Genomic DNA, 144179 nt, shown 5'->3' with positions numbered 1-144179 from the left:
CCGTCAGTCCACACTCACACCATCTTCTGGAGACCCGCTAACGTCGGTGAGGGGTCTGACTCCATGGCCCATGGGGGAAGTACAACATTGGGGAGCAAGTGCCTCTGTTTTGGCCTCTTGATTGCCCTGTCACAGTAAGCAGCAGGTGGACTGTTACTCTCCGTTGGTCTTAAATTAACCAACTAAACCTCTCCGTCATCAACAGGTGAGTTCACTATGACACTAAGAGTCTCAGGCCATTCAGACCGCTATAACATAGATACCATAGAATAGGTAGTTTATGGATAGCCATTTATTCTCACAGTTCTGGAGGCTGGGAAGTCCAAGATCAAGGCACTGGCAGACTTGGTGTCTGGTGAGGGCTCGCTTTCTAAGCTGCCATGTTTCTGCTGTAACCCCACATGGGAGGAGGGGCAAGGGAGGCTGTGCCTTCACAACCCAATCACCATCCAAAGTCCCCATGTCTTAATACTATCACCTGGGGGGCTAGGATTGTAACACATGAATTCGGGGTCGGGGAGGGGAGACACAAACATTCATTCTCTAGCACAGAGCCACATTGGCAGTGATACCGATGACCCTTGGTCGGTAAATTGCATCGGGATTGGGAGAGACTATAGATGAACTCTGAAGACCTGATTGGACAATGCCGCTGGGGGTGTCCCTGAGTGTGGTCCACTGCCCCCTGGAGACCCTGGGAGCCTCTCAAGTTGTGATGAGAAATACAGAGGGACTGTGAGGTATGAGGCTTCCGGCCATGGCAGCTCTGGCCCTGCCTGGTGTTTCTCCTGTCCTTCCGCCCAGCTGTACCGCTGCGAGGACTCCCACTGAAGAGAAATGCCGGTGCTGCCCTGCCAATGAGCTGTGCCTCCTGCTTGACCCTCCCCGGCAGGCTGGGCCAAATGTATCCTCCCATGGCCTTGAGTTTCAATGTTTAACCGACTCTAACAAGGCCCCTGCAGACACACAAACACACGTTTCCCTATTACTTTACAAAAAGCAAATCAAAAAGCTTTGGATCCCATTTTTTGTCATTTAAAATATCCTGGCATCTTTCTGGTATTAAATACTCTGCACTTGCAAAAACTGCATAATATCCATTGAATGAACATACCATCATTTATTGAACCTGGTGTAGGACATAAAGATTTTTTTCCAGTGTTTTGCTATTTCAAACCACGCTTTAAAAAACATGTGTGATACTAAATAGTTTAATACATGCATGATATGATTCCTGTGGACCCTGAGAAAGAAGGTGCTTCCTAAGAAGTGGGCCTGGTGGCTAACGGGGCTCAAATTTAAAAAAAAAAAAAAAAACAGATCCTAGCAGCCATTTGTACACAGGGGCCTCTCACGAAAACTGCACTTCAGGGAGAAGCCTGCACTGAACTGCCTGCACTGTTTCCTCCATCTGAGCCAGCCCTTATGAAGGAGTCCCTGAATCCTGTTTCAACCACTAGGACTGAGGCTTTCCCCTTCCAATCAGAGCTGCACAGCTCCAGCCAATCAGAGTGGCTCTATTCTGAGACAGTGCCTTCTGGACCAATCAAACTGCAACGATTTGACCCCTCATTTGCATGAGGATGGACCAATCACGGACCAGGAGCAAGGACTTTTGTCTATATAAGCCAACTTCCCTCTGGCTCTGAGAGCTTCTGGCTTTGAGAACACACTTTCCCTTTCCACTGGACACTGTGTTTAAACTGAAGATGGCTTGCTGGAGCATAGCAGAGCGGAGAGGCAGACCAGAGTAGAATGAAGCAGAACTGAGTTGCCTAGCTAAAGGGCATGGCCCCAGGGCCACCCTCACAGCCCTGCTGTGTCACAATTGAGCTGTTTACACTGAATAAAGTTTCTTTCTTCACCCCACCCCACATTGGGGATTCTTGTTGGCACTGAGTTGGCACCAATGACCGTTGGTTGACATTCTGAAAATATGTTCCTAGAAATGAGAATATCGTATTTATTCTGCCTGGATTCAGGCTAGTCTTGTAATTACTTCAAAAACCCTCTATGACTGTTTATTTGAGGTGAACGCTTTTTTCAGCTCTTCAATTTACTAGGTAAAGGCCTTATCCATATCTATTTTTCAATTATCTAGTACTATACTTATAATATTAACTGGGCAGTAAATATTACTTTCCAGAAATGTCCATACAATAAATCCACTTGATTGTGGCAAATATATTGCTTAATAGCTTTATAAATCTAACAGCTATGGTTTTGAGGTTAGAATTAAAGAAATAAAATTAAGTTTCTAGCCTATACATTTCATTTTTCTTGCCAGCAAAATTGGAACAAGGAGAAGTTTCTCTGGTTTCTGAAGCATGTTTATAAACCACTTCTGAAATTGGAAGTAATTTATGACTGACTGTTCTGTACAATTCAGCTGTGTATCCATATGGCCCTGGTGCTTTATTACCTGATATGTCTTGTAGGGCACTTTTTAAAAAATTTCTTTTCATCCACTGAGCTTATTTAATTTCCTTTTGCATCTGGCCTCAATAATGCCAAAACTCTATTTCATCCTCATGGCAAACAAAATAAATCCCATAATCCTATGTGCCATCTTCCCAGGATCTTGTTTATAAGGTCCATAAATCAAGGGGAAGCTTTGAAAAGGATTGTTCTTAAGTTCTATTTAGAATGTGCTCACCTGTACATGAGCCAAATTTTTATGGATATGAAGGTTGGCTTTTGTTCCAAGTGGGGATACCAGGTATACCTTTTCAGAATCACAAATCTATCTACTAAGAAGTTGCCAACATCCTACAAAACTCCTTCTCAAAAAAGAGACCCTTTCTAAGCAGTTACTCAATATTTCAAGGGGCAACATCAGTAGGTCAGTTCAATAAGCATTTATCACGCTTTCTCTGACTTCAGACCGAATAGTGTTGAGCAAGTAATAATTGCCTTTGGTTCCTGCAAGGCTAATATGGAGGGCTCTATCCTGGAAGGACCAGGAATCCGGAGCCATAGCTGCCAGGTGTATGCTGTGGTTAATTGTAAAAGTGAACCCGTGTGGGAGCCTTGGAACAAGCCCCTAGAGAGGACTTCGAGGACCCCCACTCCCACACTCCATTGCATCTGAGAGTCTAGGGGACACCATGAGCGGGGCAAAGGGGTGAGATTATTTTTAATGTCTTATGTATGTCCCAATGAGGGGAACATCATATCTATTGTGAATGCAAAAGGCCGTGTAAAACAGCACTGATTACCTTGTCGAGGTGCTGGGACCAAGAGAGAGAGTGAGGGAAGGGCTCTGACTGATTGGGTCACTCCGTCCACCTCGCAACAATAAAACCAGGCTGTCGCTTAGTCCTGACCCCTGGCAAATGAAGTGCCCCTCCCCAAAGGCAGGTGTGTTGCCTGAGGAAGATGTGGGGGGAGGGGTTCTTCCTACATAGCTCTAGAGGGGGCACACATTAACCACAAGATTAAAAGCCACCTATTTGAGGTTTGTTTTCTTAAGTGACAAGGAAAAGAAGTTTGGAGTGTCTAAAATTTTTATAATATTCTCTTCAAAGTATAGTTAATAATGCTAACCATTACTTACCTAAGGTTTACCCTAAACACAGTTGTAAGCATATCAGAAGTGACATCTCAGTCACTAAACACCAGAACTAACAGAATGTAAGTTAAGTAGCATAAGACTATAAGATTCACCTCTAGATTTCCTTTTCTTTTTTTATCCTAAATGGGGAACATGCTTATTGATTTTAGAGAGAGGGGAAGGGAAGGGGAGAGAGAGGGGGAGAGAGGGAGGGAGAGAGGGAGAGAGAGGGAGAGAGAGAGGGAGAGAGAGAAACATTAATCAGTTGCCTCCCGCGGGCACTTGGACCAGGGAACAAACCCACAACGTAGGTATTGTTAGGTCCAGGCATGGGGGAAAGACCACAGCCATGCAAGCATCCGCAAGGTAGATGGTGACAAAGATAACTGGCGCCTTCCCAGACCCTTGCCAGCCTTCCCAGACCCCTGCCCGAGGCAGGAATTCCACACCTCTCATGCCCTCCACCCTCCCCTCACTAAACAGCTGTATAAAGGAAGTACCTAAGCCCCCGTTTTGGCGCGAACTCCCCTGGCCCACTCTCGGACTGGTGAGTTTCGCCCGGGAGCGCAAGATTAAAACCTCCCCCCCCTTTCCATGGCCTGGACTCTGTGTCTTGTTTCCTGCGTCGCAAACCTTTCAGGTATGTGCCCTGACCGGGAATTTAACCCACAACCAACTGAGCAACCCAGCCAGGGCTAGATTTCCTTTTGAACAAGAACTAATTTCTTATTTATCTTTACATCCTCAGGACAATGCTGGGCATAGAGTGACCACTCAATAATTATGAAACTAAGTGATGTAAAGCTATTTCAAACAGTGAAAAGTCCTCCAAAGAGAAGAAAGTCTTGCAATTTTGTAACTCAGTATTTGTTTTTAGTAACGTCAATGACATCATAGAAAAGTCATATCCCCTACATGTTATTCTATGTGCTTTAAATGTGACATCTCAGAACTCAAAAACCAAAGCCCGAACCTGTTCTAGAAGAGGCATTCACATTTACGTCCTTGCTTAGGGTGGATTTATAAAAGGTTCCTGCTGTGGGAACAACCGCCAAAGTACATTCCACAGAACACCGTTCTCTCGTAGGTCACTAGTAGGTGTGCAGAATCAGCTCTGGCATAATATGGGTTCTGTGGTCACATGGGAGTGGGTAATGCTAGGCTAAGAAACGTTAAACTAGTTTCTTAGTTTCTTTGCTGAAATACATATTGGAATCTTTACTGCCGTAGGAACATTGCACACCTCCCAAAAAAGGATATGGCTTGTCCAGTCGGAGAAAGATAAATATCACATGATCTCACTCATATGTGGGATATAATGATCAACATAAACTGATGAACAAAAGTAGATCCAGAGACAAATGGCAAGGGAGGTGGGAAGGGGGGTTAGAGAGCAACCAAAGGACTTGTATGGGTGCATATTAGCATAACCAATGGACACAGACACTGGGGCCCTGGGGGCTTGCTCTCAGGGGTGGGAATGGAGGGGGGGTCAATTGGGGGGGAAAAGGAGACATATGTAAAACTTTAGACAATAAAAAAAATGTTTTTAAAGAGGATATGGCTTGTAACATTTCTCAAATTCACTGTGCATGGAGCTGCTTTTTTTATGAAACATCTTGGGAAGTAATGCTATTTTGCTGAAACCATGTGGGAAGCATGGGCCCAGGGCAGCCATGCCTCTCCACCCCTCTTTGTCTCCCATGGTATCCTTTAGGTCTCACTCTCCCAATTGGTCATCCCCTTTTAGGAGCTAGGATTCTTCTGCTTGTTGTCTAACATTAGGAGAAAAGAAGGTAAAAAAACAAACAAAAAAAAACAGCCCTAGCCAGTTTGGCTCAGTAGATAGAGAGTCGGCCTGCGGACTCAAAGGTCCTAGGTTTGATTCCTGGTCAAGGGCATGTACCTTGGTTCCTTGGTTGCGGGCACATACCCAGTAGGGAGTGTGCAGGAGGCAGCTGATCGATGTTTCTCTTTCATCGATGTTTCTAACTCTCTATCCCTCTCCCTTCCTCTCTGTAAAAATCAATAAAATATATATTTTTTTAAAAAAACAGTTCCAGGATCACAATATCTTGCACACCAATTGTTACTGATGGAACTAAGAAATGCCTTTGGAGCCACTGGGAATGATGGGCAAAGATGAAAGGATAGTTGAGGCAAGGGGAAAAGAGGAGGATATAGGAGAAGAGAAAGAAAAGAGAAAAATAAAAAGAGGACATAAGCCTGGCCGGCATGGCTCAGTGGTTGAGCATCGACCTATGAACCAAGAGGTCACAGTTTGATTCCTGGTTCAATTCCAGTCAAGGGCACATGCCTGGGTTGTGGACTTGGTCCCCAGTGTGGGCATACAGGAGGCAGCCAATCAATGATTCTCTCTCATCATTGATGTTTCTCTCTCTCTCTCTCCCTCTCCCTTCCTCTCTGAAATCAATTAAAAATATATATTTTTTAAAAGAGACGACATAAGAAGGAATACATGGCAATAAAGAATACGTTGTTAATACAAACTCTTAACTCTTAATAAAACACATTTCTTCCACATGAACACAATAATCTCAGAGTTGAGTTCCATTCAAGCCCTCAGAGAGGCGGCATCCCTGCAGGAGCAGCTGCCCGGCCCCCTGCAGAGGGGCCCTGGCCCTGGGCCCTCAGCCTCGTGGCCGTGGCCCCTGCCTCAGGGGAAGTCATCCAAACACAAGGCAAAGCTTCACCATCGCTGAGATGTACTCTTAATGTTTCTCACTAGTAGGATGCCTGCCATTTCGAATGTATAATATACCATTTACTAAAATGATTGGATTTTGACAAAAACAGAAGTACACAAAGGTTGAGTGGTGGGCAGAAGCCATGTCCACTTGGAGTTAGGATCTCAGGGTCATAGATGTGCAGAGTTTAAGGACCTTGGAGGAAACGTATGTTGGTGACTGTCCTGAAAGTGGCCCCCCAAGATGGGTGATTTTATTTATGTTTTAATTACAGTTGATATACAATATTATATTAGTTACAGGTGTACAACATAGGGACAACATTATTCTTTTCTTAATTTAAACAATTTTTAAATTACAGTTTACATTCAATATAATTTTGTATTAGTTTCAGGTGTATAGCATAGTGGTTAGCCCAGTGGTCGGCAAACTGCGGCTCGCGAGCCACATGCAGCTCTTTGGCCCCTTGAGTGTGGCTCTTCCACAAAATACCACGGCCTGGGTGAGTCTATTTTGAAGAAGTGGCGAAGAAGTTTAAGTTTAAAAAATCTGGCTCTCAAAAGAAACTTCAATTGTTTTACTGTTGATATTTGGCTCTGTTGACTACTGAGTTTGCCGACCACTGGGTTAGCCAACCATATACTTTAGAAAGTGTTCAAGATTGGTGCTTTTATAAACATTGCTCTTTATCTGAAGATCATTAAAGGCAAACCACTAACTCCCCAGTCCACTGTGGCTTCGTGTCAGAAGGGACAGTCACGATGACTTCTTGGAGACTGCCAACTGTTAGGAAAATATTTGCACTGACAGTATCTGATGCAAGCTGGGGAATTTGGGATACTACCTGCAATAGTGACATCTAGTGGCTTCTATGACCTACTGCACCTCTTTAAAGCCGAAACCAAGGCCTGGGTTGTAAGCAATAAATATTTGTTGACAACATAAAGGTATTTATTACATGAGTTCTGGAAAAGGACCCCAGAAATGTTAAGGTTTAAGCACCTACACCCGAGTCTTATATTTCTTACTAGATTAAAAATTATGACAAAGGAACTATTGTGATATTAATCCTTGTTTCTACAGGGGAAGTCGCTAGAGAAATACGTTGTTTTGATTGCAGTATGTCTCCAAGTGATGTCTTAGGTGAGATTTGTTTTCCATGGTCTGCCCTTCAGTACCCCTCACCCACAAACCCCACAAATGTGTGGCAGCCAGGTAACCCTGCCCATACCCCCTGTACAGTTTCCAAAATGAAAGACACAATAAGCATTCTCTCCTGAGAATCCTGGAACTGGGAGAATAAAAAATAATGCCATTTATCTGGTGAGTTGAAGGTAGACATTTCCCATGAGGTGGAGGGGTAGCCAAATGGGCCCTGTACACAAGCAAGTTCTGAGGAATCGGCGGGTGAAGATACAGACAAAGCTGGCAGGAGAGGAAAGAACAGACTCAATGTCCAAGGAGAGCCCACGAAGCATGAAGGAAAGAAAGGGAACTCAGTGGAGATGGCAGAGGGCAGGGGTGACTGCCCTTCGGTGGTCCTAATTGTTCTTTAATTAAAAAAAAAAGAAGTCCTAGAGTCCTGGCTGGGTGGTCCAGTCAGTTGGAGCAGCATCCCACACACCAAAAACTTCAGGTTCGATTCTGATCAGGGCACATACCTAGGCTGTGATTTAATCACTGATCAGGGCATATACAGGAGGCAACCTGTTGATGTTTCTCTCTCACATCAATGTTTCTCTCTCTCCCTTCCTCTCTCTCTCTAATCAATAAAAAAGCCCATATCCTCAGGTGAGAATTAAAAAAAAAAGTCACAGAAATAACTTGAGTGATTTCCTGGGCACAAAAATGTCTTGATTTCTCTTAATTAAAATATCATCTTTCTTACAAATCTGAATTGCTTCCATCCTGCATTATAGCCTAAGTACTCTTGTTGCCTGTCTTCCCTGTTTCTCACTAATGCTCAACAGCCCCGAGGGAGGGCTTCTTGCCTGGAACTATGAGATACAGGACACTTTGCTTCATATCATTGCATTTAACCCTTTGCACTCGCTTGCTTTTTTCTCGATTCCTTTATTCTACTCGGGATTTAATTTTTTAAATACCCCAGATTTTACAAAGCGCATCAGTAGAATAAAAAACTGGAGTTTCTTTTCATACAAACTTATTTATTTGGATATTTTTATATTTCAAATTATTGATACATTCAAAGAGTAATTTTAATCTCGACATCTGAGTGCAAAAGGTTAAGACTCAACCATCTGAGAAAAATATAACCTAAGGATTCCTTTGCTTTTTACTCAGAAAGGCCCAGTTCATTCTCTACTGGTGCTTGTTTAGTCAAACTGACCACATCCAAGCCTGCTACCCACCTTCTCCGCCTCACCCTGCCAAACCTGCTCTCCCCTGTATTGCCAATTTCCTCCTGGTTACCTAAGCCAAATACTTAGGAGTAAGGCTAGGTCTAGGTCCTCTCTCATGTCCCGTATCCAACCTGGTGTCACTAAATCAATTTTACTTAGAATTGCAGGAGCATAGATCTTAGCCACTGCTGCAAACAAAATGCTGGTGTCCCTAAAATTCAGATGTTGAAACCTAACCTCCAATGTGATAGTATTTGGAGGTGGGACATTTGAAAGGTGCTTAGGTCATGAGGGTGGAGTCCTTGTCAATGGGATTAGTGCCCTTGTGGAAGAGGTCCCGAGAACTACCCACCCCTCCCATCCTGTGAGTGCAGAGCAAAAGGAGTCCATCTGTTGGCCAGGAGTGGGCCCTCACTACACACAGAATCTGCCAGCACCTTGATCTTGGACTTCCCAGCCTCCAGAACTATAAGAAATGAATTTCTGTTGTTTATAAGGCATCCAGTCTATGCTATTGTTATAGCAGCCCAAGAGGACTAAGAAAGCTATCAACTGGCTTTGTGCAGTTTTCTTACAATTGCTTCATTCCTTTGGCCTAAAATAGAAATTCTTCTTACAGGGTTAACACACTAACCCTAATCAGTTCTACCACCATTCTTGACAATGAAGACCAATGAGCATTTTTTTCCTTATTGTAAACTAATTATACCTATACATCAAAATTGTTTCGGTCTTAAGTCAACATTTATTTATCCAACAAAAAACTCAACTGGATAATATGTCAGACACTCTGTTGGACATAAATATAAAAAGTGTGATTCAAACAACTCATGTTTTCAAGAGACATACTTTCAAATTAATTACAATTAAATAGTATGCATACTATAATAAATGTCTTGATGAAAAATATCAGAAAATAGAAGAAGAAACAATGAATGCTGTCTAAGGAATAGTGATGAGAAAAGGATGTGAAACTTTGGAATCAAATAGATATCACACACAAAAAGTGTTAGGAGAATAATTTGTGTCTGCTGTTATGAAATAAGAAGGGAAAAAAACATTCTAATACATGATTTATGTGTAAATTATGTGACTGCATGTAAAAGGTAAATAAATACTATTTCCCAGCTTCTCAGCACCACCCCATAAAAACAGTGGCAAAATAGGGCAAAGATGAGATTTGGCTTCCCCAAGAGGAAGGTGTTGAGGCCAACACTTCTTAAAATTGACCCGGAAGCAGAGTGGATGGATTATATGCTGAACTGTCCTCAAGGTCACCCCCACTGACCTGTGCCACACCCACAGCCACAGCATCCTCGGGGCACATACACCCCTCATAATAATGGTGGGGAACTGGAAACCCGTGGAGAGGGAGGTATGTGGGGAAATCTAGCCCCCTAGCTGAGGTAGGAGAGAACAAATGAGTTGAGAGTTTTTCCATGGACCAGAGCTAAAAGGGCCAAATGACCATGGTCACTCTACATTTGCCTTGTTGGGCAGGTGTGTGTCGAAATTGCCACCCAGGCAAAAGGACCCAAAGGACACACCATTTTCCGAAATGAACAGACAGTAATATACAGGGCTCCACATTCTCGCACCAGAACCAAGGCCATCTCAGCAGGACGGTGGCCATACTGTTACCCGAATCGTCCTTCCTCTTCTCTGTCCCATCAGTCAGGTTCTTCACCACCCTTTCAGAGATCACAGTGCCCAGAACAACATCAAAAACAGTCATTTGTGTCCTCAAGGAGAACCCAGAGATGAGAAAGAGGGAGAGGAGGCACAGAAAGCCTCCTTTATTTGGGATGCAAATTTGCACCTGAGATGTATTAAATTAAGGGACTTTCAACCTCCCCTTTGGAGATGTTATGCCCCATATGGGGGAGCCACTTTCCTCCTTTGGGGTGGAAATATGGCAATTAACATAGTGATATGGAATTTGAATAGAAAATAAATTGTGCTGAATCTCACATATGGTGTCCTAAAAATGTCCAAAATTATGTCATCCAAAGGGGGGTAAGGGGGGACTGCAATTAGATAGATGAGGAAGAAGCAGTTGAGAAAACAGATTAATGATGCCTTTGACACAATCAGCCAGAGAGGAATATTGGTTTCCATGACAACCAAACCACTTAACCTAAATTAACAAAGCTGTTAAAAAAAGAAAAAAACTTAAAAGATGGGGAGGGGAAAACCCAGCGCATCCTCTTTGGGGAAATTAAGTGGCCCGTCCCATCAGCGCCTGTGAGAGGTGTGTGTTAACTACACATCCGCCGGGTACGTATTCTCTTACCCTCTCTGGTTCCCAGTAATTAGTTTTCAGAAGCAGTCCAGAGATGTTGAGAAGTTGTGACTAATTAGTGCCGTTTTCTGATAGAACAGCCTTATTATTATTCTGGTGCAGCCTGAGCGAGACAGCAAGGACTAGGAATACACAAAAGGCTGCTTCTTGCTTTTCCCAAACTTTGTGGTCGATGGACCTACCTGCCATGCTCACATCTTCCTGGGACCACTTTCTCAGAATTCAGCAGGTCGGGCAGCATTCTGGAATTGTCTGGAGCAGAGAATAGCTGCTTTTACAATGGAGCACACAGACCATTCACAATGAGGCAATCAAATCTAATCATAAAATGTTTATGCAGAATTTAATGTCCCCTATGGAAGGAAAGGAATGGTACTTTCCTGAGTTGCTCTTAAGACGGTATAGAAATAGCCCGCATTCCCCCAGGGCTCAGGCAAGTTGGTCTGAGTCACAGTGGACATGTATTGAGGTGACTAACAGAGAGGAGAGTGGAGAAGGAGCAGGGCTCATCTTATTCGTTTCTAATTCCCCATTTCTTTTTTTTTATATATGTATATTTTTTTATTGATTTCAGAGAGGGAGAGGAGAGAGAGATAGAAACATCGATTGGCTGCCTCCTACACGCCCCCTACTGAGGCTCGAGCCCAAAACCTAGGCATGTGCCCTGACCAGGAATCGAACCATGACCTCCTGGTTCATAGGTTGATGCTCAACCACTGAGCCACACAGGTTGGGCTATTTCTTAATCCTACATCACTCCTCCATTTCAGCTGAGCCTGAAGACGGCTGGGGGAAGGGGATCTTTGTTGGATGCCTCTGGGTTGTCGCTGTTAAAATCATGTCCACTTTGGATAGCCTATGGACAACATAAATGAGAAAGAAAACAATAGGAACCCTAATAATATTGAGAGCACTGTCAAGTTCTAGCATTTCTTATAGATTATATGTTCTGCTGATTTTATAAAATATATACATATAAATATTATAATCAACTAAATTCTGTTAAACCCTTGTTAATATATTAAATTTTATGAAAAATACATTAGGGCTGTAAAAAAATAAAACTCAAGTTTCTATCAAATTAAAATTTTATAATTAAATCTAAAAAATAGAAAACATGCACATTGGAATTTAAAAAAAAAAATAGCCTGGCCCTGGCCGAGTGGCTCAGTTGGTTGGAGCATCATCTCATACACCAAAAGGTCAGGCCACATCCCCAGGTTGCCGTTGGATCCCCAGTCCTGTCAGGGCATGTGTGGGAGGCAACTGGTTGATGTTTCTCTCTCTCTCTCTCTCTCTCTCTCTCTCTCTCTCTCTCTCTGTGCATGTGTGGGAGGCAACTGGTTGATGTTTCTCTCTCTCTCTCTCTCTCTCTCTCTCTCTCTCTTTCTCTCTCAAGTCAATAAAAAACATATCCTCAGGTTAGGATTCAAAAATAATAATAAATAAATAAATAGCATGGTCCATGCCCACACAGAATCCACACACATGTATCTCCCGTTTCATAAGTTATTTGTGAAATGTAACTCACATTTTCCTCCCACTGCTGGGAATGAGAAAAACACTTTATGTATGAAATGGAGGGACTGTTAATCTGGTAAAAGAGTACCTCATAGTTTAAACTTGACCTTTCACTTTTCACGTTATTGGTGACTTATTTATTTCTATATGAATCACCTGTGTTCATTTTTTTCTGCTAGGGCCTTACAATTTTTCTTGTAACTAGTACTGACATTTTATAACAGTGAGACTATTAATCTTATTCCTGCCATATTTATGGAAAAAATATCCCAAATTATTACTTTTTGATTTTATGACATGTTTTGGCATAAAAAGTTTTTCATTTTTGTGTGGTAAAATCTATTGATATTTTTCTTTAACATTTCACTTTTTATTATTTTGTAATCCTTAAAGCAGTTCAGTACTCATGCATATTTAATTAATGATTTAGTTTATCTAGGACTTATTTTGATGTATGGATCTCACTTTATATTTTTTATTGAGATAAAATTCACGTAGCATAAAATTCACTCTTTGAACCACCCATAGTTCCCCACCACCACTCACACGCTCACTATGCTGGAGACTGGTCCTGCAGCCACCTGCACCACCAGAGAGGGCCCAGAGCTACCCCTTCCCCACCTGCCCACTCCAACACACTGGGAAAGCAACTCCTCTGGAGAGAAGCTAGTCAGCAAATGCGCTCCCCCAACTGCTTGTCCATTCTTCTCCCTCAAAGCCGCTCCCAGGAAGAGCAGCTTTGCAAGCCCTGACTGGTGTGTCTAAGTGGTTAGAGTGTCGGTGCACACGTATAAGGGTCATGGGTTCTATTCCAGGTCAAGGGCACGTACCTGGGTTGCAGGCTCCATCCTCAACCTCAGTCCGGGCCTTTGTGGGAGGCAACTAATCGATGTGTCTCTCTCACATCGATGTTTCTCTCTCTTTGCCTCCCCTCCTCCCTCCCTTCTACCTCTCTCTAAAAATCAATGGAAAAAATATCCTTGGATGAGGGTTCACAACAAAAAAAGGGCAGCTCTGCAAGATGGGGACTTCCAATCCCAAGAAAGGGGCAGCAGTCACTGAAACTACCCACAACGCTTAATTAAGGGCTTTGTGTGGCTTCCACTCACCCAGCCGGACGCTGCCATCTTCACGGCAGCTGTTGCCTGGACCGGCATCCTCACTCGGGGCCCAGCCCTGGGGTTGCCTGAGGAAGCTCCCTGGTAAACACTTCAGGCGCAGGTGCCAGGAACAGCCCCGAGAGCTCACACCGCTCACCTGGCGGGGAAGCTGACGCTGCTGCGGGCTGAGGGGGCGGCCCACAGGCGGAGAGGCTTTGAATTCTGGACAACCTTACTCGGATCCAACCTAAGCTCCTCCAGTGCGCCTTCCTGAACTGAGACTTGAATCTAAACACTACATTTCCCAAGATACCCTTGCTGCCATAGATCTGGGTAAATAACCAGGCCGCTGCCCTAAAAGGAGTTCTGACAGCAGAAATGAGACAGACCCCCCTCTTCCTGCCACTTGGGTGGGTTCCTATCAGCCAGCCAGGCCGTGGGCAACGGGGGATGTTACTGAGCAGGGGTCTGTGGGCCGTATCTAGAGAGCAAATGACATTCTGACACCAGGATCCCAGAGACATGGCATGTTGTTGCTGTTTTAACTCAGGGTTAAACAATTCTCTACCTTCCTGGTTATGTCCCCTGGAGGTCACTTGGTCCATGCTCTGGAGTCACTCCTGGAGGCCCAGCCTAGATCCTACTTGTCTAATCCTTCTAATGATTTCGTATGAAAGCCTTTTCTTCTTAAAGTACTTGGAATGGTTTCTGTTGAATCTCCACTGATACTCAAATAGCAGCAGCAACTACAACAAAAGACCGACCATAAGAGAACCAGAATAGGTTTATCTCCTCAGCAATCCCCATGTGAGCCAGTCACCTTGCCTGGTAAGACCATCTTGCCTGGCCACTGTCCTGGAGGGAACTGCCTCTGTTGCCACTTGCCCCTTTCCACACCCAGGCTGACTCATCTGTCAAGTCTGAAGGAGCCTTCTAGGCTTTTCCGCCTATTCTACATGGTCCTCCCATAAGGCAACCCGACCTGAGGCCCACCAAGCAGAGGTAAGTCCGGTAAAGGACTCCTGATACCGGTAATCAGTATCACATATTGAATGCCCATGCTTCCCCAGGGCTGCTCATAAGAACCTACAAAAGTTCTGAAAGTCCGCGCATCAGCCAATTTTCAGCATTAAGGGAATCATTCAGAGGACCAAGAGGTAGCCATCAAATTGTCCTGGAGATCAAACCTCTGTTGAGTTTGAGAGAGGAAGGGAGTGCAGCAGTGTTTGGCTCCGGCGGGGAGTACAGCAGAAGGCGTGACAAAGTGGACTTAGGTGCCTGCCTGAATCAGCTGCCCCTGCAGCTCCAACACCACCATGTAGATTGCTAATGTCTGAGGGACAGACGCAGGTCCTGAAAATGAATGAGACTAGATGTCTGAAAGAGCATCCACCAGTAACTGTCTCTGTTCTAGAGATGAGCTGGACCTTCTCGTAAGTTTCCAAACCTAAGGCTTCTTTCAGAGCCCCAGTCTCAGTGACAGGCTACATCTCGCATCTATTTTTAAAAGCAGCATTTATCTTTCTGCCAGCTAGTCATGAAGTCACCTTTAGGGATCAAGGTTTGCCTGATTTGGCCTTAGGAAGATCACCTGGTTGACAAAGGGTGAAGGAGGAATGTATCCTGTTCTTACTAGATAGAAGTTATGCATAAACCTGACAAGGATTAGAAAAACAGAATCCCCAAGGCACTCAAATGTCAGAATGTACATATTTCGTACAAGATGAATGAGCACCATAAATATTTACATGGTCTGCTCATGGAACTAACTTGTAGGAGGAATATAAGAAATGTGTGAGAAGCTGGACAAATACTAAGGAAAGGGAGATTTTGTAAATAATTATGTTGTCATCATTTTTTTAAATCTCTACTTTCCTGAATGAAGAGTCCCATGTCTTCCCAGAGAAGCCACTTAAAGGACAAAAGGGAGAGTATTTGGCTTCATCGCTACACTGGTTCCATGATCACCATTCTTATGTCAGTGTTCACCCAGAGTTTGCCAAATAGACACTTTCCCAAATAACATGTATTTGTTTAATACTGGAAGGGAAGTCAGGAAATAGTTGGTATCCCAGGACTTTAAAAGATCACATCCTTGTAATGAGGGTTTTAAGAAGCTTTCATGTTATAACCAACTTCAGGCACAGGGGGAAAATATAAAGAAAACATTCCCTCTTTTAATAAAGAAAAATATAAAGTCTCTAAAATAGTATTAAAATGACTTTACTTTTCAACTCAACACAGAAGTGCTCTGTTTAAAACTATTAATAGTTTACTAACATAAACCGTTGAGTAAAGAAAATGGGAACTTTCAGGGCTAGAATGAGCCTTTATTATTTTCCATTGAATATTTGGGTCGGAATGCTTCTTGGAAATGATCACAAACAAAATAATTCCTGGCTCAGTTCTAAATAGATTTGCAGTCGTTTCTTTTCGTGTTATTTTTGGCGCTGGCTGGCATGTAGTGTTGATATAACTGGTTTCCCAGAAAACATGATTTGTGGCACTTTGCTGCATTCTGCTCAGAGACGATCTGAGCCTTTCAAAGCAGGGCTAAAAATGCACCCATCTTCCCCCTCACAGCTGCTTCTTGGTAACAGTGTCAAATCTGCTTAATTAAAATTTCAGATTGTATGCTTGGCTTCTTCCCTCCCCCCACCCCCCAAAAAAGCTCTAATGACACCCTACCTTTTAGATATATGGGAGTCTACAAAAAGCCAGATAAAAGGCCCTGTTTCATAGGAAGAGCTCATTTTCGAATTTGTGCTTCATAGTACTCAACTGTACTCCACACTCCTGCCCATGGGTTCCACAAGGCACACTTGATCTTTTATTGGTTTAATACCGTCCTCCTCGGGGTTTTGTTTTTACACCAGCTCAAGTTTTCTTTACTTCCAACCCAAAGAGTTATAACTAATATGTTCCCAAATCCACCAAGCTGCTCATGCCAAAAAACAAAAGACAAACGTGGAAGCAGGGACACGTTGGGAAAACCATGGTGGACCAGCCCAAATGGGGATGCGGCAGACAAGCTGTTGACCACACCCATTTCCTCCTCCCCAGCCCTCCAGCTGGGCTACATTTCCCTGCCTCTGTTTTTATTTTTATTTTTATTGATTTCAGAGAGGAAGGGAGAGGGAAAGAGAGATAGAAACATAAACGATGAGAGAGAATCATTGATTGGCTGCCTCCTGCACGCTCCCTTCTGGGAATCGAGCCTGCAACCCAGGGATGGCTCCCGACCGAATCCAACCCAGAACCCTTCAGTCTGCAGGCCGACACTCTATCCATTGAACCAAACCAGCCAAGGCCATTTCCCTGCCCCTTTTGACAGGAGGCCAAGCAAGTTGACTAAACTTGAACCAATAGAATGTGAACAGACGATATAGATCACCTCCTTCACACAACCCTCCAGGCTTTTTCCCCTTGGGCAACGTGATGCAGAAGAACAGTGACCGTAGCAGCCACACACTCGAGATGGCAGAGCCACAGACTGAAAGAACCTCGGTTACTGAAACACAACATGAAAAGCCACCACAGGCAGGAGCACCAGGTTAGAGACAGATGGTAGTTCACCCTAATGCATGCGGGGGCGGGGGGGGGGGCAGTGAGGGGAGTATTTTATGTGGATTAGCCCTTTGTGGTTCTTGCATGCCTCCTCCTTTGATCCTCCTTAGAGCTGAATAAGGTCGTGGAATTATCCCCACTTTACAGGTTAGTCAAAGTTCAGAGAAGTTGCTGGGAAGGGCAAATCACATGCCACTACCCAGCCAAGTTCAGTCTCAAATGCAGACCATGATGGGGCAATGAATGCTGAAGATGCCTCCTTAAACCAAATCTATCAGCAGCTAATCTAAACCTCAGAACTATTAAACAGAGTCTTTGAAAATGAACAAGAAGGCACTCCTCCCACAAGAAACTGTACCATCCCATTTATCTCTCTGTGCCCAGTGCTCAGCCAAGAACACGGCATAAAGAAGGGCCTTCAAAGGTTTGCCTGTAAAACTTTGTTTAAAATAATTAAAAAGTCTTAACAAGAAACAAAAATTCAGGTATACATTGCACTGAGATTAAAAATCAGCAAAATAGATGTATGTATATCTTTCACATGTAGACATGTAAGACTGTTATTCCACCAAGTTTAATGTATTTAAGTAACAATTCAATTGTATGTTGTAGGTAAACCAGTTGTAGCAATAAGTAAATATAGAATTCTGAGACTATCTGGCAACTTAAACATACATCTACTATGCAGGGTATTCTGTAATACTAAGGAATGAAAATAAAACATCGACTTTCAAGTTGGGATGATTTATTTGCACTTAATACAATTTCTAAGATGACATCTGTTTTCAAAAAATGTTAAAAATAGGCTCCAGGGACTGTTATCTTCATGATGAAAATTTATATCTCATATCAGCATTAGCCTACAAATCATAGATGACAACACTAACAGAAAACCAGCAAGCGAATTCTCATTTGGGAACACAGTTTTATAGTAAAAATATCAGTACTTCACAGTTTTCTCCTTCCTTCTTGACTTATATCGACAAAATGCTTTAATAGCTACACTCTTTCACTATCTGGTACCAGATCCAATGCCTACTTGATCAGCAGATGGATGCTACTAACACATTCGTCTTACATCGAACTCACACATCTTCCATTTCTGAAAGTGTCTTGCTCTGCAAAGCTGTGATGGCCGGGACTGGGAAAGAGAGAAACTAAGTTCAAATGTAATTAGAAAGAGTGAGATAAAATGCTGACAATTTTTACTAAGAAAACATTGAATTATGAAGCACATACAGGTGACTTTGATGATTCAACAGAAAACCATACATTGATTCACAAAACACTATGGCCTCTAACTATTCTGGTTTAATTCAAATAAAAATGAAAAATAAATATTATCAAAGAATTTCAGAATCCCCCCTACACAACAAGGTTAGCATAAGTGTTTTATGTTTTTATTTTTAGATCACACGACAGGTTTATTTTGTTCCTATGTTTTAAGGCAAAGTAAAATTTCCCAAGTGAAGTACCTACAAAATAAATTTGCTTTGGAAGTAAATTTCAGTAATAAAATAATACTTTTCACTTATTAAATATATATTTTGCTTTTACCTATGATTTAGCAACTTACATCAAAAAATTCAAGAGATCTTATGAACATTTGCAAATAAATATTTTAAAACACGAGTACATAAATAAGTCAGCTGGTATTCATTTAGGTGTTTGGATGTCAACAGTTAGCAAAGGGAACAAATAATCTACACTAATAAAAGAGTAAGATGCAAATTGACCATACCTTCATAATGCCCACCAGCCAATCAGGCGTGAGTATGCAAATTAACCCAACAAAGATGGCAGGTTAATTTGCATACGCAGGCGCCAAGCGGCCAGGGGCAGGGCAGGACACTTGCATCATTGCCATGGCAACGACGCAGGTGTTCTGCACAGCCCCAGCCGCTCTGGGCCTCTGGGCAGCGTGGGAAGGCAGAAAGGCGGCTCCAGTGGGAGCGAAGGCGGTGTCGGCAGCCAGGGGAAGGAAGGCCCATTCTTGCATGAATCTTCGTGCATCGGGCCTCTAGTACATAATAAACTACTTAGTTATAAAACTGTCCTCTAACATCATAAGAATGCAAAACATTGTTGAGAATTATGTTTTCTGAACAGCACATATCAGTGAAACATATGTTCTCCTTTTGCAAACCTTACTTAAACAGAAGCCAATAGTACTACTTTTTAAGACATTAAGTTAATAGTCTAAGATTTCTAGTGTTTACCATAATCTCTTTTCATGTAAATCATTTTTGTAAAAAAAACCAAATCATTGTACAGAAAACAATGTTTACTATGAATAATAAAATCACTTCAGAAAAAAGTGAATTGATTAATGAAAACTGCTTTAACTCATTTACTATGCCCAAAATTGCCACCTGAATACTTGGCTCCAATAAAAGTAAGAATAAATTAAAATGTCTGGCCAAAACCGGTTTGGCTCAGTGGATGGAGCGTCGGCCTGCGGACTGAAAGTTCCCGGGTTCGATTCCGGTCAAGGGCATGTACCTTGGTTGCAGGCACATCCCCAGTAGGGGGTGTGCAGAAGGCAGCTGATCAATGTTTCTCTCTCATCGATGTTTCTAACTCTCTATCCCTCTCCCTCCCTCTCTGTAAAAAAATCAATAAAATATATATTTTTAAAAATGTCTGTTGCACAGCAAAAGAAACCATCAACAAAATGAAAAGACAACCCATTGAATGGGATAAGATATTTACTAATGATACACCCAAAACTTATAAAAAACATAAAAACCAAGAGAACAATCGAATTATAAAATGGGCAAAGGACCTGAATAGACACTTCTCCAAAGAGGACATAGAGCTGGCCAATAGACACATGAAAAGATGCTAAACATTACTAATCATCAGAGAGATGCAAATTCAAACCATAATGAGATGTTACCTCACACCTGTCAGAATGGCAATCATCAATAAAACAACAAACAAGTGGTGGAGAGGATGTGGAGAAAAGGGAACCCTTGTGCACTGTTGGTGGGAATGCAGATTGGTGCAGCCACTGTGGAAAGCAGTATGGAGTTACCTCAAAAAATTTTTAAAAAATTAAAAATGGAACTGCCTTATAACCTAGCAATTCCACATCTGGGAATCTATTTGAAGAAACCCAAAACACAGATTAGAAAGAATATATGCATCCCTATGTTCACTGTAGCATTATTTACAATAGCCAAGATTTGGAAGCAGCCCAAGTACTTATCGGTAGATGAGTGGATAAAAAAGCTGTGGTACATTTAGACAATGGAATACTACTCGGCCATAAAAAGGAACAAAATCTTACCTTTTGTGACAGTATGAATGGATCTGGAGAATATTATGCTACGTGAAATACGCCAGTCAGAGAAAGACAAGTACCATATGATTTCACTTTTATGTGGAATCTAATGAACAAAATAAACTAACAAACAAAATAGAAACAGACTCATAGATACAGAGAACAGACTGACAGCAGTCAGAGGGGAAGAAGGGTTGGGGACTGGGTGAAAAACGTGAGGGATTATGAAAAAACCTCATAGACACAGACAACAATATGGTGAGGAAAAGGGGGGTGGGAGGAGGTAGAAGAGGGTAAAGGGGGAATAAATGGTGATGGAAGGAGACTTGACTTGGGGTGGTGAACACAATTCAATATACAGATGATGTATTATAGAATTGTATACCTCATAGCTATATAATTTTATCAACCAATGTCATCCCAATAAATTCAATTTTTAAAAATGTCTGCATGATTTCCAAAGCAGGGAGAGGCATCCGTTCTAATTGAAAAAGACCTTCCAGCCTTTCAAATTAACATAATTCCTTTAGAACTGAAATGATAAGCAATGTCCTTGAACACGTTCATTGTATCCAACTTCTCTGGCTATCAGTTCTGTTACACGAGACCAACTTTTTCCCCCTACATGGTACCAAACAGACTACCAGTAATTAAAACCAATATGCTAGAAAATATCAAGTAGCAATGAAACAAAAGTTCCCACCTGCATGTGCCAGCACCCCTTAAATTCATCTTTTAAATTATGTGTTTCTAAGAACTACTGGGTTAACATACAAGGCATATTAATATGCAACAAGTCTTATTTAATCAAGTTTGGCATTCAAGTCTCTTGAGTTTTCCTAGTAACTATCCAATCTATAGGTGTCTGTGTGACTTCTTCATTAGTGAACTACAGTGGGGTGGCGGCTTTGACTTTGCCATGCAATGTCGAGTTACAGGATTGCTACCCATTTGTGAACTGGACAGAATGGGGCTGGACTTCCTCTGACGCTAGATCGACATCTCCCTTTGGGTGGATCAGGCCATGTACCTGCTCAGTCTTCTCCGTCCACTCAAACAGTCCTTACACCATTTCTTCCTGTAGTTCCGACATGAACAGACTGGTGTGGCCTTCAGCACCATCCAGGTCAGACAGCAACTGCTCAACACCGAAGACAGTCTCCCTCCTGATAACTGCTGATGTGTCCTTTTTATTACATTTCAAGTTCAACATTCTGAAGTAACTCGAGCTAACAGGAGGTGTACAAAGGGTAAAACTAGCAACAATGAGAAGCAGGAATAGGCTTTCACAATAAGTACTTGACAATAAAGAAAAAATATGTAACTAATTGGTCTGGGAAGGGGAAAAAACCTGGAGGAAATCCCACATTCCTCATAGAAGAGTGTAAAGCTTGTCTAATATTTCTTTGGTGTTTCTATCTATTTATCTACCTGTGCATTTGATCAAGAAATGTCTAATGAGATTAAGATATGTCAATTATATGTATGCATTTTATTTAGGTATCATACATATTAGAAATAATAATAGGCAGCGAAGGCATAAAATATATAACTTTAAATAAACTACCTGCCAAATTATCCTGTAAGTGGATAACTAGTACCTAAAAATTATTCTGTAAGTGGATAGCTAGTACCTTAAAATCTTTAAATAGTAATATTGGCCTAGCTGAGTTAATGTTGAAACATTGATAATATAATGGAATGAAAGGTTCAGGAATTGAAAATTTTCAGAATAATGTTAAACTTATAAAATATTATTGTAATCATAAAGTCTACTAAATCCCAAAGTTGAGAGTCACTTCCTATACAACTCTAACAGTTTGTGATGTTGCATCTGAAAAGGCAGGGAAAATCAGATTAAAATAGTAATCTTAAAAAAATCTATTCTCTTAGTTTAGTATGTAAGGAGCTCTGGGGGGTGGGGAAGGAATCAGGTTCAAATGTGCCATCGACCTTGATCATCTGCAGAACAGGATGAAATGAAAGTTTATGGGTACTACAGCAGAAAAGGTAAATCCCACCAATATATATTTGAACCACAACTGACAATATGGTGACTGGATGATCATAGTAAAAAGCCAGAACTCCAGCAGCCCAGTATTAGGAGACGCCTAAATAGAACTGCAGCATGTGTGAGTGCTCCCCACACTCAGCATCCCTCCAACATGTGTCACCAGCCATGTTTCAAGTGCTCAACTGCCACATGTGGCCAGTGGCTACCATACTGGACAGAGCAGGACTGAAGGAGAAACAACACTGTTTAGAGATCAGGAAGGACGAGACAATTTTCCAAGATCCATTCCAGGCCTGATGAATCCCAAAATCTTTGGCATCAAAATGATCACTGGAATCTTTGTTTGTTCATTTTCACTAAATGTATTTGAATTTTTGATTTATAAATACGTAGAGTACAGGAAGAAACAAAAATACTTTTTAAAGTCAATGAAGAATTGAGTAATTCCAGTTTTACCAGTTGGTCACAAAGACCTTTTTAAAATTGTTATGTCTAATGTGCAAAAGCAGGAAAGCATCTGTTTGAAAACATCAACAGACTCACTTTAAAGAAATGGGTGAGAATTGGAACCAGGCTATTAGTGCATATCAAAATGTAACTACCTTTAAACGTAGCTTCAAAAGAGAAAACACTTTTCTTTGAAAGAAGACAACTTTCATCTTTACACACATCCCATGGATTTGAAGCCCTAATCAAAGACTGATGGAGTATTTTAACCTCAAAGTTAAACCATTAGCTTCCAGGCCAGGTTGGAATGTTAATCACAGAGCTCTGCTAGACTACAACTTTGCCAAAGAGATGGTTATGCTGTTGGATTGTTTCAATGACTTAAAATCTTGGACGCTGATTGATCTGGAATTCACCTTGCTACAGTTTGGACCCACTTGCCAAAGAGACAGAAAATCAATGGACTCTCTTTTCCTATTTAACTTGGGCCTTTTGTATCCAGGAGAAGCACAGAAACATTAAAATGTCCATAAAAGAGCTTATGCAGTTAATCTTCTGTTAGTTGTCAAGCGGACATCATGCCTACATTGTCACCATCCTACAAAGCATAACCTCTACTTGAGTCTCAAAATTATACAGCACCAATCAGAACTCTGGTTCTCCCTTTTTAAAAAAAGAAAAAAAAAAAGAAAGGCAATTATACTAAGAACTACACAAATTGCACAAACTGTCAGACACATTGGCAGCCCAACTCTACCACATATGCCCCTCAAAACATTAGATAAAACATTGTCACTTCAGTACTCATTCTATAGAGAACACCCTGAGTCACAAACTAACTCCAAAAAATGAAATATGAGCTGATGGCACAAGACACTGGTGTCATAGTATCTTAAACATGGCAGGAAACAGTTTAATATTTGTACCATTAGTGATTTTACAGCACTTAAAAATCCATTGGATAGATTAACCATAAAAACAATAGGAAGTAACAATAATAATAAAATTTAAAAAATAACAGTGAAATTTTAAATAGATATGAATTACTTTTATATTTGTTCATAATGCAGAGTTCAAATAAAATAAAAATAACTACTATTGGCTTAAATTGTTTTCATTTTATACCAAAAAGAGAATTTTTATTACTGACTTTCACTAATTTACAGCTTCTCACAAAAACAATGCGGATGTTTTTACTTTAAAAAAAATAATGCTACCAAAGCTCTTCTAAGAAATTATAAACATTTTCCCCAGTTATATAAAAAATAATTATTAAACATGTTTTCCACTACTAGTTTAATGACAGTTTATTTTATTTCCTCTTTTGTCTGACCTGCAGTAAGTTACATAATGCATATTAATAGCACATATTCAGATCTTTCACCATACCATCTGACTCGAACTGTACTAACATCTTCCGTTGGAAATACATTCTCAGTATTGGACAAATACCTTAAAGAAAACAAGGCAAACACCTGCTGGGGACAGGCTCATGTCACAGGGAATAAGCAACAAGAAATAAATGTATAATCTGGGCCACTGTCAGTGTCAAATATATGAATACATTGAAAGGTGATAGAATTTCCATGCTTTTCTCCTTTTACATCAGGGAACACAGACTCAGCCAATACCTCTGTACTGATACTATAATTGGTGCATAAAAACCATAATCGTTACAACTCATGTTCATATGGCCTTGCACAGTTCACACAAAGCCATGCATAGGACTCTGTATTATCTGATCGAGCCCTCACAAGCACCAAGCTCTGTGAGGCTATCCCCATTAGGGAAACTGAGTCCCAGAAGAGGTGCATGGCTTGCTGCAGGGTGAGGAACTATTAGCGAATAGAGATGAGCCCCTGGCTCCCAATCTGAGGCTGTTTCTGTTAAACTGCATAGGCCTCCATGACAAGTTAGTCTTCAAAATAGAGGCAGAAACAGGACAAAACCCTGACTCATGGACTCCCAAACTGTTTTCCTCACTCTGAATACAAACTAGTCCTTACTCACAAAACATACATATTTGAGGGTTGGGGGGGTAGAGACAGTGATGGCTGCAAAATAAAAACATACTCTAAGTGGGAGTGATTTGGATTAAACATTTAACATTGTTTGCTGAAAATAAATACCTGAAATACTGACAGTTCTAAAACTGAAGGAGACCTTGATAATCATCTATTCTTTTCCCATTTTACAGAGAGCGGGGGCTCCATCAAGGTCACTCTGGTAACTGCTAACCAGAGCAGAGCCAGGACCACGTGGAGTCGGACTCTCTTCCACTCAATGTCCCCATTGCATTTCCAAAATGAAAGGACTAAACACAGTCCAGATATTTACAAGGAACCGTCACAGTGCTAGAGAGATTCGAAAATTAGATCTTACTCACCAACATCATGAATGTAAAAATTATTAATATTTTACATATCATTTAAAGCAGCAGGAACTTTGCTTCATATAAGAAAAATAATCAATGTATATATATATATATATTTCAGGCTATCATTGCTAAGGATATTGTCTAAAATATAACTTTTTCTTTCCTTTAGATACACATTTTTTAAATTTTTGTTATTATAATAGACATAAGTACATTCAAAAACAGGATAGTCTCTCAAAAATGTCACCACATTTAATTTACATGATGAATAAAAAAAACAATAACAATATTTCACCATCTTTGCTAGATACAGGTCTTTTCAACCCATTAACTACATGATCCCATCCCTGTTCACACCACTGCCTGTCTTTTTCAGGATTCTTCAGGAGGTTATTAAGCTATTTTGAATGTAAGTGATTTTATTTCCCCTCTGAAATTTAAATTCTAGGCAACAAAATAACTCTGAAGTTTAACTGACCAACAAATCTAAAAATGGCTCAACTTGTAAGCCATTTGCTACTTAAACAATATTAATTTTCATATTAAAAAAATAAATAATCTGATTAGGCTTTATTGTACCTGTGAGTCCTTTAAATGACTTCCCCACTCTCCAATTTAAACCTAATATGAAATTCTGCTTGAAGAGGCAAAATATAAGAATTTTCTAGATAGTACTGAACATTATTCCATAGCGGGGAGTGGGGAGAGTGGGGTGGGGGGACATTCACGTAGAACAGTAAACCACACACGATAGAAAATATTGACAATAAAATTATTTTTTTCTCTCATTCACAAGATCACTTTTCCACTTTAATACAAGGGCTAATCTGTAGCAGATGTGGGTATAACCGAGGGGCAATCCATCCATCCTCCAGGCTCTGATCATTGTGAAGAAGGCTTTCTCCAGAGTTGAAGAGCTGCCTGAATTCTGAAGTGCAGTCTAGACTCCATGGAGTAATCTTTGTAGTTGTTTCTAAAGACGATAACAACAAAATGGAAATGTCAAAAGTTCTTCTGTACCAGAACACCACCACCATCCTCCCCTCCTCTCATATTCACTCCTTATTTACTTTCAAACTTGACTATGCATACCAGTCAATACTGTTAAAATGTAGATGGTGACCTGTCAAGAGAGGGGGGTGGCAATATTCTTTATTTCTAGAAACTTCCAGGTGAGGACCTAAAAGTCAGACTTTGAATACCAAGGTTCTACTTCACTACCAAGCCATTCACAAACACCCCAAGAAGATTATGAGGAGGGTTTAACAATTTTCGTGAACTATTCTTAAATAGCGGACCTCCCTCTCTGAACTGGAAATGCTAAGGCAGCCTCATACAAACAAGGTGAACTTGATGGATCACAACTTCCTCCAAATAATTATCTTGAGACTCCCATGAAACAACCACCGCAGCAAAGACAGCAGGATTACCCCGTGATACCAAAATCATTTATTCCAATTCTCACAGGCAAATACATGTAGCAACAGTTTGGCCAATAATCCTATCGAATAAAAGAGTAATATGCAAATTAACCATCACTCCGCTACACCACCAGCCACGCCCACCAGCCAATCAGGAGCGAGTATGCAAATTAACCCCAACCAAGATGGCTGCGGCCATGGAGCGAGCAGGAGGGAGGCTTGGGTTTCCCCAGCGATGGAGGAAGCCAAGCTTTCCACACACCCTGGCAGGCCCAGGCCTCCACTCAAGGCTACAAAGTTTCAATTATAGAAGATAAATAAATTCCAACAGAAATGGCTGCAGCCAAAGAGCGAGCAGGAGGCTTGGCTCTGCTCCAGGCTACAAAGTTTCAATTATAGAAGGTAAATAAATCCCAGATACCAGGGCCTCCGCTTGGGTCGCCGGGGGGCATGGCTGGCCTGCAAACCACCACAGGCCCCTCGCCTAGGCTGCCCCACGCCCCAAGGAACCCCCACCCTGATCTGGGACACCCTTCAGGGCAAACCAGCTGGCCCCCACCCATACACAAGGCCTCCATCCTATCTAATAAAAGAGTAATATGCAGATTGACCATCACTCCAACACACAGAGATGTGGTCAAAGATCCTGCCCCCATGTGGACACAAGATGGCCACCACAAGATGGCCAGCAGGAGAGGGAAGTTGGGAGGGACCAGGCCTGCAAGGGGAGGGCAGTTGGGGGTGATCAAGCCTGCAGGGGAGGGCAGTTAGGGTTGACCAGGCTGGCAGAGGAGGGAAGTTGGGGTGACCAGGCCTGCAGGGGACGGCAGTTAGGAGCAAACAGGCTGGCAGGGGAGCAGTTAGGCATCAATCAGGCTGGCAGGGGAGTGGTTAGGGGGTGATCAGGCTGGCAGGCAGAAGCGGTTAGGGGCAATCAAGAAGGCAGGCAGGCGAGCAGTTGGGAGCCAGCAGTCCTGGATTGTGAGAGGGATGTCCGAATGCCCATTTAGGCCCGATCCCACTGGCAGTCGGACATCCCTCGAGGAGTCCCAGATTGGAGAGGGTGCAGGCTGGGCTGAGGGACACCCCTCCACTCCCGTGCACGAATTTCATGCACCGGGTCTCTAGTTACTGTATAGCAATGTCAGAAAGGGCCAGGCCATTAAAATCCACAGATGATGTAAAAACTTTACTGAGACCATTCATGACTACTCTTTGCTAGAATTGTTAAGAGTGATCAAAATGGAATGGCTTCGACTTTGGGCTCCTGCTTTCACCCATTGCTTTGGCCCATGGGTGAGCTGTAACTTCTTTCTTTGCAGTGGCATTTATGTCTTTCCACAGCCCTTCATTGTATACAGATCTAAGTACTACTTACTGGTAACCCTGAAAAGGGTTATTATTCATAATAAGGGTCATTATTCATAAGCTAAATCAACATCTTACTAGAGTTTACCAAGGGATATAATTAAGTATTTTCCTAAATGTCTGGTCACAAATTTTGGCAACTTTGCAAGGCTCGTACTACATAAGGGAAACTACAGACAATTGTTCTGGAATTACTGGGAAGACTGTTTATGTTGGCATCATCAGCACTGGCTTGAGTTAGTGGTGACTTTGGATCACTGCTGGTCTTGTTTTTCAGTAGTGAATTATTAGTCTTTCATTTTCATCATTACAAATTTGCCTTATTGTGTACTGCTTAGATAACATTAAATATGTACAAATAATGAATAATTGGAATGATAGTATTTATAGTCCCTAATTTTCCATGAGCTACATTTCATGACACATACATGTCAGTTGAAATACATCATTATCACCCTGAACAAATTAATTGTTTAAAAGTGATTTGTTCTCATATCTCTCATTAACAAAGAGAAAAATGAGGAGGAAGAAGGGGAAGAAGGAAGGAGGAAGAGGAAGAAAAAAGGAAGAAGGGAGGAGGAGGAAGAAGGCGGCTTTCTTGGCTCCGCCATGCCCCTGAAGCTTCTGTCCCATTTCTGTGTTTTCCGAAAAACATTCTGAAAGAGTTGCCCAAAGTAGCTGGTTCTACTTTCTCACCTCACTTGTCAGAGTCACCAATGATCTTCATGCAGCCAAGTTCACTTCTCTAGTCTCACTTTAGTGGACCTCTCAGCAGCTATCTGTACAACAGACCACTGTCTTCTTTTTGAAACACTTTGTTCACTTGGCTTTCCTGGATGTCATCCTGACTCGGTGGCCATTTCTCTGTTTATTCTTAGTAAAATGATACCATATCCCAAGGCTGTGTGCTGAACTTCCTCTCTCTCTCTCTGTCTCTCTCTGTCTCTCTGTCTCTCTCTGTCTGTCTCTCTCTCTCTCTCTCTCTCGCTAAGCTTCCCAAAATGACCTCATTAAGTATCATGGCTTCAAATACCTCTGGTCTGTGCTGGTGACTTTGAGATCTCCACATGTGGCATTTACCTTTCCACTGAACTCCATGCTTCTCCAGTTGACTGCCAACTCACCATCTCCATGTGGATACCTAACAGGCTCCTCAAACCATCATGGTCCAAACAGAAGTTGTTTTTTTTTCCTCTCCCCAAACCCTCTAAGGATTCCCCATCTCAGTAAAAAGCATCATTATTGACCTAGTGGCTCCACCTACCCTAGCCTAGAGGTTACTTAGCTGTGGCTCCAGACAGGAATGTGCCCCATGCAGTCTTCTGCTGACTGACCTCAGGCAAATATCAACTACAACATCTCCTCCTCAGGAAGACCTTCCAGAATCAACCCAACCTAGAGCCACAGCCAGGTACTCTGTATCAGAATGGGAGTCTCAGCAAAACACATACCACTGCTATTGTTTTACTTGCTTATTTAATATCTCCTTCCTACTCATAGAGCAGGAACATTGTCAGTTTATGTATAGTTGCTGTCTAGAGCCTTTACTATGCTGGGCACATAAGAGGTGCTCAGCCCTAACCGGTTTGGCTCAGTGGATAGAGCGTCGGCCTGCGGACTCAAGGGTCCCAGGTTCGATTCCGGTCAAGGGCATGTACCTTGGTTGCAGGGCACATCCCCAGTAGGGGGTGTGCAGGAGGCAGCTGATCAATGTTTCTCTCTCATCAATGTTTCTAGCTCTCTATCCCTCTCCCTTCCTCTCTGTAAAAATCAATAAAATATTTGGGGGGAAAAAAAAAAAAAGAGGTGCTCAGTGAATACTTACTGAATTTGAGTAAATGACCAAACCAACGAACCACTAAGCTATTTATGGCCTGGAGCTACCAATGGCATCCTTTACCCACGGCAACAAGTGTTCAGGACAAACAGACCATGATCACAAGTCTGTAAGCCATTATGTAGAAGGAATGATAATAGGTGCTTTGAAATGGCCAGAGTAGCCAGAAAACAGAGAGAGCCAGGGGGAGATTCAAAGAGCTTCTTCAAGGAAATGAGAAATATGGTTGAATATACCAAAGGTCAGCAAATTATTATCAAGATTACGGCTAAATCTGGACTCACCCATTTATTTCTATACCATCTTCTGTGGCTACTTTCGATAAAATTGAATAGCTGCAGTGGAGACCTTACATGTAAAGCCAAAAATACTTTCTATCTGGCCCTTTACAGGAGCAGTTTGCCGACCTCTGACATAGAATAGATTGGACTAGGTATCTGTCAGACAGAAGCCCACAACCACAACCTCTGTAAACAGTCACAGGGCCAGGCACTCAGAAGGTTGAAAACAGCACAATTGCAGCAAAAGCCATGAGCATAAGCGAAGCATAAGTTAGCAAAGGAAGCAGTATAACCACCTTTCATTCATGTTTTAACTTTTAAGTGTGTATGGACTATCCCTGCTGCTATAATGGCACTGACATTCCCAACTCCACAGCAACCCCAGAGAAGCTGCCATCGCCACTCACCTTGCCGTTTCCAGGGTCTTGAAGGCCTTGTCAATCTCCCCTTGGCTTTTGTACAAGAACGCCAACTCAAACAGAGTAAATGGCACCAGGTAGTGGTCAAACTTCAGCAGCTTTTCACTAAAAGAATGAGTGGGAAGCAATTAAGTCTCAACAGAACAAGAAAGGTGTCATTCTTTTTCAACATACCTACTTCAGCATTCCCCATTTCCCATAAAACTGGTGTTTAGCAGCAAGATTTTCAGAGAAAAGCTGTCATTATACAAAATGTGCTCAAAGAATCTAATAAACTACAGCAATAAATAGTATGCTTTTACTATATTAATCTCTTATTTTATTCCTTAGTCTGAATTGGATTATTTACTTCCCCTTAGGGATATGAACACATATGGGCTACAATCTTCAAAGCCTAACCCTGGAAAGGACAAGATCATACTCCTGAACATAAATATTTAAAAATAAGAATGCTGTATTATTTTTTATGAAGGGTCACTTCGACTTGTTAAGTCTTAGTATGCTAAAAAAAAAAAAAAGTCAATAACTTCTGTTTTCAGCAATATTATAAGAATTCTCTGACGACAAAACATCTGCAAGCACTAAAAATATATGAGTAACACACTTTCAAATGCAGAGCTCAGCCCCCACGAACATAAAGAAAATTCTCGAACTGAAAACAACACAAAACCAGAACTCTCTGTGTGTGGGTGACCAAGCAGTTTGGGTCCACTCCAGTTCTGAACAATCAGAGCTCAGTGCTTCAATGTCCATGGAGGAGAGGAGGCCTGGGCCCACGGGACAGGGAGCAGGACTGAGACCTCAGTACAAGCTGGGGCCCTTGAAAGGCTGCTCCATCAGAGAAAGGGAAGAGTAGAAAAAAAATCTCTGGTGCAGGAGGAAAACGCGGGCAGTTGGCTCCCGGGCCTCTGCTCTAGGTGGGAAGCAAAAGCACATTCCCGGGGAAATTAACAACCAATAGGCCTGCCCTCACATGAGTTTGCAATTCAAATTTACATTGCCCAAAAGATCCAAGAACCTTGACGCCATGAAATTAACATGGATGTGGTTCTGGGCTGGCAAAGTCTTCGGAGGACTGGCAGAAAGAAAAGCAAAGTGACGTTAGAGAGACTCTTCCTGAATCCTAGCCTCATTGGAGTCGCAAGATAAAATGCCAATGAAGAAAAACCCAAAATCCAAAATTATAGAACACAGAAGCACACAATTCACTATTGTTAAAACATAACAAATGGCACAAATGGGTCATATCTTTAATAATCCTTTTGATCCTTATGAAAACACAAATAAAACAGAACTCAATGGATACTTAATACTTAACATGTTCACAAAAAATTGTAAGTATATTACTTATTTGGGAACTAGACATGGGCTCTTTCCTCTCCTTCTAAGTTCACATCAAATCCAGGTTCCAGGCCTTTCATGAAAAATTGTAGGAATTATTGCTACAGAGTCTACACTATACAGAGCAATAATCAATTAGAGCTAAGGAGTGGCTGCATTCTTCGGAGAGAACACACAATCTCTTGAATCTCCAGGGCCCACCAATTCCTATTGCTACCACCACTCACTATGGTTTCTTATCTGGCTCTTTGCAGATGTCTGCATTTATGATTCCAGATACAGTATAGAGAAGAAAGCCAGGCATCAGAACCTGACCCCATCATCAATGCTATTCGGAAAAAAAAAAAAAAAAATACTCGTGTGTATACAGGAGAAATGCCTTTTGCCAAAAGAGAAGCAGTTAGTATTCCCCCATATCTCTCTTCCCTGTGATTATTATCACAAGGATGGCAAGTCTCCTTTCTCAACTCTGAATCCCTAGGATCCAGCACAGTCTCTGGCACATAGTGGGTGCTCAAATATCTGTGGAATAAATAAATAGAAAAACAAATGCAGCCCTAGCCGGTTTGGCTCAGTGGACAGAGCATCGGCCTGCGGACTGAAAGGTCCCAGGTTTGATTCCGGTCAAGGGCATGTACCTGGTTGTGGGCACATCCCCAGTGGGAGGCGTGCAGGAGGCAACTGATTGATGTTTCTCTCTCATCAATGTTTCTCTCTCATCGATGTTTCTAACTCTCTATCCCTCTCCCTTCCTCTCTGTAAAAAAAATCAATAAAATATACTTTAAAAAATGCAGGAATCAAAGAAGTGCCAGAGGTTCTGTACATTGCTGCCCGAGTTTAGCTGGACACCTGCAGGCTTGGCCATTCATTTAGTTTTGTGGGTCACCTTTAAACTCCAAGAGGCAATGCACAAAGCCGTGTTCCACTTAGATGATCATTCGGTTCTCAAAGAACAAAGACAACACTACCGGGTTCTGTTTCTGGTCACACCAAGGGAAAGGGTAGCAGCAAGAGAAATCACTTTCCAACAGGAACTCCCAAGGAGCCACAGTTTGCCCGCCGGTGGGTTTCCTCCTTTGTTTACCTTTGGATGACATGATTGAAGCACAGTTCCGCCTGCAGGGGCCGCTGTAAGTTCTTCAGGCAGCACCCCTTCAGCAGCTTCAGCAGGCACTCGTCGTCCACCAGGTAGTCGCTGCAGTCTTAAAGCAAACACACAAACATCATGCACAAAACCAAAAATACTTGTTCAAAATCCCAATTCAGAGGAAAGAACGGATACTAGCTATTAGGTTGCAAAGGGATCATTTAAAAATAAAAATAAAATGTTTCGCACGTGCTACGCCTCACTAAATAAAACACAATGAAGTTACTTTAAACTAAGTGGGTATTGAATTTACTACATTAGTCTAGTACACCCTGTTATTAAGGGGTTCACTTCGTCCACTTCAACCTTTTTCCAGGGGCTCCTATTCTGAGTGATATGCATAAGAGTAGAGTCTCTGAACTCTAAGTAAGGCAGGGCTGTATGAATTCTGTGAAAGGTAAAGCCCTGAGGAGCAAGAAGGTGCGTCCTCCTGTGGTTGTGGCTTCTAACTGTGTTAGCTTCCTATGGATGAGGACAGTACTTCCATATGGTGAAGCAGATGGCCTTCTACCCATTAACATTTCAGAGAGCAAATCCTGAATTGTTTATAACTTATCAATTCTCCCAGGCTATGTTCTTTTGGGGGGGAAATTAGATGATAAAATTAGATTAAATGGTTCTGAAGTACATGCAAGGTACCTCAGACCATCACACATTTCTAACTGCTTGAGGCTAATGGAATGGTTTTCCTTTTGCCACTTTTTCCCTTTGGGGAAGGAGGCTTTGCCCCCCACAGCCCAAGGCTAAGGGTAAACAGAAGGAGCAATATTATGTGCAACATCTATGACAAAGGTAGCTATTTCACAGCCACCACTTTTGAATTTGGGGGTTTTTGCAAGTAAGATGCAACTAAGAAGTCATTCAAAGACAGACTGATAATTTACACATTTCACATACAACACTGGGGGTGGGGGGGTACACGGGGGGATGGACTGGAGCCTGCAAACCAAATTAATGAGGCCCTGGGAATTCCTCCTATTGAAATCCTCCAGTTTTCAGAAAAAAGCTCAGAAACCACCATTCACACATGCTGATGTTTTACTTCGTAAGCTGCTCATCTATGGGAGGTTCACGATGCTGTTTAACCAACTAAAAGGGGTCCCTTTACTTCCAGGTGCTGAAAACAGCTGATATTCACCTTTCACTCCCAAGCTCTGATGGGTCATTCGCCAAGATAAATCACAGGTATCAATACCACATTACCTTTCCTATGACTTAAGAACCATTTTTCTACCAAAGAGGGGGAAATCTATGTATGCTTCCAATCATAGATGCTCACTGAAATACGCATTCAAGAAACAGTATCTTTCCAGGCTTATAACCAAATCCTTAGGTCCCATGCTAGATGCTAGTTTTTAGCATTGCTTTTGTGCATTTTATTGAGCTCTCTGTAGGATTTTCTGATAGTGTGTGTTATCAGAAAATTCTGGCGCTCGGTAAACAACGGTTTTGCTGAGGGTAACAGCCTTAACACCATGCAAAGCTTAAGTATCAGTAGAGCCACACTTAGCTTTTATTTAGATCGTGAGTTAGGAATATGGAAAATAGTTACAAAAATACCAACATTCCTCCAAAAACCTTAGGAAGCAAAACCATTATTTCTTCAGACCACAGAGCAACATCTGTCAGATGATTATTTTCCCTTAAGATGTGAATGTCTATCACGATTCTCCAGCTCATGGGTGAGTTCACGGATGAAGATTTAAACACTTTCCATTTTACATTCTAAGAAAAGGATGATGCCGCCAAAGCACATTCTCATCACAAAAGATCTGCACTTAATAAAACAGAGGGTAGGCAGAGGAAAAAGAAGTTTGAGGCCGAGGCTACAAAAATATCTACATTGAACATCTTAGAAGCTAGTTGAAACGCACCAAAGAAAAATATTGAAAGTAGATTTAGAAAGTGGAAAGTTGTAAATGATACTTTCCCTTTTATGTCACTCTGATTATGTTTGCTATGTGATTTCAAATTAACCACAACAAATAGTCAAACAAAGAGCGAGTATATTAACTTCTGGCTCCATGTTGAATTTAGTTAGATTTCAAACGAAACGCTAATGTAATTCATAGCAAACACTGACTCCAAGCATATCACACGGAATATTTTTCTCTCTTTAAACAGTGTTGCTCCCTGGGTAGCTGTGACCAGCCTCTCAGAACTATGGCACTGTCAGCGTACATCAACTGCACCCTCTGCCATCCTTTACTTTAAAGACACCAAAGGTAGAAGCAAAAGCACATTAATTCCTAATAATGGAGGTGGAGGGGTGGAGATGAAGTCTAACCTCAGGTTTACAACTTCACTCCATTTTCCAATTTTGGATTTTTCCTCTTACTCGGGAGGACAGAAACCTAATTATTCAAAGGCCATAACAGTAGTTCGGGGGACAGGGGAGAGGCGGGTGTGTGTCGGGTAATCTTCCTGCATAACCAATGGACCTGGAAGAGATCATCACCATAAATTTCATGTGTAACATCTGGCAAAGGGGATCTTCAGGAAAGGAACCAATTTTTCTACCCAGGGGAAGACATACAAAGACAGAGCTTGACTAAGTACAGTGTGTCTGTCTAAGCTTCCCTGGGCCCTGCATGAATATTTCTGAAGCCTATCACTTCATTATGTCATTAAAAGAGGAAGGAATGGATGGAGATATTGTCCTGGTTTTTTAAACCTCTATTGCATTTTACATGCACAGTCTGATACATATATTATGCCTTTAATTTTTTTCTCCTAACCAAAGAAAGGACAAAATAAACTTAGGGGTGGGGGTGAAGAGCCTGCCCACAGAGAGAACCTCATAGTCCTCCAGGACTTCTTCAGACAAAAGACCCTCTCTGCTGGTACACATTAGTCTACATGAAAAGGATGGACATTCAAACATCAGAATTTACTCTACTAAACCCACAACCTTTTCTTGGTAGAAAAACAGAAGCAAGCTGGCCTACTTTTCTGAGTGAAAGAATAAGCTAAAAATGTTTTCATTTAATAAAAAGAGATTTTCCTTTACTTCCCAGTTTTCACATATCCACTTTTTTACTTGTTTATTTTTTAATCTTTATTGTTGAAAGTATTACATATATTCCCCTTTCCACCCCCACACTGACCTCTTCTAGCCCGCCCCCGCCTCCACCCCAAGCTTTCACCACCCTATTGTCTGTGTTCATGGGTTATGAATATAGGCATACAAGTTCTTCACTTTTCCATTTAGTTTGTGGATATGTGGGATTTAGTTATAAACAATTTCCTTAACAGCAGAAACAAATGCTTTCTCTGCCTATTACAATTCTATATCTAGCAAGGAAATCTAAGAGTGTTCAAATGAGCAAATTACTCAAAGATGGCCAAATTAGTTGAACACAAATGAATACTAATAAATTTGTTCAAAAGTCCAAATGGGCCCTAGCCAGTTTTTCTCAGTGGTTAGAGTGTCAGCCCTCAGGCCAAAGGGTCGCAGGTTCAATCCCCAGCCCAGTCGGGCACAAGTGGGAGGCAACTACTCAATGTGTCTCTCTCATGTTTCTGTTCCCCACCCCCCACCCCCTCTCTTCTCCTTCTTCCCTTCCACACACGCTATAAAAAAAAAAAAACAAAAAAAAATCAATGGAAAATCTAATTTTTTAAATCCTCACCCGGGGATATATTTTAGAGAAGGAAGGAAGAGAGAGAAAAAAAACATTAATGTGAGAGAGAAACATAGGGTGCCTCCAGTATCTGCATGCCCTGACTGGGGATCAAACCCGCAACCTTTCTGGTGTACTGGTCAACACTCCAACCAACTCAGCCACCAGCAACGGCTGAAATCTCATTTTTAAGGTGAAATTTCATAGAGTTTCATTTCATTTAAATTCAAAATGATGTAACTTTATGTTGATTTTCCACTCAGAACAAAATATTTTTCCTTTTTGAAATTATTTTACATGAAAAATAGTAAAGTTCACCTCCCACCCATTAAGATGACTACTACCAAAACAAAAACAAAACAGAAAATAACAAATGTTGGCAAGGATGTAGAGATATTGGAACACTTGTACACTTCTAGTGGGAATGTAAAATGATACACAGCTACTATAGAAAACTGTATAGCAGTAACCCTGAAACCAATACAAAATAATACTGAAGGTAAAGTTTACAGTACAAAAAAAAAAAAAAAAACAACAACTGTGCAGCAGTTTCTCAAAAAAATTAAAAATTGAACTAGTGTATAACCCAGTAATTCCACTTCTGGGCATACAACTAAAAGAATTTAAAGCAGGATCTCAAAAAATATATGTCTACCGATGTTCATAGAAGTATTACTCACAATACCCAAAAGGTGGAAGCAGCCCAAATATGCATTGATGGATAAATCGATTAAAGAAATGTGTCATATACATATAATGGTATATTATTCAGCCTTAAAAAAGGAGGAAATTCTGGCACAGTACAACATGGATATACCTTGAGGACATTATGTGAAGTGGAATAAGCCACTTATATGAAGCCTCTAGGGCAATCAAATTTATAGTAACAAAAAGTAAAATAGTGGTTGCTAGGAGGTAGGGTAGGGGAAAATGGGAGTTATTATTTAATGGGTATGAAAAAGTTCTGGAGATTGGTTGCACAACAATGTGAATGTAAACACCTCTAAATGGAAAAAAAAAAGAAAAGAAATGGATAACAGTAAATTTTACTACAAAAAATTAAAAATAGATATAATTATTAAAAATTAGTAAGAAAGCTTATCACAACTTTATGCAATAAAAACTACATTGAAAATATGTTAGTGATAGAACTTCACAAAAAAAGTCTGAAATGTCCATACAGCAAGTCTATAGTCTGTACTTATACATACGCTCCTTTGGTTGTCTGTTAAATAGTAAAAAGTTTTGACTCCTCTTTCTCATCCCAGTTTTGTGAGACTTCTTAGCCGCTGGTTTCCCTGCTGCCCAGAAATCAGAGGGAATTATCAGTTTGTGAAGATGAATACCTCAATATTTTAGCTTCTTTAACTAAGATCCAGATCATTATGGGGGTTAACTGCTATAACTTTTCTAAAAATGGGGAAAGAAAATAAAAAGAAAAGAGAGATATGGTTCTTTTATAAAAATGCTGTCTTTAATATGGAAAGGTGACATTATAGTAGTCCCCCCCTTATCTGTGGGGGTATAGTCCAAGACCCCCAGTGATGCCTGAAATTGCAGATAGTACCAAACCCTAGATATCCTATTTGTTTTCCTATACATACATGCCCATGATATAATTTAACTTATAAATTAGGCACAGTAAGAGATCAACAACAATAACTAATAATAAAATAGAACTATTATTACAACATACTGTAATAAAAGTTATGCGAATGTAGTCTCTCTCTCTCTCTCTCTCTCTCTCTCTCTCTCTCAAAATATCTTACTGTACTGTCCTTACCCTTCTTCTTGTGACATCTACATAAGATGAAGTGAGATGGATGTATTGGACAAAGGAATAATTCATGTCGTGAGCAACAAATGGCAGAGATCAAAACCACAAATGAAGGGAGACTACTTTCCTCACCCTCCATCAACAGATGAGCTTTGGGTGTGACTTTTCAATAGTGGAGTAGGATATTCCATTCGCTAGTCTCCTTGTGAGCATCTGTTTGTATTTCCAAAATGACTAAGGGTGGAGTGGACGAGGGGGGAGTCTGTGGCCTCAGAACAGCACTGCTCTTTCTTCTATTGGATTCTTTAACTATCCAGCCTGAAACTTTGACCTTGTTAATAGATAAGCTAAGGGATTCAACTTTCCTTCTTACATATTCCTTCTCCTGATTAGTGGGAATCTAAAGCTAAAATTACTTTAAATATGGAAACAACCTAAGTGCTCAAAAATACTGCAGACTGGTTAAATTATAATGCATTAGCTCCATAAAGAGCTATGAAGCTTTTAAAATTATTATAAGGGTTATTTAGCAATAATTTAAAAGTTTATGGCAAAAAGAGAACTACCGGATGATATGGCAATTCCACTCAAGGTATCTATTCAAAGAAAATTAAAACACTACCATTGACATCAGTGGATAGATCTTCCAGATAGAAAATCAACAAGGAAATGGTGGCCTTAAATGACACACTAGATCAGATGGATTTAATTGACATCTTCAGAGCATTTCACCCACAACAGCAGAATATACATTATTTTCAAGTGCACTTAGAACATTTTCTAGGACACAAAAAAAGTCTTAATAAATTTAAGAAGATTAAAATCATACCAAGCATCTTCACTGACTATATAGTATGAAACTAGAAATCAATCACAAGAAAAAAACTGAAAAACACACAAAGACATGGAGGTTAAATAACATGGTACTAAACAATGAATGGATTAACAATCAGATCAAGGAAGAAATTAAAAAACATACCTTGAAACAAATGAAAATAAGAACACAACAACCCAAAATCTATAGGACACAATGAAAGCAGTCCTAGGAGAGAAATTCATAGCATTATAGACCCAACTAAAGAAACATAAAAATCTCAAATAAACAACCTAACTATACTTAAAGGAACTAGAACAATAACAACAAACAAAGACCAAAGTGAACAGAAGAAAATAAGAAAGATCAGAGCAGAAATAAATAAAATTGTCTAAAAAGAAAGATACAAAAGATCAATGAAACCAAGAACTGGTTTCTTAAAAAGACAAATAAGATTGACAAACCCTTAACCAGACTCATCAAGAAAAAAGAGAGAGAGGATCCAAATAAATAAAATTAGAAATAAAAGAGGAAAAATAACAATTAATAACGAAATACAAAGAATTATTTAAAAAAATATTATGGCCCTGACTGGTTTGGCTCAGTGGATAGAGCGTCAGCCTGCGGACTGAAGGGTCCCAGGTTCAATTCCGGTCAAGGGCATGTACCTTGGTTGCAGGCACATCCCCAGTAGGGGGTGTGCAGGAGGCAGCTGATCGATGTTTCTCTCTCATTGATGTTTTTAGCTCTCTGTCCCTTTCCCTTCCTCTCTGTTAAAAGTCAATAAAATATATATTTTTAAAAATATTATGAAGAACTATATGCCAACAAATTGGACACTCTGGATGAAATAGATAAATTCCTAGAAACCTACAATCTTCCAAAACTGAATCAGGAAAAATCAGAGAATCTGCACAGACAGATTAAAACTAGTCAAAATGAAGCAATCTAAAACAAACAAACAAAAACCTCCCAACAAACAAAAGTCCTGGGCCAGATGGCTTCACAGGTGAATTTTACCAAACATTCAAAGAAAAACTAACACCTATCTTTCTCAAACTATTACAAAAAATTCAAGACGAGAGAAGACTCCCAAACTCATATTACAAGGCCAGGATTACCCGAATCCCAAAACCAGATAAAGACACTACAAAGAAAGAAAATGATAGGCCAATATCCTTGATGAGCATAGATGCAAAAGTCCTAAACAAAATGTTAGCAAACCGGACCCCGCAGTTCACCATGATCCAGTGGGATTTATGGTCGGATACAAAGTTGTACACTATCTGAAAACCAATAAACATGACATACCACATAAACAAAATGAAAGATAAAAAACACATGATCATATCAATAGATGCCGAAAAATTATTTGATAAAATCAACACTCATTTATGATAATAACTCTCAGAAAAGTGGAAATAGAGGGAACATACCTCAATGTAATAAAGGCCATATATGACAAACCCACAGCCAACATCATATTCGATGGGCAAAAACTACAAGTGTTTCTCTTAATATTGGGAATACAACAGGGATGTCCGCTTTCACCACTCTTATTCAACATAGTACTGAAAGTTCTACCACAACAACCAGACAAGAAGAAATAAAAGGCATCCAAATTGGAAAGGAAGAAGCAAAACTATCATTTTGTGCAGATAACATGATATTGTATATAGAGAATCCTAATGATTCCACCAAAAAACTACCAGAATTGATCAATGAATTCAGTAAAGTAGCAGAATACAAAACAAATACCCAGAAATCAGTTGCATTTTTATACCAGAAAGGGAAACTAAAAAAACAACCCCATTCGCAAATGCTTTAAAAAAATACATAGGAATAAATTTAGCCAAAAATGTAGAAGACCTTTCTTCAGAAAATTATAAGACACTGAAGAAAAAAATGGAAATATATACAAATAAGTGGAAGCATATACTGTGTTTATGGATAGGAAGAATTAACATAATTAAAATGTCCATACTACCCAAAGCAATCTATAGATTCAATATAATTTCCATCAAGATACCAATGGCATATTTCTCAGAACTAGAACAAATATCCCAAAAATTTATATGTAACCACAAAAGACCCCAAATAGCCACAGCAATCTTGAGAAAGAAGAACAAAGTGGGAGGAATCACGCTACTTGATATCAAACTATACTACTAGGCCAGAGCAATCAAAACAGCCTGGTACTAGCATAAAAACGACATACAGAGAGCCCAGAAAGAAACCCACGCCTTTATAGTGAATTACTATTTGACAAAAAATGGGAAAACAAACAATGGGGTAAAGATAGTCTATTTAATAAACGGTGCTGGGAAAATTAGACAGATACATGCAAAACAATGAAACTACACCACCTTCTTATACCATACACAAGAATAAACTCAAAATGAATTAAAGACTTAAAAGTTAGACTCAAAACCATAAAGATCCTAGAAGAAAACATAGGCAGTAAAATCTCGAACATTTCTTATAGCAATGTTTTTTTCTGATATATATCATCGGGAAAGGGAAACAAAAGAAAAAATAATAAAGTTTTTGCACAGCAAAGGTAGTCATCAACAAAATGAAAAGACAACCCACTGAATGGGAGAACATATTCATCAATGACACTTCTGATAAGGGGCTAATATCCAAAATTTATAAAACTCAAACCAAAAAAACAACCACAATACAATTGAAAAATGGGCAAAGGACCTGAAATGACACTTATACCAGAGGACATACAGATGGCTAGTAGACATATGAAAAGATGCTCCACCTCACTAAGCAACAGAGAAATGCAAATTAAAATCACAATGAGAAATCACCTCACACCTATCAGAATGGCTATCATCAATAAATCACCAAACAACAAGTGGTGGAGAGGATGTGGAGAAAAGGGAACCCTCGTGCACTGCTGGTGGGAATGCTGACTGGTGCAGCCACTGTGGAAAACAATATGGAGTTAAAAATGGAACTCCGTATGATCCAGTAATTCCACTTCTGGGAATATATCTGAAGAAACCTGAAACACTAATTCAAAAGAATATATGCACCCCTGTGTTCATTGCAATGTTATTTACAATAGCCAAGATTTGGAAACAGCCCAAGTGCCCATCAATATATGAGTGGATAAAACAGCTGAGGTACATTTACTGGGACACAATGGATTACTACTTGGATGTAAAAAGAAGGAAATCTTACCCTTTGCAACAGCATGGATGGACCGGAGAACATTATGCTAAGTGAAATAAGCCAGTCAGAGAAAGATAAGTACATATGACTTCACTCATGTGGAATCTAATGAACAAGTAAACTAACAAACAAAATAGAAACAGACTTATAGATAGAGAACAGACTGACAGCTGTCAGACTAGAGGGAGTTGGGAGGTTGGGTGAAAAAGGTGAAGGGATTAAGCAAAACAAAACAAAACAAAACCTCATGGACACAGGTAACAGTATGTTGCTCACCAGAGGGATAGGGGTGTGGAGGGAGGTAGAAGAGAGGATGGGGTATAAATGGTGACAGAAGGAGACTTAGCTTAGGGTGGTGAACACAATACAATATACAGATGATGTGTTATAGAATTGTACATCTGAAAGTTATATAAATTAACCTATGTCACCCCCATAAATTTAATAAAATAGTGACAATGAAAACACTAAATCAAAGAGATATATGACTCCATGTTTATTGCATCATTTATAATAGCCAAGATATGGGAATAACCTGTGTCCATTGATGGATAAATCAATAAAGAAAATGTCACACACACACAGGCGAGAACATATGTATACACACACACACACACACACACACACACACACACACACTGGAATATTATTCAGCCATAAAAAAGAATTAAATCTTGCCATGCAACAAGATAAATAGACCTTGAAGGTATTATGCTAAGTGAAATAAATCAGATAAAGACAAATACTGTATGATCTTACTTATATGTAGAACCTTAAATTAAAAAAAAAAAACCAACCACGCCACCAATGCTGATTAGATACAGAAAACAGATTGGTGGTTGCCAGAGGTCAGGGGTTGGGAGGTGGGCGAGCAAAGTGGTTGAAGAGGGCCAAAGGTACAAAGTTCTATTTATAAAATACATAAGTCACAGGAATGTAACATACAGCATGGCGACTATAGCTAATATTACTGTACTGAATATTTGGAAGTGGCTAAGAGAGTAATCTTAAAAGAAATGTGTAACTATGTGTGGTGACAGACATTAACTAGATTTATTGTGGTGATCATCTTGCAATGTATACAGATATTGAATCATTATGCTAAACTACTGTACACCTAAAATTACTATGTCAATTGTACCTCAATTTTGGGGAAAAAAAGTTTATGATATATTAAATTTTAAAAAAACTAGGCTAGTATATGTTCAGGTACATTATGATTATAACTATAAAAATCAGCTAGGATGGACTATACAAAAATTGTAAATTAATTGTGTTGTAGCAAAAATACGGACACTTTTTTCACCTGCTTCTATCAATTGTAATAATAGGTTTCATTTTTAACAATTGTAAAGAGCAATCTCACTAAGCTGCAGCTCCAAGTACAAAAAACGACCCAAATGAGGTCCTCCTCCCTGGAGCCAGCGTCAGGGCCCAAGCCCCTCGGGGAGTGTGCTGAGTGGGGGCCAGTGCTCCCCAGCGCCGTCCTGGTCTGGTTAAGAGAAATGAGCTCACGGCTCTGACTCCCGCTGCCTCCTCCTGAACTCGTATGCCCTTTCCCATGCTTCTCACCACAGACGTTTTCATTTTACTCCAGAGGATAAGATCGTTATCTTGGTAAGGCAAGGGACAAAGGCTAACACTTACGGGATGGTTTATCAAAAGAGAAATCCTCTATTGAAGACAGACAATTAGAAAAGGGCAGAACACGAAAACTCGGATATTATCGGGCCCAACACCACTCCCGCTTTAAAAAGAAAACGTGGATATTATCCGACCACACCTGAGGGTCGGGGTGATGAGAGGGTTTTCCAGGGTCTGGAAGCTGCAGAGCCGGGACTACGAGCCCAGGCCCTGACCTGCCTTCTACTAACAGGCCAGCTGCTCCCAGAGAGGACACTCCAGGCAACTGGAGAGGGGCCTCTACTGTCACCAAAGGTAATGAGTAAAAGGATATATTTGTGATAAGATTTCAACTCGAAAACAAACAGTTCTCTGTGTCCGCAAAAGCATGAAGGACACTAGAGAGCAAAAGCAGGCGTGGCGAGAGGCTCAGAATAAAATCACAAGTGCACGCTTTCCTTGTGCTGCTCGGACACTCGCCTGCCTTCTTCCCTTCCTCTTTTCTGGTAACAGATTTATTCAGATATAATGCACATACCATACAATTCACCCATTTAAAGTACACAACTCACTGCATGTATTAGAGTTGTACACCCATCACCACAATCCATCTTAGAACATGTTCATCACCCCAAAAAGGAATGCCAGACCCTTTAACTATCACGCCCACCCCAGTTCTCCATCCTGGGCAACCACTGGTCTACTGTCTGTCTTTACAGATTTACCTATTGTCAGTATTTCATATAAATGGAATCATGTAACATGCAGTCTTTTGCGACTGGCTTCTTGCACTCAGCCGAGAGCGCCCAGGGCTCATCCATGTGTGCGGCGCGTATCCTTCCTCCCTTCACCTGCACTGCAGTCACCAGACGCCTGCAGCCCAAGCTCTTCGGTCCTCGCGATGCACACGGACTAGCACAGGCAGAGGTGAGCAGGGACATGACAGGGGAGAGGGAATGGTAAGGATTTCCAGGCTTTCAAGGTTCATACTTACTTTGATTTTGTAAAGTTGCCTCAGCCTTTTCAACAGTTAACAACAGATTTTCGGAGAGGTCTTCTCTTTTGCTCACTACTGGAAAACCATTCCAGATGTACATCATTTCCTAACAGGGAGGATGAAAACCCATTCGCAATTATGTGAGTGTTATTCAATGTCCTTTGCAACAACAAAACTATGAATGTGTGTTTGCCTTGGTTGCTACGGATCTCATATGGAGTTTAGTGATATAATTTCCCCTTTCTCATTTTATTATATGACTTTTTCTTTTATACTGTGAAGTAATTCAATAGATATACTATAGTGTGTTTTTATTGAAAAAATAACGTATTCATTCATTGAACAAATATTTATTAAGCGCTTATTTGTAGTCAATCATTTTGGAATTTAATCAATTATAGATACCAAAGTAAATATTTTATTTTTTAAATGTTTTTATTGATTTCAGAGAGAGGAAGTGAGATGGAGAGAGGAATAGAAACATCAGTGATCAAAATCATTGATCAGCTGTCTCCTGTACATCCCTCACTGGGGATCGAGCCCGAAACCCAGGCATGTGCCCTGAGAATAGAACCATAATCTCCTGGTTCCTGGGTCAATGCTCAAGCACTGACCACACCAGCCAGGCAAATAAATATAATATTTTAAACTGATACTATGGACAATTCTATTTAATATAAATCTTTGCTGTTACATTTAAGTAAGGGAAAACATTTTAAAATATCTGCCAATTATTTACATAAATTGTTTCCAAGAATATCACTGGAAATGAACATAGGAAATATTTCACTGGGCTCAGGTTCTTTTATACCATTAAAACATGTGACAGTTCAGTAATGCAATCCAATATGCAGAAAATGTACTCATTTGAAGGCCATATGGCTGAATGACAGCCCTTGAATATGTAAACGAATGATTTTTTTATTGCAAGTTACATTTAACAAGGTAACAGATGAGAATTTTTTTTTTTGGACCAAAAGCAAATGTGCTTTTGCTTGAAAATATTTTTATAATCTTCCTGGTAGTGCAGTTCACATTTTTACAGGTATGAAATAAGCAGGGTAATTAGTATTTCTTAGAAATGAAACATGATGAAGATATTATTTAAACAACCTCTTACAGGGAAACAGTGGAAATGAGGAAAATGCAGTTGAGTGGCAACAAAGTAATCTTTAATTTAGTAGAAAACTACTAAAACTGCCTTTTATTTCACATCTTACAGTTTCTTGTTGCTAACAGTGTCACAACTCCATTCAATAACTAATGGCATATTTAATGATGATGATCTTTTTAAGATGTTGTTTTTACTGATGAAATATTTACAAGAGGAAAGTAAGTTACCACAATTCAAGCCAATTATACTGCCTTAGATCTAGAGAAATCAGTGCAGTGAGTTAACCTTCTTGAAGACCCTTAATGAAGTCGGATATAATTAGCTCATAGAAGTCCTAGGGCAGCAAGAAGGCTATGGTGCTCTACATGATTTTCAGGAAAGTTCTGTGATGTAGGAAGAAAAAGTTTCCAAGCACAAATTAGTGATAGAAGTGAATTAGGAAGGGAGCTAAGAGCTGTCACTGGGAAAACAGCAGCAGGCTCCCACATTAGCTGGGAAAGAGGGATATTTGGTCCTCTTCCTGGTTTTCTTACTTTCATCTGTGCTCAGACACAGAGTGGTCAAGTTTTGTCCTGCACAGGCACAGCATAACCTGTGCTGGTGTGGAGTTCCCTGAGACTGTCTATCTCAAGTAGAAAACACGCGGGCCTGGGCACGAGATGCAGGTCGCTCCTATCACCTGGAGGGGCTACAGTTTTCTTTCTCAAGGCAGGTAGAGAGAGCTCCCGCAATTCAATGATCAAACAATAAATACCCGATGAAAAAATCAGTGAGGTATATAAACTGTTCACAAGAGGAGAAAGAAATAAAAGTAAGTAGGCACATAAAGACATGTTCAACTGCACCAATAAAAAAACACAAATCCAAACAGTAAAACACTGTTGGTAGAATTTTAAATTGATTCAGCCTTTTTGGGAGGGCAATTTGGCAATGTCAAAATACTAAATCCATGTACCCTATAACCAGGAACTCCATTTCACGAAAGTTTTCCCAGAGAATTATATGCCCAAGGACAAAAAGAAGAATATAAAAGAATATGAACTGTAGCATGTTTATAATAGTAAAAACTGGGGGTAGAAAAACCTGAAGAACTTTCAAAGGGGAATAATTGAATAATCTCTGAAATACAAAAAATAAAATTTTTAAACATCAGGAAAAATTTAATCTCTGAAATACAAAAAATAAAATTTTTAAACAAAAAGAAAAATCTAAAGCCCCAACGAACCCCAGCAATTTGAGATACCCGGTACTTTTTCAAGAAGTCTTCATTAAGAACATTTAAGTTGAAATTACGGTTTTTATGAAGTCTAGCCTTGGTGGTCTAACCATGAGGACTATGGCTCGGGCTGTGCACTGCCCAGTACAGCAGCCACCAGCCACCCAGGCTCTGAGTTCTGGAAATGTGCTCATCCACAGGAGATGTGCTCCCAGAGGAAAACACACATATTCCAAACAATTAGAACTCTACAGAAGAACAGGAAGCATCTCATGACATTTTTGTCGATTCCATGCTCAAACAACAACATTCTGTATATACCGGATTAAACAAAACACATCTTTTCCATCATTTTCGTGTTTCCTTTTCCTTTTTAACATTTTACCTTTTCATTTTTAATGTGGCCACTCAGAAAAGAGAAAATGACCTATGTGGCTAGCATTACAATTCAACTCAGCTTAAGTCAACTCACCCCACTCTGCCTGGATTTCCTTACCTGTAAAATGGGCTACAAAGAGAACCTACCCTCAGAGTCATCGAGTAAGAATCAAATGATATATATTTTTAAACAGTCCTTATCATAATGGGTAGAACATACCAACTTGCCAAAAAACATCAGCTGTAATATTTATTATTTAATTATGAATGTTCACCTTACAGACAACACTTACAATGGTTTTCAATGGAGCTAAACTTCATAACCAAAGCGAGGCGTGTTCCCTGCTGCTAGGAAGAGACCATTTACTTCTAGAACACAAACAGTAAATAAAACAAAGGCAGATACCAGGGCAGGCAAGACGAGCTTCACGGGTGCAGGCAACGAGGCGGAGTAACGGCGAGACTTCCTCACGGCAAACTTCTCCGTAGGGATGGATTTCCCCGCAATTCTCTGCTTCAAGCTATCCACCTGTCTGTGAAGAGCCCAGCCCAGCAAAAAGTCATTAGGACACAGACTATTCACACCTGTGATGTTCACGCCGTGCTCCCTAGCCTAGGCCAGTGGTCGGCAAACCGCGGCTCGCAAGCCACATGCGGCTCTTTGGCCCCTTGAGTGTGGCTCTTTCACAAAATACCACGGCCTGAGCGAGTCTATTTTGAAGAAGTGGCGTTAGAAGAAGTTTAAGTTTAAAAAATCTGGCTCTCAAAAGAAATTTCAATTGTTGTACTGTTGATATTTGGCTCTGTTGTTGACTAATGAGTTTGCCGACCACTGGCCTAGCCCTAGGCCAACAGCAGCATCACGTGGAAACCTGGTCCAAATGGCAATGTTCAGGCTCCTCCCCAAACCTAATGAATCAGCAACTCCTAGGATGGATGGATGGATGGATGGATACTAGTGTAAACAAAGCTAAACAGATTACTCCCAGAAGAGCCTCTCAGAATCTTTTGACACACTAATGAAAACTAAGGGTATGTTAAGTTTATCTGATCACAGAATACCTTTGATACATAGCAATAGTTGATGTCTTTTGCCAACAATACCATTTTAGGAAACTGTTCAAAATGCAGTAGCAAAGTCCGAATAACAAAACAAAAAATAATGTGTTCTCAAAATTCCTGCTAAAAAGATGCCATTTTGACTCTTAGCTAAATATATTTTTAAAGAGTCCCTGTGTTACATAAGTAGATAAATTAAAGAAATATGAAGGTGAAGCATGGGAGCGCAGTAAGGAAAAAAGAAGATGTACTTGTGTGGTCCTCTTTACATACGAGGCGTTGGTTATAGAAGTGGTATATTGCTCACCTGAATAAAGTTACCACATTCTCTTTAGTTGCTTCTACTTCCTCCTCAGGAAGCATACTCAAAATCGCAGCTTTCAAGTACACATACGTTGCCTGGAAGAAGAGAAAAAAGCACCTGGTTATAGAAGATTCGTAGGAACATGGCACTTCAATCTTGCAATCAGGAATGACCTACAGGTCTTCCAGACATAATATTGAAGAGGTATCAAAGAAATAATAGAATATGACTCGTGATGCCTGTTCCGAATGAGATTAACACTTTTCACTTACTGCTGACCATTTTCCTACTACACAACTAGAGTGCTCTTGGGTGAGAAAATGGACAAAATGAACGAGAGATCATTATCTCATTCCTCCCAACTTCTCACAAGTGGATCAGAATCAATGTTGATTATTATGAAAAGCTTTGTCATCAGGGCATTGGAAAGTCTACAAAAAATTATCAAAACTATTGGTATTTAATAATTTTTAAATGTAAGTACAATTCCTCTTCAGAGGGAAAGCCTCTTCGGAAAAGGACTCTTTGGATGGCTTTTAAAGTACGAAGTGCTGAGGACCAATAGCGTTCATAACTGATAGGCACTAAGTGCACATTTCCTCCTCTGACAGGTCTCAGTGGAGAAAACCATGTCGACATCATACTACTGAACAAATAGTCCTAATAAGTCCTGTATACTTATTAGTAAATAGATGACATTAATGGAAGCACTGCTCTTTACCTTGGACCATTTACTCTCTTTGCAAAGCAGGTCTGAATAGTAATAGGCCTTCATCCAGTTTTGTTGGAATATATTAATCCACATCAGCTCCCAATAACAGAGATGGTGAAACTGTTTCCATTCTTCTTGAACTGAAATGCATTTTCGAAATATCTCTTGTGCCTATAAGTCAATTGCATAAAGCTGATCATCCAGATATTACACAAGGAGATAATAACCTAATGGAAAAATACATAAAACACTTTGTACAGAACGAACAACATCACCCCTCACTAAACCACTCAAAATGATGCTATGTTCCTTTCCTCACATGTAATGATACAATTCTTTTCTGCCTCGCTGATTCGGTTTCTGAGGCGGCTGTGAAACTTTATAAGGTGGGAATGGGGAAGTTATAAAATGTAGTAAGATATAAAATGTAGAGGTCCATTAAGAAAAGACCGACAATAAAAGTCAGAACTTTCAGAGAGTAAAATACACCTTAAACAAAGTTAAAGGCAATGGCCAGACTGGGAGAAGATATCATCAGCTAAGTAAGTGGCAAAGGATTAACCTTATACAACAAGTTTATCAAATCTTCTAGAAAAAGACAAAAAAAAAAAAAACTCAATGAGAAAATTGTCAAAGATGAATAGGCAAATTAGAAAGATACACGAGTAACAAATATACATTTAAAGAAACTAAAAAATATAAACTTAAAAATTAGCCCAGCTTGCCCTAGCTGGTTTAGCTCAGTGGACGGAGCATCAGCCTGCAGACTGAAGGGTCCCAAGTTTGATTCTGGTCAAGGGCACATGCCTGGGTTGTGGGCTCAAGCCCCAGTGGGGAGCATGCAGGAGGCAGCCGATCAATGATTCTCTCTCATCACTGATGTTTCTATCTCTCTTTCCTTCTCCCTTCCTCTCTGAAATCAATAAAATATATATTTTAAAAAAAATTAGTGTGGCTGGCAGGGCTCAGTGGTTGAGCATCAATCTATGAACCAGGACATGGTTCAATTCCTGGTCAGGGCGCAATCCCCAGGAGGGGGCATGCAGAAGGCAGCCCATCAATGATTCTCTCTCATCATTTATGTTTCTATCTCTCTCTCTCCCTCTCCCTTCCTCTCTGAAATCAATAAAAATCAATAAAAATAAAATTAGGTTATCATTGTTTAGCCAAGAAAGAGGCAAAAATAAAACAGATCATGTCCAGACTGGGTAAAGAGCACTGGAAACAAGTATTCTATCGTTACAAGAATTTAAATGGAATAGCCTTAAGTCAGAAGGGCAATCTGGCAGAATTTATCAAAATGCAAACATCTTTGACCTGGAAATCCTAATGATCAGCATATCACACATATGCACAGAAATATACATATAATCATGTTTTACAACAGCATTGCTTATAGTAGCCAGATGTCTATCAATAATGGACCACTTTAATAGGTATAGTACATCCATCCTAAGAAATGAAACCCAGCCATCAAAAGGAATGAATGAGAGTTACATACACTGACCTGGATAGAAATCCAATATGTATTGTAAGTAGAAAAAAAAAAAAATCAAAGAAAAATACATATGTTTGACCCCATTTGTATAGAAGACAATTGCTTGTAAGAACCCTATATAATAAAAGCCTAATATGCAAATCGACCAAATGGTGGAACAACCAGTCGCTATGACGCGCACTGACCACCAGGAGCTGCCCCCAGCCCGCAGGCCTCAGGCCAGTCAAGGTGGGTGCCAGCAGGGGCCCCCTGCTGGCCCCACCGGTCGCCCTGCAGAGGGAGGCGACCAGCAGTGGAAGTGGGGGGTGGGGCCAGTGAGTGGGCGGTGCCAGGCCGGCCAAGGCGGGTGCCAGCGGGACTCCTCTGATCGCCTGCCAGTCGCCCCACAGATCGGCCCTAATTGCCAGCCAGGCCCAGGGACCCTACCCATGCACGAATTTCGTGTACTGGGCCTCTAGTATTTATATAAAAGGCTCTTCATCTTCTTCAAGGTAATTAGTGAATAATTCACTTTGATGAAGAGCACACATGTAGTACAATGAGGTTGCATCTCATGCAGGGGCTAAATTCCAAAGTCAATATATAATACTAAAGGCCCAGTGCACGAAATTGGTGCACAGGTAGGGTCCCTAGGCCTGGCTGGCAATCAGGGCCGATCGGGGGTCTTCCGGCTGCCAGCTGGGGCCTTCCTTCATTCCACACTGCCCCCTGATGGACAGCGCACGTCATAGCTAGCGATCGAACTCCCAGGCTCCTGGTCAAACTCCTGAGGGGACGTTTTGCATATTAGCCTTTTATATATATATACTAGAGGCCTGGTACACAAAATCTGTGCACTGGGGGGGGGGGGTGTCCCTCAGTCCAGCCTGCACCCTCTTGCAGTCCAGGAGCCCTTGGGGGATGTCTGACTGCCACAGAGGCAGGAGAGGCTCCCGCCACTGCTGCTGTGCTTGCCAGCTGTGAGCGGGGCTTCTGGCTGAGCAGCACTTCCCCTATGGGAGCACACTGACCAGCAGGGGGCAGCTCCTACATTGAGCGTCTGCTCCCTGGTGGTCAGTGCACGTCATAGCGACTGGTCATTCTGCCATCTGGTCAATTTGCATATTAGCCTTTTATTATATAGGATAGATAGAAATTGATAATAGTCAAGTTTTTTTAAAAATCCCTTAAATTGTACATCTGTATTTTGTATGCTTTACTATGAATTGTTTCATGTACTTTATGTGTAAATGTAGACTGTAATCAGTAATCTACTACATATAATAGCACACACACACAAAATTCAATTTTGGCTTTTTAATTACAGAGTTTTTCCTTTGCTTCTGTCTAGGGCACACAGCTAAACTGACTTATGTTGAATGAGAATGTGATGCAACTCCACCACACAGACAACTTCCCAAATAATCCCTCCCAAAGAAATTACCTCTTCTACATTGCCTTTCAGCAGCTCTATTCGGGCGTGATAAAACAGCATGAATGAGCCCTGAGGAGAAAGGAAGAGATACACTGTTCAACCGTCGGCCCTGGCCCGGGGATGGCGGCTGAAACTACACTTGTGATTCTCGGCGTACGTTTGGAAACTGCTGCAGGAAGGGCGCCAGGAGACTCTCCGCTTCCACCAGGTTCACCTCTCCTGTCCCTGTAAACGTAACAGCAACAGCCTCAGTCTCCAGGAAACAGGCAGACCCTGGTCATCAATTCCCCCAAGTTCATTAACATGTAGCAAAGGCCTATTCATGGAAAGGATGAAAGCTGTTCATTTCTTTGGAAAATATACTAAGACAAGCCTCATCTGTGACTTTTCGTTTAAGAAAGCTCTAGGACAGACTAATTCCTAAGAACGGAGGTGCTGTCTTAGACCCCTAATTGGAGTGTCTGGTTTTAATAGCAATATTAACTTATTTTAGCCCATATTTTAGTTTAAAAGGAAATCTAGGACGCTAACATAGATCTCCTTCAACAAGTACTATAGAATTTATTTAGCTATGAACAGATTTTTAAAATTCAATGCAAGAAACCCTCCACCATCCCTGACAAATGTTACTATTTTCCATCTTTATTCATAAATAAATAAACAAACAAACAAACAGATAGATTTAGACTATTACCACTTACTGATTTTTCATGATTTTTACTTAGATGAAAGATAATCCACTGACAATGACCTAAAATGCAGCCCAGCACTTACCAAGTATTAGGGAGATGTAAGTATGGAAAGACAGAATGGTCAAGCAGCAGAGTGGAGACCTCATGCTTCTTCCAGATGCACCTTCCTGTAGCTGCAGGAGGCCCAGTTCCTGTGGGAATTAAATGCTTTTTAGAATGAGAAGAGCATGCCTGGAAAATCATACTCAGGAACTTGAAAATGCTAGCTCCTCTATCCCCACCCACCACAAAGTTCATCTTCCAAGAACTGAGAATAGTCGTAATTCCTAGCTAGAAATAAACTTTATATTTTAATGTGGCATCAGACAATCTCACAAATTCTTTTATATCATGTGATTCTAGGGAGAGAGAAAAGCAGAGCTCATTTCGGAGAAATGTTGTTAATTTCTCTGATATAGTAAATATTAATTTATTAAAACATACTGAGGAGCTAAGTGGAAGGCACTATGGTGGGTATAAATAAATATGGTTCTATGTCTCCAAAGACCTTTCCATCAAATAGAGAAGACAGTATACAAGCACATGATTTTACTAGAATACAGTGAGAGCCACGTGAAAGAAGAATGGTCAAGGGGAAGGGGAATGATTAAATACAGTCTGAATAGATAGAACATATCATGAAGAGATCACCGTAAATACATATTGCCTTATGAAGAACAGATACAGTAGAATAAATGAGGGAAAAAATTAAAGGTTTTTGCCCTGACTGGATGACTCAGTTGGGTACAGCATTGTCCCATAGACAAAAGGTTGTGGGTTTGATTCCAGGTCAGGACATATATGTAGGTTGCTGAGTCGATCCCCAGTAGGGGCATGTATGAGAGGCAACCAATTGATGGTTCTCTTTCTCTTTTTCTTTCCTTCCCTTCCTTTCTCTCTTAAAAAAAATCAGTAAAAAACATATCCTCGGGGGAGAATTTTAAAAATTACAGTTTCTTGTACGTATTCTCATACATTTCTTGAAACCTGCTCTCCTAATTAACAGGGATGGATTTTGCAATAAGGCAACTCTGATAATAGCATATTGAATGCTATGATTAATAAATGTTATACAGTACAAAAACAAACTCATGGAAAACAAATGTCCTTGCTTAGTTTTATTGTGAAGCTTGTAAAAACACAAGGAAACCCAAAATACTGCAGCTATGCTTGATCAGGTAAATCATAAAATGTTAGACTTGGAAATTTAGTCAATTTCCTGGTTTTACAAAATACTCTGGGGTTGTAAAAATGTGAAGGTCCAGCAAGCACAACACAGGGTGGGGCAAAAGTAAGGTTTTGTTGAGTACACGAAACACGGACTTTATTCTTATATTATTAATTACTGCATTATTTTCCATCTGAATAACTGTAAACCTACTTTTGCTCCACCCTGTCTTAGTAAAATAAAAGTTTTAATCTCAGCCGAAACCGGTTTGGCTCAATGGATAGAGCGTCGGCCTGCGGAGTCAAGGGTCCCGGGTTCGATTCCGGTCAAGGGCATGTACCTTGGTTGCGGGCACATCCCCAGTAGGGGGTGTGCAAGAGGCAGCTGATCGATGTTTCCCTCTCATCGATGTTTCTAGCTCTCTCTCCCTCTCTCTTCCTCTCTGTAAAAAATCAATAAAATAAATTTAAAAATAAAAGTTTTAATCTCAGAATTTAGGTAACAGAGATAAAAAAAAATTAACTTTCAGTAGAAAAAGCACCTAATTCCTAAAAAACATGATCAAGGACCAATGGCTCTTTATTATCCTGCACACAAATTGCCAACAATTGTCATGTTGGTTATGAGGACATGTTACATTGCTCTACTATTTAGTAAATAACATTTTATCTTCACTGTCAAAATTGAGATAAAATTAAATTTGTACCCTATTTCCAGAAAATCCTATAAATTCTAGTAGTCTGATAATCCGTGCTGGTAAAAGGGACAGCATCTGTAAGAAAAAAAATAATACAAGTGTACTCACATGTTAGTGTATCTAACTGTAGGCAAATGTCAAACTCCAAACAACTTCAAGTTTTAGTAATTCAGTAATATGAAAAATTAGAACCGAGTTGAAATCACCAGACGTCTCTCAAGCATCACTTACTGCACAGGTTGCGATCATTACTTGTGAATTAATTTCATTTAGCTAAGACAATAATCTAAAAAAAAAAAGTTTAAATAAGGAAAACCTGGCCTTTTCAGCATGCTCTCAAGAAGACTTGCTCCTTTCACGTGCAGTGATGAAATGATGAGAAGGCAATTCCTCAGGGCCCACCTTTCCAGCGAGGTTTCTTTTAGCTTCCTCTTCAGACTGCACAAGCGTGCTGTATTCTGCATGACCTGCAGGCACCACCAGAAGTGGACCGCTGCACGCTACAACCCCTCCCTGGACAGCCCTGTGGAGCCGTGGCGAAGGGAAATCCTCCCCGCGCAGAACGTCCAGCTCTGCACCTGGCTGTTCACTTTGCTTAGAAGGAGAAATGGCCACATGTGTGATTATATGCGATTCGTGGGCTGTAGCCCATGGTTTGCTTGGATGGTCAGGGATCTGGGAAGAACATGATGGGAACACTGATGACAAGAAGGTCTGCGGAAGAGGTGTGTGGATGGACCTCTCTGAATGGGCAAAAGCCATGAAGATAGTTGTGTCGCATGTGCATGTTCACTGAAGGCTGACCTCAGCAGAGGAGGGTTTTAATAATCGGGTGGATGGGGTGACCCATTCTGTGGACAGTGGTCAGTCTCCTTGCTTAGCCACCTCTGTCAGCGATCCACGGGCTCATGAACAAAGTGGCCGTGGTAACATATACACTCGTGCATACGATTCCCTTTACCAATTTATTTTCTCAACATTCCAGTCAAACCTTAATTTCAAAATCTCTATTATATCACAATTTGACAGGTATCTACTCCAAACGTTTCACCTCACCCAGAACATCAAAATCATTCCCCATGTTATGTCACTCGGTCACCTATTTTTCATTTCAGAGCCGTCATTGCTATAGCAACAATATTTGTGTGTTTTTTTAAATTTTATTTTTTTTATTATTTAAAGTATTACAAATAGTAGTACATATGTCTCCTTTTTTTCCCAATTGACCTTCCACCAGCCTCCCCTATTCCCCGGCACATGCCCTCACCCCCCTCCCAGTGTCTTGCGTCCATTGGTTATGCTTATATGCATGCATACAAGTCCTTCGGTTGATCTCTTACCTCTCCCCTCCCACCCCCCACAACAATATTTCTGATGTGGAAATGGAACTGGATTCCTAGGTCTTCTTACCAAAAAATGTTACTTCTCCATTCAGAGTGCTATATGCTTCCCTTATTGTACAACCCAAAACTATTCTGAGCATGTGCAGGACTTTACAACACATACTCACCAAAGCCCCCACTGGGTCTCAACAGAAGAAAACTGATCCCACTCTACCACTTAGCAACCAAACCCAGGCAGAGGGTCAGGGTGAGGTTCAAACGCAGTACAGAAGGCACTGAAAACCTACGATCTTTTACAAAAGATTCTGGTGGATATGTAATTATTTACTTACCAAATTAAAGGCCCCTATTCCAAGTTTGACACCTCCTTCAAACTCATGGAAGAATTGTTGCTCAACTTTGTTCTTCTGAAGTATATGCAGAATAGAAAGACATTCTCTGGATTGAAGAAAAAAGTTAGAGCATAAATTTATTATGACTCTGAAAATGACTGTTAAGTCAAATTTCACACTTACACACCATAAAATAATTGTCATTTGCCAAAATTCTAGAGAATATCTAGGGGGATGCTGCTGTGTTGAGTTTTACCTTTAAAGCTATTGCGTAATTAATTATCAGTAAGGAAAAATGACACGCTCATTTCTACACTGTTTACCAGGACTTAAAGCAAGAGAGGTTTAAACACCAGCAAGTATGACCCAGGAGACGTAGGACTGCAGGACCTCGGTCTCCCAGTCTCCCACAGTGTGGTGGAGGGGACTTCCTGGGTGCAGTCCATTCCTCAGCCACCCTATCTTCCATCAACTGACTGAGATGCTACTGACAAAAAAACAACAACTGAATGTCAGTGTGATCCCCATAGCCTCAAAAAGACCAAATGAATTAGAGCTTGTGACTAAGAAACACTGAAAGAAGAAAGCAAATTCTACAACAATAGCTCCATTTGCCCTGTTATTTTTTTCCTGTTCCTCCAAGCAAATCTTACTGATTTCTCACTTTAATATCTTTTCTATGCATTTCTCCCTTTCCCTTCACATCTTCAAAAGAGAAATGCAAATTAAACTCAATAACAAAGATATAAAATTTATAATAACCAGGAACTGCCTAACAAATTGATAAATATATTTTAAGGGTATTAAGAAATAACCAGATGTTTTGTATTATGATGTAATTATAATGCATGCACCTATATTATGATGTGTTTAAGCCAAATTAATTTAACCTGAATGTAATAATCCTGTAGCTCAAACTTGCAGATTACAGGAAATATAAGGAGCTATAAACTGAATTATGTCTCACCCCCCACAAATTCATAACCACCCAGTACACTGGTGGGACAATTAGAGAAAATTGAGTAAAGTCAATACATTAGTTCATAATATTGAATCAATGTTAGTTTCTTGATTTTAATAACTGTACTGTGGTTCTATAAGATGTTAAGTTTTGTGAAACTGAGTAAAGAATATCTGAAAATTCTTATAAAAATTCTAAAATTATTTTAAAGTGAAAAAATTAAAAAAACACACAAATGTTTAAAGGTCTTCATACTTTAGGATTATAAAAAAACACTTTCCTATGTTTTATTAGTATTCTTTTTTAAATATTCTAATATTAAATCTATATGGAATTTATTTTTGCATAGTCATTTTTTCAAAATGAAGACCAATTTCCCCAAAATCATTTGTTAAAGTCGCCATCTTCCTCCATTGTTTTGAAAGAGATTTATGTATGTGTAGGAATTTAGTATATTTTAATACACACAAGTGTGTGTACACGTGAATACACACACATGACGCATCTGTTTCAAAACCCCATGTTCCATTCCACTCGTATATGTCTGTGCCTTTATAAGATTATTTTAATTTCTTCAGTTTTTTAAGTTTTGATGATTAGAAGCAATCAATTTTAACATTCATTTATATCTTCTAAAAATATTTTGAGAGAAAAACTAAAAGAGTTTATCAGAATCCCACAATCCATCCCCCTCCAGCGTTTTTGAATAAAATATAATTTTATAAAATCATTTTGGGTAAAAGTATCTCTAAAAATACTAAATGCTTCAGTCTGAAAATACACAGGAAAAAAATGAAGAACACCAAAAATGGTAGCTATATGGGTACGTAAAGAAGACTCTAATATAAAGACTGTTTCAACAAAAGATTGGCACTGCATTGTGAGGTTTATAATATGCATATGTGTACTATCATCAGAGTAATATAAAAGACAGCAGGTGGAATATGAAACTATACTTTTGCAAAGTTCTTATATTTTATGTGTAATGGTACAATATTAACTCTATGTTGACCGTGACAAGAAGTATATTGCAATCACTAGAGCAACTATTAAAAAATCAAAGATGGCTATAGCTGGGAAAATAGAAGGAGTATTTATTTTTTAATTTATTAAAGCAAAAGAAGGGGAGAAACAAATGAGGCAAAGTGAAAAAACAAAATGGTAGTCACAAGTGCAAACATATTGTCATACTGAGTAAAAACGCAGGACACAATGATGCACAGCTACAAGAAATGCAATTTAAATATTTTTTAAAAGGTTTAAAGTAATGGAATATATGCCACACAGACACTAATTGTAAAATAGCATGAATAGCTGTATTAATATCAGGGTGGAAAAAGATTTCAAGACAAGGAATATTACAAGGAGTTAAGTAGGGACAATTCATACTTATAAAAAGGTTAATTTATTGGGAAAATAAACCAATTAAAAATATATAAGCCTAACAACAGAGTTTCTAAATATACAAAGCAAACATTGATGTAACTAAAGGGAGAAATAAATGACTCCAGAATCAAAGTTAGAGAATTTTAACATTGTGAGTAAATGATAAAACCATTAGATAAAAATCAGAAAGGTTGCAGAAGCCATGAACAATACCATGGTCTACCTTAATTGAACATCTGAATCACTGCAGAAATTCTACTGGGCAATGCTGCTCTAGAGGCTGGGCCAAAGATATACCTGTTATTTTAAATGTATGGACTGTTTTTAGAAGAGAGATACTAAGATTATCTAAACACAAATTATCAGCTAATGTTTAGCTGTTTTCCCTTAACCTTTTGCACTCAGATGTCGAGATTAAAATTACTCTTTGAATGTATCAATAATTTGAAATATAAAAAAATCCAAATAAATAAGTTTGTATGAAAAGAAACTCCAGTTTTTTTATTCTACTGCCGCGCTTTGTAAAATCTGGGGTATTTAAAAAATTAATTCCCGAGTAGAATAAAGGAATCGAGAAAAAAGCAAGCGAGTACAAAGGGTTAAAAATTACATTGAAATTGAAATTCTATTGTCCTATAGCAATCAATTAGTAAACCAGAAATCAAGTGCATTTTTACCAACATCCAATAAAATAAAAAACCCTAGTCATAAATTCTGCAGTACAAAATGGTACATAGTACAGGAATCCTTTAAAAACCACATGATCATGGTCAAAGGTACAAACTTCCAGAGGTAAGATTTAAAAAGCCCACATCTTGCCCTAACTGGTTTGGCTCAGTGGATAGAGCATCGGCCTGCGGACTGAAAGGTCCCAGGTTCGATTCCGGTCAAGGGCATGTACCTTGGTTGTGAGCACATCCCCAGTAGGAGGTGTGCAAGAGGCAGCTGATCGATGTTTCTCTCTCATTGATGTTTCTAGCTCTCTATTCCTCTCTGTACAAAATCAATAAAATATATTTAAAAAATAAATAAATAAAAAGCCCACATCTTAAATTTTAACTTACTTATATATATGGTAACTCGTTCTAATTTTGAGTCCACCTTTGATGAAGTTGATCATATTTTCATCCTGAAAACAATTCAATTAAATAATTAGATCATTTAGCAAGAGATTCTTAAACCTTCCCCACAGCTATATAGTTGTGTGATCTGAACAAGATACCATCTTTTGAGAAAATCATTTTTTAAATTAAAACATTCTTATTATTTTATATTTGAAATACCATTTTTCTTCCAAGTTAGAGGACAACAGAAAGGAAACATTTTTTAAATCCTCAAATTACTTTAAGTAATTAAAGAAATAACTCTCACAATTAGGGGCCATATAGGTGAATACAAACCTACTTGAATGAGCAACTTTCTTCTTGGTTCAATAGAATCCAAAATGGTTGGCTTTAGGAATATGATCTAAGGCAGGGGTCCTCAAACTTTTTAAACAGGGGGCCAGTTCACTGTCCCTCAGACCGTTGGAGGGCCGGACTATAGTTTAAAAAAAAAACTATGAACAAATTCCTATGCACACAGCACATATCTTATTTTGAAGTAAAAAAACAAAACGGCAAAAACACCCGCATGTGGCCCGCGGGCCGTAGTTTGAGGACGCCTGATCTAAGGCCTTTCCTGTCCCTGTCCATCATACTGAAGCCAATGGGATTACGGTTCTTTTTTCACAGGGTATTTTAATAGGCAGAGACCATTTATCATTGTGAATGCCATTCATATACATTTCCAAACTAAAAATAACTGTTCTGGATTCTAAATTTGTTGTCAATAATATGAAGTTTTGTTTTTGCGGGGGGAAACACACTTCTCTTTGCCTAATGGTCATCAAGCATCAAATTGAGGCAGTTGGCCTAAATGAATGGCATTTTTAGACTCAGCATTCTAAGGTTCCAAGAGTCTCTTTAAAAAGCATACCAAATAACTGCTTGAAGGAAGTTACTACAGGGTAGCAAAAGGAGGTTTACAGTTGTCTGTATGGTAAATAATACAATAAATAATAATACAAGAATAAATGCTGTTTTGTGTACTCACAACTGTAAACCTACTTTTGTCCCACCTGGTATAATAGATGATGCAAATGGAGATGGCCCCATGTTTCCCATTTCCAAGAATACTTTTCTAAGCTATTGATATCAGAAAGATGCTCTGGTATTTATCTCCTGTGCACTTGAACAACGTCTGAAGCAAAAGAAAAAATGACTTCAGTTTAGTAATTTCAAGAGATACTTAAATATTTAACATTTAAATTATTATAATATTAATAAATACAAAATTTACTACACAACTTTTATCATTGTATTTTAAGGCATTTTATGATTACACAAATTGCAATAATGGCCAGAAAAAAATTGCTTAAATTAGATTAAAATCTGCCTCAAATAAGAATATTTCATTTCATGATTCACCAAACTTTGGCTGAATGCCTATTTTACACCAGGGCACCCGAATGCAAAATTAGACGAAAGCAATGCAATGTGCTCAGGGATGGAGGAATGCATACGGATGGAGACATGCACAGCAGGATGCTATAACAGCACAAAGGTGGGAGGGCTGGAGGACGGGAGGTATCAGTGCTTAAAGCACATGTGTACTCACACCGCGCACACACACAATGATTAGGAAGTAGCCTGGTGAAGAAAGGCAAAGCAGATGTAAACTTCGCAAGCAAAGGAAAAGTCAGTGGGAAGACGAGAAAGCATTACAGGTCACGGGGTGCTTGGCCATCCTCAGCACTGCTGCAGAAATCTACAGCAAAGGGAATGACGAAGGAGTAAGAAAGCCACCTCTACCCAGGCCACTCAAATATGCAACATACCTGCCACCTGAGGCCATTGGGAAGAGGGAGTAGGGAACTTGGGAGAGATACTGGTTTAGTTTGAAAAAGCCTCCTCCATTTCTGGTATTCTAATACAGAACCACTGCTGTAGTCCGTGAGAACTACTCCAGGCTGAAGCAGAGGAATGACAAGGTGAGGTTCTCCTCTCTGAGAGGGTGCTCAATTGCACAATGGAGAATGAGCGGGAGGTCAGAGAAATTAGAGTCACTGGGTTGCTGTCCAGCCCGGGAACAGCTGAGGCGCACCTCCACTGGACAATTACAGTCAGAAGAAAGAGGAAGAGATGGAGCTGCTAACTCTTCCCAAGGTAACAGAGGCATGACCATGAGACTGACTGGATACGGAGGAGTGCGGAAGAGGAAAACCATGGATAGCTCCCGGACGTTTGATTACAAGTATCCAAGCGTAACATAAGCCTTCAAATCATAGATTTGACGATCAAATCCCCATTTGGGAAACACATCAGAAAAAAGCGAAGGCCTCCGTGACTAACATCAGGTTTATTTACTAAGGCAGGAAGACTTGTTTTCAATCAGCCTTCATAATATGTTGGATTTTAGGACACAGGGTCATGGGCCCGATGGATTCAATTTTGCCGAACCAGAATCCAACCTAAGAAGTCAACCTCCAGCAAAAGAGAAAAGCAATTCTCAATACAATGTGAAACATTGAGATTGAGGAAGATTCTTTTCATATTACAGCTGAATTTCTGCCTCTTACAATCTCCACCCCACGGCTGCCCCGCGGTGCCCATCACCGCCACCCATGTTTCTTAGAAGCTTTGGGAGATACAAGGATAGGTACTGGTGGCAACAGTCCCTAGAGGTGAAATGAAAATGCCTCCTAAGGAAATGATTCATGGTTTTGTTAGTAGACTTTTTAAAAATGCTCATTCAAAGGAAGAACTAAAAACAAGCCAGGGGAATGACAATAGGAAGAGGGAGAAAAATAAAATCTGAAGTATGCATGAAAAGTGTGGCTCTCGATGCATGCATAACTGAGCTTTGCTGAAGCATCTGATGCAAGAAGGGAATGGCCAAGGACTAAGGAAGCCTTTTATGCCCGGGCCACTGCTGTGTGCCGCCCTCTACCAATAAGAGCAAGCTCAGAGGGAGAGAGAAGCTGTTTTCATACAGAGGAGCATCCTGAAATTAGGTGTGGTACTTGCAAGACAGTTTCTTTAAAAGGCAGTAGTTTCCAGTAGACTGAAGTTTGAAACAGACTCTAAGTACATGTGAATAGGAATAAAGCTCCCTGGTTTATCAGAAGAACAAGTATCTTTCATTGCAACTCTTAAGTCAAAAGAACTGACGCGCTGACATCAAAGGAGCCATGTTTTTTCTATGGCGTTCTGGCAGGCTACCCCAGCAATATGGACTCTCAAGCAAAGGTTCATTACCTGCACAAACGTGAGTGCTGCTTTCTGTAGGAGACACTCGGCATAACAGATTTCGGCATGCATTTCCTCTATTAAAAAAAAACACAAATAAAATCATATTAAGGAAAATCCCAGGTCCACAGTAATTGCTCAGAGATGTTCAGAAAAGACTGGTAGATAAATTAACCCAAGAGAAATGCAAAACCCTAGATCGCCCTGATGCTTCCGTAAAAGTGGAAGGATGACTTCCGTTCTCAAGTCTCTCCGCAAGATTTTCCCAGAATGTGCAAACTGGCTCAGGAAAGTCATCTTATGGTTCCATTCAAATATGAGGGTAAGGAGTCGGGCCGTTAGTTTCAGGGACCCGAACTCAGCTCACAAGAGGAAACCAAAATTCAAAAGCATTAAAACAAAAACAGAAAACCACTTATTTTTATTAAGAATATTCAAGTTTAACACAGTTATAAAGATTGAAAAAAACTAACTTACATTTGTGAATTCAAGCTTCTAAAATCTGAAGGTGCGATCATCATGGCAATGATCAGACACATTAGTAACCTGAGAACAGCCATTCTCTAGAGCTCTGTGAAAAGGAACTGCCCTGTGTGCACACGTCATGGCCCCTACACACAAAAGATGTGAAAAACGCACGAGCCAGGTTTTAGGCTATTTTGATGGCTGTGACACCGAGCACGGGAACAGAGCCCTGGCACGGGGGCTCTGTGCAGCTTGCATATCCCAGGGGCACGTGGAGCGCCTCAAACACTGGGTCTATCCTCCCAAACAAGCCGTTACACTTGCAGAGATTGGGGGGAAGCAGAGAATCTTTGCATTTTTGCATCAAAAACATCAGCAGATTCCTGTTTTATCCCTGACAGACAAACGGGTAGTAAATGAGCTTGGGGAGTTTAACCGCCTGGGTTGGAGGAGAATATTGCCAAGTACTTAGTGGTAGGACCTCAAGAAAGCTCCCGGCCCCTCTCTGCTGGTGTCCTCCTGTGCGGCCTGGCTACAACGTCTGTGCTTCAGTGCTCAGGAACCCCGTGAGCTGCTGCGTGTGGAGCTCACCATTCAGAGAAGCACTTGATACATATATACAGCAGGACATTGTGTGTGTCGTACTGAAAACTAGGGTGTTTCCATGCTAGTGGAAAAGCTGCTGAATTAAACTGGATAAGAACTATTGCTTTTATTTACACACCAGACCCCCGACCTCACACACACACACACACACACGCACACACACACACACACACTACACACCACTGGTTTTTCACAAATGGGTTCAACGTCCGGCCATGCTCATATTCCACAGATTGAATTTACAAAAAAGCAACTCTGCAGCTAAGATCGCCCACGAGCACCCATAAGGATGGGGCCACACCTGAGGAGTGATGGCCTGTGCACATCCCGGCAGCATCGACAGGGTCTCAGTCCTTCGAAACACCCCACCTCCACGTGTGCTTTTGGGCTTCCCCAGTGTATTCAGTCGATAAAAACTGGCAACTTCTATTTGTAGAGTCACCTGACTATCCCCTCCCCCAGGTACACTTGTAACGCAGTGGGTATGGTTAGGAACTATTCACTTTGAAAGCCTGCTCAGTAACCCAGACTGCTGGCGTGGGGCGGGTGCCGAGGGGGAAGCTGCCGTAGGGCGAGGGAAGTGCCGATCACCTGCAGGTGTGCCTGTGGCTGAAGCACCAGGTGCAAAGGGAGGCATGGCCTCTGAGTCTGGAAGTGTAAGTCGGAGCTAAATTATGGACAACCCTGAATGTCAGAGTCAGGGCTCGATTCGGGAGGCAATGGTGAGTCCTCGCAGAGATCTGAGCAGAAGGGTGGCAGGGTCAGGGTTAAGTTAAAGACAGACCAATCTATCAGCAGCTAAAGGATGTAAGCAGAAAGCAGAGATAAAAGGCAAGGACGTTTGAACTCTATGCACTATACATACATATTCTTCACATTAAATCCCTCTCACATCCTAAGCACTGCCTATAAGTATGTGTTCCTCAAGGCAATCTGAAAGCCATTCAGGGCACTATGCCAGCCACGAGAGAAGGACGGGAGTGTTCCATGTTAAACCCACGAAAAGTTTAATTAACTGTATTTCCTCCTGCACACAACCAGCCACTCAAGGATGTAAATGAAAATTACCAAGAGGAAAAACAAATCACATGCTAAAGCTACAATGTTTTGACACGCTCCCTTGAACACAAAGTCTGTCTGGGTTGCAGTGGCAGCCAAATTCATTAGGAATAAATGCAACTTAATTTGTGAAAGCCTTATTTCTTCACAATTTCTTAGTTCACTGAAGGAAATATCTTCACTTTGCATTGAAATGTTAGCTAAGTTATAAGTACTTTTATACTTCAGGTATAAAAGTCCAGACTCAGGGGCCAGACCTCCCTTTACACCTATATTTCAGAATAGGCTACAGTCATAAGTTCACTTACTTTTTTAACTTACGATTTTTTAAATTAATTTTTATTTTTTAGAGCCGTTTTACTAGTAGACTCACAGCAAAATTGCGTGCATGGTACCGATTTCCCACATGGCCTCTACCCCCGCACATGCATAGTCTCTCCCACTATCAACAATCCTCCCCTCCCCGGTGACACATTTGTTACAATTGATGAACCTCCACTGACGACATAATCACCCCAAGTCCATAGTTTACACGAGGTTTCAGTCTTGGTGTTGCACGTTCTCTACGTTTGGACAAACGTACAATGACATGTATTCACCACTATGGTATCCTACAGGTGCCTCAGTCCCTAAAAATCCTCCATGTTCTACCTATTCACGCCCCCACCTGATCCCCCGGCAGCCACTGATCTCTTCACTCTCTCCACAGTTTTGCCTTTTACCGAATGTCATATACTTAGAGTCATACAGTATGTAGCCTTTTCCGATTGGTGTCTTCCACTTAGTAATATGCATTTAAGGTTCTTCCATGTCTTCCCATGATGTCATGGCTCTTTCTTATTCTTAGTGCTAAATAATATTCCATTGTCTGGATGTTTATTTATCCGCTCACCTACAGGAAGACATCTTGGTTGCTTACAAGTTTGGGCATTTATGAATAAAGCTGCTATAAACATTCATCTGCAGGTTTTTGTATAGACATAAAGTTTCAGCTCTTTGAGGAAGTATTAAGGAGAGCGGCTACTGGATCATATGGCAAAAGTATGTTTCGTTTCATAAGAGACTGCCAGACTAGCCTCCAAAGTGGCTGTACCATTCTGCATTCCCATCAGCCATGAAGGAGAGTCCCCGAGGCTCCACATCCTTGCCAGCATTTCCTGTGGTCAGTGTTCCAGATTTTGGACATTCTAACAGGTGTGTAGTAGTGTCTCATTGTTGTTTACTTTTTAGTATTTAGTAAAAAGTATTCCAGATTTTCTAAAGTGCTATGTCCAAAGACATAAGAAAAAGATCAGAAAACAGCACCATCTATTGTCAAGATCTCTAACGCAGGAACAATTCAACATTTCCCTTATCCGTATAAGACACATTCTATGACCTTTTCTACACGTCTACAGGAGAAAGTTTGGGTTACAGAGGAAAGAACTATGGCTTAGGGAAAGGTATATATATATATACATATATATATATATATAATGCAATTCTATGCTTGCAAAAATGAATGATACTTGAACAACTATAAACACCCCATGTCTGCCTTGTGTATATTTATATATATATATATACACGGAAAAGTCTGCAAGGCTTCAAAACCTTAGTTACTTCTGGAAGGTATGATGGGGAAGAGAAAAAGACAATACTTTATATGATATATTTAAGTATTGGATCTTATGAGCATGATCCTGTTTCAATTTTTCAAAGAAAGGAAAAAATGTAATCTTTTAAATGACTCTTACCTTCGGTCATCTGTTCCAATGATCCTCTAGAAAGAAGACTTGAGAAAGATTCTACAACCGTGCTTTTTTTCCTATATCTGCATAGAATAAGGAGGAGGGAAGGAAAGAGGAAGAAGAAGTAACAAGAAATTAGCCCGAGCTCATTTTCACTCAACGTTCACTTCAGTCACAATCACACCAGAGAGTCCTGAAGGCAGCCAGAGCTCAACACCACCGTCCCCAGGGCAGAGACCACCCTTGTCAGCCCTGCAGCCTCACCTCCCAGCACCGGGCTGGCATGCGGGGGCACTCAACCCCTGATCGCTGAACACGTGAGTGGACAGACCCGCACAAAACAGTGACCCCAACCTGCCAAGCACCTCCCCTGATCTGTGGCTGAACTCAGCATTTCTGTGGTAAGACTCACCACAGATAAAGAATGAACGTAAGAGTGCAATACTTGAAAGCTCTCTCTTCATGTGTGGGGCTTGCCACAAAATTAGGTGAGTATGTAATTCCACCAAGGTTAAAATTCACCAATGCTAGCTAACAGCTTTTGCTAGGGTCTTCCTATGGACACAGAGCAAAGATTAAAATAAAATTGAAAACCCATCTCATTTTCACCAACTACATTTTTTGTAAGCAAATAAAACATTCCTTTCTGAATTGGCAGCCTCCCCTACAAAAAGAAGAACGTGCCTTGCTTGGCCTGGTTCGGGTTGCGGCACGTAAGCTCACCACAGGGAGACCCTGGGGCGGCTTGCTGCTAACCCCACTGAAATCTCAGCCCTGCTGGGTACTTCAAGTTACCACAAATGCCACGCATTTGGCCAAACGAGAAGCATACTCTAATTCCTAATAGGGATTTTTGTCTCTATTACATAAAACTACATCAGGCCGAGAAAGCTCTGAAGCTCAAGTCCTTGTCTTACAACTGTGGCCAACTTCCAACAGCTCTCAGTCAGGCAAACAGCATGCATTTGATCACACAGACATAGAGGTTTATAGTCATATCTCAAGCATGTAATTACTGAGTTCATACTTTTGGCAGGTTTGTAAGGCGTCCCTCATGGCAGAAATGCCATTTTGGATGTCCTGTTGCTCGAAGGTCATGATGGCCTGCAATACCACAATGGTACTGTAGCCCAAGGCATGGTACATGCTGTCCTTAGCCCTGGGGGCAACACAGGGAATTAGCACATTTCAATTCAAACTGGAAAGCATTCAGGTCTAGTCTGATAGTCATCATGAGAAATCCTAATACATGCATGTCTTGACTTTCACAGTGACAATCTTGACTCCTGTGCCATAGTCCCTGAAAGAATAGGGACTGTAAAAGAAGGGCCCTAAAACACTCCCGTATTGAGGATTTAGCGATTTAAGCTCACAGAGGCAGCACAGAACACTGCAGGTTGAAACAGAGAGACGAGATGCTTTTCCCTGTTTCAGCACAAGGGGGCAGCCTGCGGGTTCATTTCCTAGAAAACGTTTCAAAGCAAACCGCTTTTCCCCAGTTGAACCAGGGGCAGTGTACTACTGCCTTTAGCTCTGATATAAGAGCTACAATAAAAGCCACTAGAAATATATTTTGTGACAGATTCTGATTTTTTTTTTTTTGAAAGATAAAGACTCATTAAAAATTGTCCCCTCTCTGCCCTAGCCGGTTTTGTTCAGTGGATAGAGCGTCAGCCTGCGGATCAAAGGGCCCCGGGGTAAGATTCTGGCCAAGGGTTTATACCTTGGTTGCAGGCTCCTCCCCAGCCCAGGCCCTGGTCAGGGCTTGTGTAGGAGGCAGCCAATCGATGTGTTTCTCTCACATCCATGTTTCTCTCTGTCTTTCCCTCTTTCTTCCCTAAAAAAATCAATGAAAAAATATCCTCGAGTGAAGATTAACAACAACAACAAAATTGTCCCCTTTTCTCTTCCCAGCCAGAAGCAACATTTTTGCAATAAAGTTAGGTAGGCAGAAAAAAGCACATTTTAAACTCCATTGCTAATCTAATCCCGTTATCTGAGATTCCTGATTAAAGTTCTTGATAATTCACATTACCAGTGAGAATCACTTAGATTCTTAAGAAGGTCAGTTACTCCTGATATATGACAGACACCCCAGATTCTCAGGCTGTAAAAAAACCTCACCATCACTTTTCTCAAAACTTCTTAAGTTATGTTAATTATTTATAAGATGTAAAATATCAATGCACGATTCTGTTTTTAATTCAAATATAATCACAAAAGCCTGCTGCTGTGCAAAACAAGTGCAAGCCACTTTATTCTCTTCCCCCACGGAGATAGTCTAAACATCCTTCAGTAATTTGCAGCTTGTCCTGAACGGTGAGGGCACTGGTTGTTCAAAAAGACCGCAAGGAGTAAGAGCCAAAGTTAATCAGTAACTGGGGTTTTAAACCTCGTATTTAAACCGGAAGGTCCTCCAAGAGGAAAAAAAGTATTCAAGTAGGAAAAATATATTCTTAAGAGTGACAACTGCATAAAGATCAGAGAATCTATAGCTCCATTAAATACAATTCTAAATCATTTATTTTCATTCCATATTATGTCCAGCTGATTTCAGTGGCATAGAAAAAAAAGGAGACGTGTTTGACTAAAAAAGAAGGAGGTAAGCAGGCAGGCTGAGAGAGGAGAGACAAAGAAAAAAATACAGACAGACAGAGAGAAGACAGGGAAAGGTAGAGACACAAGATATAGAGAGATGGAGAAGTCATTGGGCGAAAAGGTAGGAGACAGGCAAGGTAGAGGTTGCGAGACAAGCGATGGAGACAGCACTGGACAATTTCTGTAGGCTACGGGCTTCACCATCTATTTTAACATATGTTCCTAACCTCTGAAATGCTAATTGACCAAGATCATCTAAATCTGAATAGAACTGCCTTCGCAGTTTCTCAGTAGGTAAATCCATTTCTAAGATTCAAGGTCAAGGACAAGAATCACATCACCATACTGATGGCTCAAAAGAATAAGATTCCCACTTTTGTTCCCAGCTAAGCTTCTAGAAAATTATGATATGAGGTCTAAGCTTAACCCAAGGAAGTGACTGTGTCTGAAGAAACAATGTCAGAGTAAGCATTCCTGTCAAGCTACAGTCACACCACGGGGTTGGGGACTGTGGTCAAAGTGAGGCCTAATAAGAAGGCTGAGCACGGAGTGGGGGGGGAGGGGGAGGAGGAATTAACAGGTACTATTAATTGAAATTAAGTTGTTTAACCTAAGTTTATCACATAAGCAGCGAGTCCCTATAATATTTATATCATTTTAAATTTATTAGCACTTGCGATTAGCATTTTCTTGTTCTTCCCTTTCCCAATTCAAAGGAAACTCTTCTCCATTATATTTAAGGTTAAGAGGAACATCCGTAAAAATAGTTCATCGATGAAAGCAAAATGGAGCTCTACAAAACTACATAAATGACATTATTTAAACAAGTATAGAAATTAAAGGATGAGAAAAAATCAGAAATTTTCTACTGAGTAAAGTTGAAAAGACAGATTTCTTAACTGGATATTAAGAGGTCTCAAATATTTAGGTGGAAATACAAATAAATTAACTGACAAGTAAGACATAAAAGACATGAATATCATCAAAAACATGTGAAAAAATATATTTTACCTAAAAGAAATAAAGTTAATTACCATGGTTGAAGCAATTCTAAGGCATCTTTAAATCTGTTATTCAGAAATAATTTCAGTGCCACTTCACATTCTTCCAGGCCATTCTTGAGATCCATCTTGGTTGATGATGACCTAAAGATCAAGAAAAAAAATATATGTAATTTCTATACTTTTTACTATTAGCAAGTTGTCTCAGGGAGAGTGTGTGTGTGTGTGTGTGTGTGTGTGTGTGTGTACACACGTACTTTGCATACAGATAGGCTAAAATTCTAACTCTGCCACTTACTAGCAGTGTCTTGAACCTCTGGGAGCTGACTTTCTCATCTGTAAAATGGGACACCACACCCTACTTCATGGGGCCATTGTGAGGATGGAGTTAATGACAAATATGGCTCATAGCAAACAGTGAATAAATGATAGTTATGCCCTCTCCCCCTCCCCCCCCATTACTCCTCCACAAGTAGAGGAACTACTTTTTTCATGGGAGAGGCCAAGGTTATTTGCTTTAGTTTGGTTATATAAAGGGGAGAAATGTGCTTCAGTGGAAAACTGAACTGTCTAAGGGAGACCCCTCCTAGTTACTTGCTTTTGATTTTATGGGAGTTTTCTTATAACTCTGTGAATTGTAAGTAACTGATAGCAATGCAAACTATTTGTTGTCTATAGACATATCAATTTAGTCCAGGCCAGTAGAGGTTCAACTGACTTACCTCCAGTGTAAAAGAAACTAGTTGTTCCTGAATTTACACATTCATTTCAACACTTTTTAGTCCATATAAATTTGTGCTGTCTTCATTTCTCCTTTGAATCTGCTATAACATCTGCCTAGTTCCTTCATTGATTAATGAGTTAAGTAAAGCCTTTCAAATGCGGTGATTTCTGTATCTCTATGAGAGTTATCATTATACACTATTTGAAAATTATCTGCTAATGATTATTGATAGAAATATCAATAAGTAAGCAAATGAGTAGTACAATTTATTTCAAAGTACTTAAAGTTGAATTGCCATGCCTCCAACCTCTCCAAATAAATTCTTTCAAGCATGAAAACAAAATCTTACCAGTTACTCATCTACCAGATATGGGTTCTGAAGGTTCTACAGGAAATGGTCCTACGCCTCCAAAACTTCTCAGGGCTGGTTCCTTCCTGTTATTCAGATCTTAGCTCAAGAAGCATCAACTCAGAACTGCCTCAGTGATCCGACCCATACTGTCTCGCTGTTTTTTCACTCCACACCACTTATTACTATCCCCAGTATCCCATGCAGCATTTTAGACATGTCTGTCTTTCTTCTCTAGAACATAAATGCAAGGAGGTTGTTCTAGTCACTGCTGTGCCACCAGTATCTTCAGTAAAATCTAGAACATAGTACATACTCATTCAATATTGTTGAGCTGGTGGGTGGGTAGGTGGCTAGGTAAAGCTGATCTGGGTAGGAACACAGAATTCCTCACGCCTAGAGCTTGAAGGTGGTGCAGAAATGAGACAAGTTTTTGGTGGAAGGGTAGCTGAAGAGCTGAAAGTTAATGATGGTTAATTTTACGTGTCAACTTGACTGGACTAAAGGGATGTCCAAGCAGCTGGTAAGACACTATTTCTGGATGTGTCTGTGAAGGGTGTTTCTAGAAGAGACTAGCTGTTGAATTGGTGAATTGAGTAAAGCAGATGGCCCTCCCCAGTGTGGGTGGGCATCATCCAATCCACGGAGGGCCCAACTAGAACAAAAAGCAGAGAAACAGTGGATGTGGATGCTCTCTGTTTGAGCTGGGCCATCCACATTCTGCTCTCTTGAGCTCCTGGTTCTCAATCCTACAGACCTGAATGAATTGCACCACTGGCTTTGATGGTTCCACAGCTCACAAAGAGCAGGCCTCCATAATTACGTGAGCCAATTCCCAAGACAACTCTCCTCATCTATATATCCTATTGGTCCTGATTCTCTGAAGAACCCTGAAAAATCCAGAACTGTTTGCTCTTGAGTATCCAGTGACTACAGAGGCCAAATATGAATGCTAGTTCACAAACCTCTCTCAGGAAGATTTGCACAAGACAGTTGCTTGATACCTCCCTTCAGTCCATCACCATGTTTGGTCAGTGTTACTTCCTGAACATCTCTTGGATTTACCTTGTTTCACCTCCACTGCCCAGTCCAACTGAGCTGTCATTTGCTGCCTGGTGTCTACAGACACATTTCACCCATCTCCTACCCCTACCTCTCACCCCAGTCAGACCTCCGCCTAGAATTCATTCAACTAATATTTATGGAGCTCTAAGTGTGTGCCAGGCACCCTTGTAGGGGCTGGAATATAACAATAAACAAGACACACAGGCCCTAACCGGTCTGGCTCAGTGGATAGAGCATCGGCCTGCGGACTGAAGGGTCCCAGGCTCAATTCCGGTCAAGGGCATGTACATTGGTTGCGGGCACATCCTCAGTAGGGGGTGTGCAGGAGGCAGCTGATTGATGTTTCTCTCTCATCTATGTTTCTAACTCTCTATCCCTCTCCCTTCCTCTCTGTAAAAAAATTAATAAAATATATTTTTTAAAAAAGACACACAGGATGCGGGGCTCTAAAGTAGCTTCCATTCTCCTAGAGTAGGGTGCAGACTTAAACGAGAAGACCTGTAGCTAAGATCATCTCAGGCTGGGTTAGACAGTCTGGGCAAGAAACTGGTTTGGGAAGATGGGTGGGTAAGGCCCACCATTAATGAGGATGGTCATGGAAAGCTCTCCAAAAGGGTGACCTCTGAGAGCTGTAATATGGACCCAGCCATGAGAATATCTAGGTTGAAGGGAGAGGGGGAGATTCTAAGCTGGGAATATAATAAGCAAGGCAGAGAGTGAGAGAAGATGAGGACAGCAACCAGGCAGAAACAAGAAATCATAGTGGCAGAAAGGTGGGTTTTATTCTAAGAACAAAAAGAAATTCTTAGCTCAGAAATCTCCATTCCCTTTCTAACCACCCCTTCAACTATGAGGTTTTCCAGTTTTACCACCTCCCACCCCATTCTCTTACTCTTCTCTCCCACCACTTCTCTCAGCTTACAGCTCAGCTTTTATTGCAAGGAGATGGGCTGTGAACAAATACTGGCCCCCTTGCCAAAGGACAATCGCCCCTGCATCTCAGCAGGCCACAATCACCAGGAGGACCCACTCAGATGCCCAGCTTACAGGGATAAACAAAAGTGGGAGCTCAGCACCTCCAAACACAGTCAACTCAACCCTTCTAAGCAGTTTACTAAGATGTTCACATGAAGTTAAGAATCACTGCCCGTATCCCCAGAATACCAATGCTACCAGGTGTTTTGCACAGAATGACCAGGAGAGCGAATTGAATCTCAGCGGGAACTTCTCAGCATCTCTGGAGTCAGTTCTCTCCATGTCCATTGCCATCACATTAACTGAGACCCTTCTCACTTCCAGTCAAGAATGCCTTCCCGACCGTGCTGCTTTGATTCCATGGTTCTCAAACTTCAGCGTGCAAAACACTTACCTGGAGGGCTTGTTATAAACCAACGCACCGCTGAGCCCCACCCACCAGCATTCCTGACTCAGTTGGCCTGGGAAAGGCCCAACAAGTTCCCAAACAATTCTAATTTTGCTTTCCTTCATCCTGCACACCACTCTCACACTGCTCTTCCTAAAACAGATGTTTAATCACTCTGCCTCCTTAGGTTAAGAACCAAAGGGGCTGCCCGTATCTACCAGAGGAAGTTCAAACACTTCTGCCCAGACCTCACCACACCTGTCCAATCAGATCAGAACGAAGAGTATGGCTATTTGAAAACAGACAAGTATCTTGCAAGAGGCTCATCAGCATGCATTCTCCTCAAGCCTGACGTGATATAATGAGAATTCCTGCACTGGACACCGGAAGTCAGCGTTGCCATTCTCTAGCCATGAGATAGATCTTCATTCAGAAAGTCATCTATCTTCCCTGAGTCCACTGCCTCCTCACCTTTTACCAGTAAACGCCCTCCCATTTCACAATGTGTGCAGGATGGACAAAGGCATAAAGGTTGTATTCCTTCCACACACATTTACTGGGGATGTGCCCGCAACCAAGGTACATGCCCTTGACCGGAATCGAACCTGGGACCCTTCAGTCCGCAGGCTGACTGAGCCAAACCAGTTAGGGTTTAACTGTTTATTTATTGATTTGAGAATGAGAGAGAGAAAGAAACATTGATCTGCTGGTCCACTTACTAGTACTTATGCATTAATTGGTTGATTCTTGTATGTGCCCTGACTGAGGGCCGAACCCAAAACATTGGCGTATCAGGATGACGCTCCAGCCAACTGAGCTACCTGGCCAGGGCCTGCCCCACTTCTTCTTTATCCAGTTGGCCATCAATGGATTGCTTCTATATCTTGGCTATTGTAAATAATGCTGCAGTGAACATAGGGGTGCATATATTTTTTCATATTAGTGTTTTGGATTTTTTTGGATAAATACCCAGAAGTGGGATTGCTGAGTCACATGTTAGTCCTATTTTTAATTTTTTGAGGTAACTCCATACTGTTCTCCACAGTGGCTGTACCAGTCTGCATTCCCACCAGCAGTGCATGACGGTTCCCTTTCCTCAACATCCTCCCCAACACTTGTTATTTGTTGATTTATTGATGATAGCCATTCTGTCAGGTGTGAGGTGATATTTCATTGTGGCTTCTTTTTTCTTTCTTTATTGATTAAAGTATTACATATGTGTCCTTATCCCCTCATTGCCTCCCCACCCCCTCACCCCCGCTCATGCCCTCACCACCCTGGTGTCTGTGTCCATTGGTTAGGCCTATATGCATGCATACACGTCCTTTGGTTGATCTCTCCCCCTTACCACCACCCTCCCCTACCTTCCCTCTGAGGTTTGAGCATCTGATCGATGCTTCTCTGTCTCTGGATCTGTTTTTGTTCATCAGTTTATGTTGGTCATTATATTCCACAAATGAGTGAGATCATGTGATATTTATCTTTCTATGACTGACTTATTTCGCTTAGCATAATGCTCTCCAAGACCATCCATGCTGTTGCAAATGGTAGGAGTTCCTTTCATTGTGGCTTTAATTTGCATTTCTGATGATTACAGACATAGAGCATCTTTTCATATGTCTAGTCACCATCTCTATGTCCTCTTTGGAGACATGTCTATTTAGATACTCTGCCCATTTTTTAATTGGATTGTTTGTTTTTGGGTGTTATGTTGTATGAGTTTCCTTTGTATTTTTGGATATTAAGCACCATTGGGTGTATTATTGGTGAGTATCTTCTCCCATTCAGTAGGTAGTCTTTTGGTTTGTTGATGGTTTCTTTTGTGCAAAACCCCTTTTAATTTGATATAGTCCCACATCTATATATATAAAAGAGTAATATGCAAATCGATGGAATGGCGGAACAACCAGAATGACCAACCAGTCGCTATGAGGCGCACTGACCATCTCTTGGTCCCTCCCTCTGGCCGGCAGGCTCTGATCTCTCGATGGCGAACAGGGAACTCAGAGTGGGTGGTGGCAGCTGCCAGTGGCCAGAGAAGATGGCCCTGATCGCAGGCCAGGCCTAGGGACCGTACCCACGCACGAATTTCGTGCACCGGGCCTCTAGTTTTTTTATAATTCCTTTTGTTTCCCTTGCCTAAGGAGACATATCTAAAAAGATATTACTAAGAGCCATGCCAGATATTTTATTGCCTATGTTTTCTTCAAGGGGTTTTATGATTTTGGGTCTTACATTTACTAGTAAGTCTTTAATCCACTTGGAGTTTATTCTTGTAGCATATAGTGTACAAAAGTAAAGTTTACTTCGTTCTTTCTTTTTTTACATGAAACCATCCAGTTTTCCCAACATCATTTATTGAAGAGACTGTCTTTAACCCATTGTATATTCTCCCCTCCTTTTTCATGGATTAATTGACCATATAGGCATGGGTTTATTTCTGGATTCTCCATTCTGTTCCATTAATCTATGTGTCTGTTTTTATGCCAATACCATGCTGTTTTAATTACTATAGAATAGTTTGATAGCAGCATGAAACCTCCAACTTTGTTCTTCTTTCTCAAGATTGCTTTGGCTTTTACCAGCACTTCTGTCTGGGAGAAAGCTGCCCCTCCAGGTCTTGGCACTTTTCGAGCTGCTGCCCCAGTGCTGGAGCTCAGAGGAAATGAGTCCATCAGTGAGTAAGGCCACGCACAGGCCCTTTATGAGGAAAGCCTGGGACTCCAGCTACTTTTCATCTTATCAGGATGCACAAAATCCCTACTGATTTTCACAGCCAGAAGTTGTGGGGACTCCTCTTCCCAGGCTGGAGAGCCCAATGTGGGTCTGAAAGCCCTCGCTCCTCAGGGAAAACCTCCACAACCGACATAGCCCAGCTGATTCTTAACCGCCACACTTGGGTGTGGAACCAGACTGTTTTGCGTCCACCCCTCCTACCAGCCTCAACTTGGCTGCTTCTTTATATCCTTGTTTATGAGTTCTGTTCAGCCCGTCTTCAGGTGGTTCTCTAGGGTGTTGTTCTATAATTTAGTTGTAATTTTGATGTGTTTGTGGGAGAAGGCAAGCACAGCATTTATCTGCTCCGCCATCCTGACCGAACTTCCTTTATGTATCTTTAACCTCTTCTTCTCTGACCCCTTTTCAACTCAGAAACACACACAAATCTTACTTATTTCTACTTAATGTTAACCAAGCAAAAAAAGGTAACTTTCCTTCACTCTTGTTTTCTCTCTTAACACCATACCCTTTATTTAGTACTGCTTTCAGTCATTTTTTTTAGCTATTTTATTACAGCTTTCAAACTCAGCATTATAAATGTTGATGTAGTAGGAACCTAGGAAACTATCAGATAAATGAGGATAACTCTGAAAGAGGGGCATATATTTCTGAAGAAAGCTCAGATTTCCATGAACAGAGACATATGGAACAAGATAGTATTGTGAAAAATAAATGCCTTAAGATACTTACAAGTTATTTTCAAGTTCATCTCCATTCCTCAACCCTCATATTATTGCACCCCTTTCTTACATTGACAAACTGAGTATTATGAACACATTCATAAACAGCTAAAATTTCAAATGCAAAATACAAAATGCTAAAGATCTGTTGTATAGTTAAAGTCTAATAAACCTGTAGGATAGATGAAAAGCACTTTTTTAAAATATAATTTTTATTAATTTCAGAGAGGAAGGGAGAGGTAGAGAAACATCAATGATGAGAGAGAATCATCGATTGGCTGCCTCCTGCACGACCCACACTGGGGATTGAGCCCGCAGCCTGGGCATGTGCCCTGACCAGGAATCGAACTGTGACCTCCTCCCCTGGGTCTGGGAGAGGCCACGCGCCCCTGGGTCCAGGTGAGGCCATGTGTCCCTGGATCCGGGTGAGGCTGGGTCCCGGGTCCGGGTGAGGCCACGCGCCCCTGGGTCCGGGAGAGGTCACGCGCCCCTGGGTCCGGGTGAGGCCACGTGCACCTGAGTCCGGGTGAAGCCGTGCCCCTGGGTCCGGCCGAGACCAAACCAGAGGGAGTCGGACCTCCGTTACCACCATTAGTCCACCATCCAGAGCTGAGGGGTCAGTGCTAACATGTACACATAAGGAACTGGTGGACATTGAAATTGGGTCTCTAAAGAACTATTGGTCCAGAAAGAAACTCACTACAGACTGACTCATTTGCCTGTCAGCATAACTATTATTGCTCGTCTCACATTCAGTTCTTATAAGTATATCTCTAGGGACACATGATCTCGCTCATCTAGGGGAAATGATGAACAACATAGACTGATGAACAAGAACAGAACCAGAAACAAGGAGGCATCGATCGGACTAGCGGGCCTCAGAGGGAGGATAGGGGAGGTTGGGGGAAGGGGAGAGAGATCAACCAAAGGACTTGTGTGCATGCATATGAGCCTATCCAACGGTTAAGTTCAACAGGGGGTTGGGGCATCCGTGGGGAGGGGTGTGGGATGGGAATGGGGGGATGAGGACAAATATGTGACACCTTAATCAATAAAGAAATTTTAAAAAAATAAATAAATAAATAAATAAAAAATAAAATAAACTGTGACCTCCTGGTTCATAGGTCGACGCTCAACCACTGAACCACACCGGCCAAGCCTAAAAAAACAGCTTTATCAGAGTTGTCTTAATAACTGATAAAGGAATAACCTACATGTTTAAAAAGAAACAACTAGTTAATTCCAGAATAGGCAGGAAAGGAACAGAACTTAGCAATGAAATGTGATATTATATAAAATACTTAAGGAAAAGAAAAAAATATTATGATTAAGTTTTAAAAAGTAGGTTACTAAACAGTATATTTAATATAATCCCAATTAAGCAAAAAAAAAAAAAAAGTTAGTATCTTTATATATAAGGGGGGAAAGAAAGAATATTCATCTAAAACATTGTTGTGAAAGTTATGGTGATAGTAATACATATTTTATTCTTTAAGATTTTTCTATATTTCCTGAATTTTCTATAATGAACATTTTTTAAATGCACTTTTAAGCCAAGATTACAAGAAGAATATTATTAGAAAAATAATCATAATACAATACTGACCAAAAACTCTTTGGTTATATCCATTTCAAGAAACACATGCCCAGGGAAAAGACTGGAATGAAATACACCAAAAGGCTAACAGTCTGTATTAAAGTCATAATTATAGTTTATGTTTCTCCTTCCTCCATTTTCTCTGATGCTTGGCAATGTGGTTATATTATTTTATTTAAAAATTAATGGTTTACCCTAGCCAGTTTGGCTCAGTGGAGAGAGCGTCAGCCTGAGGACTGAAAGGTCCCGGGTTTGATTCCGGTCAAGGGCACATGCCCAGGTTGCGGGCTCGATCCCCAGTATGGGGGTGTGCAGGAGGCAGCCAATCAATGATTCCCTCTCATCATTGACGTTTCTATCTCTTTCTACCTCTCCCTTTCTCTCTGAAATTAATAAAAAATATATATTTTTAAAAATTAATGGTTTAAAAAATTTGAGGTAACAAAGACACAAAGGGAGCTGTGCCCCAGAAGTTTAATTTCGTTTTGTTCCTGCTTTTATGTAACGGAGACACCTACTCACTGAGCCCCTTAGCCTCCTTCCCTAATTTGTAAAATGGGCCCTCTACCTGCCTGGGCCTCTCCTCTCCCCACAGGTCAATAAAACACAGAGCCTGTTCTGACATCAGCATTGCAGTTCACCGAAGGGTCGGTCTGGTCCCCCCAGGAATGCTCGCACCCTTTCTGACCTGCTCACTTTGGATGATCGGTGCTGTCCAGAGGCCTGTTTTGCGTCCAGTGATGCCAAGTGAGGTTTGCTTGCTGCCATCTCTGTGCGAAAAGGCCTGTTAATGAAGAAGGCAGAGTGAGGAGTCTTACAGGAAGCGTTCACATCAACTTAAGTACACAACACAAGTCCTTCAATTATTTACTGCATCTCACCTCCATTTCTTTTTTTTAAGATTTTTTAAATTGAGTTTTGGAGAGAGAGGAAGGGAGAGGGAGAGAGAAACATCGATGTGAGAGAGAAACATGTAGCGGGTGTGCTGCTTCCTGCACACCCGCTACAGGGGGTTGTGGGGAACGGGCTGTAAGCTGACACGGTCCTTGCACCTGTAGGGGCTAGCAAGGCTGGCACCCTACCCGCACAGATTTCCCAGGCCTGTTTGGATGGCAACTAATCAGTATAACGAGAGCAGCCCCTGCCTACAGAGCTTTCCCAGGGTTTGTTTATATGACTGCTATCAGTAGGATAAGAGCTACTTTCATGGCTTACCAAGAAATATGTATCCAACTAGTGAGATTTATTGTAACAAGAAACCTGTCCTTCAACTTATCCCTCCAGTAGTGATTTTAGAGAAACAAAGAATGTTTTCCTTGTGAGTGATTCCCTGCTTAGTGTCTTATGTATAAAAAGCACTGTATTACTAATAAAAGTTGCCAGAGCTCCTCGAGAGCTGTGGACCTCCCGAATCCCGCTGTCCTGTCTTTCTTTCTCTTCTCAAATCCCACCTCCCTACCTCAGCCCGGTTCAATCGTCAGGCTGGACCTGACAGGGGATCCAGCCGGCAACCTTTCAGGGCCACACCCAACCAACTGAGTAACATCAGCCGGGGCACCTCCATTTCTTAGCAATTTGGAAAAACTATTCAGTTACGTGGCGAACATTCCTGAAATACAGCCCCAATAAAATAAACTTATTTTTCTTTTATTCTAGTGCACACACACACAAAAGAAATGAACTGAAATCATCCCCCACAGCTCTCCACCCAAAGACAGCATTGTATCTTGTATATATCCTTGCATATCTTTCCCCAAGTAAATCTACACATATATTTTTATATTTTACTAGAGGCCCAGTGCACAAATTCATGCACAGGTGGGGTTCCTCAGCCTGGCTGGCGATCAGAGCCTATTGGGGCTGATTGGAGCCAGCTGGCAAGAGGAAGGGACCATGGGAAGTTGTCTGGCCGGGGAAGGTTGGCTGTGGGAGCACACTGACAACCAGGGGGCAGCTCCTGTGTTGGGCATCTGCCCCCTGGTGGTCAGTGCACATCATAGCGACTGGTCATAATGGTTGCTTAGGCTTTTATATATATAGATTAAAATGGAATAGTATAGTAGAGGAGAAAAAAGTTTTCTTTGACCCTCTTAGGGTCCCTGGTTGGATCTGAAAAGTAAAGTAACAAAGACAGGTTAACAAGAGAAAAGCATATAAATTTTATTGAATTTTTACATGTACATGGGAGCCTTCACAGAGAATGAAGTCCCAAAGAAGTGGACAATAGGAAGCTTTTATACCTGTTAGACAAAGAAACAGTAAGTTTGTGAATAACTGACAAGACAAGGAGCTGGGCTAGGAGTAGTAAATGGTGAAGAAGTAACTAGGAATATAAGGATTACTTCAATAAGGTTTGTCTGCAGGTTCTATGGGCGGATAGGTGTCTGTCTCCAGTAAAAGAATTTATTTCCTGCCTTTATGCAGCAAAGGGAGAGCTTTCACTGCCTTTTACTGCTTCTTAATTACCTTAAGCTCAAAATAATTTTTGTGTCAAAGAGGCATATTTTGGGGTAGCATAGTCTAGTTTCCTTCATTATAACCTTCATTTATCCTGAATCTCGTCTTCTTAATAAAAAGAGGTGCTCTATTGTAGTTACTGTCTGCACAGCATTCTACTGAATGAAAGTAACGTAATTTGTTACCCCATCTTCACTTTGGGTCTTGGAGGTTGCTCCCAATGTTTTACAACTACAAATAATACTGTAATAAGCCCCTTTATACACTTTTGCCTGATGATTTCCTGAGGATAAATTTTTTAATTAAAAGGGGTATATTTTGTAAGGTATCTTATTTGTAATAAATTGCTTCATTTCCATATATATATATATATATATATATAAATACACACATACATACACATACACACACATACACTAGAGGCCTGGTGCATAAGATTTGTGCACTTGGTGGGGGGGTCCCTCAGTCTGGCCTGTGCCCTCTCACAGTCCAGGAGCCCTCAGGGGCAGGCCTAAACTGTCAGTCGGACATCCTTAGCGCTGCCACAGAGGCGGGAGAGGCTCCCGCCACCACCGCTGTGCTTGCCACAGCTTCTGGCTGAGCAGTGCTCCCCCTGTGGGAGCACAGTGACCACCAGGGAGCAGCTCTTGGGTTGAGCGTCTGCCCCCTGGTGGTCAGTGCATGTCATAGCGACCAGTCATTCTGCCATTTGGTCAATTTGCCTATTAGCCGTTTATTATATAGGATACCACAGAGTGCTGAAGTGACATAGAGGAGGTGGACATGAATCTGGTTTACAGAATCGCAGGCCACTTTACTGACCCAGAGCTACTCAAGAGAAGAAAACGTCTAGAGTTTAAGAATAAGCCCACCCTGTATTGTAACAGAATCTCCAATCTCCTTCTGCTTCCATTCATCTTAAGAGCACACATCCCATAAAGAAGAAAGGAGTATTGACTATCCTTAAGGGAAGCCTTTTTTTTCCAATTCTAAAATATATAATGCCCTCAAGTACGTGGAGTTTGATTATATTCCACCTCACAAACTTCCCAGTACCCTCTAATATTTTACATTCAACATTCACCATATCTGGAACAGATCAACTTCCCTAAGTTTTATACATCAGGTTAAGGGAAAATCAATGTTCTTCTTACAAGAGTCATTGGGTGTGGGTAGTGGGAGGGAAGAAAAAGCGACAGATAAGGCGGAATGTGGCTTGAACTCAGGTTATATGTTCCAGCCCAAGAACTTTATACCAGAACAGAGGAAGCACTAGCACTTATGTACACAAAACTCTGGGGCAGTGGCTGCCATATCCGTTTAAAAACAGGGAAAGAGGTAAAAACAGATTCAAGAGACTGTGAACCCTTTTGAACCATTCCTGCCCATCTGCTCTCTTACAGATTCACCCTTGGCCTTGATCATAAAATTCTCTCCAGTGTTTAATTTTTTAGGGTTTTTAAAATCAAAAGTAATCACTCTTGCCCTGGCCGGTGTGACTCGGTTGGTCGGGGTCGTCCTGTGCACAGAAAGGTTGTGAGTTCAATTCCCCATCAGGGCATATGCCTGTGTTGTGGGCTAAATCCCCAGGAGGAGGTGCTGACCAATGTATCTCTCTCACATGGATGTCTCTCTCGCTCTCTCTCCCCCTCTCCCTTTCTCTCTTTGTAAAATCACATCTTCAATGTTTTAAACATATTTTTTAAAAGGCAAACAATGCTCTTTCCTTTAGCACTTCTGATTTTGAGGGCATACTCAGAAAAACTCCCCTCCACAAAGATTTTCTATCATTTTACCAGTGTTGTTACTTTTTAATATTTCATCCGTTGATTTATTTATAATTTGAGTGCATGGTACAAGATAGTGCTGTGAATTTGTTTCTTAGTCTTTGGCCATTTTCCCAAGACAATTTTTAAAAGACCATATATTTTCCCTCAATGATATGAGAGACCATTATATAAAACATTAAAATTTTATTAAGTTCTGCTAAAACCAACATTTACCAAGTAAATGTTGCATGTTTCAAAGCTACAATTATAGTGTCTTTACCTGGCACAATAGACTTGAATTTAACAGAACTTAATAATTTTTTTAAAAATATATTTTACATTATAAAATTTTCAAAAGCCTCCTACCATTTAAATCAAAAAAGGAGGGGATAGTAGAGGAATATCATGTAAGGAAAAATATCCTGTAAGTAAATTACATCTAGAAAATTAATACTTTAGAAAATTAATTGAAAGGCTAAAAGCAAGACACCCATGAAATACACACAAGGTGTCAAAACAAGCCAGAGGAAAATCATTTGGGCAAAAAATGAAATAGGATCCCAAGTCAAATTTATGGAAAATATTCCTTTATTAACTTTTGGTCGAGAATATGTTTGTATATTTTCAGAAAACAACTCCGAGACCATGTGGATTCCAGCAAGAGAGAGGAATCGACAGGACTACTCCAGCCATGAAGACAGAAGAGAAGCAGTCCAGAGACGGAAGACGCTGATGTGGCCTTCCCATACTAGCAGTTAGCAGCTGTGCGTCGCTGCAGGTTGCCCAGGACCAAACCAGAGAGAGTCGGACCTGCATTACCACCATCTGTCCACCATCCAGAACTGTAATGTCAGTGCTGACATGTACACATAAGGAACTGTTGGACATTAAAATTGGGTCTCAAAAGAACTGTTGGCCCAGAAAGAAACTCACTACAGACCGATTCATTTGCCTGTCACCATAACCATTACCATTATTGCGTGTCTCATTTTCGGTTCTTATAAGTGTATTTCTAATAGCACATGATCTCACTCATCTAGGGGAAATAATGAACAACATAGACTGATAAACAAGAACAGACCCAGAAACAAGGAGGCATGGATCAGACTGTCGGGCCTCAGAGGGAGGGTAGGGAAGGGTGGGGGTAAAGGGGAGAGATCAACCAAAGGACTTGTGTGAATGCATATGAGCCTAACCAGCGGTTAAGGACAACAGGGGGGTGGGGGCATGTGTGGGGAGGGGGGTGGGATGGGAATGGGGGGATGAGGACAAATATGTGATACCTTAATCAATAAAGAAATTAATATATATATATATATATATATTATTGATTTTTTACAGAGAGGAAGGGAGAGGGATAAAGAGCTAGAAACATCGATGAGAGAGAAACACCGATCAGCTGCCTCCTGCACACTTCCCACTGGGGATGTGCCCGCAACCAAGGCACACGCCCCCAACCAGAATCGAACCTGGGACCCCCCAGTCCGCAGGCCAACACTTATCCACCGAGCCAAACCAGCCAGGGCTTAATAATTATTAATAAAATAAAATTAGATTTTATTCATCTTTTCTTTTTAAAAAAATATTTTTATTGATTTCAGAGAGGAAGGGAGAGGGAGATAGAGATAGAAACATCAATGATGAGAGAGAATCATTGATCGACTGCCTCCTGCATGCCCCCTACTGGGGATCGAGCCTGTAACCCGAGCATGTGCCTTTGAATGGAATCAAACCTGGGACCCTCCAGTCAGCAGGCTGACACTCTATCCACTGAACCAAACCAGCTAGGGCTTTTCTGATGCTAAGAAAACAACATGTTTTCTGATGCTAAAGAAAACAACATGTCATATTTCAAGTTTAGATTAGACACCTTTAGTCCTGTATGCTTTTATATACATGTATACAAAGTCCCAGAAATTATATTTTAAAATTTATATTAATATCACAATAAATGTATCATGCTACAAAGTGATTTTTTATTCAATCGTATTTTGATATAGACCTAATTCACTCACTTAAACTATTACCTAGTATTTCATCAAGAACTATTTTTTTAAAGTTTTTATGAAAAATGTTTCAAATACATGGAGAAAATAATATGATAAGCAAGTAAATCTGAAATTCATTTTTGTGTACAATGTGAAGTGCACATATTTGTTTCCCACATGGACAGGCAATTATCCCAACACCAATGAATAACTCATCCTTCAGCTACTCCTTAGCTTGGAAATAAGACAAAAGGAAAATCAATGTCCTTTCAATGTCATGTTGGAGCACTGTCTAACAGGCCCACCCAAAGATATACCTTAGTTTGATTTGCTAATGATTATTGATTGAGGCCTATACTCTGTAAAATTATATGTTAACTTGTAGATTTTTTTTCTGGTAAATACCCAAATAATTAGTCTGGTAAAGTTATGGTTTTATTGCCTTGTAAGATATTTCCCAGTTTTAAATATAGCAAATCTTATTCCAACATTCGTTCTTCCATTCCCCAAATATTTTTAGAACCAGTTTTACCATCTTGCTGATTGATAAATAAATCTTTGACATTTGTTCGTTCTGTAAGTTTTACACAATGACATACTGAATAACACTGCAACTCTGTAACACAGGGCCAATTTCCATATGTACACATGTCTGTTCCCAGGCACTCTTGTTCCACTCATATATCTGCCTCTCTGCACTTTCACTATCATGGCTTTTTTATATGCCAAAGGAGCAAGTCCTCTACTTTATTAAATGTTCTTTTTCAGGGGGATGGGAGGGGACTGCTATTATTTTACCTTCATTCTTAGTTATAAGTTTCAGAATAAGTTATTATAGAGTTACCAAAAAAAGAGTCCTGACATGGTTTTTCCTGGGACTTCATTACATTTCTAGCAAACTTTGCAGAGAACTGCTATATTTACAATATTATATTTTCACATCTATACGCATTTATTCAAGTCTTATTTCCTTCAATAAAGGTTTTTTTTATATTTTATTGATTTTAGAGAGGAAAGGAGAGGGAGAGAGAGATAGAAACATCAAGGATGAGATAGAATCATTGATTGGCTGCCTCCTGCACGCTCCCTACTGGGGATTGAGCCCACAACCCAGGCATGTGCCCTTGGCCGGAATCGAACCCAGGACCCTTCAGTCCACAGGCTGATGCTCTATCCATTGAGCCAAACCAGCTAGGGCCAATAAAGGTTTTTAATATCTGAAACACTGCAGTGGAGTACATGCATCCTTGCAAAAAAAAAAAAAAAAGCCATGTAAACGTTCTTTAAATTGCTTCAGTTTTGGGATCTGTTTCTCCAAAGCAAGCACAGTTATTAAACATTTAAATAGAATGACTTGTCTGCTCCACTCCTGAGCATGACGAAGATGCTATACTGAGATGTTAGAAGAAACGTATTTTTAGCTAGTGAAAAATATTATTTGGTTGACAGATGCTAAAGGAACCATCATATTTCAATTACTGTTATTAGTGTTTGGAAAATATGTCCTCATTTGCCCTGTATTTACTGCTCTAATATTTAAATTTCTAAAAAAGCTTTATTGAGATATAATTCACAGACCATGCAATTTACCCATTTAAAGCATACAATCAATGGTTTTTAGTATACTCATATTGATAGCAGTGTGCAACTATCCCCACAATCTAATTTTTAAAATATTTTGTCACCCAAAAGAAAACTTGTATTTATCCATTAGCAGTCATTCCCCATAGTCCTTTGTATCTACATATTTGCTATAACTGGCTTTTTTCACTTAGCATGTTTTCAAGATTCATCCATGTTACTGCATGTATCAGTACTTCATTCTTTTTAATGGCCAAATAATATTCCATTGTATGGATATAATACATTTTGTTTATTGTTTCATTTGTTGGTGGATAATAACCCAGTTATTTCTACTTTTTTACTATCATGAATAATGCTATTAACTTTCATGTACAAGTTCTTGTGTTGATATATATTTCCTTTTTTCTTGGGTATATACCTAGGAGTGGAATTGCTGAGTAAAATACTAACTCTATGTCTAATATTTTGAAAAACTGCCGGATCATTTTCCAAACTGGCTGTGTGATTCTGCATTCCTACCAGTGATGTATGAGAGTCCCAATCTCTCCATATCTTGACCAACACTTGTTATTGTCCATCTTCATGTGGGTAACGGTATCTCATTATGGTTTTGCCTTTCATTTGCCTCATGACTAATGATATTGAGCATCTGTTTAGGTATTCATTGGCCATTGGTGTATCTTCTTTGGAGAAATGTCTATGTAGGTTCTTTGGCCATTTGTTATTTGGGTTATTTGTCTTTTTTATTTTTGTGTTTTATACTAATCTAATTTTTAATCATGAGGTAGAACTATTTTCAAATGAAAAGCTTACAGCTGTCTTTGTTTACACTTTTTCTCTCATTCAAGTCATAATTAGCAGAATCAATTCAAATTTAATTTCCCTAATAAGTTCAACGCAATGTGCTATGTTCCTACACAATAAAAAGCTAGCTCATTTTGAAAAGAAAAAAATTAAGTAAATTTTTCAAAAATTATTAAAAGACAATATCCTTCCAGCTTCTCATCAAAGTTAAAATCTCTCTTTAAGGGGAGTAAAGGAATGAACAGAGATGGCCAACCGTTATGCTATGAGAGGCACCATTTATATAATCTACAGTCTGAACAGTGTCCACCGGCATTATGAACATGGGACTCCAGTGGATACCACCACCAGATTTCCAGGAAATTTATTGCTTAATATTATTGACCATATGATTAGCTTGTCTTTCTTACTAAAGAAAACTGCTCACCAGACCAAATCCTGCCCAATGGGCAATTCCTTCAAATAGCCATTCTCAGGGCCACTGATCAGAGGCAGGGGGGACTGCTACTGCTGCAGCTGCCGCTGGGAGAGCAAGAGCCCACAAACTAGCAGGTATCCCCACGGACCTCTGACTGTCAGCTCCAACCCAGGCCTGTCCCCAGAGCCATCAGAATCAAGTGAAAGGAATTCAACATTTTCTCACCACTCTTGCAAGTGGAAACTCCCAACAAGACTATGTTGATTGACTGACTGACTGACTGACTGAACAACTGGACAAACAGAGGAGCAACTGGCAGACAGCACTGATTTATTTTTTACTGGAAAGAACTGGCCCTCACTCTCGTCTGGTCCATCCAACCACCTGAACTATCTGATGTTCTAGACACACTGTTCTAAGACAACCAACGATTGGAAACGCAACTAGAAGCCTACAGCCAGGTAAAGACTAAAGCCAGTTCAACAGAAGGAAGAGTTCAAGGAAGTGGAGAAGCTTAACCTGAAAGAAAGAACAGTTGGAGGAAAGCAGAGAAAAGGAAAGAACATGAGAGCTATTTCCAGACAGTTTCCTCTCTAATTCATCCTGTTATGTGTATACAGAGAGAATAAAAAAGCAAAATGTGGCAAAATGTTGAAAATGGATTAAGGGTATACATTAAATTCTCTATTATTTTCACACTCTTTTGCTACGTTTGGAATTATTGCAAAGTAAGAAAATGTTTTTAAAAGACAGCTTAGATGGCCCTGTACCAAAGGGCAGCAACAGGGATCAAATGAATGGTCGCTGGACCTCAGTCACTCCTTGCCAATGCCAGTGGAGAATGCTAAGCCCTCAGGGTCATGGACACACCAAGTCCAGCCACCACAGGTGCCTGGGCGGCAGAGGCAGTGGAACCAAACACAATGGATTTGCTGCTCTGGGTGTTTTATTCAAGAACAAGACATGGTTATCATTAGGTATTTTATGCAGCAACTAAAGGGGATTCACATCCAGATCTCTCTGCCCTAAGGGAGGCTTAGCCATTGCTTATATACACTATTTGGTTAATTACATGTTGATTTCTTCTTTGCAGTTGACTAAATTATTAGGGTCCAGGCAAGCTCATCCGGTTACAGTTGTGTCTGCTAAATACTGCGCTCCACTTTGACGCTTAGCAAGAATAGCATTAGTAAAGACTGCCCAGACCTTGAGACCCTCGTCCTGTGTAGCAGCAGCAAGGACAGAGGGCAATGCAAAAACAACTGGATGGAGCCACCAACCAGAGAGCAAGACCCAGATCCTGCTCCATCCCACTCCACTTCCTCCTACACCTGACACCACCTGGGAAGGAGGAGAGGGAGGGGGAACCTCAGAGAACGGAGGCGTGGGCCTGACAGTTTACGTGACTGGGCACTTGCCTCTGCCACTCCTTCAAGAAAACCTGAATCACTCCAAAAAAGACTGTTTGAAATTTGAGCAAATGATGTCATCTTTAATTGGCAATGTTTTTTTTCCATCCTCAATGGGGATGAGAGTTCCAGAGGCAACTGAGAGCAATTGGAAAGAATAAAAGTTCATTTTGCAAAACGATAGTGTGTCTCAGACCCCACTCACTAAGAAAATGGAGGGTAAACTTACAGTCTCTTCAGAAAAAAGAAACTATCCCAACAGATGCTGTTTCTCTTGCCCACAGCCACAGCAAATCCCTGACACAGTGGAAACTAAACCAGAGCCTGTGTCCCTTCAAATTCTTTCCTTCGGCAAAACAAACTGCACTCTTCACATTATTCAAAACAAACAGCAATGGAATGTTAGATTGGCAGGAGATAAGCACAGCTCCTGTTTCATTTTCTGCTTTTCTTTATTGTTTTTGTGTGTTTTTTAATTTAAAAAAAAAAAAAAAGCCCTAGCTGGTTTTGCTCAGTGGATAGAGTGTCAGCCTGTGGACTGAAGGGTTCTGGGTGCGATTCCAGTCAAGGGCACGTTCCAGGGTTGTGGGCTCGATCCCCAGTAGGGGGCATGCAGGAGGCAGCCAATCAATGATTCTCTCTCATCATTGATGTTTCTATCTCTCTCTCCCTCTTCTTTCCTCTCTCTGAAGTCAGTAAAAACATATCTATATATATAAAACCCTAATATGCAAATAGACCAAACGGCGGAACAACTGAATAACCAAACAACCGGTCGCTATGATGTGCGCTGACCACCAGGGAGCGTGCGCAGAACATGGCAGGCATCGGAAACAGGCAGCAAAGCACAGAACATGGCAGGCATCAGCTGTGGCGGGATGGTGGAGCAGATGAGCAGGGACGCCAGACCAAGGCAGGGTGCCAGTCACTGTCATCGGGGCGAGCCTCTGGTAGTTATAAAAATTCTTTGCTCCCACACACCATGGTCCCGCTGGCACTGGCACCCGCTGCCAGTACCAGAGCCACTACTCGCACCCACTGCGGGCGCCTGGCACCGGCCCCGATCACTCGGCGCCGTCAGCGGGTACGAGCAGTGGCTGCTGGCCCCAATCGTCTCTGAGGGCTTCTCCACCTCCCCCTGTTCCTGTGGGGCAATCAGGGCAGCAGCCACCACTCACACCTGTTGCTGGCACTGGCCCTAATCGCTCCATGCCATCAGCAGGTGCAAGCGAGGCCAGCACCATTAGCACATGGAAGCGGCGGCAGCAGGAGAATGGGGACCGGGGGCTGTGGCCAGAGGGGCTGAGCAGAGCGTGGAGAATGGGCTGAGACTTGTCCCTGTGCCCACCGTTCCTCTCAAGGTGCACGAATTTGTGCACTGGGCACCTAGAGTGTGTGTGTGTGTGTGTGTGTGTGTGTGTGTGTGTGTGTGTGTGTGTATATAAACCTTCCCTACTAGAGGACTCTCTTATTACTAACAGAAATCTTCAGCTAGTTTTTTATCTTCTCTCATCACCCTGCAGTAGTGTGATTTAGGAGAAAGCATGCTGGGTTCCCAGCCGAGGTGAGCAGTGTGGCGTTGCACCCTTCACTCACTTCTATGAGCCTAAGTGTCCTCCCCTGCTCAAACAGAGAAAGAATACAAATCATGGAAACAGATATAATGGTGGTTGCCAGGGGCTGGGGGACAGGGGAAGTTGGGAGCTATTGTTTAATGGGTATAGAGTTTCAGATTTCCAAGGTGAGGAGTTACAGAGATGGATGGTGGCGATGGTTGCACAACATTATGAACGTATTTAATACTTCTGAAGGGTACATTTAAAAATAGTTAACTTTATGGTCTGTGTATTTTACCACAATAAAAACAAATTGGGGAGAAAGCATGCACACACACACACACAGCCAGAGGAGGGATAACAATACCTGCCCTGTCTACCTCAAGGGATGTGATGAGAGGAAATGCATGCTATTTTATGAAATCACTTTTTAGACTGAAACATCGCGTACATGCGATGCTGGTGTTGAAGAGTTAAGTGACTGAGGCCAAGAGCCTCCCATCAGACCTACGTTTATACTCCTGCTACTCAGTAGGGCAGTGTTTCCTGCCCCCTGGGCAGAAGCCACTTAGGCAGCACTCTGCCATTTTCATTACATCCTCAAGGGAGGGATGCAGAGCAAATGCAGGTTTTCAGTGTGGCACTGCGTGGGTGATTATCTTGTCTTTTAAAACATCACAACCTAAAACAAAGAAAACCAAAACAATAAATTTTTAAAAATCGATGCTAAAAGTAAGTTTTCCTTTCATTTGACTCTCAAAATAAAGACTACTCGATACGTCTTTTTCCCAGGCTACATAATGTGTCTCTCCTCTGGGTTCCTTGGTCAGAATTTACAACTCATCATAGTATAATTATTGGGTTACTTTTTAGTTATGGTGAATCAATTATGAACCTTTTAAGGAGAGGAACTCTCTGGCTTAGCTGAGAGATGCTCACTGATTTTTTTAATGAATGAATGACATTTTTATTGATTCCATACTAGCACCCTGTGCCAAGTACAGTCATGATACTTGGCATTTTATGTCACATACGTAGAGCATGGAAAGTACCAATGAATATAATATCACAGAGTCCTTTATTCAAAAATAAGCAGCTTTCAGTAAATACAAGGACTTTCCTTACTATTAGGTCAGACAAACAAACGAGAAGGGAAAACATATAACTACTCAAGTAATTAAGTGCCAAAGTTTCATTTTCTTTAGATCTTCAGTATGTGACTATTTTCATAGCTGGTGTTTATTTATTCAGCCTATAATATCAAGGAGACACACAAAATGGTTTTGGTATACAGGGATGCTATTGCTTAGAAAACAAAACAACAACAACAAAAATACCTAAACTAATATTGAAGAGGGGTGATGGCTCATAAATGCTATATAGGGCCTGGTTTGCTGGATCCGGGAATGGCTCAAAATTTGCTTCACCCACTAACTAGGAAGATAATGACTATAGTCCCAACCCACAAGAGAAATTCAAGTCTTGGTTCCACTCTTCCTTGCTTTCTCAAACACAATCACCTGTAATGACCTGAAATGAGATAGTCCATAACACACTCGTCCAAAACAATCACCAAAGATATCCATTCACACCATGTGAGTGGTCTAAAGACTTTCCACAACTGCAGACTGACGAAGTATCGAAAGAAAAGTAACCCATGCATGAAATTCATATCAAACTCATGTTCATGTCCTTTGCCCATATATGCAACCCCGCCCATTCTAAAATGAAGCAAAGTGTAAATATGGTGTTAAAAAATGGAAAGCAAGTGCAAAATGAAGTCCAAAAATACTGAGCATTTGTCATGACACATGTATCCAGGAGTGCACTGTGGATTTTTAATAAAAGGGGGCACGGGGCTCCCACCAGTCAACCTAATACAATACAACAGCTGGAGCACAGATCTGCCAACCTCACCACAATGGGGTCTCAGTCAGCAGGAATTGGGCAACTGATTTAGCCTTTGTGCACCTTATCTTCCTCATCCGTAAGAGGAAATGGCAAGCCCAATTATCTCAGTTGTTGAAAATACAAGGACTTACCACAGGTACTGGACCTGGCACAGAAGACATTTTTAAAAGGTTCTAGTTCATCTCTTCTCAACTAAGATATGAAAATGATGACAAAGCAAAAAGGTGCTTAACATTCTGTAATCGGACAACCAATGGGTCTAGGCTGTCTGTCACTACTTTAGCCAATTAAGCAGAAACAGGGTTGAATCGTATATGAGCATTTATTCCAATAATGCCGGTAGCATGGGAAAGCAGCAGGTCACCCATGAATATCTGCTCTCCCCTCCCCATAAAGCCAGGTGTTTATATTGGGTAGAAGGCAAAGATTAGGTGGGAGAGTAAGAATTACAGGAACGGGAAAGTAGGCAAGGTATAATGGTTACAGGTTACAGGCAATGCGGACTGGGGGGCGGGGAGAGGGGGTTGTAGGGGGCAACCTCTGGGACCAGATTACAGGCAATAGGGCTAGGGGTTGCAAATGGTGGGTGCCAGGGGGCCTAGATTGTTCCAGGCTGTAAAACTTTGCATAATGCTAGGCAGTTCTTGGGAAAGGAGGAACTGCATTCCAATGTTAGCTCCCAGGTCCCAGGACATACAACTCTCAGCCAGGTTAGAATGTGCTCTCTCTAATCAGAACAGAACCATCACAGTTAACAGAAAACGAATATGATTAATATTTCTTATATTTATAGCTAGTTCCCAGTATTCTTTTTCTGCCCCTAACACTTCCTTCTTGCTTTGAAACCACATAGAGCAAGCATGTCAAACTTGCAGCTGATGGGCCACATGTTTGACAGTTTGACATAGAGTCTCAAAATGTCCTGTCTTACAAGAGGCCCCAGAGCCTTCTGCTAATCAAATGAGAGATTTGATGCAAAAAATGGGAGATTAGCAACGACACAAGCTGTAAGTAGGTCATTTCCTATATAAGTTTGTTTATAAGTCACTTGGTTAGAAATCAAAGCATCTATATATATAAAAGCCTAAGCGACCGAACAACCGAACGACCGGTTGACCAGTCACTATGACGCTCAATGCAGGAGCTGCCCCCTGGTGGTCAGTGCGCTCCCACAGCCAACCTCCCGCGACCCCTCCCCCTAGCCAACCTCCCGCCACCCTGATGGGCCCCAATCGCCAGCCAGGCCGAGGGACCCCACCTGTGCACAAATTTGTGCACCGGGCCTCTAATATTTTCTATAAAAGCAATAACTGAAATACATATACTATATATATATATATATAGTATATGTATATGCATATGTATTTGCATATGCATATGTGTATGTACATGCATATAGATATGCACACACATATGTTAAATTCTCAACATAAGCCATAAAAACCTATTTGAGACCTAAATTATTAATAATTTTGACCAGAGTCTTAGAGCCAGGAGCAAGGTGTCATACTTTAGGGCTGAGGCACACTTCCCCTCTACCAATCCCCACACTGTGGCCAGGGAGTCCTCACTAAATACAAATCCATGTGATCTTCCTTATGTGGCTGGTCACTTCTCTTGCCACGGTTCCCTGGCATCTGTCTTCCTCTGACCAGCCTATCCTCACTAGAACTGCAGGCCTCCCAAACTTCTTGGCAAATACGAAAGAGATGGTGGTGAAGGAGATCAGAGTCTGTTACCCCAGAATTTGCCATTTTGACAGAAAGACTGTTTTGAGCTGAAGGCAATGAGCTTTCTGCCCTCCCCTTTTCTGTCTAAGAGCAGGACATAAATTTCCCTTTGTAAAGGTATCCCCCTCTCCCATACTAGGAAGGACATGACCCCAGAGGTAACTCTTATCACCTGAAAAGGATTTTTATTTGTATAACAAACCTTACAAAACAATCCTTATTTACCATACATTTCCTAATCCTTTCCCATAACTTACCCATCCAGAAGCCCAGAAACCCTTTTCTTTAGCCCAGCCTCTTCCCCAGGATACATCATCCTGTGTTAAGATGGAATATAAGCCTCAAATTCTAATCACCTCCTTGAGAGGCACATTTCTTTGTGAACTCTGTGAATTTTTTTTTGTGTGTGTGTAAACTGATCTTATTTTTCCCTTCTCTTGCTAATCTGTCTTTTGTCCATTTAACTTGCAGAACTCCAAGCAATGAACCTAGGAGTAGAGGAGAAAGTTTTTCCTTTCGTACAAGGGCCTCGTATCTCAGGGGCTCTGCAGTTCTAATAAACCACCTCGAGACCCGACTGCCCAAGTATCTAGCAATATCTGCCTAAATTCAGACATCTCCTCCAGAAAGCCCTGGGAGGTCACCCCTAGGCGGTCAGCATCTGCCCAGACTCCTGCCCATCACCCAAGGTTAGAATGGTCGCCCCTCATCATTGCTCACAGACCCTGTCCTTCTCCACACACTGTTTATCCTACCATGTCCCAAAGACAGAATTTCCTGTATTTCCCAACAAACTGTAAGTTCTTGAATGAGTATCTATCAATAGGCCAAGATATTTGCTGTATTAAAAAAAAAAATCTTAATTATTCACTCTCAAGTACTAACCATCAGGCAGCACAGGGAGCCCTCTGAGTCGGGGCTGTCAGGCAAGTGGGTTAGGTCTGCCGGGATTCCTTCTTCGGAACCAAGACCAGCCAAACACCTTTACAGATTCAGACTCTTGTTGCTGTTACTTTGGTTTGTTTTGGTTAGTTGATTTTTTTGTCTGTTGTTTGCTTTCTATTCTGTTTTTTGGTGTCACGGTATCTTCTAAGATACTGGAATTAACGAGTGGCCAAAAAATCAAGAAACCATTTTTTTTTCCTTTTCTTTTTTTATTGTTATGGGAAGCTATTTTAACTATTGTATGATCTCTCTCTATACAGGGTGTCACATATACATACTTTACAGCTGAGAGTTCAACTGATGCGTCTTTCTTTTCAGATTTAACCCATTGGGATTTATAATTATTCAAAGTGGGTATACATTTTTGGGACACCCTGTATATAGTACCTATCACATGCTTATTGAAATAATTACATGATTTCCAAAATCTCTTTCCAATGCAAGCATCCTAAAGAACTGTGGCTTCAGAAAATCTGGGTCAAAATTAGTGGCAAGTATTTGTATGTCCTGTGTAGTTCTGGCCACAAAGTACCTACACTTCTGCAGCTGAAAAATGAACACAATTGTAATGAAATAATTAGGTAGTTTTTGAACGTCTCTCGCCTGCTAAAAATATCTGCACCAAGAGGAACAAATGTAAACATTGGTTGAATGTTGAAATAAATTAATTAATGAGAGGCTATAAATTTTGCAGGTGTAGAGAAGGCAGAATTTCTAATTTTTAGGCATCTTTTCCTAATTCAATTCAAAGTTGCTGCATTTAAGTATGACAACATGTTTAAAAATAAAAACAGCAAACGTTTCACCTCTGGGTGGCGGAGAGTTTCTTTTTAAAATCCTTGATTTATTTTACGCTGCAGGAAATCCACCAAAATACTGGGACCCACAAAGCTCATATAATATGTCACCCTAAGCCAAACATATTCTGCAGCTACAAAGATGACTGCTACCAGTTGGTGTTTAAAAGCATCCTGATTACTGGTCTCTGAACATATCAACTTTTAGAAACTGCTGCAGCTAATGTGATTTTAAGATAAAGAACTGAGATCAGTAACCAAACAATACGAATCAATTCACTAAAATAATAAGACTTCCATTTAACAAAGGCAAATCAAGAATCACATATGGGGGTTATAGTGGGAACCATAATTTAACCTCTATCTTTACAAAATTTTCACAATTGATTCAATGGTAATTCAGCAAGGTTACAGTTCTAGCCTCCAGTAAACTCCAATGGGGGAAACTGGGACACGATGACTAAGGACAGATGTTTAGACTAAAAGGGTCTGCGTCACCAGGGGGAAAAATGGCACGGATTCAAATGCACAATTAGGAAAGGGTGATCATGCAAAGCTCCCTTTGTGGTGACTCCCATTTACTGTAATCTTGCCACAAAGAGACAGGCTGAAGCTGACACAGCAAGGCGAGGGGTGATATCAACCCACTCTATTCTGAGAGCGTGACCCTGTACTTTATCTTTCTTAAGGTTTTAGGCACACTAAGCAAAACAAAACTTATGATGAAGCCCGCAAAGGATGTAAGACAAACACGGGGAACACAGAGTGAGCCAGTGCGATCCTTCCATTGTTCTGCAGCCCCATGCACACCTTGCAGCGATAAACCAGCCATGGCATCCAGGGGAACCACAGCCTCTGCAGCAGAGAGATTTGCTGTTTTCTCTGATTTCAGCACTCACCCTCAGGGGGACAGAAGGGGGAGGGGTAGTGGGAGGAAACCCCTGGCAAGTTTGACATAAAGCCTTTAATAAAGAAAATGTCAACTTAAAAAAAAAAAAAAAACACAAAAAACAATTCCAGATCTCCAATGAAATTTAACTCGGATTTTAAAAACTGGCATTGTTTTCCTCGAATTAAATCCTCACAGATCTAAAGAGAAGGTTGCAATCAGACCCCCGGGAGCAGCTAAATAAATGCGACATACTCACAGATTTAGACCAGCTGTGACTCTGGAGGAATGAATGATTTTTAAACAGCCAACAAAAAGAAGAGGCAGTCCTCAATTTAACAGTCAACAAAAATCCTCAATTTCTGTTTTATTTCTCGGTCCCCAGTGAGACTCTAAATTACCAGGCATGAGAAAAGAAGTTGCTGAGGCGGCTGACAGCATCCCAGAGCTTCCCAGGGCAGAATTTAAGACTTGTCAGTTAAAGTGGCAGATCCGCTCTGGCTCTGCCCGTGGCTGATGCTCCTGCAGGAAGGGATGCCGGGAAATCCCCCCTCCTCCCCTCCAATCTCTGCTGCAGCCTAATGCTAATCCATCCCTGTTTAATTGTCTTAGGGGAACAGGAAATAAAAATACAAATGGCCTGGATTTATAAAATCTACAGGGTCTTTTAAAGATTTTTCAAATAATCCATCGAAAAAGGGCCAATTGCAAAATGCAGTGAATTTCTTTTGTTTCAAGGAAAATGTAAGAGCAGGCTGATACTCCCAGGTTAGACTTGGATTTTATATCCCATGGACTTTTTAAAAACACAAAATAAGGGAAAATGACATTCTCTGAAGTTTTTACTCCAGTAGTTAGTTTAATGCACAAAAGTTAAATTAGTGAAGTGAATGAAATACACAGGACATAGTCACACTAATACTATTGGAAACAGCACTTTGAAATTAATATTAAACAATATTTGAACTGGCCTTGATGAGATCTTTTTAAGTAGTCTTAGAGATGGTCAGTGACTTGGAAACTTTCTTGTTGCCTTCTTGTCTTGAATTTATCTAACTTGTATTTGAAGAAGGGCTCTTGAGCATACTAGAACTGAACTGTTGGTTATTTTTATAATGGGGCTTACCATTTTATCTAATTATAAAAGTTTTAGGTACTGTGTTCTTGATATGTCCTAATTATAAAATAATAAACTCCTCGGAGAGAACTGGAAAACAATGAAGAAAATTAAAGCCAGCCATAATCTCATAACCCAGAGATAACCACTGTTAATATTTTGCAACATTTACTTCATCTTCCTCCTCCAATATATATATTAGAGGCCTGGTGCATGAATTCGTGCATGGGTGGGGTCTGGCCAGCCTGGCCAGGGGGAGGGGACATGGGTGGTTGGCCAGCCTGCCTGCTGGTCGAACTCGTGGTCGAGGGGACAATTTGCATATTAGCCTTTTATTATATAGGATATACACTGAGTGGCCAGATTATTATGTGTTCAGAGATCATAATAATCTGGCCCCTCAGTGTATGTGTGTGTGTGTGTACACATTTTTCTTTAATTCTATTATTGTGTATTACCTTTTCACACAGCATCATGTTATGATAACTGTGACCCAATATTTAACCACCTATATTTCTAAAAGCGCTCAAAATAGCATAGGACAGTCGGTCAATATGTATTTGTATGCCTACTATGTGTGGGCATGGGAGATACAGTAGTGAGCAGAGCACACATGGTCCCTGCTCCCAGGGAGCTCTCCATCCAGCAGGTAAGCCAGAGAGTCAAATGATAGCAAATGTGACAGGTACTGTACTTCAAAGGAGAACCACAGGGCATTTTAGAAATCTGTTTAAGAGACCTGGTCTTGCAAAGGTCAGGTTTTCTCAAGGAAGGAAAAGAGAATGACAAGGCCAACTGCAAATTATTTGTACAATATATTTTCCCATCAACATAAGTTACTTTTATCTAATATTCTTTTTCCTTTATCAATAGAAACTTTAAGTCCAGTTATATTTGTTGTGAATAATGTGCAATATGTAAGAGAATTCATCTAACTTGCATTTGAACAAAACCTTTGAGAAGTTACAAAAGGTAGACCACCCAGTTAATTTCAGACATCCCTAAAATGGTGAGTTATCACATATTTCCAAGAGCTCTTCAACCTAAAATTAACTTATCCATGCTCAGGATCTCATACAGATTAAAAGACTCCTTTGAGAGTGTTGAAATATGAAAATCTGACATGACCTTCTTGATGCAATCTAAAATCAAAAACACTGAACATCCAAATAATTTATGTAGATTCTCTGCCCTCATTTAGGGGAAACATAACTCCCCCACCCCAAAAAAAGTAACTTGACAGTGGAAAAACCTGAAAAATACAATTGCTGCCAGGTGATGCAGACCAACATCAACAGTGATAAATAATGTTGAGAGTATAGACCCTGATATAATGTAATGAAAGTGGCACTTTAACTCTCTTCTCTATCTCCCAAAAATCTGGAACCTCAGTCTTACCTGGAGAAAAACATCATTCAAATTCCAATAAAGGGAATCTTACAAAATATCTGACTAGTACTCCTTAAAACATTCAAAAAGAAAAAACAAGCCTGAAAAACTGTCACAGCTAATTAGTTATAAATAAGTAAGTCCGAATAAAGTATGGTCTTTAGTTAATGATGATGTATTAATATTGGTTCATTAATTATAATAAACTAGAGGCCCGGTGCACGAAATTCATGCACGGGCGGGTGTGTGTGTGTGTCCCTCAGCGCAGCCTGCACCCTCTACAATCTAGGATCCCTCTCATAATCCAGGACTGCTGGCTCCAACCACTCGCCTGCCTGCCTGCCTGATTGCCCCTAACCGCTTCTGCTGCCAGCCTGATCACCCCCTAACCACTCCCCTGCCAGCATGATTGACGCCTAACTGCTCCCCTGCCAGCCCGATTGCCCCTAACTGCCCTCCCCTGCTGGCCTGGTCACCCCTAACTGCCCTCCCCTGCCAGCCATCTTGTGGTAGCCAATTTGTGTCCACATGGGGGCGGCCATCTTGTGTGTTGGAGTGATGGTCAATTTGCATATTATTACCTCTTTATTATATAGTATTATGATACTGATTTAAGATGCTAATAAGAGGGGAATGATGGTACAGGTAACTCTCTGTATTATCTTCTCACCTTTTCTGTAAATCTAAAACTGTTCTAAAATATAAAGTCTTTTATAATCCTTTTTCCCAAATTAAAAGTAATTTTATTTCTTTTTTTATTTTTTACTTCTTCTGATCATTAGTAAAATGCATCCCATAAAGACTTTGACAATGCAAAGATATATCAAGGGGACCTTTTATAAGCACCATGTAACCCCACCACGCTGAGATAACCAATTCCTAACAATATAGTTGTATGTGTGTGTATTCTTTTCTGCCTGATTTCATGAGTCCTTTAGATTTGTTAGTGACTATTAGTAAGTCTTCAGACTACTTATTAAATGTATATGATACATGATACTGAATTACACAAATGTACCTAACCCGAACATCACTCCATCTTTGCAAAGTTCTACGCATGATGTTCTACAAACATGATGACACAAATGGGGGAGAGAGGGAAGAATGAGAGAGAGGAGGGACTAGAGAGAATGATAAACTTTCAAAGAACAAGCAATGGAGCAGTTTGATACATTTCAAAAGGCAAAGCTCCCAAGTAGTATCTGCTTTTTGGAAGTTTATTATTCACTTTGGGCTATTTTTATCAAAAGATGGATAAAGGACTCCTGAAATCAGGCAGAAAAGAATGGTAGAAAGTTAACAAAAGGCAGTGAAGCTCGCTCTATCCCTTGGGACTCTGTCTGACAGCTTATTTACATAAACTTCAGATGAAGAGTGAGTCAGCCCACAGTTGAGAAATAGCAAAGGAGACACCCACCATCCTGAATAGTGTTTACTAGGCCCAAGCAATTGGGCATTACCTAATTATGTACTAGTATGTATTTGGGTTGATTAGCACAACTAACTGTAATCATTATTTAAAAGAAAATACACATCCCAAAAGATTCATTAACTCACTCTCCCTTGAACAATAACAGCAATTATTATTATGCCCTTTCCTTGGTAAGTTCTCAATAAATGATGACTGGATTTTTTTTTTAATGCACTGCAAATCCTTGCAGTCTACTTTGATTACACATCTATATTTTCTGATTAGTACATTCATTCAACAAATTCATTAATTTGACAAATATATATTGAGGACCTACTATGTGCTGAGCATGGTGCTTGGATGCAGAGTACATAACTGTAATGAGCAGCAGAGACCAGTCCTATCCTCATGGAACTTAGAGCCCAAAGGAACAAATGGTCAAAAAACAAGTAATAATTAACTACAAAATGACAAATGCGAGTTAAGATAGAGAAATGGGAGGAGTAATCTATTTAGGAGGAGTCATTACAAGAGGTGGCAGAACATCCCAGCTGAGAGCGGTGGGTGACAGACAGGAAGAAGCCCCGGGAGAAGTGGGAGGAAGTCTGTGGTCAGAGACACCCACATGCACAAAAAGAGGGCAGCAAAGGGTTTGCACACTCAGGAAACTGTAAGAGGCTTGTGGCTAGAAGGCAGTGATTGAGGGTGAGAGTGGCCCTGACCAGGTGGAAGCAGTGTGTGGGGGCCTGACCACCTCAAGCCTTGTGGACTGCGGTAGATTGGGGTCTTCATCTCAGAGACATGCAAACTCATGGGCAGATTTTAAGCAAATCGACATCATCCAATTTGATTTCAAGAAGGATCACTCTATCCTGATTCAAACAAACATCCTGTTAATAAATTATATGAGACAACTGGGGAAATTTGAATACTGACAGGATAGTTGATGAGTATTGTTAATTTTTTCAGGTGTGATTACAGTCTTGTAATGTTTTTAAAAAGAGACCTATCCTGTATATTTGCATACTAAAATATAGATTAAAATAATGCCATATTTGAGGTATAGATTAGGTAATAGTTCTATATGAATGTTATTTTCCTGACCTTGATATCCGAATGTTAAGAGAAGGTCTTTGTTTCTAGAAGTACATACTAAAATATTTAGAGGTAGAAATAAAGTATAGTGAGTGTCTAAGCTATGATTCCAAATAACCTGGATTATAGATGAAATGAGATGGGTCTTGAGTTGACAACTGTGGAAGATGAGTAATGAATACTCAGGAATTCATTTACTATCCTTGCTACTTTTTGTATATATTTGAATATATATTAGTATATATATTCTAACTTTTCATATTAGGATTCTTTTATTTATTTTTAAATATCTTTTAAATATATTTTTATTTATTTCAGAGAGGATGGGAGAGGGAGAGAGAGATAAAACATCAATGATGACAGAGAACCATTGATTGGCTACCTCCTGCATACCCCCTATTGGGGACTGAACCCCCAACCTGGGCATGTGCCTTGACCTGGAATCGAACCGTGACCTCCTGGTTCATAGGTCAACACTCAACCACTGAGCCACACAGGCCATTCCAGAATTCTTTTTAAAATAAGGTAACTTTGGTGTTGTGTGGAGAACGAATGGGGTACAGTTGGGAGGACAGAAGGAGTGTGAACAAAGGAAACAAGAAAACACATTCGGCTGCTCTTAAAGTAATTCAGGCAAAATGTGGAAGTACCTTGAGCTAATGTTATAGAGAGGGGAGAGAGAAAAGTGAACAGATGGGAAATAAATTTTGGAGGCAGAAATCATCAGACTTGGTAACACGGAAGTTTAAGGAAAGGAAAGGAATCAAAGATGACTCCCAAGCATCTGGCTTGAGCAAGAGGTTGAAAACATTCACAGAGATGGAGAGGCCTGGGAGAGGAAAAGGTTTCAGATGGAGGAGGGAAGTAGATATCAAGAGTTCAGTTTGGAACATATTACTTAAAGTGTTTGTGAAACATCCAAATGGGTGATCAGATAAGTAATGATTGGGCCTATTTCCCATTACAGCTATCCAAATAATCCCAGACAGAGCAGCAGAGAGCAGCTGCCAAGTCCAGAAGGTCACAGCTAGAGGAAGGGAGAAAGTCAGCACTGAAAGCAGGGTCCCTCTGGCTTTCAGACACAACCTGGGCATTGCTACCCAGGGTTGAGTGACCGTCAGAGAAAATTTTGAGTCTGCAGGAAAGGCAATCACAATGGCAAAGGCCCTGCCCATAGGGATTCACAGATATAGCATTCATTTTGCCATCACAAAGGCCCAAGTCTTCCACCTCCTTGGTAAGATGTGAAAATTGGACCCAAAGGTCACTAAGAGCTTTCTTTCCAATGATGAAATCTTGTCACTCCTCCTCATAGTGAAAGGGAGCATATATAGAATATATCCAGTTTCACAAAATGTGCATCCCCATTCTCTCAGTGGCCTTATGTAAAGAACGGCTCATTTTAGAAGTTCTGATACAACAGTAGGCCATCAAGAGAGACTACACAGAAAATAGACTACACAGAAAGCAATTCAATATAGGAGAGGACACTGGGCTTGTTAGAGAACATTTATTTCCATTTATTATATTTCACTGACTCTATGACACAAGATTTTTCATTATGCAATATGCCTGAAACCAGAATACACCTTAAAATTGCCAGCAACTTCGCCTGACCTAGATCAAAGTGAAGTTCTTGGGGAGAGGATCTGTATGCTTCTGCCAATTACCTGAGACAACCACAAATCTGATGCACTTAAAATTAAATTACTTGCTTGCACTTGATTGGGCCACACTGGTAACTGAGATTCAGACCACAAATCTAATTCTGACTCAGATTTTTTATTAGAGTGTTAAGAAGTTAAACATGGGCTTCATGTATAGGACCCATCAACTCCACTCCAAGGTATGCATGCTGGAGAATGGCAAATACATGTACATAATTATTTGTAGCAGCATTATTCACAGTAGCCAATAACTGGTAACAACCTCAATGTCCGTGAACTTATGGATGGATAAGCAAAATGTGGTATATCCACACATTTGACTATTATTCAGCGATACAAAGAAATGAAGTTCTGATACACTGCACAATGTGGATGAACCTCGAAAACCAGACACAAAGGAACACATATGATTCTATTTTTATGAAATGTCTATAGAGACAGAAATTAGATTAGTAGTTGCCTAGGGGTGGGGGTGGAAAAAAGGCACAAGATTTCTTTTTCAGGTGATAAAATGTTTTCAAAGTAGATTATAGTGATGGTTGTGTAATTGTGTAAATATACTAAACTTAAGACAGGGATTTTATGGGATATAAATTAATAAAGCAATAGAATTTTTATTCAATTCTCAGAGCAGAAAATCTCACGAGAGGTTTCTTCCCCCCTACCTTGTACCAAGACTGAAATACACAAGTCTCCTTACTGTGTCTCCCTGCATGACAGCTATTTTTCCCTTCCCTTAGGAAAGGTCGCCTAAGAACACACATTCTCCCTGGTGTGTCCTCCTTCCTTAGTGGCATGTAAGATAACAATATCAATGGCATCTTTTTAAAATATTAGGTTGGGAGTAGGGTTTTGGCATTGTGAAGAGTGTCCCTCTCCAGACCTGAGAAACATCTGCATTACTTAGACAGGGAAGTTGGGGAGGAAATCAGAGAAAAATGAAAGTAAATCCAACTCTGCCTGTGGTTAATTCTTTATCATTTAACCACGACGAAGAAAAATATTAACTGCATGTTTTTCACTGATTTTCACCCTAAATAACCTTAAGACAGACCAAACCATTACATCATAAGTAACTGATCTAAGCTGAGGGGGGGGGAGGGGGGGAGGGGGAAGACTGGCCTTAAAAGCTTTATCTCATTATAATCTACAATTTATGATTCACAAGAAAAGGTATGAAGAAGGAAAAAGTCCATGAGAAATGCTATACTACAAAACATTCTGTGTTAATCGTAAGCTTCTTATCACCTGGCTAAAAATGTCACCATACCACCTTTATCAACTTCTAGAGGTAAGGACAAAAATCAGTAGTTCCTGCTCAAAACCACATTCATCCCCACTGCATTCACACTACCTCAGGACTCGATTAAACTCATACGATTCCGTATGTTAGAATAAATTTAAAAACTTAATAAGGTGCTAGGAATACGAGAGATCACTGCTGAGAACACATTAAACTGCATCTGTTCTAACAGTCTTTAAACATAAATTTAATTTATCCTCTGACTCTCTAAACTATCATAAAAAGAAAATCTTGATTAAGTAGTACCCAACAGGCCCCTGAGTTAATTAGATTTCGGTGTCATTTTCTACTGTGGTTTTTATATAAGAAAGCAATTAATTGAAAATACAACCAAGTCACAGTGATCCCAAGTGGTTAGTCCACTCTCTCCACTCGATGGAGGCCAGGAATCCTCAGTGACCCAACTTCACTTTGTCCGCATGTCCCAGGTAACCTGGTGTCCCCTCAAAACCCAAAACCAATGCCAGGTGCTCCTGTCAACCAGAAAGAGCTCTCTTTGGAACTCCTGAGCATTTTATTTATTTTTCACATGTCTGTCACTGCTACTTTATGAACATGCTTTATTCACACTCCCCACTGCATTGTCAGAAAGGGTAGTGGCGCACAAACACTGAGAAAGAAGGCTACCCAGTCACCAGAGTACCAGACGCACGTGTCAGCATGGAACTGTTAAATCAAAAAGAGCCGGGCTGGGGTGGCTCAGTGGTTGAGCCACGTATGAACCAGGAGGTCATGCATGGTTCAATTCCCCATCAGGGCACATGACCATGTTGCAGGCTTGATCCCAACTAGGGGGTGGAGGCAGCTGATCAATGATTCTCATCACTGATGTTTCTCTCTCTCTCTCCCTTCCTCTCTGAAATAAATAAAAATATAATATAAATAAATAATTTTTTAAAATAATAGATTAGAAGGCAAAAGAGAGCACAGCTAATCTGGCAAATGTCTATAATTCATGACATGGGTCTAATTTATAGGTCACCTCCTCTGCCAAGCAATTCAGAAAGTTCATAAACAATTTTTATTTTAAAAAAGGATGTATCACTAACTATTTGTGGAGAGGTTTTTTAATCTCATTTTATCTCCAGTTCTAAATGGTGGAGATGTTTGTATGATCTAGCAGTTTGCAAACCTAGCAACTTTTCAAAATAGTTAAAATAACACAATGGTTACCACAAAGATCAGAAGTAGGAAAATCTATGCCTGCGGTGGTCAATCCATTAAGCAGAAAGGGAGAATAGGAAATAGTTTTCTTTTGTGGAAACAATTTAAGGCCTCTCTTGTCTGTTAGCTCAAATCTTTTCATTAGAAATTCAGGAGAAAATTTTCCCAGGAAGAAATTAATCATCAGGTTGGCAAGAGGTCCGTGTCTTGCTACAGAGAGGTTAAATCACTGCTATTTGCACTAGAAACACAAAACCAAAATGTGTGGTTCAATCAGCATAATGAAAAAGAGCTCTGGTGAGGTTAGCAGCTAAGGGATCACAAAGGGAACGTCATGGCATCACACATTTAGGAGGCAATGAAAGAAAAATATTGACCGATTCTGAAATTAGGACAAACTAACAGTTCACACACACACAAAAACAACAGACGAATTTTTTATAATTAACATGTATTTCAAATCAGAGAAAACACACAATTTAAAAAAATATATATTGAGCCCTAGCCGGTTTAGCTCAGTGGATAGAGGGTCAGCCTGCAGACTGAAGGGTCCCAGATTAGATTCCGGTCAAGGGCACATGCCTGGGTTTCGGGTTCGATCCCCAGTAGGGGACATGCAGTAGGCAGCCAGTCAATGATTCTCTCTCATCACTGATGTTTCTATATCTATCTCTCCCCCTCCCTTCCTCTTTAAAATCAATTTTAAATATATATATTTAAAAAAATACTGAGTAAGAGATTACTTCTGCAACATTTTTTATTTCAAAAACAGGTTAGTAATGCAGTAAACATAAATGCAGAAACATCACACTCTGTGTTGGGGAAATAAAAGGAACCACCCAAGTGAGCGTTCCCTGTGAATGAAGGGTATCCTACTAACTTTCAAAATGCCACCTTAATACATTTGTCATCATCCTGAAATTTTTTTAACATATGTGATACAAGTCTCTACCTTTTTAAATGGAATACAGTGGATATAATTTCATTTAAACTTCCCTCAATGGCTCAGTGGAGACTGACAGTAACTGGGGCAGGAGGAGCAGTAAGGTACCAATATTTACTGAGCACCTATAGGTGCCTTACTCCCATAATCACGTTTACATTTCATTTTTTATCTTCCCAATACATCCAAGAGAGGATGAAGAAACTGAGATTCAAGAGTAACTGGTCGCTGGCCTCCCAGCCAATCTATGGCAGCTGGGACTAGAGCTCAATTCTACCTGTGAAGTCCAAGGACTGATCCCCAGGAAGGTACATCTAGTTGTGTGCCCCGAAGCAAAACAAAACCAGGCTGCTGAGCTTTTGAGTTCTATGACTGCATGTCATGTTTTCTTCCTTCTTTCATTGCCATTGTTTGCCACTGTCCACAAACTGGCTTCTAAAAACACCCTCTCACCATACCTCTCAGAACTCTAACAAAATTATGCCACAAACAACGCTCATTAGAATCAGGTCAGAAGTAATGATAAGTAGTCTCTGGCTGGAGGCCTCTACTACAAGTAAAGGACAAGAGTTTTAGAGCATGGACACTAATACGTACTTTGCCTACCTTTCTGGCTTTGGGCTCTATTTCAGATAGGTGAGGTTCTCTGTTGGGTGAAGTGTTGCTACCAATGTGTTGCTACAACTACAGTGATGGGAGCATGTACCAGGGACATTCGGGCAACACTGAAAAGGAAACACCAAACTGTTTATGAGACATTCTTAAAGGACACAAGAAATAATGCACATCAGAAACCTAAAAGAGCAAGAAAATTCTGAAACCTCTGGATTTGCTAAACTGAGCAGGACAGGAACTGAAAATTCGAAGACAGAAGAAAATGCTGGCAACAGCAGATAAATAAAGCTGGAAGAGAGGCTGAAAGAGGCAAGGGATGGAAAAGAAAACGAAAGTGAAGGAGCGTTAATGAACTATTGGGTTCAGGATGAGAAAAATTACAACATGGTTGACATTAGAATAAAAGAAGCCAAGACACGAGGCCTCCAGAATTCTGCATTTTAAAGCTCAAGCAGTTTCTGACAGGAATAGAACAGGTCTCCATCACAGGGGTCATTTTTGAATGCTGTTCCGAGAACCGGTCATAATAGTATTGAAACATCTAAAACAGTTCAACAAAGAGTAGTTTTTGTGTAAACACAGACATATAGATCAAAGGAACAAAACAAAAAGCCCAGAAACAGAGCATTATTATTTTAATGAAATTACTTGATAAAGGAGACACCATACATACATTTTCTTTCCTTCACAGACTTAGCAAATGGTGTTGGAACAGTGGGCTAGAGGATTTAGGGTTTGCATGAGAGAGGGGTCTAAATTAACTTCAGTTAAGTTCAGAAGGGTTGTTTTTTTGTGGTTTTTTTTTTTTTTTAGTTCAACTATGTCCTTACTGATTTTCTCCCTTCTGGGTCTGTCCATTTCTGAGAGGTGTATTGAAGTCACACACACCTGCAATAATAGTTTCATCAATTTCTCTGGACAGTTCTATCAGTTTTGGCCTCACATAGTTTGACACTCTGCTGTTAGACACATATACATTAAGAATTGTTGAATCTTCTTGGAGAGTTGACCCTTCTGTCACTAGGCAATGCTCTTCTTTATCCCGGATAACTTTCCTTACTTTGAAGTCTGCTCTCTGAAGTTAATATAGCTACTCCTGCTCTCTTTTGACTAGTGCTAGCATGGTGTATGTTTCTCCATCCATTTTCTCTTCATCTATATGTATATTTAGAGTGAGTTCCTTAGACACAACATATAGTTGGGTCGTGTTGTGTGTTTTTTTTATCCATTCTGACAATCTTTGTCTTTTAATTGGCACAATTAGAACAGAGTGGCAATTTCCAAGCTCCTGACATGTGAAACCGGAAACTGGATGTCAGGTTCAGAGTTTTGTTTGTTTGTTTGTTTGTTCCTCTAGGATTTGATTTCTTAAAAAACCAATAAATGTTAAAAATAGCTGACAAGGCCTTACAGACCCAAAGGTCATGTCTCTGCCAGTGTAGAGGTCACGCAGCCAGGAAAAGCTGAGGAAAACACAGTGAAAATGTGCCGCCCTCGGTCACAGCAAGGACGTCTGACCTGCTCTCATCCCTTAGGCCGGGCCCCTCTCTCTGGTGTGTGTGTCTCCTCCCGCTGGGAGCAGCGGAGCCTCGGCGCCTCGGCTGGTGAACTCCACTACCCGCCTGCAGCCTGACCCCTTCCGACCTCCTAGACTGCAGTCTCCTATCACAGCCCAGCTCAGTCCCAGACACCCAGCGGGCACAGAAGCCGCAGACTTGAATAATTACAAGATTTCTGGATAGCGGATGACACGCTCACCTTAAAAGTGACTTTTTAAAAATAATGTCACATTGCCAAAACCGGTTTGGCTCAGTGGATAGAGCGTCGGCCTGCGGACTGAAAGGTCCCAGGTTCGATTCCGGTCAAGGGCATGTACCTTGGTTGCGGGCACATCCCCAGTAGGGGGTGTGCAGGAGGCAGCTGATCGATGATTCTCTCTCATCGATGTTTCTAACTCTCTCTCCCTCTCTCTTCCTCTCTGTAAAAAATCAATAAAATATATTTAAAAAAAAAAATAATGTCACATAAACAGATAATCTTCCAAAGAGTACAGCATGAACAGAGAAAGGGAAAAGGGGAGGAATCTACAAACACCATCTCCAGCCAGTTGATCAGAGGTGCTATCCTAGTCAGCCAGGTTGACAACACAGGGCCTTGATATGATGTGATGAGGATGGCCGGTGTCTTCCTCCCCAAAACACATGATCTCAGTGTAAGAAGATAAAAGATACATCCCAACTGAGGGGCATTTTGCAAAAAACTGACCAGTACGGCTCAAAACTGTCAAAGCCATAGAAAGCAAGGAAGCCTGAGAAAAGGTCAAAACCAAGAGGGGGCCAAGGAGACAGGAGGACGAAGTGTAATGGGGCATCCTGACGGAGATGCTGGATGGGAAAGGGCAGTAGGTGAAAACTGAAGAAATTCAAATAAAGTGCGGACTTTAGATAATGATAATGCATCCACTTAGGATAATTAACTGTGACAAATATACTGTGCTAATGTAAAGTTAATAAGAAGGAAAACCAGCGAGGGGTATACAGAAACTCTCTTTACTGTCTTCACCGTAATTCTGAAACTGTTCCAAAATAAAAATAGTAGTCATGATTAAGTTTTTTTAGTCACATAAACAGTCAACAATATAAACATTAAAACTTTTGGACAATATAAAAATTTGTAACTCTAACATACAGAAAAACAGCAATTAAGGGGAAATATTTGTAGCAAATATGACAAAAGATTAAAGTATATATATATATACACATATACATATATACACATATATATCTTTTTTTTATATATATATATCTTAAAGTTCATAAGTATGTAAGAAACATTGGAAAAATAGTTAACAAGGAAAAGAAAACTAGCATTCATACAAAAGGAAATTCGATGTTATAAACAAACAATGATAAACAAAGTTTTTAAAATCTAAAATAATTAGGTATCATGTAAGGTGAGTATACACTTTAAAACACTTCACTTACACAGCATTGGTAGCCATGTAAACGGATAAAAACTCTTTTGAAAGTGCTATGGACTGAATTGTGCCCCCGCCCCCTCCCCAATTCATATTGGGTGAAGCCCTAACCCCCAAGGTAATGGTACTGGGAGATGAGGCCTTTGGGAGATAATCAGGGTTAGATGGGGATCCTGAGAATGAGCCCTTCAGATGGGATCAGTGCCTTCATAAGAAGAGATGTCAGAGAGGTAGTGTGTTTTCTCATTCTCTCTCTCTCTCCCTCCCTCCCTCTCTCTCTCTCTCTCTCTCTCTCTCTCTCTCTCTCTCTCTCTCTTTCTCTCTCCCTCCGCCCCACCCCCCCCCCACCCCCGTCTTTCCCTTTTCTCAAAGGTAGCAACATGCAAGCCAGAAACAGTGCCCTGACCAGACCCTGACCGTGACGGCACCCTGCTCTCAGACTTCCAGCCTCCAGGTCTTCAAGAAAATAAATTTCTGTTGTTTAAACCACAGTCTGTGGTGTTTTTTACGGTAGCCCAAGGTAACATACAGAAAGGCAACTTGAGATAGCATACATAGAACAATGCATCCCTTTTAACCCAATGATCCTACGTCTGTGAAGTTAATCTTTGGTGATAATTCAAGAATATGACAAAGCTATACACATGGAAATATTCATTACTTAGTTTTACATTTTTAAACCTTAACCTGTTGGAAAACGTACTTTTCTCTTCGTTTCATTAATGTTATAAGAAATAATACTCAAAAATATATTTGATAGCAACTTCAGATAGATCCTTTCTTAAGCATAGCCATATCCTAACCCTTGAATTACAGAAAAGTGACTTCCTTCTGACACTGGTCAGTAATCTCAAAAGACAAAAAGGAAATTTACATTTTATATAAGAGAGCCATCCATTTTTATTTACTACACATTGTTTATTATGGTGCTACTTACGCAGAGATGGTTTCCAAGGCATCTTCAAAAATGTCCTGAGGGGGAACAGAAAATACAATGAGTTTCTCAAGAATCAAGAACTCCAACGGTGAACAAGCAGGCGAGTATGTGGGGGTGCGCAGCGGCGGGGCAGTCTGGGTGGGGTGCAGTGGGATCACTCAACCCTCACTAAGGAATGTCCGTCAGGGAAAGCAAGCATATGAACTTAAGTGAGGTTTAATTTTTTTTAAATAATAAGGCTGGTAAAACACTTGGCTAGCAATCAAACTGGGGTAATTTGAATGAGTGTGACTTCTTAAAGGGAGTCATCTTTTCCTCCTCGGTCTCGTTCATCCCAGACAGAGAATAAAATAAATAACAGGATTTACCCAATCCAGTCTTCCCTCTCTCCATGGCTAGCCAAGTCCGCATCCTCTGGGCCCCTTTTTCACATCTGATTTCAATGCCCTCCTAGCTGGCCTTCCTGCTGCCAGCCTTTCTCCCAGGTCAGTATGTAAATCTGTGCCACATAGGACAGCCCTTAAGGAATGTGCCAAAGGCCTGTTCAAAAGCTACAACAGGAGAAAAACCCATATCCATACACACACAAACAGACACACACACACATTTATATCCACTCACAAATCCACACATGCACCCCACGCTCATCCATACTGAGACTCACACACTCACAATCTCATATATAAACTCATAATCATACACACACATTCACTCACAAATTCAAACATACACAATCTCACACACTCACAATCTCATATATAAACTCATAATCATACACACACATTCACTCACAAATTCAAACATACACAAAGCTCCCTCAAAGCTGCAAAATCAAATCCAGGACCCACCACAACCTGGTCGAATTGTCAAAGCATCTTTCTCTCACATCCCTCCCACCTTCACCCAAACTCAAGGACTTGCACCGGTCCCCCAACTCCCGGCTGCCCCCTTCCTCACTCCACATAAGGCACAGGTCCGAGTTTCTGTTCCTTTAACAAGACAGACTCGTCCCACACCTCTCCGAATTGTTCACTCTTTCATAGAAGGCTCTTCACTCAGCTCTTCCCATGACTGACCGTTCTCCTCCTTCTGTTTTCAGCTCAGAAAGCCACCTCTTCAAGGAGACTGGCTCTGATAACCCTAATTAAAATTACTAAAAATAGCAGTTTACTTATAGTTTTGTGTCATCTGATTTATTTCATTCATAATCTTATCATAATCTCTAAAACCTTGTTTGGTTGTGTGGCTACAATCTGTCTCCATCAGGGCAGGTTCCTGTTGATCATGTGTACACTTTAAGTAACGTCTCTCCATTTTTTTATATGCAGAGGATTCTCTAAATAAAGCATACTACCCAATGTGGTGACTAGGGCTGGCAATACTACAGTGTATATTTGAAAGCTTCTGAGAGTAAACCTTAAAAGTTCTCACCACACAAAGATAAAAACACTGTAAATATGTGAGGTGACAGAGGTGTTAACCCTACCATGCTAATCATTTTGCAATAATACCTATCTCAAATCATGATGTTGTACACCTGTTATATGTTAATTATCTCAATAAAGCTGGGATTTTTTTAAAATTAAAAATGTTATAATCGCCCTGGCTGGTTATAATCGTGGCTCAGCTGGTAGGAGAACATCCTATACACCAAAGAGTTGAAGGTTAGATTCCCAGTCAGGGCACATACCAAGGTTTCGGGTTCCATCCCCATGCTAGAGGCAGCTGATCAATGTTTCTCTCTCACGTGGATGTTTCTCACTCTCTCTTTTTCTATCTCTCTCTCTAAAAAAAAGTCAAAGAAAATGACCTCGGGTGAGAATTTTTTAAAAAAGTTAAAATCTTTTTTTTCCATTTAGATGAAAATAGGATACCTCCATTGACAATGCAGAAAATCCATGGAATTCTAGGACATTATTCTAATAAACTGGAGATGAAGAAGGAAAAATGGGAGGGCAGGAGGGAGGAGGGAAGGAAGAAACTTTTCCTATGAAGGCCAGACACAAAAGATAAAAAAAATTTTTTCATTTTATGAAGAGGAAAGAGCAGAACTAAGATTTACTGATTGCCGATCATGTGCCAGGGACTTTACAAAAGCTATCTCATTTGCTCCTCCCAATCGATAGCAAGTAAATCCAGTCACAGGTAACTACCTGCCCAATATTGCACAACTGGTAAGCGAAGGAATTAGAATTCAATCTCAGATTTCCTTAACGCCAACGTAGTTTTTAAATGGTAATAAAACTATCCAAATCTTGGAGCTGAGGCAGCTGAGCAGGAGTGGAAAGGGTGTGGGAGAGGAGTGGGCAGCACACGCTCCATGTCACACTGAAGCACTGTGGGAACTAGCCCTCCAAGGAGTGTTTCCTTCTCTAGGAGGATGTACTTGTGTTTGACTTTGCTATTTACTGTCTGATTAGAACCCAGACACTGGGAGGTTACATGCTAACATGTAGATTTCTGACTCAAAGGTTGTAGTTATACTGCCCTATAGGACACTGCCCAGTGTTGTGTGTAGCCTAGCAATCTTAATCTAACATTCTTTTTTTTCAAACCTATAAATACCCAGTTCCTCAAATACCCTTTGAATCAGTTTGCCATCTCACTCGTTTCTGCCATGATAGGCGAAATAAAATGTTGACATGTTCATTTTCTATCTTTATGAGAATCATATTTCTAAGTTTCGAAAATTATACTTTGACAACAGACTCTCTCCCTGGTTACGTGCAAATACAGTTTCCCAGCTTCTTGGGGAAAGTTATGTGGGTCCACCTTGGGGATAAAATACCAGAAATCAAAGAGACTGTCTGCTCAGACCTCCTGTACCATATACCCAGGGACCAATGGCTTCCTTTTCCTCAAATTCTATCCCTTCCTGCTGCTGCCTCAGGGGGCTCCTTTCCTCTGTGGGTTCCCATCAGGACCCCTAGGTTTGGCACTGGATCTGCAATGACTGCTGGTCTACAGCCTCTCCCCAGCACTAAGTGTGCCCGCATATAGTCATCACACAGCATAACTATTACAGTTTTCTACCTCTGGTCTCTCTGCTTCTCCAGACTCACCATCAGCTTCCCAGTACTTCTCAGTGTTGGTTTTCATTTCCCCGGTGATTACCATAAACTGGTTTCCCTTAAACCTCCCAGTACCGGGCATTTCCCTGGTGATTACCATAAACTGGTTTCCCTTAAACCTCTCAGTACCGGGCAGGCACACCATGTGGACTCCAGTTGAAACATATACAGTCAGAGAAGCAGCCAGAGTCTTCCCGTTTAAGGAAAATAAGACAGGCAAGCTCATGTCGCTGATCAATAGGATTTGCTCATCGGAAAGCTTTGGTGTTTCCTTCTTCCCTTGAAGGCAGCTAGCTGTCTTTACCTCCCCATCTTCCCAACAAATGTTTAACTGAACATACCTGGCTCCTCATCACACATTGCCTCAAAATGGTACCTGACTTTTTCCAGAGTTTATCTTGACTTCCTGGCTAGAGTCAAGGGATATCACACTCCTTTTAAACCCACTTTATAACCCAGCACAACACACTTCACAGATTCTTAGCAAATAACTGTCAGCTGACTGGCTGGCTGAGCAGCCTTGTCTTGAGGTAGAAGCTCCTTACCTTGAGCAGTTTCATTTTGCAGTTTAGCAAATAGCTTAACCCTGTGAGGTGAAAGAGACCCTGGAGGACCTTCAGACCCAAGGCTGGCCCTCCAGGGCCTGCTCCCTACTGAGGGGAGCCCTGGTCATGGAAATGGACGTAGAAGTGAGGAAAGGGGTTGAGGGTGCTGTATCAACTATTAAAGCTTTTCTGAACAATTTTCATGTTGATTGGTTAATGGGGTTATATTCTGAGTATAAAAATGCATGAAAGTGTGTTTAAATAACAGCAGATTCTTAATAAATGTTTAATAAACTCAGAATCTTAAATAATGAAGATACTAATGATAAAAATGTTTACATTATTTTTATCCTGAAGGGGAAGAGGCAAAGAATAAAGATGACATCACGGTAAGTAAAGTACAGCATAGGAAAGAAAGTCAATAATATTGTAGTAACTATGTATGGGGTCAGGGGGGTTACTAGAAATTTGGGGAGAACACTTTGTAAAGTATATGACTGTCTAAACCCTATGATTTACACCTGGAACTAATAGAAAATAATATTGAATATAAACTGTAATAAAAAATTAAAAAATAAAGACACAAAAATGAATAAAGATGACAAATATGCTATTAACAGTAATAATTTAGATAGTCTGTATTAATTTCCAAAGAGACCAGATAGATTTACAAACTCTTCAGGATTCCCCATGTGAGTTTTAATGCACTTTGTGGCATGAAAAGGAATGTATGGTAATGAAAAGGAATGTACTCCAAAAGGAAAGAGGAAGTAGGAAGGAACATAATAAATCTTCCTTCAAAGGGTCCCACAAATCCAAAACGTTGACTCACTTCTCTAGAGCCTCTTCCTGTCTCCCCTTACCTCTTCCTCTTCCTCCTCCTCCTCCTTTTCTCCCTCTCTCTCATGGATGTCTTCATGAGGTCTGTGAGCGGATATGACCAAGTTCTCATGTAACTGCTCTTTAGAGAGGGACTGCACAGTGTGATAGGACTCTGTAGACACCTTCCTCCTCAGGGAGAACCAGCCCCACATGGCCCCAGACCCTCCTCGCTGGAGCTTTCACCCAAGATTCCCTTCTATTGACCAACGATGCTATGTGTTTGGTTCCGTGGGCTCAAAGAACCCTAGAGCTGCTGAGAACTCTGACAAGTCACAGGTTCTACCTACAGCTGGCTCCGGGGCACATCTGGACCACTCCCAGGAAAATGAGGCATGAAAAGAGTGCCCAGCCTCCCCTGGGACTAGGGCAGGGATTAAGGGCCATGGATACTGAGGTTCCAAGACTGCACACGCTCCTCCGCATGGCCTCCATGCCTGGTGAATCAAATTATTCAAAGTGGGAAACCAGGCTGACATCAATTGTTATACTTCAGTAACACCATAGTGACACACCAGGAAGGTTCCTCAAATATTGGCTGTAAATCTTTTCATACATAAAGGAGAGGGCACACTGCTAGTTAAAGGAATCGTATGAAAAACACATACACTTAGTGGCATCATTCCCCACTCTAACATCGATAAAGTATTGATTTTTCTAAATCAGGATGAATTTAAAATACATCTTTATTATATGTCCATGACTTTTAATAGTGACTTTTAGAAGACTGGGAAAAGACTTTTTTTAAAAAAAAGATATATTTGCCCTGAGCTGATCTGTCAGCAATGTTTTTTCATTGTGCTTATATCTGCCATCCATTTTTCTGCCATCTTACCGATTTGTAAAAAGCAGCCATTGCCTTCATTTAAACTCCCAACTGCCTCCTGAGGGCTCCACAGTGGCATGTGCTATGTAATGCTACTTGCTTTCTTAACTTCAAGCTGTGTGGTGAGTGTCAATGCCCTGAGACTCCCTGGTGGACAAATGTAAAACGCAGCCTCAGCATCCTCGTTACTGGGTCTGCAGAGTGCAAACCCCACTCCTACCTCCCCTCAAAAAATTACCAGCAACGCACGTTCCCTGTGAAACCTTTACTGACCCACAGAGCTTTTATTCAAAGGGAAGGACAGCAACGGGGGTCCATATAGTAGAGACTATTCACACCCCAAGTCCCCACATGGCCCTTGCAGGAAACAAAATGTGACTTTCCCAGTGTTTAAAAAGATCAGGCTATGGGCATAAGTTCTTCACCATCGCAGACAGGAGAAAAGAACATGACACAGAGTTCATCTTCCGAACATGCCCAGATTTGTAAAACCTGATTTTTTTATACACTTAGTAAAAAACTGGAGGTTTTCAGACATTCTTCAAATGTAGAGCTTTATAATTTTTAAAACTACACACCATAAAATCAGCTGCCAGAAGAAAAAAATATATGCCTTAGAAAATTTTATTTTAAACAATCATCACTTGGGATTGAAAATAATTTGACATATTCTCTAAGTATAACTTTAATATAGTTCTCTAATTGCTCTTCTCCGGGGGATTGCTCTAATATTACCCCATAAATTATATCTTTTTTCTCAAAGCTTCATATTTCCAATCAGACCTGATAAGTGAAAATTAGGCATACAAAAAAAGTCATTTCACTAGAAAGGATTACTTTGAGCAGATAAATTGAACACATTTTTATTAAGCAACTATTACATGTTGTGAGTTAGGTTTTATTTAATGATTCACTCAAACACTGCAGTAGTAATGTAGTACATTTCCATCATAGGACAGTGGGAAACATATATTTTGGCCTGAAAGTTTTATTTAGACCTGTCTGGGTCTGAATCTTAGATCTACCCCTGACCCTGGGCAAGTCTTACCCTTTCCATCCTCCACTTCCTGATGTGTAGAACAGGGATTTCAACAGCCTCCCTGGTTTTTGTAAGAATACTAATGAGATCATGCATAGCAGGTCTGACTCAAAACAAGTCAAATAAATACCATTCCAGAAGGTCCTAAATTCTCAGATATGCGATGAATCAATAGACTTGTGGAGCCAGATCCCCCACTATACTTCCTCAACAACTCTTTTTCATACCAAAGATTCTACACCTCCTTTTGCAAGAGAGAAAAGAGGCCAAATGTGGGACTATTTATAGCAAGTAGGTACTCAAAAATGTTAACTGCCTTTACTTCTCCTATCTCAAAATGTCTTCACCTCTTATTCTTTAATGCCCAGACCCTTCTTACTCAGTGGGTTACCCAGCATGATAAACGTAAGTTATGGGCACAGAGCCCAGGTCCTCAGTTCAATGGGGAGCAGAATGACCTCGGCCAACACAATGTGAGCTTGGCCAATACACCCAATGAATGGCTAGGGGCTCCAGCCTCCTTATGAGTGAAGCAGACGGGCTGGCATAGATGCCATCCCTTTCTCAAAATCCTAAATTGAACAGAAATCCTCCCCAGTGAGGAAGCTGTTTGTCCATCACCCTCAGAAAAGCCTGGCATTCAGAGGGACTGCATCTAAATAGACTGCTGAACTTTTCAGATTTTGAGCTGTATCAGTGGTACCAACTTGATCCTCAACAGTTAGCTAGTATGTTAAGTACCAAGCAAAGCAGTTCACAAAATGACTCTGGCATTTCAACAGCTTTTAGCCAAGCACCGAGGAACCATGAGAATTAAAAAGGAACCACCAGATGTCACTCTCACAAAAAACAATAAGGAAATTAGACGGCTTGGCTTTAGTTTCCACTGACACATAGATCTGTGGGTGGAGAAAAATGAAATAGATAACTTTATAAGGAGGAAAAAATTTCCCTTCCTACATTTTGTTATAAATATGGAGTTGAGTCTGGCTTAAGACAAGGGTTAAGTCCTGAGGTCAATACTTAAAAGGAAAATATATAGTCAAATTTAACATTGAACAAATACTTTAAATTGTCATCATAACTGTCATTATGATGGTTTTGAATATAACCTCATAGAGGAATGGGTATGTACAAACATAAAATGTGTACAGTGAAATATGGTGTGTAATAAAGAGTACATATGCAAAACAAAATTTTTACAATTGTGTATTATTGAATTTATTTAACATAAATAAGCAAATTATCTTACTCCCCTGTACATATGCCTCTGCCACTAGTTTTATGGCTGTGAAATGAACCGTGGCAATTACTTCATATGTCAAGCACTTCTGTTCCCTAAGGCCCAGCCTACCCAATCTGTACTTCACAGAGGAATATTGAGGGCATGCCATTTCTTCAGGAGAATAATTTTACACAGAACCAAGAGACTTTTTAAAACTGTATAATTTTGAAATCATCACTAGTAAAGATGTTTTAAAATTAAAATGAACAGAGCTTATAGTTTCTTTTTATGAATAAATACCATAATTCCATTCATTAATACCCAGGCACTCTGTTGGACACTTAGATGCTTATTTCTAATTCACACAAAAATCAGAAAACAGTGAGCATTTCACCTTTACTATTACTGCTATCACTGTGTTCTGACAATAATAATAACAGGTAATACAATTGAGTGCCATAAACTGCTCTAAATCCTAACATTCATTAACTCATTTAATCTTCATTATGACCCTAGGAGATAAGACTACTATTATGTCCAAATAAGGAAACTAAAACTCATAAACATTTAATTAACTTATCCACCATCCCATAGATGAACCTCGGTTTTTCCATCCATACAATTGGAATAATATCAGTTAGTTTACATCATTGTTGTGAGGTTTAAAGGAGATAATGTATTCAATGCTTCAGCACAGTGTTGACACGACTAATAAGTGATTTCTTTTGTTATCATTAAAATGGTTCTATAGATAAAAGGCTCCAGTGCAGCCTAAGGATGAGCAAAAAGAAACTTCTTGCATCATCCTGCTAGAGACGCTCAAACTTTCCGGCTACCATAGAAAACTGGCAGTGAGCATTCCTTTACTCATAGCTCTGCTCCAAAGTAAATGTCTTTAAACAAGAATACAGCCCTAGCTGGTTTGGCTCAGTGAATAGAGCGTCGGCCTATGGACTGAAGGGTCCCAGGTTCGATTTCGGTCAAGGGCACATGCCCCAGTTGCAGGCCCGATTCCCAGTAGGGGGGTGTGCAGGAGGCAGCCGATCAATGATTCTCTTCTCATCATTAATGTTTCTATCTCTCTCTCCCTCTCCCTTCCTCTCTGAAATCAATAAAAATACATTTTTTTAAAAAAGAGAGGGAATACAGAATCTTGTCTCTTAATATGAGTGCTTGGAAGAGGTGGTTCCCGAAAACTAAGGCTACATACAAAGGTGACTCAAACTGAGGAAGCCCATACCCCAGGAGAGAGAAGGCCAGAGGACGTGAGTGCACACGCTGAGAATCAGCCAGCCTGGGTTCAAATCCCAGTTCCATGGTGACTCACTAGCTTTTGGGGCTATTTTCCTTTTTTGTGCCTCAGTTTCCCATCTTAGAGGGATGTCCGCAGAGTAAATGACACATGTGAAAAGCACATAGAACCAAGCACTGAGTATAAAACATTTGTAAGTATCCCTATTATTGCTGGGACTAACTCTCCTAAAGGCACTGGCGAGCACTTCAGCCTGCAGCCTGGAGAAGGTCGGGTGGTAGACGGGGTGCAACACTTGGCACTAAAGAGACTGCCTCCCCGGCAGACACACCCTGGTGTCCACAAACAGGTTAGTCTACCACCACACAAGGCCAGCGAACTACAACCCGGGGCCAAATCCAGCCGGCTGCCTGTCTTTGTAAATGCAGTCTTCCTGGAACACTGTCACGCTCCACACGTAAATACTATCTATGGCTGCTTTCCTGTTACAACTGCTGAGCTAGGTAGTTGCAACTGGCCTTCTACAGAAAAAGTCTGCCTACCTTGGCACAAATAGATAAAACATTGAATTTTCTTCCCTAACCCAATTGGATATTTTGAGAATAGAGTGAGAAACAGATGTGAATAATTTCTAAAATAGGAATTAAAAACAAAACAACAAAAAAACCATGGCCTTCAATCTTTAAAATGAAGGGCGAAATAATGCTAAGAGCATGAGTGTAGAGGCCCACCACGAGCTCCATTACTCATGTGTGGCCTTGGGCAGGTCACTCAGCTGCTCTAGGACTCATATTTGTTAGTAAAATAAGGACAACAATAAAACCACACTTGCGGGGTTCAAAGAATTACATGAGATGTACAGAGGGTTTGCCCTGGTGTCGGGTCCACAGTGAGTACTCGATAATGTCAGCACTCACTAAACTATTGCTTTCATTGTTATTACTTCCGGGAAAAGCTGCATGTCCAAACATCGGACCACTCAGACAGTAATTTCCCTCTCCAAGCATCTCCCCTCATGAGAATTACCGGTGCTAGCAAAGCAGAGATGCTGAGAACTGTAATCTGTTCTTTGGCAGCAGTCTAAGAGAGAAAAAGCTAAGATTTTGATAAATCCACTTCTGTCAACATTAATTTTCCTCCACTCCCACCAACATTCCCTTTCAACAGTAAGAAATTTTGGACAAGAAGCTAAATGTTTATCTACATATTAGTATTATGTAGAGGAATAAACCTTATACTATTAAGACCAAGTAACTGAATCAATCCCATCACAAGTGAAATGCTGACATTTGATTTCTAGCAAGAAGAAAATTAAATATGGAAACTAGCAGGAAAAAAAAAAAGAGGCTGCCAGAGGAATCCCTATAATAAATCATATAATTAGTATCTCAAACCTAATAGACATTCTACATTTAAAAATTTTTTAAATGAATTAAAAATTCTAAACAGCTAAAAACAAATACAAAAATTCTGGTAGAACAAATGCATTAAAAAGAATCTGAAGTGACAGCAAAGAGTAATCAGGGCACTTTGGGAGCTGATACAAATGTATATCTTGATAATAGTGGTAGTTAAATGAGGGTATTCATTTATTAAACAATCTGAGCACTTAATATGGGTGCATTTCACTACATGCAAATTAAGTCTCGATAAAGTTGATTTTTAAAAGAATTTGGGGAAAATAAACATAAAAAATTACATATGAAGTATTAAAAATTTGGATGCTGATATGCTAATAAGGGCTAGCACTTCTACAGCACGCTTATGTGCCAAGTACCGTTCTACACACTTTTACATATATTACTTCATTTGCTCTTCATACCAGTCCTCTGAAATGGTTTAGTATGATCCCCGGTTTACAAAGAGTGAAACTGGGAAACAGAGAGGTTAAGTAACTTGCCCCAAATCACAAAGCATCTAAGTGCAGAACCAAAAAGAACAGATAAAGGTTGTAAAGACAGTACACTAGAGAAGAAATCCAGCAGCCAGTTAACTTGGAAATGTGCACTTAAAAAGTGGTATTATTTTTTTAAGTGGTATTATTTTGTCCATGGGAATCAGCAAAGTTTGCAAGACTGATAATATCCACAGTTTGCATTGCAAAGATGCTGGAAAGCGAACATACACTGTTGCCTCAGACTATTTAGAAGTCAATCTGGCAATATCTATAAAAAACATGTATGTGCATATACATTTACACAGCAACACTAGTTGTAGGATTCTATACTATAAAATATTTACACACATGCACAAGGACCTGTGGTAGGCAGTGAGACAGGCGTGAGCAGAGCAAGGACGATGGGTCAGATACAGAAGGTCACCAGGGCGGAAAGCCCTCGGTGCCTAGCAAAGAACAGTTGTAGGATGGGACCTCGTCCTCAGGGTGACCTTTACGCCCTAGACATAACATCTAGGCCTCAGTTGTATTTCAGCTCCAGGCTCAGAAAAACAGCAAAATCGGATAAGCAACACCACAGCTGACCTCAGGACCAGCTGCGCTGGATCATGACCCCTTACCCTGAAAGGACCCACCTGGGAACCACAGTAAGGAAGGTGACATTTCAACTACAGTTATTTTATAACCCAAATCCTTCCACGCCTGGGATAAGTGAAGAGCACTTTCTGTCTCTAGTAGTAAAACTTTTTTTAAAAATCCTTTTATTTAGAAATAATTTCAGACTTACAGAGTAGTTACCAGAGTAAGAACAGTTCAAAGAACACTGGGTGGTTGTTCTTTATCCAGATTCATCTACTGTTAACATTTTGGCCCATTTGCTTCATAATCTTCTTTTTCCTCTCCCTTTCCCGCTCCCTTTCCAAACTTCTCTAGCTAGCTAACTAGATTTTTTTTTTCCTGAACCACTAAAAGGTAAATTACATGTAATGCGGCCCTTTATCTCTAAATATTTCAGTGTGTATTTCCTAAAACTAAGGGTACTCTCTCGTATAACCAGTCAGTACATTTGACTGCTCTCAGCTAATGTCCATATGCCAATGCTGTCTATTAAGCCAACAATTTTCCCTTTCAGTATTTTCCCCCGGCTGTGCAGGAGCTAGTCTCGGGTCAAATACATTTAGCAGTCAGGTCTCCTGGGCCTCCTTTAATCTGGAACATTTTCACAGCCTTTCTTTGCCTTTTATGACACTGGCATTTTTTGAGAGGACAGCCCTCTTCTCCTTTCCTTAAAAATAGAACCTTCCTTATCTAAAGTTTCTGTTGTTTCCTCGTGATTAGACTCAGGTTAGACTACTCCGGAAGGGACACGGTGTCCTTGTCACGTCCTGTATACCTGGAGGCAGAGAGGTTCGCTGCCCCCACTGGTGAGGTGAATTTTGATTACCTGGTCAGCGTGTTGTCCCGTTTCTCCCTTTCACAGTTACTATTTTTGTCTTGCAAGGAATCTGTAGTGAGATAGTGTAAGACTAGGGATGTACCATGCTCCTCACCCAAATTTGCCTGTGGGTGATTCAGCACTCTGGTGGTGGCTGCCAGACTCACTCTTTACTACGATAGCTGAAAACTGGTTTTCAACCCCAACACTCCGCCCACCTTTACCAGTCGGCCTGTGGCATTCTCTTGAAAGTAACAGCCCTCCAGTCTCCTCCATGTATCTATCTAGTTATCATCCATACAGATTTCAAGGAGTTCTACTTTTTTAAATGGTCTGTAATACAACTACTGGCTTTAATTATTTTCATGCTCAAATTGTCACAAATTTGGCCTGGGCAACTTTTAAATGTCTCACGACTTACCCCTCTGAGCAAATTCTAATAATAGAACTTGCTTATTATGAGGATTCTGTTTGCCAAGGAATCTTACAAGGTTAAGGCATAGCTAAACTTGAGCAATAAGATTCAATTATTTTTCTGATTCCCCTAATGAAAACTGAGATATGTAGCCACTGACTTAACCTACTTGATCCACCAATGCGCATTACAAAATGGACTTGATTAAAATGAGGCCACAGTGAAAAGGAGAACTGCCAACGTTACGAAGCAGAGAAACAGCTAGGGACAACAAAACAAGCGTTTTGCTCAGTCACAACAGAAATTTGAGGAACTTCAGCATAATTCACAAAGGTGGGAGCTCCTGGGAGCCCAACAGATTGGTGGCTGCAGCGGAAGTGAGTTGACTCTGGGTGAAGAATTAGGTTACACCCTTTCAGATGTACCTTGCGCAAGATCCCAGAGGCTGAGGTCATTTCCCTGCCCCTCTCTGACTTTGCTTGCTGTGACGCACATGCTGAGGAAACCAGCAGTACCCCAGCATCCACTCCCCAGCTTCCTGCCCACAAAGGACAGCAGCCACGGGGGCTTCTCCATTCCGGCCTCCAGATCCCTGAATCACAGCTACCGCAAAGTGCCGTGAGCTCTCAGCTCTAGAATCACCAGCCACAGAACAGAGCACCTCCCCTAGGGGGTCAGTTCTGGGTGGGACTGCGGGTCATTCCTGGAGGCGCAGCCTAGAACCCCTTCCTTCAGCTCTCCGTGCATTTTGTAAACACCTATTTCCCTTCATAAACTCTTCTGATTTAAACTGCCTACAGCAGTTTCAACTTCCTGCACTGAAACTCGAGGGAGTGAGGCAGATGACAGAGAAGAAAATAAACAAGATAATATAGAGTGTGATCACATCTAAGAGGAAATAAACAGGATGTGTAATGGAGAGAAGAGAGAGGCTGCTTTGACGATGGAACCCGAGGACGGCGGCACTTGGAACCTGATCTCGGAGGTGAGGACGGTAAGCTGAGAAGGAGCCAGTCACGTGAAGGGCTGGTGAAGTCCGCCAGGCGGGAGATCGCCGGGCAAAAGCACCAAGGTGGGACGGAACTGGGCAGGTTCAAAACACCTGCCGGCAGCCAGGGTGGCTACAGCAGAGGGAAGGAGAGGGAGAAGGGCGGGAGGTACACTGGAGGAGGAACGCAAAAGCCACACCACGCAGCCCACAGGAAGTACTGTGGGTTTTACTCTAAATGTTACAGAAAGCCACTAACCAGTTTTAAGCAGGGAAGTCCCCTGTATGAGTGTTTTGTACAGGAGCCCTTGGCAGAGGGGAGCTGGGAGACCAATTAGATAGGATGCTCTCCCAGGACCACGGGCATGAGAAGGCAGTGGTGTGGTGTGGGGAGCTGGGGGTGGAGACGGACAGAAGGCACTGGTTTGCAGTAAGGAGCCGTGTTCTGCAGGTAGATGCAACAGGACTAGCTGATGACAGAGAAATGGAACAAAAGAAGGGTCAATCGCGGGGAACAGAAAGGGAAAATTAAACATCAGGCCAGGGGAGGGCTTCATGGGTTGCGCAATGCTGTTTTAAATTGTTCCCCCAAAGCCTCGTGTTCGCTCCTGAAATAATTATGGCAAGGGCGATTGTGTCCAAGTTGCCACAAGTGAAATGTAATGCTTTACAGTCTTTAACAAAAAAGATAGGAATTCACTTAAGCATGTCACATGTTTATCAGCAGGAGACGAATCTGTTGTCAACTGAAACTTCCTTTCCCCAAACAGCAGAGTTCTGATGTGGACAGAGCCTTATTTAAGTTAAAGTGTAACTTCCGCCTCCATAAGCTACAAAGGAAAGTAAAAAAGGCAAGTCTTCAGAAGAAAAAAAAGGATCCTTTCCAAGCCTGTATCTTTATTTTTTAAATTTCAAATATAATTAGCAATGCGATTATGAAAATTTATGAAATCAGAGGTTTGCTTTATGTCGGATGTAAAAAGAACTCCATCAGTCTCAATTTTTCCATTTTGAAAAGTTGGGAGGAATACCAAATGTTATTATTACTAAGTAAGCAGCTTGTTAGAAATGTGAATACTTCAGGCTCCTAAAAGCATTAGGTGTATGAATAAATTATAATCATCCTCACTTTGTGAATGCTCCCAGCTAGACTGCCTAAGTTATTCCACTTAAGCCCCACTGCAGGAGTCGCTTCTCCAAGAGGACACCTACCACTGTTTGTATTTTAAAATAAAAACAAAACAACTTCCCTCCCCCAACTAGTTCTTAAATCAATATCAGCAAATAAATATTTCATATCAAGATGTTCAATATGACTAGTTGCAGTATTTGATACAATCTTACTACGACTCTTCCCTGCTCTATAAAATTCTGAATGTACTGATAAAAAGCAAAATACATACATATTGTCAAATTAATGGTTGCCACTAAGCACTTACACTATGGCAGGCACCGGGTGAGATTCCAGGCTACACACAGGGGCGCTATGAGGTGGGCATCAGAAGCCCCATTTGACGGATGAGAGACTGAAATTCACAGAGAAATTAAACAACTTGTCCAAGGTCACACTGCCAGCAGGTGACAGGGCCCAACCCAGGTCCGCTAACCTGCAAGCCCACCTGTGTTCTGTCCTCTCTCCCACAGGCCTTCCTAGGCTCGGACACAACAAATCTGAAATCCGGGGGTGCCTGACAGGAGGCTGATTTTGCGAACTCTTTGTCCCACTTGAGACTTTAGCTATGGTGACAGTCCCTTTCATCCAACTGTTAATGGCTTAGAAATGCAAATGTTTGTTCATCTTTCTTAGCAAGACATGGCAGATAAATAGCAACTGCCTGGGGGAATGAACTAGAAAGTCCTGGAAAACCATGACTATTTTGGACACGGTTATTCACACAGCCCTCCGGCCTCTCTTCTGGGGATGTCACGGCGTATGAACCCAGTCAAGCACTGGCCCAAATGTACCGTGCTCTCCAGTCTTGCTTTTCAATAACTAACCCGTTTGCTTTATCCCCATCATACATTTTGGCTGCTCGCTTTTATTTCTGCCTGGGAACTCCTATTTTATCCTGGTGAATTTTAATTTTTCAATTAATTTAAATGCGAAAATTTACTGAGGTGAGAGCAAATGGGCACAAGGAATCTTAATGGGGTGATGGAAATGCCCTTAAATTGACTGTAGTGATGGCTGCACAGCTCTGTATATTTACTAAACATCATTGAGTTGTACATTTAAACGGAGTGCGCTTATGGCATGTAAATTACACCTCAATAAAGCTTTCTTTTAAGTATACTGAGGCAATGCTAACAGATGATGGGGGTAAATTCTCCTTTCTGGTGGAGAGGATAAAAATCTCACACTGTTAGAAAGCACTAAGGGGAGTTCCTTTGCTGCTTTCTGTGCTGGTTTCTTTCGGAACACCTGGGCGCCTACATCCCATCCAACTGGGCGTCATAACACATATGCCAAAAGGGAAATATTGCTCCTTCCAGGCAGCCAAGCATGTTAAATAGTTGTTGAGCATCTGCAAGGGAAAGGAGGAGGGGATGCGTATCTGGAAAGGCTGGAGGAGGAGTGATACCTAAGGAAGGTCTTAAATGCTAAAGAGCAGTGGCCAAGTGAAGGAACAGCAAATGAAAAAGCTGGGAAGTGAGAAAGGACGGACCTTCCGGGAGGTGACGTATAGATGCGGACCTACAAGCACTTCAGCATGGTTGATGTTAAAGGTCATGTGAGGAATGCAAACTCCTGGGAGCCACTCAGACCTACTGACTAGGAATGGCTGGTGGTGGGACCTAGGAACATCCATGTTAACAAGCCACCCACCCCCTCACCAGGTGCTCTATGCTCACCGACGTGTGAGGACCACTGAGCTGGATCCTAAGCAAGGCCTTACGTGCCATGCTAAAGTGTCTGCATTGTACCTCACAGGCTGTGAACGGATTTTAAAGCAGCAGGGTGACAATGGATTTGAACTTTAGAAAGAGCAGGCTGGCATAGCACATTGCCTTGGGGCAGAACAAAAATCCCAGAGCTCCCTCCAGGGCCCAGGAATGCACAAACATTGTCCTCTCCTTTACCTTTTAGCCTCTTACACTAAGTAACCTAACACAAACATACCTTTCATAGGTCCAAGTCTCCAACTAAAACATCTAGGTGCTACGTGAAAAAAAAAAAAAAAAAACCTGTAAGAACCATTATGACATTCACTAATACTAGCGAGGGGACCCTTCCACACAGCAAAATGTTTGGAGAAACCAGAGGTTACCACACATACTATTCATGTGTTGGTGGGCAAAGCCATTTTCAAAGTATTAGTGACACTGCCACTTCCCTTGCTCACAGTCTCACACCGTTCTGCTGAGACAGATGGCCCTCTGCGTCCATGCTGACTCTCTTTTGTGGTGTTTGCCCCTCTCCCCTCAGAGTCAACCATCCACATCCGACAATCCGTAATAATAATGCTGAGAGCCAACATTTGCGCCCCACGACCCCAACGCATTATAGGGCTTTCATCCTCACCATAACCTTCAGAAGGAGGTTCTGTTATCTCCAGTTACAGAGGAAGAAACTGAAGCTCAGAGAGATTAATGTATTCAAGGTTGTACAAGGAGGAGAAGGGACATCCATGTAACTCCAGAACTTGTACGATACCACTTCATGGGATATGCCAACTAGATTTATATTCTCTCCTAGTTTTTTATGTCTATACAAGTATTTAGGAAATAAGCAAATTTATAAGGCTTACAACACATTATAAACAAACTTACATACAGCGCTAGAAATCACCTAGTACGGGGGTCAGCAAACTTTTTCCATAAAGGACCTATAACTAGTTAGGCCACGTAGGCCATACGACCTGTGTCCCAACTACTCAGTGCTGCCATTGTAGTGCACAAGCATTCATAGGCAACTCCTGAATGAACGGGCATGGCTGTGTTCCAAAAAAACTTTATCTACAACAACAGGCAGGAGGCAGGCGGGCTACATTTGGCCTTCCTGTGACGTCCCCTAACCCAGTGGGAAGGGCACAGTACGTAGAGTTAGAGCATGTGGCTGCTAACCCTGGTTCTGTGCCCAGGCAAGCTGAATGACCTTGGGCCAGTCACTTCCTGACTGTGTCTAGGATGTGTACTTCTGCGGAATTTTCTTCTCAGTTGACTGCAAAAATAAGGTGAAACTATTTGAGTACACTAAAACATCCATGGCTGATTTTTCATCAAACCCGTAAGTAATGAACAGTAACAGCAATACCTTAGGACAGAGCATAAGGGAAAAGAGAACTGGCTTTCAAGAGCACTTCTATGTCCAGGTGCTTTGTAAAACAGAATCTTATTTCATCATCAACCTTGTAGGGTAGATATATTCCCATTTTATAAATGAAGAGCATCCAACTAACCAAATAGCATGCCACAGGTCACAGAGCAAATGAGAAGCCAGGATCTGAAGCCAAGCTGGCCGCTCCTCAGAAGCTCAGTACCGCTCTGTGGGAGGGCTGCTTTGGGCCAACTGGTCCTTGGTCAATGATCCTGCACAGGTGATAACCCTGAGTGCTTCTGGGAGAGGGTTCTGGAGTCAGGCCTCACTCCCCCATTCTCTCTTCAGGACTCTCTCTCTCTCACTCTGTCATCTGTCTTGCCCGCCTCCTCTCAAAAAGATCAGACGTCATTGGGCCTGAAAAACGAGGTGAGAATCTGAGGTTTGTTTCCTTTCGTTCTGAATGAAAGAATTGTGACTCATAAGCAGACAAAGACCAGCAACGCCAGGACTCTAGAAAGTGCTCTAAGGAAGCAGGAAAGGCGAAAAGAAGGACTGAGGAGCCCCTGAGAGAACGCCTGCCTGGTCCTGCGGACCACACCAGAGGGGGGTCAGGGTGGCTCTGTGTCTCAGAACTCGGCCGAGGGTAAGTCTAGGCGATGAAACATAAGCCTATGGAGTTAGGCAAACGTGTCTGACTCTGTCTCCTTAACCGCTGCATTGCAGTGTATAGTTATCAGTTTAAAACTGCACGTTGGAAACGGGGTTGGGGAAGGAGAAAGTGAAACCAAGAAATGTTATCATCATTGCTTCCTTTATTCAAAAAGAGAAAGAAAGAGAGAAGGGAAAACACTCCATAAATATGGGAGAATACATGTGTCTCTTCCACTGTCAAAAAGAAGAAAAAAAAAATCCTTAGCTGAGGGCTCAGGGTGGATCTAAATCTGCTGGAACACACAGCACCGCTCTGCTGCCTCAACCACCTCACTCGCACACTGCACTCCCGCACCGTGGCCCCTCATGCTTCGTCCACGCCTGAGCATGTTTCCCCTGCCGCTGCCTCCGCCTCGAGGAATGAAGGTGTGATCTCTCCACCACTGCCTGTGGAAATGCCACCCTCAAGGGCCAGGTCAAATGTCACCCTCTAGATCACAGATGTCAAAGATGAGAGGAACTTCAGAGACAGACCAGTAGTGCCAGTTCCTTCGAGTCACCTATGAGGACAGCAGGCCCACAAAGATTAAGTCACACGGCCGGGCAGTAAAGACTTGGTCTGTGAACCAAGTCGACCGACCTGGGTAGGGGCATGCCCTCACCACGTGTCCGCGGCAGCCCTGTGAACGCTCTCTTCTCTCTTCTTCTAGGAGCACCAGGCTGCTCACACTCTCTCTGGACTCGCCCCTACACGTCAGGATAGAGTTGTTTGTTGTGTCCACATTCCTGACTGGCTGCTCCAATGGGGAGCCACACCCTGCCCATCACGTTACCCCAGTACTTAGCTACCCTTGCATATAGTGGGCCTTCAGTGGGCTGTTAACAGTCATTGGACAGACAAAACAAAACACAAGAAAACCACGTGCCTCTCCATCTCTGACAAAACAAAACACGAGAAAACCACGTGCCTCTCCATCTCTGACAAAACAAAACACCGGAAAACCACGTGCCCCTCCATCTCCGGTGTGCCTCCCTCCAATCAGCCTGCATGCACTCCAGAGAGAGCCACCTGCCCACAGTGCTGATCCCTCCACACTTCTCTTCAGCTTAAAACACTAACTACACACCATGATGGCCACAATTTGGCATCAAAGACATGGAACGGCCCTTCCTGCCCTTCCAGTATTGACCCCTGCTACCCAGAGCACCACAAGCTCTCCCCACCTCCATGCCTTATGCCTGCTAGGTCCTCTCCCTGAGACACACTTCCAGAGTTCCCTCATGCCCAGCTCTCTGCTCGGCCATACTTACCCTGCAAAATCCAGAATTCCAAAAAATGGTCTCTTCAAGGAAACCATCCCTGACTATCCCCCCCCCACTCCCCCCCCCAGAATTTATAGTATCAGATTCACGTCGTGGATCATTAGTAACAGCACCCGAGGGCAGGGAACTAAGAAAAGAAGTGAAACAGCTAACTCAAGGAAGAACTGACACCTGCCCAGAGGTGAGGTGCCCTCCTCTGTGCACCCAAAAAAGCCTGGCATCCTCCTCCATGGTTCCCAGCATGCAGCAGTACATCTGTTTGTCCACACACCTGGTCCTGTTCCTGACTAGACCGTAACTTAGGGCGACAGCTATGTTTGCCTCTCCTGGACCTAGCACAAAATCTAACACATTAAATTAGACTCAATAATTCTCACTTACTAGTTACAATGAGACCCAACAAATGTAGGGTGTCCCCCAAAAATGTACACACATACTTTGAATAATTATAAAGGCAGTGTATATATGTAATATATAGCATTTTACTAAAATATTTTAAAATATGTAGGATATATATATATGTATATATACATGTATATATGTCTATATAATAAAATTCTAATATGCAAATCGACCAAATGGCTAAACGACCGGTCGCTATGGCACCAGTAGTCGCTATGGCATACACTGACCATCAGGGACAGATGCTAAATGCAGGAGCTGCCCCCTGGTGGTCAGTGCACTCCCACAGGGGGAGTGCTGCTCAGCCAGGAGCCGGGCTCACAGCTGGCGAGCGCAGCAGCAGTGGCGAGAACCTCTCACGCCTCCACCACAGGTGGGCAGTAAGGAGCAAGGGGTCCTGGACTGGAGAGCCATGGACTGCGAGAGGGATGTCTGACTGACAGCTTCCTGGGAATTGGGCCTAAGCTGGGAGGCGGACATCCCCCAAAGGGTCCTGGACTGCAAGAAGATGCAGGCCAGGCTGAGGGACGCCCCCCCCCCCACACCCAGTGCACGAATTTCGTGCACTGGGCCTCGTGTGTGTGTGTGTGTGTGTGTGTGTGTGTGTGTGTGTGTGTGTAATTTTACTAAAATACTTAAAAATATGTAGGCCTTATGTATATATCAGCATAATATCAGCAATACATTCAAGGGGACATGTCCTCAGATCTCAGCAAAAAAGCATTTACTACACACCCACAGTCTTAAAGAGCTTAAGAAACACACTGGAATGATGAACTCCCAGGCATTCAACACTTGAGGAGTCCCTGTGAAGAAGTGTGGTGACCTAACCAATTCAGCCATCTAGCCAGAGTGGCTCTGAGTACAGGACCAATTTCCACGAAGCAGAGGAAAGGAAGGGGAGAGCACTGGAGACCAGCAAAGGTTTGCAAAGGAAAACTCTCTCTGAGAAGTCTCACAAGTGCCCAAAGAGTCCCCGGGTACTCAACCTTGGCGCAGTGAGACCCACCCGAGATGGCCACTGGGCACCTGAGCCTAGGGCAGTGGTCGGCAAACTCATTAGTCAACAGAGCCAAATATCAACAGTACAACGATTGAAATTTCTTTGAGAGCCAAATTTTTTAAACTTGAACTTCTTCTAACACCACTTCTTCAAAATAGACTCGCCCAGGCCATGGTAGAGCCATACTCAAGGGGCCAAAGAGCCGCATGTGGCTCGCGAGCCGCAGTTTGCCGACCTAGGGCCTAGGGGCTGGGGAGCTGTCCACAGATGGCATAGGTGCAAACCACTAGCCTCACAGAATTCAGAGAATCAGATTCACGGGTGGATCATTAGTAACGGCCCCCGAGGACAGGGAACTAAGACAAGAAGGTAAACAGCTAACTGAAGGAAGAACTGATACCTGCCCAGAGCAGCATGCCTGCACTACTGGACTGGAAAGGAAGAAGGGAGTATCCAGGTGAGCGGGGAAGGAAGGAGAAAATGAGGGCAATTTTCACTGAGAAAGGAGCAGCAGCCCCTTGCTCTTCCTGCTGCCACCTCCACGATCTGGCTGCATCAACTTTACCAGATTTAACTTCCTAAAATAACCTATCACACTTGTGTCAAGGGGTTGGGGAGCTGGCCTGGCCTGGGTGCTCAATGGTTAGATCATCAGCCTGTGCATGGAAGGGTCATGGGTTCGATCCCCAGTCCTGGTCGGTCTGGGGTGTGGGAGAGGCAACCAATTGATGTGTCTCACACAGATGTCTCTCTCTCTCTCTCTCTCCTCCCCCCTCCCCTTCCACTCTCTCTAAAATCAATGGAAAATATATCCTTGGGTGAGGATTAACAAAATAAATAAATTAAAATATTTAAAAAAACCTTCCATCACAGGGATGTAAAGTACAGCATAGAGAATATAGTCAATACTATTGTAATAGCTATGTATGGTGCCAGGTGGATACTGGAAATATAGAGGGAAATACTTTGCAAAGTATATGATTGTCTAACCACTATGCTGTATACCTGAAACTAATACAAAATAATACTGAATGTGGAAAATAAATAAATATACTTTTGATTAAAATATATATATACGTGTATATATATATATATATATATATATATATATATATATATATATATATATATACTTTTGATTACATGAAAAAAGAAGTCCAGATTCCCATTTTTTTAGAATAGCCCAAACTCCTTAGCCTGACATTCAGACACTGTATCACGTGATCCAAGCTGGCTGTGCAGGCTCAGCCCTCACCAGCTCTCCTTCCCATGGCTGAACCCCTGCTAAGCCAGGTGCACTCGCATTCCCGCCCGTCTCAACGTCCACCCAGGCCTGAGCTTATCCCATTGCTCTTCTCAGCATCATCTTGCTCACCCTTCAAGCCCCAGTCCAAAGACCATCCCCTCTTTAAAGTCTTTGCCAGCCACTAATCTAGGGTGTCAACCATCACTGCTGTCCTAGGGTAACTCCTGAAAGCACCCCGTTTACTCTCAGAGTGTCCTATTATGACAATAAATTGCATGGCCCGCCTACCGAAAACCTATCGTGGCCCAAAGACAGAACTAGCTACTTGTGCACCTGTGTCCTTTGCAAGAGAGCTCTGCAGGGCAATAATGCTGTCTTACCTCAGTGTGTGCTTCCAGCATCGAAAGGCTGTTAGCACCTAAGTGCTCCAGAAACACTGGTGACTGACGGAATGAAAGGATGGAGCTGATTCTAAGAAACTGTAGCAATCAATGTGATCTAAACTTCACCTAAAATTCCAAAGAAAAAAGTTTCTAAATCAGAATAAGACTTAAAAAATTCTGGGCCCCAAAAGCAGGTCATGGGAACATCTGTCACATAGGCCATTCCCTTCCCTAACTGGGTGATTCTCAACTGTTTTTCATTATGGCCCCCTAAGAAGCCCTTTAAGACATTGTTTCCTAACTACACCCCCATGAAATTTTAATAGCACCCAGATCTATCTGTGCTTCATACATGAAACAAGTATACCGTATTTTCCGGCATATAAGACGACTTTTTAACCCAGGAAAATCTTATACGCCCAGTCGTCTTATACGCCGGAAAATACGAGAGTTTAATCTTTTTGTTCAATAATGGATTCAGATTGACTTAATAAAAAAAATTCAGTTATTAAAAGTTTAAAGCTATGAACATTTAACTTTGTAACTGTATTTGCTGAGTAACTTTTAATAGAATTTTAATATAAAATACAATGCATCTGTTTACATGTGCAAATTACCAATTTCTACCTAATAGAAATATAAACAAATTTTTAAAAGACATTCAAAACTATTATTTTTCCAGCAAAGGTAAAACAATTGAAAAATTATCTTCTTAAAAGTTATTTTTAATGAAATTAACTCTTGTTTCATATGAGAAATTAATTTCTAATTTAACTAGCTCCTAGATATTCATTCAGATATTGTCAATATATTCTCCTCACCCAAGGAGAGAGAAGTAAGGAAGGGAGGGAGGGAAGGAGGGCGGGAGGGAAAAACTTCAATGTGAGAGAGAGACATCAATTGGTTGCCTCCCACATGCCCCCAATGGGGCAGGTGATGGAACCTGTAACCTAGGTACTTGCCCTTGACAGGGAATGGAACCCTGGACCCTTCAGTGCAGGAGGAGGGTGGAAGCAGATGCTCTAACCACTGAGCTACTCCAGCCAGGGTGATATATTCTCTTTTTAGTACTTTTTCACATAATTATTGGTGGACTGAATAATTTTAACAGGATTAAATAATGAAATGTAAACAAACTATTTTTATTTAACTCTCAAATTCCAAATCACACAAAAGCACGGAGGGCCAAACATAGCAAGAAGGGCAGCCGACAGCAGCCCATAAGAATGAGGAGTTCACCGAGAGAGATACAACTTCAAGATAAGCAACTGATGGTCCTCCAGTCATAGCCATCTATTTGCCATAGATTTGTAGTATTGACCTTGCACAATTGCTGTATACCTTTCATGAACCTGATGTCAATGTTGCTTGTGTAATTCCCAAGAAAACCGAATGTTAAGAAATGAGATTTTGTTAACCAAGGTTTGAAGGACCACACACCACTGTAAAATCTAAGATGTTTTTGTCTCCCCTCCAGAATCAATTTTTGGCACCTTTGAGGTTGCAGGTCCTAATCTCTGTATTCTCACATTTATCCTCCTAGAAAAAAACAAAAACATCCATTTACACTGCATCCCACAGCATAATGCATCTCAACACATCTGCTCTCATCATGAGAGCTCTTCTACTACCATCATCTCTTTAGTTACTTTGAAAGAAAAGAGATCCCCATATTATTAACCCTTCTCCCAAAAAGGAGCCCCCCTCTGCTCCAAAACACAGACTTTTAGAGCTGGAAAAACACTTAAGGCTCATCCAGCCCCTCCTTCTTCATCTGAAGAAAAACAGAGCCCTAAGAAGTTGAGAGACATGTCAATTAAAGCCACCAGTTATGGGCAAGGTCCTTGTCTGTCTAGTTCACTGTTGTGTCTCTGGGCCAGCACTGGGTTTGACACATGAGACAGTCAGATGTTTGCACACATAATGAATGAATGGTTGTGGGGCAAATTAGTGACAGAACTGAGAGCCCAGTTCACCTAATTCTGAGGCAGTTACTTTTCCAATTATACCACTGGCACTTGTACTACCCTTTCCAACCACACCCTTCTATTTCCCTGGAGTATCAACGAGTGGCACAAAGACTATTAAATGTTTAGTGTTTGAAAAACTTCCCAGCTGAAATAAGCTATTTTAGTTCACACAACCAGTAAAGTTGAAGGGTAGGGTCTTGTTCACTCGTGTGCAGAGCATTTCAGCCCACTGAAAGTTAGGAACTTTGTGCAAATAAGGATACCCAGTCTACAATGCACCATTTCTAACTTGCTTACCTTGCCTTGAGCTCTTTTCTAGAATCCTGTACACATGTCACATCCCCCTACCCAGACCAAGAACCCGAGACAGTCAAAACTGTGTCTTGTCTTTCTAAAGCACCTACCAAGTTTGAACCACAGAGCAAATGTTCAATAAATGTTTGTAAACATATACCAATGGAACGGGTGCACCATGAGGGACAAAAGTGGATTTGGCATGAATAAAAAATACTACTTGTACCTTGCTCATCTCCTAGGACCAGTACGGAACCTAATATGTAATAGGCGCCTAAGAGTTATTACATTTAAAAAGTGAATGAAGCCCTGACCGGTTTGGCTCAGTGGATAGAGCATCGGCCTGTGGACTGAAGGGTCCCAGGTTCGATTCCGGTCAAGGGCATGTACCTTGGTTGCGGGCACATCCCCAGTGGGGGGTGTGCAGGAGGCAGCTGATCAATGCTTCTCTCATTGATGTTTCTAACTCTCTATCCCTCTCCCTTCCTCTCTGTAAAAAATCAATATTAAAAAAAAGTGAATGAAATATATGGAAAAATATAAGAAATTACTGAGCAACATTTTTTCTGCAGTCACTCATTTGTTCCTTCATTCAACAAATATGTCTTCATCGAGTATCTGTGTGCCAGGCTCGCTGCTGCTCTGAAACCTAACTTCCCCCACAGAGCGACAGCCCTTCTAATGCACCTCAACACATCTGCTCATCTTGCAGGCCATGGGCATAGCCAGGGTGGCCATATGTCTCAATATGCCCAGGAGAGTCCCAGTTTACACCTATTGTCCAAGCATGAATTATTAATAGCATCCGCGTTCTCTCTCAACAATACCCTGGTCTAGACAATTATATAGCCCTAAGTGTAGCACTTTTTTTTTTTTTTCCGATGAGCAGACTAAGGATTCAAAATTTTCACTCCACATTTACCAGCTACTCTTTTGTCTTGTTTCCTCACTTATAATATAGGCATAACACTGATTAAACCAAATGGCTACACAGAGAAGCAGCTGGGGACAAGGCTGGAACACCGGATTGAGACCCCACTGTACAGAGCCTTGCATGCCAGGTGCATGGATACTACATTCAATATACAACAGGGAGCCGTAACAGCTTTTGAGGAATGGGGTGCCTGCAGGGTCAAAGCACACCACACAAGCGCTACCACCTTGATTACAGTAGAGAACTAAGGAATGAAAAACAGCTGGTTCCGGGCGCACCAAAAAAGACAGCCTCAAGTTATAAGGAAAGGTTGTCACCGATGAAATTAGCAACAAATGTAATACCGCATCATTGGCCTTTTGTATAGGTAGTTTTAAAGTTTCAAAAGAAAATGGATGCAGTTGAGCAAGCTCTAGCTCACTGGTCTGTGATCTTGGTGCCCTCGTCTCGAGGGACAGGCTGCAAGGAAGGTTCTGGACCGCCAGGCTTGCCCTCTTGTCTGCAGGGCACGTAAAGGAGGTATATACAGTTCGGGTTTGGTTTGGTTTTTATGTTAAGGGCTACATTTAAAGCCTCGTGTTCACCGTCGGGAGTTTCCCGGCTTTGAGGAGAAGGATGGGAATCTTAACCCGCCTCCTCCAGATCTTCCACTATTGCATCATTTGAAACTAAGCCTCCTCAGGCAGCGACTTGTAAGATTCAAGTCAGGTAAAATGGCAGCGGCAGCAGCAGCAGCAGCAGCCGGCCTCAACTTCCAGCTCCAGAGAGCGCGTCTCCCCGGAGCGGCCAAGTGCAGAAAGGAGAGTCTGGAACATCAACAGGTCCGGCGCGCACGCCCCAGGGTGCCCAGGCCCGGCGCGCCGGCCGCAGGAGGAAGTGGTTAATGACTTCAATACGGCGGAGACGCCAGGATGCCCGAGTGGGTTCCGCAGCGCCTTCTCTCCGTCTACACCGCCGGCCCCGGGGACCGGCTGGGGCAAGGCCGGGCCGCGTGGACCGCGGGGAGAGCGCCGCTCCGGGGCGGCGGCTGCTGCGGGCCCTTTGCGCCCCAGCCCTTCGGCAGCCCCCTGCCCTCCGCACCCAGGAAGACACCCCTGGGGTTCTCCTCCCTCCGGCGGTCCCCCTCCTCTCCTCGACTGTAAGCCTTTCGGTTCTGCCCCCAGGAAACTTCCATAGGAGGTGCGACTCCCTCCCAGCTCTAGACACCGCTGCGCGGACCGGCGAGGGCCGGCGTCGGGACTGCGGGGCCGGACCTCAGAACGCCGGGCGGACCTGGAGAGGCCCCGAATAGCTCCGTGCGGCGGGTCCCGCGCCCTCGCACCCATCCACCCGACGACCGGACCAAGTGTCCCCCGTCCACCCAACCCCAAGGTGCCGGCGCCCCGGACCGCGGCACCGCCTCCGCTCCGAGCGCCGCGGGGACCCTCCTCGCTCCCGCGGGGACAGACAGACCCCCCTTCCCGCGCTCCTGCCCATCCCTCCAGGCGGGAGGCTGCCGGTCCCAAACTGGGACCAAGGGGGCGGGACCTGGGCCATCCCGGCCGGGTCCAGGCGCAGTGCCCACGCTCCCCCACCGGCCAGTACCTCGTCCGCTTCCAGCTCGGCTCCGTTGCCTACGAGCGCCATATTCCTCCTCCGCCTGCCGCCACCCAAACCCAAGCAGGGAGCTCAGAGCCGACTCCGTTTCTCCGCTCCGGGCTCAGCCCAGCGCCAGTGTGGGAGGAAGGGGGCAGCCCCGCCTCCCGCCGGCTCCCGGGCGGGGCCAGGGAGCAGCGACACAGGCGCTTTCCCCGCCCCTGGCGCCCGCAGACCTGCGGAGCATCCATCTCCCCCAGGGGCGCCGGGCGGCCCTCCGCGCCTGGGCTCCGCCCCCACAGGCCTCGCCCCGCCCTCCCACGCGGCTCAGACGGTTCAGCCAACCAGGTTCCCCCGACGGGTCTCTGCCCCCAGTCCGCTTCTGCCTTCGACCCCCACGTGGGCGGGGTCACTCCGTGGGCGGGGTCACCTCGCACCCCGAGGCTTAGCGGGTTTGGCCCACCCACCGGTGAGGAACCTGAGGTCCCCGCTTCCAGCGCTCTGCAGAGGGCAGGTGCTCCCTGGAGCCAAGAGAGGGCCGGCTGGACGAGGCCAAGGTCAAAGCCGCGCTACCCCTGAGTCCTATGAAGCCTCCACTGATGCCAGTCCTCTTCCCTCGCAGGTGGACAGCGGGTCTCAGAGATGGTGTGGCCAGAGTGCCTTGTGTCACTGTCACCGGTCACCCAGAGGCCTCTGTCATATAGGTCCGTCAGTGGCATCATCTTCAGACACAGGGATGCTTTGTTTGCTTCCGTGTATTTTTTTTTTTTTTTTATCCTCACCCGAGGATATTTTTTCATTGATTCTTAGGGAGAATGGCAGAGAGAGGGAAAGACAGAGAGGAACATCGATGTGAGAGAAACTCATCAGTTGGTTGCCTCCTGCACCAGCCTTAATCAGGGCCTGGGCCAGGGAGGAGTCTGCAACCCAGGTACATGCCCTTAACCAGAATCGAACCCAGGACCCTTTGGTCCACAGGCCGATGCTCTATCCACTGAGCCAAACCTGCTAGGGCTGCTTCCAAGTATGTTTGAAAACTAAAAGAAAAACCATGGACACATATTTATACTACTTAGTGCTCCTCTACCCCTCCTCCCACTACCTTGTCACCTTTATGTCCCCAACATCCCGCACTGACCCCTTTTGTCACCCCAAACATAGGTGTATAATGTGTGCTTGAACTAGAAGCGACTGAAGGGATGCTGTTTACTTCAAGGCTGTATCCCCAGCACCTAGAACGTACAGTGTCCTGTATGTAGTAGGTGCTCAACAAATATTTGTTGCCTGAGTTTAGAAATTGATTCTTGCTTCTAACATGTAAAATAATCGAAGTATCCAACGGGTAAATTCAAACCTATATTTCGGGGGTGAGGGGGTGTCAGCTTTATTTTACATACCATAAAATTCACCAAGTTTAAGTGTATAATTGGATGACAAATGTTTACAAAACACCATCCTGAAGATAATACAGAAAACCCCCAAAAGTTTCCTGTGTCTCTTTGCTGTTAATTTCCTATCCCCAGTCCCTGGCCTCTGGCAACCACTGATCTGCTTTCTACCACCATCATTTACCTTTTCTAGAATCCTATATAATAAAAGCTTAATAAGCTAAGTGTCTGGTCATCCCGTGGTCTGTTCAACCAATCAAAGCGTAATATGCTAATGATAAGCAAAGGCCACTTAATCGCTGGCTATGACTTGCACTGACCACCAGGGGGCAGACACTCTGACTGGTAGGTTAGCTTGCTGCTGGGGTCCAGCTGATTGGGACTGAGCGAGATGGGTCAGACACGCCCTGGAGCCCTCCCACGGCCCCTCCCCAGCTGGCCAACCTCCCGCGTCCCTCCCCAGTCCCAATCGTGCACTGGTGGGGTCCCTTGGCCTGGCCTGCGCCCTCTTGCAATCTGGGACCCCTCAGGGGAGAGCCAGTTTCAGCCTGATCCTGCAGGCCAGGCCAAGGGACCCCACTGGTGCACGAATTCATGCACTGGGCCTCTAGTTTCATATAAATTGAATCAAAGCATGTGGTCCTTTACGGCTGCTCATAAAAGGCTAATGGTCATCAAGTGATAACTATAAAAGGAGCTAACATTTATTGAGTATTTCTTATATGCCAGGAGTATGCTATGCCCCTTGCATATATGACTTCATTCATCCTTCATAACCCCATGAAGTAGGCACTGTCAACGTACAGATGAGTAAACCCAAGCTCAGAAAGTTTAAGTAACTTGCTTGAGGTCAGGCAGCTATGAAGCAAGTAGGGATGCCAGAATCTGAGCTCCAGCAGTCTGACTCAGGGTGTGGCTGGTAACCATTTCTCTGCACTTCCTCCAGCCACCCTCCCTCTCTTTCTCCCTATTTGTTTCAATAGAGCAACTGCCTGAACATGTCAACTACACATATTTTCAGTAAATCATCTTTGCATCCTTGAATTGCTCTACAATTGTAATGAGTCCATAATGTACCTTTATACTAAAAAAATAAATAACATGGCTTCTACCCTATAAGCCCCATGGAAAAAAAAATGGGTTAGATTATGGTGATGGTTGCACAACTCTATGAATTTACTATGATTCACAAATCATGAATTGTATACTTATTATAGGTGAGTTTTATAGTTTTGCACATTATATCTCAATTAAAGTCTTTTTAAGAACTGGTTAACACACCTGTTGGGTGTCCTTAGAATCAGATATAGGGGGCTAAAAGGGACCTAGAGACCATTTAATTCCAATACCCCTGCAAGTTTCCATTCCTCCCCACAACCTCCACAGGCCGATGACCAGATTTCCCTTCAGTTCCCGAGACCAGATTTCCTGTCTAAGTCCAGATTCTACTCTGTATTACTCATGCATGATTCTGTGTTATAAAATTCATTGGTTCTTAAATTGATATCACACATCTTTTTGACATCTCCTTGCTGGCTTCTTCCTCCCCCATATGCTTTCTTATTGTTTTACTTCTGAATTTCAACTCCTCGAATTTTGAAGATACAAAAAAACTTGGCTCTAATTACTGTCATGATTGTGTTATAATGATAATCAAATCTAATTTTCCAAAAACCTATTCTTGTAGATGAAGGTTGGTGTGATATTTCTTTTAACACTGGGGATCAAATCTGAAGTCCTGTATGTTTTAAATTCACATCACTAGACGTGCAACACTCATATTTCTGAGGAAGCTAATTATAAACACTGAATGAATAAATGTGTTCTAGCCACTAGAACATCTAATCAAATTTGCTTTGCTCCTGGCAAATGCCAACTTTCTTTTCCTGCACATGTGTGATTTTACAAGATCATGAATCACAAAAAGAAAACAGCTTTTTTTCAAAGAACAATTAGGATAGATTCATTTTTATAACAAAATTTCCCTTGCCAGTTTGCTGATAACAAACTTTGTAGCTTACTCAGATATTGTGTAACTAGCATAGGGATTAAGCAAGCAAAGTATCTGAATTTTTTTTGTCATTGAAGGCACACCTGCTGGGAGCTGTTTGGGTTTCAAAATAAATGTAATATTGCAGAAATCTAATCTTTAGTATTCCTGAACTTGTTACCCTTAGTGAATGCAAGGCTTTTTTGTTGATACTTGATTTAAATAAAAATTGTATTTTTATTTATGTAGTGGAGAGAGAATGGTTTTGCATTTAGAAATAAAATGTTTCAGATGTTCATATCCATAAAGTAACTGCTCATTGTAAATTATGCATTCGTCAATGGCTTTGTCTCACATTTAGTCTTATTTCCTCAAGGACTTCCCCTTCTAAAATAGCCCCTCCCTCTCAATCCCATGCTACCACGCCATCCTGCAGCCTACACTTGTCACTCTCTGAAACTATCTTGTTTGTTTATATATTTACTTGTTTTTTGTTTTGTTTTATTTAAGATTACTATATTTCCTTTCAAGAGGAAAAGTTGAACAAATTTTGCAGGTGTCAATCAACCCTTGCTCAAATTGGGCACACATCAAATCTAGCATTATGGGAGTTTTATTCGG

The 144179-nt window shown here is 41.4% G+C and overlaps 1 protein-coding gene across 1 annotated transcript; it reads right to left on the bottom strand.

Annotated features, from left to right (window-relative positions):
* Window positions 1–23969: 23969 nt before the first annotated feature.
* On the bottom strand, window positions 23970–140431 carry TTC39B (tetratricopeptide repeat domain 39B). The gene is made up of 20 exons (XM_054727659.1): window positions 140190–140431; window positions 112567–112601; window positions 80380–80475; window positions 71169–71279; window positions 68564–68695; window positions 67543–67619; window positions 63686–63753; window positions 60452–60516; window positions 57041–57146; window positions 55375–55440; window positions 53544–53652; window positions 52927–52994; window positions 52779–52838; window positions 49867–50028; window positions 49149–49240; window positions 48189–48315; window positions 45072–45180; window positions 32992–33109; window positions 30553–30669; window positions 23970–26211 (listed from the first exon to the last, which is right to left on the bottom strand). The coding sequence occupies exons 1-20, from the start codon at window positions 140229–140231 to the stop codon at window positions 26121–26123; spliced, it is 1851 nt and encodes a 616-aa protein (XP_054583634.1). The 5' UTR covers window positions 140232–140431; the 3' UTR covers window positions 23970–26120.
* Window positions 140432–144179: the final 3748 nt, after the last annotated feature.

This window comes from Eptesicus fuscus, chromosome 15, assembly GCF_027574615.1.
Source record: "Eptesicus fuscus isolate TK198812 chromosome 15, DD_ASM_mEF_20220401, whole genome shotgun sequence".
Taxonomy (NCBI): Eukaryota; Metazoa; Chordata; class Mammalia; order Chiroptera; family Vespertilionidae; genus Eptesicus; species Eptesicus fuscus.
Note: the sequence above shows the minus strand (reverse complement) of the source record. Positions and strands in the feature narration are given on the sequence as shown.

Excerpts from the sequence above, each read along its gene's own strand:
- TTC39B (XM_054727659.1), bottom strand. The coding sequence starts at position 140,231 with ATGGCGCTCGTAGGCAACGGAGCCGAGCTGGAAGCGGACGAG. Across the intron at positions 63,754-67,542 it reads ATTGGAACAGATGACCGAAG|AGGAAATGCATGCCGAAATC; the intron begins GTAAGAGTCATT and ends TTTTTTTAATAG. Across the intron at positions 26,212-30,552 it reads AAGACCCTGGAAACGGCAAG|AAACAACTACAAAGATTACT; the intron begins GTGAGTGGCGAT and ends TATCGTCTTTAG.